The following is a 113,712-nucleotide window of genomic DNA, read 5'->3' as shown; positions in this document are numbered from 1 at the left end:
AACATTTTCCTTGTACGTGTGACGCCACAACTACACTGCCCCATCCATCTGCATCAGTGCATACCCCATTCACTTCCTTGCACTGGCAAATCTGCCATGTGTCTATCTGAATTTGTCATTGCTCCTTTGGTGCTAGTCATTGCAGTTTTCACAACAGGAAGATTAAGCATATTCAGTAGTGTCACAATAGCAGCGTAAACACGGCCCGGAAAGAATGGCTCTGAAAGAATACACTACTGAATGGAATAATCTATGTCAAATAACTGTTCTTATAGAAATCTTGAACTATTTCAAGTTTCTCTCGTGAGAAGAGATAACTAGAAACTGGGCAGTTATTCTAAGTGAGAGACACATAGTACTTAGTTCATACGTTGCTCGTGAAGGCTTCCCAGAAACCTCCACTCTCCATCAACAGTCAAAACGAATGTTTCTTTTGTTGTCTTGATTAAAGCTCTCCAGCTGTTTACTCTGCGATTCTGAAAGGACCCATCTTTGCATCCCCAGCTCTGCCAACGCAGGCAGCTTTGTCACTGCTGCCAACAACTCACTGAACCATGTCCCACAGGCACGGCAGGATGATGGGCGAAGACTGACATCCAACTCTGAGAGTTCTTTGAATACTGCTAAGCCTTGACAGAAAACCATCCACCCTTCATCAGAAATGTTGTTATTATAACTCAAATCCAGCTTCTGTAACCTGGCTAGATGGCCATCGTGTGACAGTAACGCTGCAAGAAATAACACACACAAACACAATCAATACATCCTAGCAATTGCTTTAAAAGCTTATAAGCAAGATGAGTATTTTAATACCATGTTGTAAAGTCTTTCAGCAGCCAAACAGCAGGACTCAACTCCCCAGCAATGTATAATGTGCCAATCACTTGCTGTTGTTCTCAGAAAGACTGTTTTTATCACAGATGAAAATGTGCCCAATATTTGAAATACAGACAATTCAGAAAGAACAGAATGTAAAATTGTATGGCAAACTGAAAACCCTGCAGTCAGTTGGAGGATATAGCAGGTGCCAATTAAAATAGACAGGCAGGTTTTACAGGGAGATTTAGAAGGAGAACAGCAAAACTCAATGAGTTTGCATGATTACAACAGCCAACTCTCACTGTGGGAGGGTAATGGGCCTAATACACCCTCCTAAAGGGAGCTGAGATCTTTAGTGGACCAAAGAGCCACCTGTCAAGGGTGATGTTTGTAAGATCAAAAATATTCAGGCTTTATCTCACCAGCCTCCACATCACAGGGCCTTAATAGCTACCAAATGGCTAATACCAATCTCAGACACCCAAAACCCATGAGTCAGGCCCACAGAATCACAATGATGACACTGAAATAAACAGGATTTTGAAAGGGCCCTGAAATTTCTTTCTTCACTAGGTTCCCATCTTCCAGCATTTTTAGCAGCTGCTGTAAAGTGGGCTAAAATATTTCTATTTTAATTCTCCCACAACAGTTGAACTCCAGAGTCATAGCTAATTGACTGAGAGCCTGTAATGCCTGCTTTGCTGGTCATCAGCATGTACATTTCTCATCAATCACCGACCCAAAAAGTACAACTGAGCAAAACAGAACTCCTCAGAGGCAGGTTGAAAAATCTGATCTAAAAAAAAACAGGGTTGAACCACACATTTTTCCCCGTGTACTGTATTTTTGTGTCAATACATAAAACTGCTAAGACGATTCTTTGCATTTTTATCCATTTCACTTTTTGCACTGTGCATGTATGGGTCACACAGCTTTCAGCAAAATGAAAATACTTTCCGGGAAAAATAGTGTTTTATTTTCCACCTTTTCATATGATTTATCCAAAAATGTGCTCAGCACATGGAACAAGTCCCTTGTGAATTGTGGTCTGCATACACTGGCTCCTTGACTGCTAGTAAATACCACGTTATACGTACTTAGAAGCACCAAATCTTCAGCCACCAAGTTACAGCTGCTCAGTCTTAACACTTGAATCTCCGTTGCAAGCTTTAGTGCTCCCAAAAGCAGCTTTAGGTTTCCACCAACGCACTTATTCCAAGAAAGGTCTAATATCTCCAGTTCAGGAAGGTGAAGGGCAGCCTCAGCTGAAAAGATTAAGACCAGCAACTTCTGCTTACTAAGAGAAAACAATGTGGCCTCAATAGACACCTCACCCACAAGTCACCTGCCGATGGGCTGCTTACAGGCTGCCTATCTCTGCTTAAAATGAATTATTTGGTCTGAATAAACGTCAGGCCAAACAAAAGTCTCTCCTGTGTTCATTAAATAATGTCACAAGGGCCTGTCTACAGATTCTTTGAGGATTCTCCAAAGAGCTTTCTTTCCTTTCTGTTTGCATTATTGGCTTAACCCTGCTCCACTGAAGTCAATTTAATATAACAGCACATTTTAAAAACATTCTAAATCCACTCAAACACAGAAAGATTTTGCTGTGAATTCACAACTCAAGGTGAAATGCACTGTGTCTTTTGATAACACTGATTTCCACGATGTCATTCTTACATAATGACACAAACAGTACTCTTTCTGCAAGGATCTCAGACCAGTTCATCTTCGCGCTGCTCCTGATGAAGGCAGTCAAGTTTTACTCTGGGTTTCAATGTCACTAATAAAGGGTATCAAACATAAAATAAATGCAGAATGCATTCTAACAGATCCCTCTGTACTTAGGCTTCATGTGCCATATGGAACTGCTATCAGAGGAACAGTGTAGCCACTAATCCACTGAGATTTGCAATAAGTAAGCAAAAGAGGTTGAATTTACGTATCCTGTGTTAGATTGGACTTTTCTTCACAGCTGTCCAATATCTTTTCCACTACTGCAGTCATTTTCCCTGCTCCTCCATTGCCCCACACTTAACTATAAGTCATAAAGTTTCTACTTTATCTGTAATGAGGAGAAAAAAAACTTGTAAGTCTTCATCTTAATAAACTGCAAATGCAGATATACAATAAAGCTGTAATTCCAGCATCATATGAAATCTTGTTCTGCTGCTTTCTCTTTCAGTATTAAGGAGTACACAAAAGCTCACTAACAGATGAAGGACTACAAGCACTTCAGTCAGGTGAAACGGGGGAAGACACACAATGATCTTCACTTGCAACCAGGTCCCATGAAGCACTGGTTTCATCACAAGGCAATCAGGAGAGAGACACAATTACTTTCCCACTCAGGACCTGTACTATAACATAACCATTATTTTTGGAGTTCAGCCAACAGAGAATGAAGTGCTTGGTCCCACAAGGAGACTCTGAGAATAGACACGCTTTAGAAAAAAAACATTCCTACCCAGTGATGAAAAGGACTCCTCGCCTAAACCACAATTGCTGATGGCCACAGATTTCAACCTTGGTAAAAATCTGAGTCTGCTGAGAAGAGGATCAGATGAGACTCCAATGTTTTTATTTGAGGATAAATTCAGCTCTTGAAGACTGGAGAGTAAAGGTATCACCTGGGCTTTGAAAAAATGAAATTTATTAGTCACCAATACAGAGCTAATGTAGTTGTATATTTGACTGACATCACTACTTTATAAATCAACCCAGAAGTCAAGGCCAAGTTTTGAAACTCAAAGGTACTTTGAGTAATGTTTGCTTGTCATTTTCTGTAGGAATGCTTAAGAAATTAGGTACTATTAGACACTGTGTTGAAGGTTGTCAGGACACAGCTTCCTGCCAAAATCTCTGGGTGAAGTAGGGAATTTAACATTAAACGAGATGGAGGATTATTTATAAAAGTCTCCACTGCTAACCTAAACTACTTTGTGTTAATGTGATTATTCTCTACTGATTTTAGTATGTGCAGAAGAAATTATAAAAATAACAATCACTATTAATAATGGTTAATGATCCCCAATATTTGATCTGCAACTTTTCAAATTATCTTCTTCACAATGGAAAATAAGATTTAGATGACATAGACTTTGTGTCATGTGATTTTTTTGTTGTTCTAAGAAGTAAAAACTAATGTCAAAAAGTTATGGTAATGCATGCAATAAATAATCTGCCTCATTGACAGAATGGGAAAGGTCTTTCCCTTCCTAATAGTACTTAAGAGTTGGAGACCAACGTCACTCTCCACCTCACAGTTCACTAAGGTAGCTTTAGACAGTTATATTAGCATGCACAGAAAAGCTTTGGATCCACACTGATTTATACCAGCAGGGAGATTGTTTCTGACACTTCCCAAATTACAGTTCTCAGCAATAGCATTTGGGGGTGGTTGTTACACTCACATCATGGGTCTGAATCACAGCAGATTCAGGCCCTTAGTTCTCCATGGGATCAGCCACTATAGGACTTCTTTTGATACCGAAAAAGAACCACTCCATATTGATCAAGAAAGCTATCCCCTGAGCTGCATTTCCAGAGCTGCCTAACAAAAAATGAACTGAGAACTGTGAGACCATGTTAAACAGAATCTATTACGCCTTTGAAGTATTTTCAGAAGTCAAAACCATACATTCTTGAATTATTTCTTCAAGATGTCCTTACACAAAACGGTCATGTCCTCTTCTGTTACACAGCACTGGTGAAGGTCAAGGACTTCGAGATTTTTCAAGCTTGCCAAATGAGCTGTTGAGTCTTTAAAGCCACCACCAATCTCTTTGTTACATGATATGTCTAATTTTCTTAGCACTGCAAGGTGCTGTAAAGCAGTGTCTGAAATGGAAATGACAGCAGGCTGCTCACTGACTGCTACAGTAGCACAGGTCACAGCTTCAACATTTATTTACTTTAATATCAGCGTTTGCAGAAGGTATTGAAGGCAAAGCTTTTAGACTAAGCTTCAGCGTATAATCACAGCAGACACAGTAATACTGCAAAGCTTCTCCGTCCATACTACCCCATTCTTCTCTAAAAGACCAGGTGAAGGTGGGGTTAATGCATCCCCATATCCATTCAATCCTCAGCCTTTTGCTGAAATGACTACTGGAAGTACTAATTAGTGCCAGTTGTTTTGTCTTATGGATAAGACCTCCACTAGGGAGAGAGACAGATAATAAGCCCACTGCATATGGCTTCACTGGACAGTCATTAAGTGATAATGGTAAATTCGGATTCCCCTCTGAGAGTAGGATTAAGTTTTCAGAAGTTAGCTAGACTGTCTGTGTCCTTGTCTATGTTCTGTCTGGAGAGAGAGGAAGCATGTCCAGAGAACCATTAATCTACCCTAAGATGTGTCTCAGATAAATGGCGTGGAGGGTGACTCTCCCCACTGACTTTCACATGCTTTAGCACAGGGAAGATAAATGCAACTCCTGCAGAAAGTCTCTGTAGTCTTTTATCAATCCCCAAACAGCAAATAACCACTGTCCATTAATGCTGACAAACCATCAGCAAAAGCCCACCACACTGCCTTTCTGAAATGGGTTTCAGATGTACAGTTTATGCAGAATGAAAGACTAACCTAAGCCCTGGAGGCTGTCCTGCTTTAATCCACACATGTGCAAGTTCAACTCTTTGAGACCTGGCACATTTTTCAGATCCTGAGCAATGAACTTCATGCTGCAGCCAATGTGCTTGTTGATAGAGAGATCTAATACTTCGAGGTTTGGGACCATATTTAGTATTTCAGCTGGGAAAAAAAGAAAAAGAAAACTAGAATTGGTAACTGTATGTAACATACAGATGAACCCTAGAAAAGAACAGCACTATGACAAACAGGAAGAGGCAGGATCTGCCTGTGTATGTGTTTTAAACTTACCATGTTCCCATTCCACCAAAAATACAGCAAAACATCAATTAAATAAAAACAAGAAAATCAGTGAAAAATCATATAAAAAAACTGTATAACAATAGAAAACAGCAAGAAAAAATAAGGAGAATAAAAAGGAAGAATAAAAAGAAAATTTTCTAATGAAAAGATATAGGATTGTATGTGGCATATGAGCCATTTCCTGCAGTGAATATCAGAACAGAGCACAGGGACTTCTCTCGAGGGAGAAAATCTTTTAAAACACTGAATCAGATCTGAAGACCACACAAGATTAAGATATGGCAAGAAAACAAGAGGGGAGAGGTGGCAAGTGGATGCCAAATCAAATTCCTATCCCTCAGCCCTTCTTTTGCTGGGTGTTAAATACTGTTACAACGTGAAGCCTGAAATAAATAGCTTTCAACTAAGATTGACCTCAAAAGAGCCACCATCTAACCCAAATGAGATACATTTCTGTGAAGCCAGTCTTTCAGCCTAGCTATGTGGATACACATACCAAGGGACTCTCCATCTTTGGCTGTCAGGTTACAGTCTGTAATTTTCAGAAGTTTAATCTTGCATCCTTTCCGAAGTTTTTTTGTCAGGAGTGACAGTTTTCCACCTATATTACTGTTCCATGACAAATCCAATTCTTCAAGTTGAGGAACCATTTCAAATGCCTCTCCTGCAACAGATGTCTGAGATGATTCATTCTAGATATGACAAGTCTGAATTTACTGTCCTGTACAGTTCTGCCTTTATTTGGTAAACTTCTAATGTCCTCTGTACTGTATCCACAGGATATTTGGGTTGGGATGAAAGAAGTCCTCTCACGGCTATTTTTCAGACTTAAAGGGTTTGCTTCCAGCAGGATTTTTCAACCCACTTCATAAGGAATCAAGGTAAGCACTGTTTTAAAGCAAACTAGCTTCCTCATGATTTCAAGGCAGACAGCACTGGTTTTTATTATATTCTCAAAAGTTGCCCTTTTCCAGACCTGACACAACAGCCAATTTGAACTGTGTTATTGCAGCCTTGTAAAACTGATATCTCACTGCAAAATCCAACTTCATAAATCCCTCTGCAGGGGGATGAGGCAGGGGACCTGAATTTACCCTCATCAGGAACAGACTGATTATTTTCACTACATTTTGCAGAGATGGGTGTTTCCTTCCCAATAGATAGCATCACCCACTTTTGAGCTGTTATCATATATGTTATTTCTGATCATTCCTTAAAAAAAAAAATAAATTCAAATGATACAAATAAAAAAAGCTTTTAAACTCAGACCAGTTTTTAGAACTTGCAAAATAACAGTGGCTTTCTAGAATAGCCTACTTTGTTCAGTCTGCCCTTCTTTCAGACACTTATCACAGACCCACCCCACTAGTAAATTCCAAGCCCAGAGGTAAGTGACTCAGCATCAGGACCTGAGTGCACAGCACCAACTTTGAAACCTTTAATTCACACACTTTGCAAAAAGCAGGGCTGCAAGCACTTCAAGCAAAGATGTAAGCAGAGGAATAAGTTTATCCCAAGCTTACAAGCCATCAAGCTCTGAGGCAGCACTGCTGGTTTTAAGTTTCCTCCAAAAGGCCAACAAAGACCAACAAATATTTTGTGACAAGCACTGCATCTTTCCTGCAGCACAAAGTGCTAAACTGACCCTATTATTACTGATAGCTTTTTTCAGTTTTGCTGTGTACCATTAAAGACAGTAAAAAAATTACTAATCCAGAAGGAAAACACATTTTTCTGCAAATGAGACTGAATTCTGCTGCCTTCTGAACGTGAAAGCTTTGTGCCCTGTGCTATGAACTCAGCACAACTACTGAAATGTATGAGGTCACTCTTAACCCCAAGTTCTTCCCAGTGTTCACAGTGGGACTTTGCATTGCCCAGTGTGGAAGCAGCAGGGATAGGATGCAGGAAGAGACGAGATGGATTACATTACACCCAAGCTGTCTGAAAGCAAATGTAAATGCCTGTACCTAAGGAGGTGACATCCTCAGCTGACAGCCTGCAGTTGTTAAGTCGAAGGACTTTTAGCAGATTCACATGATGGAGCTGAGCAGTGAGGGTTTTCAAAGTCCCTCCAATGGAACCATTCCAGGACAAGCTGATCTCTTCCAGCTCTGGGAGAAATGGCAGTAAAGAAGCTGAAAAAAAAAGTATGTCAATACAATAATCTCAATATAGATAGGCTTTCTACAGCATTAGAAAATCATGACAATCTGTGCCTCCTCTTTCTTTTCTGTAGCTTGAGAACGGGGTTTTCTCCTGCTACATAGATTTGCATGGTTTTAATATTTTTATATATTATATAAGTAATACAATTTATTTATTAACATTTCCCAGGGACCTGGGACCACCAAACGAAATCTTAAATAAAGCCTGAGATAAAAGAAAGGGAAAGAGGAGAGTGAACAACTGAACAGGCAAGTAAGAAAGAAATACACAAAGCGTCTAACTGAGTAAAGTGCATATTTACCCAGCTCTGTTACATCTGCTGCATTCAAGGCACAATTATTGAGATCCAGGTTCTTGCTGTTGGGTTTCTTTCCCACTTTCTGCATGAACTGGTTAAATCTCTGCTCACCAGATGGTGACTCTCCTTCACAAATCAGCGGTGAAGATTCATCTGAGTAACAAAGAAACAGTCCAGGTTACTTCTGCAACAAGCCTTGAGTGCCAGGTGGAGACTTCATGAAACGAACCAAAGCTGTCAGTAAGCCAAGCTCTACTTTTGATCAGCACAGACCAACCTGAGTGATAAAATAGGTCAGATCAGTACAAAGCTCTTGATGCTCAAGAAACCTTTTCACATCTCCACACTACCTTATGCCAGTGATTCAGGATGTTTGCACTGCTTGTTCAAGCACATGAAATTCTTGCAAAACTCCAGGCTGCAGCTACTCTGGATACACAGGTCATATAACCACCTCTGTGTGCCTGTGTGCCACATGGCTGGAGTACAGTCTGTACTGCACCAGTTGGAACAGAGTGGCCCTGCAATTATGTGGTGATCGTCTCCTGCTTTATGACAGCCTGTGTTCACTTCATACAATGTCTGTGCAATATACTTCCTGCTTTTCTTAATTTCTTTCTCCATGCAGTTTGTACAGCCAGGAGTTTCATTTGTATTATTCACTAAACACTTTAATAATCAGGAATTTCATCTAATGCCCATAATACCAAAAGCTGCACAAAATAGCAATCCCACTCATGGTAGCTCTCCTCTCATTGTTTTCCCTGAGCTCTTAGTACAGAGGATGGGGGCCTAAACCTCACCTTCAGCATCTTTTGAAGAATAGCCTCATTTTCTCTCGTGTGTAGAGAGTACACTTGTAAGAACAAAATAAAATTCATGAATAATTTTCATTCCCTTCCCCTCACAGGTGTCAAGGGTTAGGAAACATCTGCTCTTGCTGCCTTCAGATTGCTTTAGCAGTAGGGTGGACAAAGACCAATCTTAAATACAACAAGCCAAGCTACTGCTCAAAGCTTGGCTTTAAAACCAAATAAGCTCTGCAACTAATAAGCTGCCTCCAGCACCGACCTCTCTCACTGGAGATCAAGAGAGAGGTCATGCAAAAGCTTTATGCCTCCTCAGCAGCACAGACCCCACTCTTTCCATGTTAGAGGGCATATCCTCAATAATGATCCAATCAGAAGCAAATTCTGGCTAAAGGATAACTTACAGGCAGTAAAATACAACATTTTGTCTAGCAAGAAAAGCAGACAGTTCTATATGAAATTAAAATGCAGCCACATGGATTGATTGTACCAGCATTACCTTCCACTGAGAGATTTTCCTTCCCACTCTGATCATCAGCTCTGCAGTTGTTTACTTCTGTTTCTTCAGTTTCATGCCTTTCCTTGCCTTCTGATTTCCCAAAGTCAAAGCCGCTGAAGAATTTTTGGATGGCTGAAGGCTGCTCTTGCTGCTCTTTATTTTTTCCAGAAGTGGATTTCTTTCCTTGGAACTGTTTTATAACAAAGTCAAATGGGGAACTCTTTGGGGTGTCCTCCTCATTCTTGTTCTGGCAACTTTGTATGTCTCCTTTCAGCAGATAGCAGACACAGAAGGAATTATCTTTAACAACGTTCACTTGTGCATACCCTTTTTCATAACAGCTGATGCACTGATGGTTTCCTACCATTCCCTCCATGCTGATATCAGTGTCACTGTTTAGTGGACTAGACTCTGAGCTCTTATCTCCTCCTTCAAAAGGACCTGGTAATGCTCAGGATCTGCACAGCAGACCCACTGTGACACAGTCCACGATTCACTTTCTGCTGCCTTGTTAATGCAGACTGCTCCCAGTGCTACCCCAGCTGGTTACTGGGAGCACAAGGGCTGAAGCTGCTGCATTCCCTATGGCCAATTAAAGACTTCCTTGTCAGGTTAATGTGGTACCGAAGTGACCCATGCCAAAGGCAAGTCTGGCTGTCAGGAAGGTGAGGTGTGCAACAGGGAGTTCACTGAAAAAACTAGGGCCCCCAGTGAGCTTGTTTGGAAGAGTTCAGTGCTATGATGACCTCAATTTCAGTGACTAATTGACAGGTAAATTGAGGTTTGCCTTTATAACAATCTACACACTTTCTTCCCTTTTTTTGTCTATACCACAGTTGCTGTAGCATCATTTGCTGACTTCAAAGCTGCTGTGACCCCTTTCCCAGCAGAGATGTGCTCACAGGACACCTTGCACAACCCACCATCCCCAGCAGAGCAAAACTTGATCACTTTAACAACTGTTACATGCAATGTCATCAGCATCAGCAGTATGCACGTAGGCTTTTTTCTCATGCTGAAAGGTATCTGCTACGATACAAGTGTTCAAGGGCGGAGCACTTAAAGCCAATGCATTCTTTTAAGTCTTGCTCTTGCTAGCTTGTTGCAGCTATTTCTGATGTGTATAGTACCAAAATCATACAACGCAGCACACAGATGTGCGTGCACATTTATTGAGCTGTAAAGCAATGATAACTACCCTGGTTGTTTTTCTTGCTGTAACACAGTATTATTTTAAACAGACAAAAAACCGTACCTGTCTTTTCCATCGGTACACCTGTGGGTTTGTTTCACCTTTTACAGCACTTTCAGGGCACACGAACAAAACCTCACTTCTGCCTATATCAGGACGTCCCAGGTGCTTTTCTTCTGAGTGTTCCTATCTTCATCAGCCCGGCAGCGACAGCTCTGCACAGCAGCTCTGCAGGTCCTGACAGCAGCCTGCTGCCCCAGCCTCGCTGCTCTTGGGGGAGAGCTGCGAATCCACTTGGGTGCTGCTCGCCCCTGGCAAGGCAGAAAGGAGGAAATGGAGCACAGACCGAGTGCTGCACCCTGACCCAAGTCCCGCACAGCTGCCGCCAGCTGAGTCACCTCGCAGGTCGGGTTACACCTGAAGAAAAGCTCTTTGTTTTCCCACCCCTTTTGTCCATACTGGTCAGGAGTGCTGGTGGAAGCTGAGAAAAGCCGGCTGTCGGTGGGCGTCGCGGTTTGGTGATGAAAGGGGATGCAGAGGGGTGGGATAGCTCGCTGCCGGGCACTTCATGGCACAGCTGGCAGAAGGATAAGTCCTGCTGTGCCACCCAGCACAGCAGACAACAGCATAATACTGGTCTGTATACACTACAGACATAGGTAAGCTGGAGTGCTTTTGGTGGGGAGAGATAAAGCTGGTCAACAAAAGTAACGACTGCTGTGCAAGCGGGGCAGACAGCGGCTGAGGACAGCCCTGACTCGGTGTGTCAACCTACAGATGATTCAGACAGGGCTGAGCGAGGCACGGTGTGCTGCTGGGAGCCAACAGGATAAGATTAGAAGAAAAACTTAAAGTGAACAGCAGGAAAATCCTCCCACCCGTGAGAAATACTACACAGAAAGATGTTTGTAGAAGGAAAAAATACACAAAACCACTCTCATGAGCAGTGTTTACCTGCAAGGATGAAGGGCATGAAACTACTCCCAAACAGGAGGGAGCTGCAAGCTCACTGCAGTGCCACCTGACCCAGGGGTGGCTGTTCTGACCCTGTCTCCAAAACTAGCACCTTGCTCTCTATCCATAGGGAAAGATCACCTCTGTGAGTCCTAATCCACCTTGCTACCTGGGTGCCTCCATTATGCAGACAGCTGAGAACCCCACGCACTCCTGTCAGTAGGGAACTCGTTGAACTTGACAGCTTCTGTCCACTTTCAGTGTCACGCTTAACGAGAGAGTGGCTGGGGATGAAAGAGTGACAAGGCAACCCATGTCTGTGCATGTGTGCCAGGCTCTGCGGGCTGGAGGGCTTCGTGCCCACCGTGCTTCGATGGGAAGGTGGAGAGGGAATATCTGATAATCTCCAATCCCTGGAACTGGGGAAATCCTTAAGCACGTTAAGCACTGATTACAGTGGTTAGGCTTGGCTAGCTTCAGCGCTCTGACATCAGTGCATTAAGTGATGCATTGACCATTCAGAAATTCTATCACCACTTTAGGCCATTGAATGAGAGTAAAAATACCCCATGGCACCACAACAGCATCCCTGTAATCCAGTGAGAAGGGAACAGTATTTTCACAGCGACCTAATTTCCTCTTCCTAGAAAGCAAGCTATGCAGGATGAGGGGACGGCAAGGTTATCCTAAGCAAAGCAGGATGACCAGGGCAAGGGCTGAAAACATGGACATTACGTGCAACAGAGAATGGTGAGCAGGCCCTCGTCCACTGGCAGGCAAGGCTGTGCTGTCCTCTCCCTGCACACTGCTGAACATTGCCCTGCTCCTGCCTTTGCAGTTTAAAAATGATAGTGCCTTTCTATCTAGTTAAATGGTTTGTGACCATCTGCCGGGTGCTCACTGTCACATTTGTTTATACCTGCTCCTCCCTCTGTGTAGACCTGGGGCAAGGATAGGAACAGACCAGGTCTGGAAAAACACAGTTAAAGTTGCATCCCACACAGCATCCACTGGTGAGAGATTAACGTGGATTTTTGTACTTTGCCTCATTGTGACTCCTTAATCCGGCATATATTCCAAAGAAATAATGCCATTAGAGGATTAGTGCCACAAGTTCATTTGAAAAAAAGGATTTGCAAACACTGAAATCCTATATTCTATGTACTTAATCACCGAGTATCATTTTGGGGATTTCCTCTCCTTTTAGGAGTGCATCTTTCAACAAAACCCAAAAAAAGCAGCAACTCTGTTTCTGATGGCCTTTATTACACATTAAATAAAATCAGAACCCCAAGCACCTGGATGAAATAACGCTGCACGCTTGCTATAGTCAATAACTGCAGTTATATCAGGGAGGCACTTGGCCCAGTATTTATATAGAATATAATGATTTTGGATATTTATCTGCTAAGGATGCTTAATATTCTCAGCCCCACGACATGTAGTAACACACCTTTCTCTACTTCTACCCAAGTACCCTTCCTCAGCTTTGCTCATCCCTAAGAGCAGCCAGCATTCCTCTCCGCAGGAGGACTCTGAGTCAACACGATGCTATTCTTTTCCCTTTTCCTTAGCACGCATCTCTGCTGCTCTGTTCCCACCTCCTGCATGAATGCCTCTGCCTGCAGCAGCTTCCATGCTGTTCTCCCACTTGGCTCGATTTGTTGCAGATGCCTAGGTGAAGATCCTTGAGGTCCCTTCCAGCTCGGGCTATTCTGTGATTCTGTAAGTAGGCCTTAGCATGGGCTAAGGAATTACTGGGAATGGAAAAATGTTTATTGGCATTGCTTATGGAACAGACGGTCTCAGGAACACTGTGAAGCACTGGCAGTTCTCTGGAACAAACCCCTTCCAGCCTTCCCCACACTGAGATCAGCGTGCATGCCTGAGGATTACATTTGGTCCAAAGTATCTGAGAATCCATGTAATTTCTTGTAAAATAACTTTTTGACCATCTAACAGAATACCAGATCTACAGCAGCTGTTTAAAACAGATTTCAATGGGTTATGAAAACTAAAGATGACCTTCTCAGTATTTCTATACAACCATAGATGGATCGCGGGAGAAGTTTGAAAAGGCACTGGGAGCATGTTAAACCAGTGAAAACCTTGGGTTCAGAGATGCATATTCCTCTGAGAAACCATAAAACAGTTTCCCTGAACTCAGTGAGACCCGGTCGGATCATGAAGTCCAACACGGCTCCAAACAGGACCACCCAAAATCCAAACCCTGTATCTGAGAGCAATGACCATGAGAGCTTTACATCCACCATGCTTGTACTATTCACGCTCTTCTGTCAAGCTCCTCTTTGTGAAATGGAACTACACAAATATCAATGTAATGTCTCATTCACCATTAAAATCTACTAGTCTGTCAGATAAGATTTTCAGGGCTGGAAAATTATTTTTGGTTGAACTTATGTCAGGAGTAATCCCCTTTCAGTTAATCATTTACATGAATGGGTAATCTGCAGAGTTCACGCAAGGCCTGCAAACTATATTAATTACTAGAAACCTAATTAGAAATCAACAGAGTCAAAGGATCAGTGTTCCTTCCATACGGTACCATCTGGTACAACGGGCCTGGACAGTTCAGGAAAACCCCATTGCATTCTGTGGAACTTAAAATTGAACACACGCTGCTTGGTTTTGGTAGTGCTCTTCCAACTCCCTATATTCTACAACAAAGTGATGCTGTGTTGGCCACAGAGAGAATCCTGGCAATAAATCTGGGTAAGAGTGTACAGAAGAAGGTGCAACTCCAGCCCTATCTTTCACATTGATATACATCCAGTGTAGCCCAGGCTATACCAAATACCTACACCAAATATTGCATGGGAGCTGTCCAACTACCGAACCACACACCTTCAGATTCCTCTGTGCAAAGGGGATAACTCTGTGCTAAATCATTTTAGCTAACAGTGATACTGATTGACAAACCAAGGTCGAGGTCACAGTGATACAGTCCACAATACTTTTTTTTTTTTTTTTTTTTTTACTCAGAACTCATCTCCCATGCCACTTGCTCCATGCTCCATGGATGCTTCATCATTTTTCCTGTTGGTGAAGATGACCAGCAAAAACAAAACTGCTGAGATATGTACAGATACATATATAATTCAGAACCACACCTGTGAAATCCAGTCAAGAACAATTAGATCTTCCCAGAGAGGGACTGACAAAGCACTGTGGTTGTTACACATCACTACAGCACGCAGCAACCCTGCTTCGCTGCCAGACATCAGCGACTGGATGCCAGGGATCTTGCAAAGCAGCATTCTCCCTTTCCAATCTTCCCTCAATAGATAAAATAGAAAAAAATATTCCTATTATATTGCTGTCTTTGTTCCTAGCTCAGGAAGTACTTCTTCCCAGTATTAAGCTTGTCATAGTTTTCCTGAAACATCTGATGAACAATGCACGCTGCTCTTAATGTACTTGGGCAACCCCATATCTTACTAAGCATTTGATTCAGCCACACTCAGACAATCCCAACACATCCCAACAGATGATCTTTCTTCAAGGCTGCTTCGGTTCATCACATTCAGAGGGACAGGCTTCCAATAGGGAGCTACAGACTGAGTGGATTGAACAAATGCTGAGAATCACCTCGGTAGGCTGCGTGCTACTTACATACCTTGTCTGCCTGCATGTGGAAAGGTTTGGACAACCACAGGAAAAGTATTCTCAGGTTATTTAAAAAATACATAGCAGTGCATTTTTTTGAACAATTCTGGACGTGGTTTTCTTTTATAAAGTTCAGACAGCAACAAAATAGCCATGAGAGTACTAACAGCAAAAGCTGTTAGTCACTGTCGCTGAAAAGGTTTAAAAAAATCCTTCATGAAACAGCATGTACGACTTTGCATTACATTACAAAAACATAGCTTGTTTGAAGGGTGCACTGACCTATAGCAGAATTACCTCCCTTAAAGATAACACTTCTCTGGGGGCAATTTTCACTTGACATTTCTCCAGGATCAGGAGTTGTGGTGGCATTTGGGAAAGGACATGGGGCAATTTTTGTTGTTGCAGTGAGAACTTGATCAGCTTCAGGTGGGTGAGCAAGGGGAAAACAAACATCAACTCTGACATCCCATGGGCTGACGTGGATATTGGCAGAAGCCAGCCTCTCCCTGCCATTTTAAAATTGGCCATACATCAGGCACTCACTCTGAGAGTTAACTCAGCAATGGTGAGAATTAAAGAGTAAACTGCCAGCTTGAGCAGTATAACCATCTGATCCTTGTGTTAGCCTCACAATATGCTTAACAGGATTTCCATCTTCTAGTTCTCCCCAGTACAAGCGGATACACAGCTCTGGGATAACACAGTTCTGGGACAACTGCTTGCCAACTGCCAGAAGTATGCAGTTCCTAGAAACCTGTGCAAACGCAGAGAGCCAGGCACTTCTTAACCCTCTCACGTATTTTCTGGAACAGGAAGATTTTAAGTGAATGCAACAAGCATCTTAGAAGCTAACAACAGCTTAGCAGGTTAAATGTGAAATAGGTTTATCAGATCAGCGTGGCACTCTTCTTGTAATTACGTTTTTACAGCCTGTTTAGAGGATGGTATTGGAGAAGGGCTTGTGATGTCAGAGTGGGTAGGGCTTAGAAGCAGGGATGAGGGCTAATCGAGATCAATTCAATTTGTATTTAAAGTAAAGTCAGCGTTAGTTAAGGCAGTTTTTGACACGTTAATCTTGATGTGTTTTAAAAGCTGCCAATCACATTACTGAGGCAGCTTGGAAGGAAGACGTACAGTGGAGGCACAAACTTTTGGATGTTCATGGCGACTTCATTTTTCTCAAAACTAAGGCCTTCTCAATAGATGTAAGTATTCATGAAATTAACAGTGCCAATTTTTAGTTTGAATAGCTATACAACGTCCTGCTAAACAATACCAAGCAGAGCATGATTTTCATGTTTGGGGAGGAAAGGTTTATCTCAGGACAGAAACTGCAGGCTGTTTTCTTGAAGAGCAGCGCCGTGCTGCGAAGAGCAAAGTTTGGAGTGATACAGAAAAAGTAAAGTTTGTGATGAACTATGCACCGATTTCTCAGCAATGTGGGTAAATAAACCAGCATGTTCAGGCGGAAACTGTATTTGCCTTATAGCATAAACTTGCTCATTTTAGAAACATTTAAAGCTCTATTTCAGAAAAGGAACCTTTTACTTTGGGTTTGTCACTGCATGCTCAGGATTTTTCAAGAAAGCTGGACGTAGATTGAGTCACTTAATGTACATAGAGCAACGTCTTGCTGTCTTCTCTAACTGTCTCAGAATATTCTTAAAAGCTAGCTGGCTGTCACAGCTGATTCTTTGTGCTAATTTATCCTTGTTACAGTGCAATAGAAAAGCCTCAATGTTTCACATACTTCTTGGAGTAGTGAATTGTCTAAATCGGTGTGCAGTTTGGATTAACCAGTGCTATCATCACACTGACGTGGTGGGCTGGTTCAGCCTGATGTGCCTACATTTTATTTGCCTCGTTTAAATTTTGCTCGTGTGCACAGCCATTGTAGCAAACCTGTGCTGAGAACTCTGTAGAACACTGATGGATTGAGTGATATATTTTGTAAAAATAACATGGTCACGTTATAAGAGTTCCCTACACCTTGTTATTATCAGAATGTGTGGGCGGAATTAACTTCAGGCTGAGAAAAGATTGGGCACTATTACACTGTCCTTGAGATAATATTTCAGGCTCCTCGGTTGCAGAATATGTGGATTCCTATCTCTCCCATGCCCCAGGGATAGCAATAGGAGAGACAATCCTGACCCAGGTAGCTTTGTCTTGGTCTGATCCTGCAAGCTGTGAAACTGAAAGCATTCTGTCTGTTGAAGATGCTGACTTCTGAGTTGGTTTGCATGATCAGCTCTGCAATGCCATTCTACTCTCGTAAGGGAATAAGTTTGTATTAAAACTTACAGCTTCCTATGTGAACGTGAGAAATGTGATTTTAGTGTTTCACATCTGACTTGTGTATATTTTAACATGCTTGCAAATATTTTTTTTCATCAGTTCATCATATTTGGTTTTGTAATGAAGAAAAATAGCCTGAAAAGATTAATAACCATAATTTTAAAAGCATTATCTTGTTTTACTTTAGTGGTCTATTCACCTTTCCACTGCCTGGTTTCTCTTGGCACTGGCAATGTTGTCATTTGCACTGCTACTTCACCATAGTTCAAAGCAAGACAAAAATCCCACTAAAATTCATTTCATTTGAAAATGCCCACCTTGATCTCTGATAATCAGAGAGTTCTCCATCCCAAGACTTTTATTTCCAATATTTAGAAATAAATAATGAAAAAAATATTTCGTTTTAAAAGTAAACATGATTAAAAAGCAAACAACACTGCCTGATTTTCTCTTAACTGATCCCACTCAGCCACATTTTGCAATCTCTCATCTTCTAAAATAATCAAAGACAAGATGATTCTGTTCCAATGAGAAGCCACTGCCATTGCTGATTATGAAATAAATCCACAAGGAAAACAAAATGCATCATGCTTTTATCTCTTCGCATGTAACCCATGTAATAGAGACCCACCCCTCACGAACATCTTGTCTGTGCACCAGTTGGTTAGGAGACAAGGGCAGGTGTACAACACTGCACATATACACACGTGCATACCCACACTTGCTGAGATCCAGCCACTATTTTCACTGATTCTTACTCCAATTTTTAACAAACACAGCGACAGAATTTTCAAGCCTCTGCTCAGTGTGATCCCAGATGGGGCCTTTGGGTGCTGCTACAACCACAGATGGACACCCTTAGGACTGTACTGCAGGACCCAGTCCTGGGGTCCAGCTCCGCAAAGCCCCCACCTCAGAGATCCCATAACCACACAGCCCCAGTGGGAGTAGGGCTTCTTTCCCCACCACCACCCATCTGTATCACCTACATGGTGCTCCTGCTGCATACCTGTGCTCAGCACCATGCGACCTCACTTTTGGTAGCAGTCAAGAGGCTGCTGTCTGGTAGCAGAAAGGAACAGGTCTACCTTTGCCCCTCTCCTAGAACAAGGTGTCAACCAAACTTGGCTCCTGAAGGATCGAATTTACTAATACTAGGCCTTGATCCATACTCCAAAGCAGCATGTTTAAAAGAACTTTGACTTGGAGCAGTCTTAACTAGATCAAAAATGGTGAACCACCCGCACCTTCGTTTCAGTAAAGACATGCAAGTAAACTCACTGGATGACACACAGTATAAATATAGTTATTTTCCTTTCTTTAGGGAATGTATGCTTCTCAATCCAGTTTTAGGATTATACTCTAATCTCAGTCTCTGGACAGTCTGTGCCCACGTACCTAGGATTAGAATTTAGCCCTACAGCCTCTCCAGGAGAACCTTACCACCCCATTAAGAAGACATATTTCATGGTCTTGGAGGACATAATGTTGGCATAATCATGTTCTCGATTTCCAGAAGTCACTTACTTTACTGTGATTTCTTGAATAACTACAGTCTCTAACTTTAGGACTCCTAGCACAGTTTAAGAACAGAAACACTGATACAACAGTTAATAACAATAGAATATTAACAATACTGAAATTCTTTTTTTCTCAAACAGCATCTGATTTCTCATGTAATCAGAACAGCTTTTTCTAAGAAGGGAGTCAATGGGAATGAAAATGAGACTATGCATGAGTTGCTTCATAGATTTCACTCACAAGCTTGCACGGATGTTTGTATTTTTAACTGATTTCTCTGGCATAAATTTACTTGAAATTTTTAAGCAATACTCAGAGTCTGCAGACCCATTCACTGCAAAAGTGTACTAAAAATTGTTCTTAAAAAATGCTAATTATGTGTGTTTGATGTAGGTAAAACCACTGTTAGTTCATGAAATCTTAAAGCATTTAACTAGAAAATAAGTCTTCCAACAAACGTACATTATACAGTAGATGATATTATAATATAGACACAGAACTGCTACAGACATTTTGAAACTGCACACAGAATAACAAGATTTCCAGACACTTCTGGTTCATGAAGTTCGTGTCTTGCCACGTCTTGTCTAATAAACTGAGACAGAATTAGTACTGGGTGAGTGGTTCTGCCTGCTGTCAAGAAGGGTTTGCTAAGGGTAAGACTCTAAAGGTAGAGATTAACTTGTCTTCATCCCTGTAATGTGCTGTACAGCCAGGATTTGTGCAATAGGATCAGAGAAGAGCCATATATGAATGCAACACCGGACAGCTGGTGTGTATGAATTTATATGAACTCAGCTGTAGGATTCAGAGCTACTCTCAAATCCCAGCTAATATATGCATCAGAAGCATACTTTCCCTGTATCTGATCTTTTTGTTCCCTCTTCTCTCAGAGAGCGCTTTCTTTTTTTGCTGAAGTTGGTTTCTAATATGCTAGTCACTTTGAAAGTAGCATGAACTTCCTTTAAATACCTTGATTTTGACTTGTCATTCAGAGCCCCAGCTGGGTAACTCAAAAAGCTGTCATTCCAAGTAGTAAAACACAAAGTTCAGTATCTCCTCCTGACACAAGGTCACACACGAGTCTTAACATTAGGATACTAAGCTAGGTAAGTATCCTACCTGATCAGCTCAACGTTTCCCTGACCAGGAAAATCAGGGAGGTGAGTAATTTAATGCAGATAACATGTACATACAAAGTGTGTCATTTATGTAAGGTGTGCATCACACTGACATTCCGACGTGCAGCTTAGGAAAGCAGCAGCATTTCAGTGGAAATAACATCCATTTTTACCAGAAATACCAGAGTTAGGTTTACGTATTTGAGAAGCAATTCAAGATAAGTTAGATAGGGCTGACTGGCACAGCAGAAAACAGAACAAGATAGAACGACTTTATAGAGCAACCCTGGTGAAAGCCTCACAGAGGAAGCAAACCCTCCTTTTGGCTCATGGTGTCTCAAAGATGGGTCAGTGGAAGCAGTAAGCACTGCTTCAATGGGAGAAGATGCAGAGGAACTTGAGTCATATTATTCCAAGCCTTTTTCAGTATAAGCTGCTGATGTCATGAACACCACCTGAAAGTGATGCTCTATAAATCTGGGTGTAGCTCTACAAGATAATCATCAGTAATGGCTAACATCTATCAGAACATATGGATCAACTGCACTGCAGATGCTGCTGTGCATGCTGCATGTGGATCCCTACTTCAGGTAGGAACTGTAACATTTGAAAGAAAAATCTCCATTTTTAAAAGATTTTGAGAAAAGTCTCAGTCAGTCCTGCCTCGCTCTGAAAGGAGTCAAAGTGAGACTGACAACAGGCAGAATACCACACAAAATCCATTATTTGTTTGAGGAACTGCATGGACTACACACCAGCAGGATACTGGTGATAATGGTTTCTTAAGCAGTTACCACCACTGAGTTGCTGATACATGTCAAAACAGGCAGGGTGCATTTGTTCCCACACGGAGGCAGTGGTTTGGGGTCAAAATAGATTGATCCTTACCCAGTAGGTTTTCCACAATGCCACGCCTTCAAAGGTGCACTAGGCAACTTTAGTCACAAGTGTGATTTTATGGGGAAAAGGAGGGGTTTTTACTACAACAGCAGATCGGCAGAAACTCTAGGAAGGCCTGATAAAGATTGTCTGAAACAACCTGTATGTTTTTCCCCAAACTGGGACAGTTTCCCCAGAGCAAAGTGTGTCCCCAGCTGTGAACACAACACAGGACTGAGTCATGCTAGCAGCTCCTAAATAGAACAAGTGGTGCAGCTTATCAGTCATCCGACAGGTGAAACATTATTAGTGCTAACAGTGACTTCCTTTATTTTCTTGATTCCATAAAACAGTAAGATAAAAACCTCCTGTTTCTTTCTGTGACAATTACTTGGACCTTCATGGGTTGCTTTGCATCTTCCTATTCTCCAGTCAGCTGTACAAGGATTAGGATGAGGCTTATAATTGCAGCTCCTGAGCATTCAGTACAGACCACTCACCAGTGAGCAGAATCTACCTCAGTGGCTCATGGATTGATACAGGATGGTAAATACCACCTTTGCAGTTGCCACCTATTTTTTGAGCTGTTGTAAAGTTTAGTTCAGCACTAAATCGCTTTAGTACTGAGCTTTAAAATGCTTTAGCAGCTCAGAAGCACTTTGGCAGCTCAAATGCTCTTCATGAGGCACCCAGCGTCCTAAACCGCTTTAAGTCTAAAGTATCCTAACAAAAAAAAGTCAAATGGAAGCACGTCCTGTAGCACATGTTCAGGTAGCTATGTCAGAAACAAAGCGTATTGGGTTGTTCTTCTTGGTTTGGATGCGGCTGTCTGCTTCCAAAAAGACCACAACCTTGGCCAACACAAAATCTAGCACTTACAAACATAAGGAGCATCTTCATTTTAAGGGGACTCGAGAGGTGTGGTCCAAGTGTTACCTCGATTTGCAGTCAGTATGGCTGAAACGACCAGTGTGCTTACCCTTCAGAAAACCGACATTAAGGCTGAGACCAAAGATATCCAACATGCCATACATACTCACTGGTTTAAAGGTAAAGCCCACGATGGCTGGACCAGTTTTCTACTCGCCCCTAACCATGCCAACATCTCATGCTCTGTTTGATCTCAGTGCTGGCTGTATAGCACCACTGTCTTTGTGGGGATCACCAACACAAAGCCAGTCCCATAGTGGGAATTCATCATGCCAGAGCTGTGGCCCACAGGCATTGAGTCAGTGAGATCAGGAGCAGGCACAACAGAGTATAGAAATGAAAATCTGTACCAGCCTGCAAAGTAAGCAAGTTCTGTGTGAACGTCAGGAAAATAAAACAAGCAAAAGGTAGCTAACAGGGTTCCTGGAGAAGGCTGGCATTTTCATAGATAATCCTGCTGTAGATCATTGCCTCCAAATCGTGAGCAGGGCACGCAGTGATTACTCATTTCCCTGCTATCAGGGCCATTTGTAACCTAGCCACCTGCTTGTTTGGGCAGACTTGGGCAGAAATGCTGATGCAATCCACCTTAGTGAAGTGCAGTTCAATGCGTAGTGCACAGTTTTCTATACAGATTTCTACTGTTCCTCTGACTTCATTTACCTATAAATCTGATCCTTTTTTATCACTGTTTTCATCACTACAAAGCACGTATGTTCTTTTACCTCTTTCATGTCACTCAACAGTCTTAAAAGGCTGATGTGATTTAGAAGAGCTTACTTCAGCCACTTCTTTCCATCTCTTTCAGCTAGTAGATAGGGCTCTATACTATTACAATTCCCCATCGAAACCAGGGATACTTGCCTTTCTGGCTATGAGCTCAGGGCCGTTGTGGTACACCAGGGGCTGCAGTCAAATGTTGTTGGCCTTAAGACATCCTTCTAAGCAGCTAATATTTCACAACATCCTGCCTTGCCCCATGCAGTAAGGCCAAGGACACTGAACAACTCTGTATAAACAAGGGAAGCATTTGCACTGTTCTGAAAACTGAAAGTTTCTTTCTGATAACCAGTACAATCCACAGGCACTGAGGGCATGGCAGTGACTGCCAGGACTACTTGCATATCTGAGCAGTAACTGCTATAACCTGCCTGTTTCACATCACTGAGTGTCTCCTTCCTTTCTTTGGACCTGTCAATCCAGTTCTTCACCTTGAAAAAGTTGTTGCTGCCTCCTTGAAGCATGACTCCACGAGATCACATGAGAAAAATGTCTATCCTGGGGGAACAGGGAGCACTGGAAGAGAAGCACTTGTATCGCCTAGCAAGCGGCATGGCAGCAGGAGGTAAGCAGGAAGACACCCAACTAACTGCTAATCTCTGCATGAAATACCTTTAAAGAGGTATCTCGAGTTTGTCCCAGGAATAATTGGAGAAATATTTCTCTATTAAGGTAAATAAAAGTTAACTTGGGAATTGTTAGTACTGAGACGTTAAGCATCTGGAAGAGGAGTCAAGGCCACAGATGAACTCAGCAACAGAAGCATTACCTGGGCATTGTGAGGCTCAGCCATACAGCTGCAGGCTCTTTCCAGAGCAGCTGACTCTCCACTGGGCAGGTCCCAGCTAATCTGACTAAAAGGAAAACTCTTTCAAGCAAAGAGCATTTCTGGCTAGTCTCCTCTGTTTAATAGCAGTGTGTGAGTTACTGCTCACTGTAAATTGTCCTTTTGTACACTTGATCATGCACATTTCATTTATTCTTATGACTGATTGTATAAAACTGTATTATTTACACTAAGTGGTCAAGGTGGCAGTGAAAATGTCTTCTTTCTTTAGACAATGTTATTAAAAAGTGTGATTTCCTAATTCATAGAAAAAAGCATCTTTCTGCTACAGAAAGAACCACTGTCTAATTTGCTTCATTGACAAAAGAACTGCGTGTGCTTTGTGTCAGAACTGCGGCAGCGACAAGAGATGCTGATGAGGAACCAGCTGATGGCAGTGAACCCTCAGCTGATGGGCACAGCCCAGCAGAGAATGCAGGCGATCCCCTCCCAGTTTGAGCCCCGGCTGGTAGACAGGTATTCTGCAATGCCCCTCTGTAGTAACAGTGCAGATAAAGAGTAAACGGTCGCGTGCTGTCCTTGAGTACATAAAGATCCTGGGTTATTATTAACTGAACAGTGTCCTTTCTGTGTCTGAACGTATGTTTCTCTTTCAGAGATTTGTTACCTTCAGCTGAAATGACGGCCACAGCCGACCCCAGGCAAATTCATATCACATCCCACCTCGGGCCCACGGTCCCACCGCACGGGAACGTGCCCAACCTGCTGTCCAACCGCATTTACCCCGGCCCAGGTAGTGAAGCACTGCCCACAGCTTTCTGCAGCTTTAGCTGTAGTGCCTAAGGAGCTCACATTCCTTGGTGAAATAGCCGTGCTGTGAGGAGGTAGTCTCCTGTCAGAGATTTGAAACTGTGTCAGTTTGAGTCTGAACACTCAATTTTAACCTTAGTTAAATAATCAGTTCCAATTCATTTAGATGTTTGCTCTGTCCCTCTCCCTTTGTACCTCCCAGACATTCTCACACCTAAACAGAAGGCTGAAGCTAAACAAACGAGCTTAATCACAACACTTGCTACATTTAACTCATGCTCATGTACCAGCTTTAGCTGTTTTAAAACACAACTTTACTGATCACTTTCTTTAATCATAATATCAGATGTCATTTTATCTCTTGACAGATTAGACTGTTTAAAAGGATGTGTTTGTTGTCCTAAATGAAGACCTGAAGTTGCAGGGCTGGGTAGCACAGCATAGCAACAGAGCAGTGGCATGCGCATCACCCTGCACTGAAATGCTTACAGGTTGATCTGTATCAGTTTACACAGCATTTCATACCAGGACGTACTACCTTATGCTTTCTTTGACAACAGTGAACCAGTTCTGGATGCTGTTATTATTTTCTGAGAAGCTATGGGTATCTCAGAGACATAAGTCACCCAACAACAGCCCTGCTGTCCCTCTCCTTTACAGTTAATGGCAGGTGCACCTTACCACACACCTGATGCCAGGCTTCACGCTTCTCCTACATATTCCCATGGAAGCAACAAACACAGACAGTATTTAATTTAACTCAAAGTCGTACCAGCTTCCTGGCAAAGCACACAGTTTGAGTCTTGAGAAGCTTTTTAAAGTGCTTCTGCATGGCACTGGGGTTTGTGTGTCTTTAATCTGTTTCCTCAAGCAGACATTTTCTTTCCCCTTCCTTTAAGGATATGGCTTTCTCCAACCAGAATCCATGGAGGCTGTGGCCAGAAGACAGGAACTGGTTCAAAAGCAAAATATTGCCAGGTACTGCCTGCAAGCTTTGCTCTGAGGTGTGGCCAGGATAGGGCAGCAGATGGAAACTCACAGATTTTGTTGGGGTTTATTGAGAGTGACTGAGACTCTTTTTCACATCACCCAGAAAGGCAGAGAGCCCTCCTATCTCCAAAGCTATTGAAACTTCTGCTCGCCCCTTTTTTCTTTCAGCCTTTAAGCAATATGAAGGAAAGACACCAGTCCCTCAGCCTGGTTAAAGAAACAAACACGCTGCAGATTTCAGACCCAGCCCTTGAACTCTGGATCCAAACACCCCAAAGTTACAAAAAGACAAAAACAAATTCTAACTTTACAGCTGTGATATCATGCAATATCTTCAGCCTCCACAGCTGGGCCCCAAGGATGACTTAGCTGTGCCTCCATCCCACCAAGGTTGGGTGGGCAGCCCTCCTGCTTCTGCCAAACAATCTGCCCATCAGCTTGCCACAGTGAGTCGGGCTGTTTGAATAGCACCAGGGCAATCAGTCACTGGTTAATAATCACTAATGCCCTCCATGAACTCCAGCCCCAGCCGGAGCTGTGCTGGGCTCCAGTAGTTGCAGCATCCCTCATGCAGTAAGATTAAGATCAAAGAACAGATACATCCTGATGGTACATCTCAAGAGAATTATGACAAATGTGTTTTGAGCTCTTTAGTCAGCTAGACTTGATTACCAAATCCCTCTTGAATCAACGCTGTGTTTCAGCTAGCTCCTGCCACATGGTAAACCCTCAAATAAAAACAAGAGAGATGTCACACTCTGCTGTTTATCTCCACCTCACAGCAATGTGTGAGTAACGATAATTGGGCAAGATGAACATGAAAATGGGGCACAGACAAAACACTGTGTCACACACTGAAAGCAGGAAATGCAGAATGCAGAGACCTGGGCATGGCTGAAAAGAGGGCAGGGGGAAAAAACTGGATTTGATGGCATGATCCAGTTCCTCCACTCAGCAGTCCCCTGTTGCCCGAGAGGTCCTCCTGACAATTCCACACTAGTGAAAAGTCCCCCAGAGGTCAGACTGTCCTGTTACACTTCCTGCAGTGACTTAGCTCCCTTTGACGGGCTTGGTTGACCTCACAAGCCCTTTTCCAAACAAGAATACGGAAGTCCCACTGCATATATTCTCAAAGCAAGAAAGGCAGCTGCAGCCCTTCTGCTTTATGTGTGCTGATGGGCTCACTTCATCTCTCAGCTCCACTGGAATATTTACAGTATCACTGCCATTTTCCAGTGTCAGTATAATTTTCTGATTGGAAATATTAATCATTTCTTCTCTTTAGCTGTTAACCCTTCTGACCCCAGTGACAGTTTTCCAAACCTGAAGAGAATGTAATCCCTGTAGTAATGCCTGGATTGCCAATAGACAAACAACACTTCTCTTTTTCTTGTATGAAATACTGTACAGAGGTATCATACGAAAAGCGTATCTTATCTCCCTTTTAGTTTATTGCATGTACTTGGCAACACATTCAGTACAGGCAAGCTCACCATTCCATCTGCAGAGTTTATGACATCTCACAAATAGCAACACAGAGCAGAGAGATGAATAGTGGTACTCTTTAATCTATCCAATTATGTCTCGGTTTTAATCTGACATGAAAAAAAGGTGATCAAGGAACTGAGCTGCCCTGACTGCTTGTGCTCTGTGTGTCTCTTAGAATGGAGATGGAGATGAGCGCTATTTTTCAGCAAAAAGAAATGGAGAAAGCTCATCGGAAAGGACTGCTGAGCCTGGAGGCACCTTTCCTTTACCACGGGATGCCAGCTAGCCCCATCGCTTTCCGTGGCAGGCACAGATTGCCCGAAGGACACCTTCCCAGCGACTTATACGTCCATCGTACCACCCTCGATGAAATCCATGGCAACACCATGCTCATGGCCACCAGCCCTTACCCCCCTGTCAGCACCCTGCAAAGGGAGAGGGGCCGCCGGCCAGGGAGGAGAGCTGCAAACCACAAAGCTGCAGACTGTGGGGCCAACGGCACCAAGAGCCAAGCTGAAGACAAAACTACAGACCTCGCTTCTGCAACGGGAGATGATGAGAAAGAAGACAAGAAAGAAGCAGAGGTGGAGGCACCAAACAAACATGAACAAAGCAAAAACCAGACAGAGACGACCACCAAAAACTGCAAAGAGTTAGAGCAAGACTTGAGAAAAAACTGTGCTACTCACGGAATCTCTGCTGAAACCAACAGCTGCAACAACACGAGTGAGAAGGAGCCTAATAGCTCGTGTGCTGCTTTTGATGACAAGTACATGTACCCTTCTGCGATCCCATTCTCAGCACTACCATACGGATTCCCAGTTCCCAGCAACCCACTGCTACCTCCAGGTGTGTCAGGTCTCCAGATTAAAATGGCACGTTGATAGTCGTCATTTTGATTGAATTGCTCTCATACTCCTTCCTTTTTTCTGGTTTAAAGCAGATTTGGTACAACAGAGTCATGGCAATTGAATGCAGAATTCACACGCTGCAAAAAGGCTTTGGTAAATCCGTGGCAATAATGGTTAAGAGCAGTTTCCCTAGTTGCAGACAATGCAGCTTGCTGGCACAAAGGAGATTTCAGCTTTTTTGTAGGACAGAGTAATGGCATGCTTGAGTTGGCAGCACTCGGGGCTCCCCACAGTTCTGTTGGATGGGACAAGGAATCCCATTAAAGCTGTACTGCTCTAGGGAAACTCTGCCTTCTATGGGAACTCTTCATAAGACACAGTCACAAGGCCACTGTACAGCAATCATAGTTTCTAAAGCTTTGAGGCTCTTTTTAAATGCACAAATGGCACAAGATCTCCCAGGACCTGACATGAGAACAGGCTGGGATGTTTGTGGAGGATCACTTACTAAAGACATTGCCTCACTGAAAAACAAATTCTGCACGTTAACTACTCAGTTCCCATTTGCAGCAGGAATTTAAGTTAAAATAAACAAAATGTCTGGATGAATACAAGTCAAAGTAAAATGATGGTAAAGCATAACAAATCAACAGCACTGGGCAATGCTGTTGGAAATGCTGCAGTGATTTGTACACGCAGCAACTGGTGTATACAGTACATACAGCAAATAAAAGCAAAACCTCCAAGACCAGTTACACTATCAAGTGGTTTTGGTATCAAGGATTACTGTATCGGTGACTACACAGTGCTTTTAATGTATGCAGTTCTGGGTAAGTGTAGAAAATTGTATGTCAACAATCCTTTCCTATTGGTTTGCCAGCAGAATTCTACACAAATAACATCTGTGTTTCCTCCTCAAAGGAGCACATGGCCTGATCCTGAACGGAGAAGACATTTCCACCATTGAAGACATTCGCAAGTGGACGGTTGATGATGTGTACAACTTCATCATGAGCCTCCCAGGCTGTTCTGATTATGCCCAGGTGATGACAAACATACTTAACGGTCACAGTCACATTTTAAGGTCATTAGGCTCATCTAGATTTAAGATCATGAACTACGACAAATACAGAGGTTAACTAGTTGTCACTTGTAGGGCAAATAACCCAGAAGAATAGCATTCAGAGAAAATAGTGAGGGAGATGGTATATTTTGCTAGGCTTATCTAGATGGTAAAAAGACATCTAGTAAATAAAGAGAGGCTCACCTTTTGCAGATGGTTGAGGTTCACCGATAACTCCACAGGGAAGAGATCTCCAACAAGAAAACCCTCCCCAGTGGTGGTCAGCCCTTAAATGGGGTCTGGGAGAGGTGGAGCCAGACTCCACTCCTTCCAGTCACACAGGTACATTGCCTTCACCTGTGCTCCTGTGGCTGACTCAGTGCTCACCTCAGGTGATCCATCAGTGGTTCAGGCCGTGTTTCAACAGTTCCCATACAGCACCACGTTACAAAACAACGGTCAACCAACCCACAAAAACTGAACAGAAAAAAACACACAAAAATAAATAAATAAATAAATAAAACACTAAGTAACACCAGGAAATTACTAAGTCCCCACTTGCTAAAAAACAAGTAGATAAGCTACAGGAAAATGCTCAGATGTCCATATATCTGAACAAAGGGCATCACACTGTGGTTACAAAAGGAATGCGAAGATAAAACACTGAAGCTACTTCCTCTGCTTGTTGTCCATACCTCAGGGCCAGGCATAAAAGATAACTAGTGAAGTCTGTTTTAGCTCACCTTGGTGTTATTTTCTTTTTGCCAGATATTCAAGGACCATGCTATCGATGGAGAAACCCTCCCACTGCTGACAGAGGAACACCTCCTAGAAACCATGGGATTAAAACTTGGACCAGCATTAAAAATCCGCTCTCAGGTATTATCAAATGTACCAAAACTAGCGAGTCACAGAGGTATGAAAGGCTCAGAAGCTATCAAAATGATTTTTTTTCCAAACTAAAGCACATTTTTTCTCTCTGATAAGCTCATTACTGTAATAGCGGGGGAAAAGAAACTCCTCCAGCATGGTTTGCTTTTGTTTCTCTGCATGAACCAGCAGGGGGACAGTGGAGGTGGAGGTATCAGCACTGACAGTTGGAGAGATGCTGGGAGCAGGTTCAGGACACAGCAGCGCTGAGTTCCAGGCTGGCAACACAAAGATGTTTGATGGATTTACCCTCTTGTATTCCTCTTTTCCCTTCCCCACTGGTGAGAATTGTTCTGATACATACTTGCTTTTGCTCCAGTCTGACCTTTAAAATACTCCAAGTAAAGGTTTCTACAGTCTTTCTGGGAACAGAATCTTCTACGTTTCACAGAGAGGCTGCCCCTCTGTGTTTGAAATGTGCTGCTCTTACTTTCATCATCGATTTTGTTTGCTTTTGTTAACCACTGATAACTCTAGGAGGAGGTTGTGAACGAGGCAGCTTCCCGGCCACGTCTCTGGCATAGCTGCACATCATCCGACCCTGACATTTAATAACACCACCTCAAGAAGCAACCGTTGCAATTTTGTTTCTTTATTTCAAGGTGTCTCGACGCCTGGGAAACGTGTTCTACATGATGAACCTCCCCCTGTCCGTGCCCCTGCCTCCTGCTCCAGGCAAAGCCCCCGAGCAGCCGCCCGACATCGCTTCCCCGCTGCGCTGCAACAGCGGCGGCGATGCCCTGGACAGCCCCGGCTCCCAGGGCTTGGAGACATCAAAAACAGCAGAGCAGATTGTTCTGGAAAGCAGGGAAAATCCATGTGATGCAGATGGATCACAGGCTGACTTCCAGATGATCACTTTTCAGAAGAGTTGAGCTGAGCCCAGGACATAAAATGTTTCTAACAGTACAGGAGCCTTCCGTTACCAGTTCAGGTGTTAGAGAGGAGAGCTGCGGCCTGAAACCCGTGCATGGGATTGGGACTGAATGAAATCAGCTGCAAATGCAGCACGAGGCATTGAGGCATTTGGAAAGCACTTCAAAGATAGGGCTACATATTAGTGCAATTACTCTCAAGTGCAATTCATTGCAAAGGGTACCAGTACAATTAACAAGGCTGAAATCATCAGAGACTCAGACTCTGTACAGTCGTGCAGACTGCTGAGGAACTACTGGGAAAGCTACAGCTTACTGCCACAGCTGGAATCTGCTTTGTGTGGCTGCAAAGGTGAGCCGAGATGAGAAGGAAGCAGAAGCAGACTGCTGGATCAGCTCCACATCCTGGAGGCAGCTGCTCAAAGCACCCTTCCCCTGCGCTCACCTGGGAGCTCACCTGTTCCTCAGCAGCATACCTGGCATTCTTCATAAGGGATGAAGTCACCAATCTCTGTTCTCTGCAAAACTGTGCTTTCTCCTCACTTCTGCTTCTGACGGTTAAGTATCCCACAGCAAACAAGAACCACAGGGTGGAGTCTTTAGCTAGGGAAAAATCCCCAGCATCCCATCACGAACCTTAAGTGAATGACCTTTGTTCCCTCATTAGGGGTTTTGTTGCATGCTGCTCTGTCATTGGGGTTTCAGAAAATCAGTGCTGTTTTCCACCCTCCTCTTTGCAAGAAAACTTGACTCTGAAGGGCCGACAAACAGTTTGGAGAAAATTAAGTCTTGTAAAGTGAGGGACGATGGACTGGTGATCTGCTGTACATTGCCACTTCACATTCCCTCTCCTTTGTTTAGTTTCTGTGGCCACACAAAAACCTCTTAAAAACCAACTGCTGTGTGATGGTGAGCGTCTAAACACATGAGGAGGAATGATCTTGGATTTCAGACTGTGGGCACCTGTTCTTCTGCTTCAGCCTGAGGAAAAATATTGCATTACTTTTGATATTGTAGATCAAACATTTGTGCAGTAGATTATAAGAGATCAGATGTAAGCAACAGTAACTCACAATGTTCATCTTGCCGTGCTGTCCAAGCTTTGTAGCCTTGAGAGGAGGGGCAGATATCTCTCACATTCCTTTTCTCAAACAGCAAAGCCTTGCTCTAAGAGTTCAGCATGACTCTGCTTTGCTGAGAACTCTGCCACTGACATCAGTCAGGGCAGTAGTGGGCTCTGTGCCTATATCTTGAAATACTCAAAGTAGGGTTTATGTTTTCAGGTCACATTGATGAATTCCAGTTAGGCCCAAAGGAAAAGTGTGAACTGTTATACAAGAAAATACTCTAAAGGTGCAGACAAGCCCTAAGGTAATCTCCTACGTGAGGTGCTGACCTGTATGCCTGTGACCTGGTGAAATTAATGGGAGTCTTTCCATTACCATGAGAGTCTGGTGTATGTCTTACATGTCTCATGTGTCACCTAAGAGCACCTCTCATAGGAGGAACTGTTTTCTGGATTCTTAACAATATCCAGAAAATCACAACCTGAAACTGGAAAGCCTAGAAATAATCCCTGAGACTGTCCAAAATACTACAACAGCAGAATTAAACCCGGGATGGATGTTAGTTTGCTGCTTGCTTTGTCTCAGTGATTTCAAGGAGTGTTAACATCTGTTCTCTTCAATATTTTTTCTCTGTTGTTCCAAGATCTTGAAATTTAGCAGGGTGGATAGAAGAGTTTTACATTGAATTTGATAATAAAAAAATGTTTACGTTTGCAGACTCCGGATAAAGCACAATTACCACTGTAATGCTCTTACACACTCTTTTAACACATAACATCTCAGATTACTGACACCAGAACAACAGCTTTCCTTTCACAGTAGGCTCAGCTCCTGTGATTTCCTCTTTCTGCAGTGGATTGTTCATGAACCACCAGTGAAAAAGAAAGCGTTAGAAAATATTTTGGTATAGTAAACATGCTGTTAAGAAAAAAAAATCATCATGGGCACCAGTTCTGTTTGGCATTGGAAACAATTTCTAATGCTTCTTTTTTTTGTAAAATTGACTAATGCATTAACAACGCTGTTTATCTGATGGAGCATCACTTTTCAAACGGTGTACTGCCTCACAACCCTTGGTGCTGTAGGACTGACCCCTGATATGCTATGGGAGAACGATGGGAATGTGGTTCTGAAGGATATGGGTCCTGTTTACGTCAACAGCTCAGGCGTGAATTTCAAAAGCAGAGAAAGCTGGACCAGAACATGACAAGCCTGACAGTGCTGCGAATAAAAAAGCTTTGCACAACCTGGGTTCTTCTTCCCAGAGCTCCTGACAGCAGGATGACTTCCCAGTTGCCTGTATGCGGGACATGTCAGAGCAGCCAAGGAGGAGCAAGGCCCGGGCTGCACACAGAGTGAAACAGGCAGGAAAGGGATTTACCTGCATGGACACAATCTGTTCTATTTCTGATGTAGGAATTATCACTAATAATTAAAGTTTCCCCTCTGACAAACACTTCAGAAAGAATGAGAGAAAAAAAAAGTTAAAATGTTAAAGGATCAGTATACACAGCTTTACTTTCAGATTTTGACGTGTTTTCATAACTCTGCTTACAAGGAAACACTTGAGCTTTGCTGATTCTAGGTAGCCATGTGAGCTTCTTGGCTTTTAACACTTATTCCAGCTGCAAAAGGGTGCAGTTAGCTACTGCAGGTATGTAACAGAGCTGGCACAACTGAAGTTAGTGACTTTCTCGTGTCTACACCACCACTGCACCTGGCTTTTTCTGTGATGCTATTTAAATCACAGTGGAACGCAGATGATGCCTTGTAACACACAGCCATCAGCAGAATTTTCTGACTCAGCACCTCTTGTGCATTAGGCAGCAGCAGTAAGCTGCATCCGAAAACAAATTTCTGATTGTAGTGGATGGATATCAGCATATGCAGATAGCAACCTTTCTTTAAAGAGAGCCATCCTTTGTTGCACGAGGAACACAGAAGCACACAGTTGAGCTTTGTAACAGCTCAGATGCAGCAGCCAACTGAGAAAGGCTTTGGGCTGCCTTGGATATGGAACGCATTTTACAAGCCGTGTGAATAAAACTCAAAGCCCCCTGCAGCTTTCAGATCACACAGCTGTAACACAAAGCTATTGTGATAACCTTCCCTAAGGCCTCCTTTGTACGTAAGCCATTCATTCTACTCCTAATACAATATACAAAACTCAGCACTTTGTTTTGCTGAATCGGTTTCTTCCATGCTTTAAAATTTCCTCTATTATTTGCCATAAACAAATTGCATGAGCTCTAACTTCCACCATGGCAGGCACACGCTTCAATCCTTTCCAAAACATCTGGTCTGAGGAACAAGCACAGTCCACTATGAATCAGCCTATCTGACCTGACATTTTCATCTAAGGCATTCATTATACACAGGGAAATCACAGCTCAGTGAGGCTGTGTTCACCATAATTCTCCCTCCTGTGATGCCCAGGTTTGACTAAGCCCTTCGTGCTGTAATATACAGCTGTGGCCATATTGCTATAGTAATCCTAGTGTGACACAAACACCTGTTATGGCAAGGGAAAAACTCCTCTCCTTCCTCATTTGAGGCCACAAGGATTACTCTGTTAACTTGGCCTCTATGCATTCCTTTCCTCTGTTCCACTGCCAAGTTCACCTAAGCCTGTATCCATCCAAGCAGATATTAGTTCTGCTACCCTCTGTGTGGTGTTCTTGAGCCAACAATGCCACTGTTGTAAGGGTACAAAGTCTTATCTAGATCTCAGAAAAGAAGAACCTATAGTCCAACGTTATGTAGAGAATGATATTTGTTCCTGTAATACAGTGAAGACATGAATAGATGTTTTTCTTTTACAATATTTAAAAACCCACATGTGATGTCTGCATGTGTGAGCTACTGACATAAAAGCCAACCAACCACAACAGTGAACAGAAGAATCCCTTGTAACCAAGGGCAAAAGGAAAGCACCAAGCCCACCCGAGTTTCATCTTCTGATTTAACCTCCAGTTACAGAGTTAAAACAGCTCTGCTGGAGATGAGTGCTGCTCAGCCTGTGATTCGTGGGCTTCCAGCAGGCTGTTAGCAGCCTGCCTGGAAAGGCAGTCTGTAAGACAACCACCAGCTTCTGGCTGAATCTATTACTTTGAAAGATGTAAACACAAGAATCACATTTTTTAGAACAAGGATTTTAAACTCAAACACCAGCAGTCACAATAGGAAGCTTGTGGTTTTATAAGATAACATTTAGTTTTTCCTAATGCTATGTCCTTTGCTATTACCATTCTTCCCCTCCCATCTTGCCCCTGCCAAAAGATGCAGATGTCCAAGCAAGCCCTTTTTTTCCCCAGAAGCCTCAGTTTGTTCTCCAGCAGAACTGACCTTACAGGGGTCACCCATCAGAGATAAAAGTAGATTCTTGTAAGGAACAAAAAAAGAAGTTGTTATTTGAAATTGATTAAATTAATTACATAAGGACCGGAACAAGGGGAAAGTCATCTTTAGCTCAACTATGGGTTTTTTGTAAGTTATATGTGTAAAATAAATTGAGTTATACGGAAGTGAAGAGTAACTTGCAAGAGTGGAAGTATTTAAGAAGGTCCTTAGTGAAAGAAGACATTTCTAATGAATATTTGTTGCTCTGCTAAATTAAAAGCCAAGTGGCTAACTCAACATTTATAAGCTCCTGAGATGGGGGTGACTCAGGATATGTCTACACTGTGCTGTGCCTCTGAGTAATGACTCGTGTTTGTGGGTGGATGCTAGCTAAACCTGCCTTCAAAGTATGTGTTGCTGTACATTACAAGGCACATGGCCTTTATGTTTTGAATCCACAACCAGTGCTGGATTAAAGCTGATGGATAAAATGGGAGGTCACTCCAGAATGACCTCCAGCACACTATCACATGTAGATGTCCTATGAAAAGCCTCCAAACACACTGTGAGGGATTTCCTGCATCCTTTGTGACTCCCTCTACAGAAGCTCTTCCCCCTGCCTGCCTTCTTGCCTAGCAGTTGAACTAACTCTGATTTGTGCTTTCCCATCTCTTCCCTTAAATCCAGAAGGATTAATAAGGTGCCCAATGGATCAACTTCATAAAAGCAAACGGTTTGTTCAGTAGAACAGATATTTCATCAGACTTCTACTGCTGCCTTGCAGAAGGCAGTGTGATTCGAAGGACAATCTGTGACATGCTTGGCAGTAATTCACTTGACAACATTTAGCCCTGAACTTCTGGTGCATATTAACTGTGCCATAGTGGTAAGATCACATAATCTTATAGATCCTGGATAAAACAATGGGACTACCGATACTGCACGGGCAATGAACTGCCAAGAACATGTGAATATAAGGGTATATGAAAATAAATACCAGAGAGAGTAGAACACACCTGACCCAGCGTCCTGCCTAAGAAGCCAGTAAAGGATATCCCAAAGCAGCATATAAGAACTAAGGAAACACCACACAAACTCCTTTTGCTTCCTGGGCTCTTACATAGACAGCTATAGGTGATTTTTTACAGTTAATAGCTCATAATATATTTTTGTTTCATGAATGTATCTTTTTTCTCTTTAAAAACGCTTCCAGCATCCACAGTGCCATATTAGATCACACGGAGTAAAACAGAGGGAAAAGAAGCTAATGAAATGCTGTGGGTTTTGCTTCAGTTGAAGAAGAAAACCACTCCACTTGCATGCAATATCCTTCACAACGGTAATTCTGATCTGGTCACGATTCTGAAGCCCTACTCCAACCACAATGGCAGTTGTCACTTAAGAGACTGTGAATATATTGCACAGTTCTGAAACACTCGTTTTCCAGCCTGCCCCACAGTTAAGAGGGACACTAACCTTAAATGCAAGCAGCTGAACCTTCACTTTCATTGCTTGGGTTCCTTGAGGCTTCGCCACTTGCTTCTCCTTCGCTCCCTGGCTGTACTTGTGACTACAAATGAGTTTATTCTACTCAGGATTCAGTCTCGACAGGCTCTGTGCACAAAATGACAGTAACTTCTCCACTCAGCACCTCACGCTGGAGGATAACAGTGCCTGTGTCACCTCCTCTCCTCGGTGCTTTCCAAAGATGTGCTCACGGTGCTCACTGTGCTGCACCAACCTGCAGCCCAGCTGTCTGCCTACGTTCACACGTTCTGCCTACGTTTACAGGAGCTTGTTTCATTGTAACCATAAGATCCTTCAACTCTGTGTATTTGTTATTTTATCCCTTCAATGGTACTTTTTATAGCTTGCTCTGCATCCAGACGGCTTCATTTCTAACTCGCGTAACCGTTCTGCCCAGCAACAGCACCGGGGAAGCGCTCAGGAGACGGCACCAGCAAAAGCTCAGCACTGACACGGCGATTCAGGGCAGGCACCGGGAGTGACGTCGGGTTTTTAGTGACCACTTTCATCCCAGCCCCGCAAGGCCTCGCAGGGCGGGGTGGTCCCGCTCCCATCCCGCCGTGACGGAGCCCAGCAGCGCCTGAGGGGCGCGGCCTGCCCTCCTCCCGCCGCCTCTCGCGATGCCGCCGCCGCCGCCGCCCGGCCCACGTCACCGCGGAGCAGACGGCGACAACATGGCGGAGCGGCGGCGGCACAGGAAGCGGATCCAGGTAGCCGAGCCTCCCCCCGCCTGCTCTCCCGAGCCGCGCTCTGCCCCGTGTCCCGGCCCGCGGCCCCCTCCTCCCGTCGGGGCGGCCGGGTGCCCTCGGGCGGGCTCCGAGCTTCCCCCGGCCCGCGGCCTCCCCGCCCCGCCGCCTTGGGCAGAGCTCTCCGGGCAGCCCCGGGGCGCCCCGGCCCCGAGGGGGCGACGCGGCGGGGGAAGGACGCGCGTTGGTGACGGAGCACACGCGGCTGCGTCGGAGCGTGGCGGCTTCGGGGCCGAGGGCGATGATGGTGCGAGGGCACAGCCGGAGCCGGCCGTGCTCCTGCGCTGTCTCAGAGCGCGGCGACGCCGTCGGTTACTGTAACTACTGGCGCTGCTCGCCGTTGTGAACCCCACACCGTGTTTGATTATAGGGCTTATTGCTTGATAATGTTTGCGATAGGAGATGTGGCTCTGCCTGGCTGCTCTCCTCCTGCCCCTTCCCTCTGCCCAAGCAGACGGAGATGTGTCAGCGCAGCCGTGGTGCCTCTTTGCTCTTTAATTCACATTTCCATGAGGGCGGTCATTAATTAATCAGAATAACGTTGTTAAACCTTGTCATTCGTGGGCATTAGATGTTAGAGCTATCGTTTCAGAGCTGTTGCCAACTGTCTGTTACCACAGCACAGCGACAGCCAGGTGAGGCATCCATCAAAACCAGCTGAGCACAACCAAATGTCATGTGTAACACCCAGGCCTCAAGCTTACCCCCAGCCTGTGAGCAGCAGATCTCAGTGTTTGCATCCACGTCCAGGTTAACGTGGTTTTAGGTTGTGGCCTGAAGTTGGGATGTAATTATACCGATAAATGTCCGTTGCTTCTTGGTAGTTTCCCAGTGTATGTCAACAACAGCAGGGAGGCCAAACAATGAACAAAGAAGGCCATTGAGTGCCCAGAGGGTGTTCTTAATTGGGCAGAGTGAATAAAGCAATATGTATTTTTCTGCGTTAGTTTTCTTTCTAAGTTTTTTGAACTTTCCTGCTGCAGTCTCAGTGTGATCAGCGCGTTTCAGGGTAGCTCTGCGAGGTTTCTCCTCTTGAAAGGAAGAATGAGGAGTTTGTAGGTGTTGGAAGTGCCTGAGAAGTGCGTGCTTCCCTTAGGGTGATCCCTGCTCCCTGATAGCGAGACTGCCTGCTGTACTCTGCAGCTCTGGCTTATGGGTACTCCGTTGTCATTGAGCAGAGCTGTATGCCCTGAAAGAAGTGAACTTTTAGCAGAAAGCATTATCTATAGCTGTGGGAAGGGTTGGTGGCGTAGGGCTCAGTTACAACTGCTGCGTGTGCAGAAGTGGGCTTCTGAATAACTTCACATCCACCGTCACAGCAGAAGTGATGATGGGTCAGTGAGGCGTGAAAAGGTCTCAGTAAAATAGTTCAGGATCCTTTCAAGCCTGCTGTATGTGTTTCCCATCGGAAGTGGCAACAGGAAGGATTTGTTGTGAAAATGCATCCCGTACAGCAAAATACATTGCCTAATCTGGATTGCACAGCACAGGCTCTTCCTCTGGAAGTTACAGAAGTCACAGAGATCTTAACTTCAGAAGTCTGAGTAAAGACATCTTACAGGCATCATCTGAGTAAAGACATCTTCCAGTAATTTAACTACAATTAATGTGGAGACACGAGGTAGTGAAAGGAGTGCTCTTTGGGAAGCATGTTGTTCCAGCTAGTGGGCTCCCACATGATTCAGCTTTCTGTCGTTGGGGTGTTTGATGTATACAAGAGAAAAACAACCCTGTCTAATGGCTGGTTCAGTATTTTACCTCCAGATAGCCCTTGTAAGATGGGGGTGCCTTGGAACACCCGTTACTCCACTAACCCGATAAAAGCTGCTTCATCTCTTGGGAAAAACAATCAGTCCCAAAATACTCAAGCACAGCATCTTCAGTCAGTTTCCTTGTCACGTCAAGGAGCGTGCGTCACTTTGGCAGGTTTGCAGTTTGATTGTTAAGCAGGCATTAAGTTTTAATTACGTTGGCCAGATTCCACCACGCGTGGTTTTCTTCTGCCCGTGTGAAGCTGTGTTTGCGCTGCGATTAATAGCACTTGTGTTGCATCTTTACGCCATGCCCTCTGCTCTGGGAATGTTAATGCATCTAAATACTGCTTTTATAAGTAGAGAAAACCATGCTGAGGTGACAGTGCAACAGTTCCAGTAACACAGGCTGCGCCGCAGCTGGCCTGTTTATTGTTTTATTCTCATAAACTCCAGTATGATGGTAACAGGAGAGAATGGCTAAATTACTTCATCAAAACGGAGTGAGGTGTTAAAGGAAGAAAAAGCCATGAGGAATAGGAATTTAACCAACAGCTCTGCTTGTCAGTAAAGCTCGGATCTCAGCCATATGAAAATCTGAATGAGATGTTTGGAGGTAGGGGCAGGAGGAGGCCACAGCCTGTCCCTGAGCTGTGGGAAATACTGGTGCTGCCATCCGTGAGTTAGAAGTGCTCTGCTCAGGGAGGTGCCTTATTTCCATGGCTATCCACAGATGTATTTCTTACTAGCAGAGGGTGAGGCAAGGGGACCTTTTCTCCTTAGGGTTGGATTCGCCTTCCTAAGGTTGCTAAAGTGGTGATAGCTCCTTAGTGGAGCTCACCCAAGCATTCAAGCGGTTGGGAATTCACTGCATCCACTGCAATGTAAGTTGGGTGCTAGGAAAAGTCCAGAGGTCTATGCAGATTTGGATCTCAGCACTTACTGAAGAGTTAAGAGTCGATGCATTCTAACCCGCCTGCATTTCGTGGTGCTGGCCATGCACTAAGTGAATGTAGGCTGCAGAAATCATGTTAGAAATGAGGTTCTGGAAACCTGAGTTCACAGGTTTGGAAGCAAAGGAAAGTAACTGAACACTTGTTCCATTGAAATCCAAGAATTTTTGGGGCCCCTTTAAAGCAGAGTGAAGTCACTTCTCCTGTTATCATTTACTCTGTTGTGATTTTCCAGAAACCTCGTTTCTATTGTGGAAAGAAATCCTCTGGTCTTGGGTTGTGCCTGCAATGCAGAGCAGAAGAAAATGAGTGAAACTTCAAACCGCCGTTGTGTCGTTTGGCCTTCACTGAATGATTCCAGGAGAGCCTGAATAAATCATACTTGGGTAGAGATGAAAGGAAGAAAGAAGCCCTGGGTACACTGATTTTCATAGCTCAGTTCAGATGTTCTGATTTTTAGTGTACACAGGCCTCTTTTGTTTCGGTCCCAATTAGCGATTTAATTAAGTTGGGAGCAACATCTGTGTATTGAAGGCTGTTTAGAAGGCACTGTGCTATCCTTTCGTTTGGGAGAAAGTGGTAAGAAGTGAATTTGATTAGTGCTTTCCATTCACTTCAGTGCACCAGGAGGGTCAGCGGGTTCGGAAATCTCCAGTCTGTTTTACGGACTCGTGTCGGACACAGCTTTGACAGGAATGCTTGAGGGTTATTCTTCAGAAAGCCTTCATGTTTCAGTGCATGTGCTGGTGAGTGGGCAGGCTGAGCACTGCTCCTCCCACCTTCCTGTAGCTGAAATTCTCCTGTCTGGCTAGATAAGAAATAGGCCATGTGAGGGGACGCCAGACCACAGTACATCGGTGGTGAATGGTTTCCCATGAGCTGTGTGACGTTTCATACAGACCTGGAAGAGGGCAGAGAAAGGAGCAAGTGTGTCTGGATGGGGCTGTGAGGAGCACCTGGCTGGGTGAGGCACGGCTTTTCACACAGGACTGGCAAGTGTGAGTGCATTCACACATACGTGCGAAGAATTGGGTCCTGAAGTAGCTCAGAGGAGTCGGGTGTAACAAACCAGAGTGCTTTGGGGAGTTTGGAGATCTGTCGAAGCTGTGTGACGTTCTTGAAAAAAGATAGGAAAGGAACAGTGTTTGCTGGGAGGGTCATTAATTAACCAGTTTTTTGAAAGTTAGCCGTGCAAACTGTTGAAGATTAACAGCTCTCACTGCCTGAAGTCGTCAGCGCGGCGGAGCAGCATCTGCTTGTCGTTGCATTTCCACTTCTCATCCTCCCTGCAATGTTATGGTCACGCAGCTGCAGAGCGGTAACGGAGGCTGGAAATGCCAGCTGACCTCTGGGAATGTCGTGCCTTTACATGGGCTCGTGGTGTCCTGCACGTCCCTGACAACCCACAGTGTGGTTTCTGGGTTCTGTACCCTGTTTCTGTGGGCAGCATGGGGATCAGTGCAGAAGAGTTACCTCTGGTCTCAGGGGACGTCCTGGTGTCGCGGTGTTGGTAGGGGCCGGGGAAGATCTGGACAATTAAGCCTTACTAATTAAAGGATCTCTTTCAGAAAGGAGACTTGAGGAAGCTCACATGAATCAGTGCAATACACCAAGCGTTTAGTTAGGATATGTTTTTCTGGAGCTGGAACACTTGAAAGCTCTTCCTTTCCTCTTTACTGGGCATTAAATAACTGAAAGTGCCTGTGTTTGTCCTTCTGTCCCAGCAATCTCATGAGCTCTTCTGCCTGTCTTGGTAAATGCACAGAATGTATTAATGTTTGCAGACTGAGGGCTCCTTTTTCCTGAAGCCCATGTTTGGAAGTCCAGTGTCTTCATGCCGTGCTGTATAAGGCTGCTCCTGGCACCTGGATTCAGAGAATCTCGACACTGCTCTGAAGTTTAAGTCATTCTGGAGTCGTGCAGCAGTACTGAGAACTGCAGAAATGGTTTTCACTCCTTTCACACCAAAGTTGAGCTGCTTTGTATTCTGTCAGCATGCCTGTGTTGCTGTCATTTCATACCTACTAATTCCTCTCTGTTGGCTTCCCCTGCTCTCAGCTTCACCTCTGTTTATCCAGCCTCCCAAGCAGCTTCCCATTTGCCAGAGACCCACTACGTGCCTCTTAGTTCCTCCTTTAATGTGCCCTTTCTGCAGCTGCTAAACGAGTTCGTAGTCATTACCTTTGAGGTCTGGCTCTGGATTCTGGCTGTTCTGCTGTACACAGGAGGCCCTTGCTCTCAAGGTGACTCGAGCTATTCTCACGTCTTCGCGTTCTGCTCGTTACACATATGCCATAAGGCAATGAGGATGTTGCCGTTTCTGAATTCTGAGCCCAAATGAGTGTTTTCTGTGCGCTTGAACCTGTATTAATTTTGCACCTTTCCTGTTGTAGGAGGTGGGTGAGCCATTCAAAGAGGAGAAGGCTGTTGCGAAGTACTTACGGTTCAACTGCCCGACAAAATCCACCAACATGATGGGCCACCGAGTGGATTACTTTATTGGTAGGGTTACTTCTAACTGGAGGATGCTACTGCTTCTGCTAACACTGTACTGGGGAGGAGAGATTTTGGTTTTATTATTAGTGCTTTATCTCCTAAGCCTTAGGCTTACAGGATGGCTCTGAAAACGTATCTAGGCATTTAATAGCTGTAAAATCAATTTGATCTTAAATAACTTCACACTCTGTGGCTTAGAAGCAGGTCGTTGTTGTGTACTTCAGAGCAGTAGCTGCTTGTTTACCTTAAAAATGGAGAGGGTATGAGACATCACCAGGATGGACTGACTGGCGTGGTGTGGTTGGTGGAATGCAGATGCTGATAAAATAAATGTCATTCTTTTTAATGTTTTGGGATTTTTTCCCACTTTTTTCTCCAGCCTCAAAAGCTGTGGATTGCCTCCTGGATTCTAAGTGGGCGAAGGCCAAGAAAGGAGAGGAAGCTTTGTTTACAACTCGAGAGTCTGTAGTTGATTACTGCAACAGGTACGACCTAATTCATCAGTTTTGTTAATGAACATAGCTGTCAAGATGTCTGAGTTACTTAGAACCATTTTGCTTAGGCTCCTGTAATGAAAGGGATTCATGTGCTGGAAGACATTTGTGTTACTGTGTAAAAATAAAGACTTTTGAGGGTGTAAGATGAGGAATACACGCAACGTAGTTTTATCATCTTTGTTCCCAGAACTCTCTCCTGCTTTCATTGTGCTGTTTGGGGCAGCAAGTTTTCCTAAATTCCGCAGTTATTTTAAGTAGGTAGGATCAGAGCTCTCAAATCTCCTCCCTGTGTCTGCATGATGGCAAAAGCAGAACTTTGAGCTCTTGTTTTGCCTCTCATGTGGTATGTCTCTGTCACTTAGTGTACTCAAAGTGCTTTGTTTAGATGACTAGCATATTCTGACTCTTCTGCCCTTTTTTGGGGCTGCATCTTGCTCCTGAAGCACTCTGCAAAAGCCACTCAGAAATTAAGATTATGGCTTAGTCTGTTCTTGGGGCCTCTCTTACACAGCCACCCAGCAAAGTGAGAGTCTGCCCTCAGTTCTAGGGCTGAGGCAGAGCTGGTTCTGTTTAAACTTTAATCCCTGTGCTGAGTTTTTCAAGAAAATGTAGAAAAATACAAACATTGTTTTAATGCAAGCAGAAAAATAAGTCTGCCTTTCAGGAACCTTTGAACTGAGGTAAGTGCCTGTACATTTGTTCTTTGATTATGTGATTGTTTTGCCTGTCCTGTCCAACAGAAAACGAGGATCAGATTCTGCTCCCTCATCCTGTGTCAACTGCACTGAGAAGTTCCACATTTAAAGCCCGTTACTGTCTGAACTCATTATGCTGCTCCAGTGCAGAAGGTCTCCCGGTGCTCCTAACGTATTGATCTTAGTTCAGGAAGTTTTCCTGTGAGGGGAAATGTGGCACAGATAAACTACAGTAATAATACTGCATTCAGCAGACCTGAGGAGAGCTGACAGGTTGGGAATTGGCAAGCACTCTGGACTTGGTTCCTCATGTGAAGGTCTATTCCCCTTTGTGACCTGTGCTGACAGCATGGCTGTGTGTTTGGGGCATTGCTGCTTCCAGTCCCTGCTCCTTACCATCCATCAGAGGCAGGGATAACCCCCCAAGGGAAAGGGCTGCCCTGCAGGCCAGACCTGTGAGCTGCAGTACCTGGGCCAACCTAAGCATATGGCTGTGAAGAAAATAGTTGCTCCCAAGGAGTGATTTTCTGCTGCTAGGAGCTATATAAACAATTGTCTTTTTTCTGTTTAAATATACCTGTGTCCTGGTTTTGTGTGGTATAGAGGTTATAGTAGCTGGTATGGCTCTGTGTTTTGGATTTAAGGTGAGAATAATGCTGATAACACCCCGATGTTTTAGTTGTTGCAGAGCAGTGCTGCACAGAGCCGAGGATGTGTCCGATCCTCATGCTGCCCTGGCAGCAGGGAGCTGGGAGGTGACACAGCCAGCACAGCTGACCCAGACTGGCCAAGGGGATGTCCTATACAGACAGCACTGTGCTGAACAACAAAGCTGGGGGAGTTGCCATTGCTCAAGCAGTCAGTTCGCTGACAAGCAGTCCAGCATGAGGACTTGGTCTGCAGCAAGAGACAACAGAAAAACAAGTACAGATCAAACTGATGTACAGGGCCGGGCATTTTGAGGTGAATTGGCCCTTGGATTTCATACCTCACTGCCTGCCCTCAGTCTGAAGAGCAGTATTCTGCTCCTTCTGCCTGGAATTTGGGTATAGGACCTTTTGTGCCACAGTTCTAATGGTACTTTTATTCAACCTCTTACCAAGAACTTAATGAGCTGTATGTCCACTTTTATTTTTGCAATGAAACACATTGACCTATTGCAAATAAACACTGGATTAATAGGAAAGCTAATTAAATCAGCCTGATGGCTTCCTCCTTCCTACATCTTGTGTGTTCTTCATACAGAAGAGTATGGGCTTTATTCAGTTTTGAACAGATGAAAAACAGAGCCAAGCAAGAGATGAGATGTGGTAGTTCACAGTGATGATCGTGGTCTTTCAGTTATGCCTTACATGATTGTCTTTGATAGGTAATCCGGACTGGTATCCAGTAATGTAATTGCATGTAAGCATGATTATTCCAGCCATGCTTAAATATGTCATTTAACTTCTTTCATTTTAAGACTCCTGAAAAAACAGTTCTTTCATCGAGCATTAAAAGTGATGAAAATGAAACCTGACAAGGATACGAAGAAAGAAAAGGAAAAAGGAAAGGCTGAGAGTGGGAAAGAAGAGGAGAAGAAAAGCAAGAAGGAAAGCAGCAAAGATGAGAAAACTAAGAAGGAGAAAGAAAAGAAAAAGGATGGTGAGAAAGAAGAGTGTAAAAAGGTGAGTGAGTGAGTGAGAAGAGACAAAGCAGTCAGCAGAGAACACAGTAAGTGATACTGTGAGGATTACATGGGTGTAAAAATTTGGTTGGTTGTTCCAAATTGTGACATCATTGTTTTTTTGCCAATCTTAGTCTCTAAAATAGACCTGTTTTCATTGTGGAGTTCCAGGTGTGATTCAGATCCAAGCAGACGCTGTGTTTGTGTCTCTGTACCTCATCATTTTGTACTGTGGGCTGAGTTAAGAACTGCTTCTGTTCAGCTGCAGTGGGAATTGATGCTCTGTGCACGTGTGCTGTAGCATCTCAGAAACGTGGCTACTAAAGGGATTATAAACAAAACAAACTTGCTGGCAGTCTAAAGAAAGAAGCCAGTACAGCACTACCTAACTCTGGAGATACCTTTAAATGCTGATACTGAAAGTTATGACCTCCAGTTCCCTGTTACCTGAAGTGTTACATTATTAAATGTTACTTTTTAATCATTAATTATCAAACTGATTTGTTAGTAGCTGATGTAAGCCAGTGCATACTGACTTAGAGGGCAAAACTTAGAAAGTTGATTTCTAGCAAAGAGAAAGGGGACAGGAGGCAGGGAAGAGGGAAGCACAAGATCTGAAAGGAACTGAGGAAGGTAGAGAGTACAGAAATTGATTCTGAAAGATGCCCATATGGTCAACGTGGCACTGAGCTGCCAAGTGACTGCAGGAGAGCTGGTGATCTCTGCTCAGCCTGTATTTATGTTGGTGCAGCTTTGACAGGCATTTGAAGACATAATGTAATCCTAGGGTTGTAGTCTTGTCCTTAGATACTGTGTAAAACGAAATTTCTCTTTCCTTCAGCTACCCAGGAGAACAGGAGGAAATAAAATGTCTTTAGTTAAGATCACATTTGATATTTTTTTAAGTTTGTGAGAAGTTATCAGATTCTGTAGATTTCAGTTACTAGAAATTAAGGCCCTGTGTGTGTTTTTTATGTATCATTCATGTTTGTCCTCAGGATGAGACCCCAGGAACACCAAAAAAAAAGGAAACTAAGAGGAAATTTAAGCTGGAGCCACATGAAGACCAGGTTTTCTTGGATGGAAATGAGGTAAGATTTATGGGTACTTTGTAAATTCAACATCAGTATATTATTGTCAGATCATCTACTGGAATTCCACAGACTCTCTCGTCCTGTTGAAGGGAAAAAACAACACTCATGTGGTGGCTGATGTTGCAGCATCAGCTTTTAGCTATCTGCAAGGAGATCAGGTATCCAATAGAAAACATAACTCCTAGTAGTTTATGTTTTTGGCCATGAAGTGAAGTTTTTGTTCTCAGGGTGTGATAGAGTGTTGGAGTGAGCTGAGCAGAGGTTCTGCCATCCAGAGGCTGGCTGACATCGTCACCTGAGTGCATTGGTGGCCCTTGGCATTCCCAAATTCTCACCCTTTATTAGTGAAATTGTGTGTGGTATTAAACACTTCCTGTACCTCGCCTTCCTGGGAGCCAAGTCATTTAATTATTTAACATTTTACTTAGCATACAGAGTCGTATTCCTGCTATTAAGATTTGGGATATGTTGTAACTCTTGAGCAAAAATACACTGTGCTACACGTTGACGCCTTGTGCTGCCATTCCAGAGTGCCTCCTAAGATTCTGATACACCTCTGGTTGTAAAATGTACACAGCTGTGAACTCTACATAAATAATTTGTGTGGAAAATAGATTTCCTTTACGTCTCTGCTTTTTTCTGCAGTCAGTCCTTTTACAAGCTTTCAATCTGTTTCATCCCCTCATGTGTAGAATCACACGTGGCTTGTCTTTCACGTGGAGTCCTCAGAGTAGCACGCAGCATTCAGGGTCAGGGTGCAGAACTGTATTTGAAGTATAACAGCATTTACCATTGTCCTGATGTTTGTTTTTCTTAATTGATGAATTCACATCGTTTAAGAACTGCAGCTTCCGTGATCTTCCCTAAGGAGGAGCTCATGTAGAGCTGATTCAGATGGAGCCAGAGTCCTCACGCACACGTTTGGTACTGAGTGTGGCAGCTGTGGGTGTTCAGATAGGTGTGCTGCAGTACAGAGGGTACAGACATATTCAGTTGAGGCCATCAGATGGGAGCTGAGCTAAACTGAGCATTTCAGCTTGGTGCTTTGTTCCATACATTATCTTGTGGTGGTATTGTTGGTGATTTTCTATTTTTTTCCTTCTAAGGGAACAGCTTTAAATCCAGAAGCGATTTATTTTTCATTTTGGTGGACTCATGAACTTCTTTAATTTTTACAGAACGTTTCCTTGGCTTCATGCTGAGCAGTACTGACACACACAGGAAAAACAAACCAAAACACAAGAAGAATCACCTTCATTCAGTAACACTCTGCATCTTGCATTTCCCCATCAGTTTTACTGATGGAGTGTTTACATCATGTCAGTGTTCATCTGGGTTAAAACTGATTTCAGGAAATAATTCTTTGACAGATGAATTTTGAAACTTCCCATGTTTGTCTTAACCAGCCCAGAAATGCATTCCCTCTCAGTGAGGGTCTTCCCCAGCCACTGCACTGTACCTTCAGCCTCTGCTGCAGCTCAGACTGTGATCAGTACACCCCAGGCAATCAGTATGGGCATGCAGGCATGCAGCCCTGTGCCTCTTTGTCTCTTCTGGCAGCTTTCTCACTGACACAAACCTGTTTCAAGTCCTTTTCAAAGCACAACTCTTTCAGTGTTAACCATTATTTCTGTTGTAGGTGTACGTGTGGATCTATGACCCTGTTCACTTCAAAACATTTGCCATGGGACTTGTACTTGGTAAGTAAGAGCAGACGTTAGCAAACACACCATGGGCCTTTTGTTTCTGTAATTTAGGCCAAATCAACCTTTTTTTTTTTTTTAATGGAATGTAATCTTGGTGTTAACTCACATCAGTGAGGTCACAGCTGATGGTGCTGCTGGGCCAGCACCCCACCCCACACCTCTCAGCCCTTCACAGCAGAGAAGTGACTCAGGTGTCATCCCCCAGGGCAGCATTCAGCTCCCTCGTCAGTTGGTGATGGCCCAAGGACTGCCTGCTTCCTGCTGGACTGGTTGTGTGCAGCTCCCTGCTCCCTTTTTGCCTTCTCAGAAGTGTTCCCTCTGTTGATCAAGTGCTTGCTGAACGCAGTACTATCCTAAGGCGTCCATCTGCCCACAGGGAAAGCAGCAGTGGAACCAGAGAAGGTTCCAGTCAGGGTGTCAAAACAGCATTATCTAACATGCATGTTGCTAAGCCAGTACCTTGGATAAGTGGTAAGCCTGGAACCTTTGTATATATGTCAGGAAGAACTAATCATGTTTCTCATACTTCTTGTCTTTCTATGTAGTGATTGCTGTTATAGCTGCAACTCTGTTCCCGCTTTGGCCAGCAGAGATGCGTGTTGGTGTATATTACCTCAGCGTAGGTGCAGGCTGTTTTGTAGCCAGTATTCTTCTTCTTGCCGTTGGTAAGTGTCAGTACCCTTCATTTCCTCAGTAGGTGAAATCTAGAAGAGCAGAAGTGTGCCATGCAGTTAGGCACTGCCTGAGATGTGTGAATCTCTCTCAGTTACATCGGATGAATTTGTTGCTGGCAGCAGCCAGGCTGATGCTGTGTCTGCGTTTCCCTGGTGGCCACTGGGTGTCAGAGTTGTGCCACACAAGGAAGGAAATCTCAGTCTGCCACCCATGTCCGTTTCCTATATAGCAGAGATCTTACTTCTGCAGTTTAATGCAAAAGCAAAGCCAGAGCATAAAAACAGATTCTGGAGGGAGAATGATATAACCAGGATTTGAAAGCATTAAGAGCTAACTCATAGATGATTGCACAGGGAAGGGCTTGGGAAGAAAAATAGTATTCCAAAACACTTTTGCACAGTGAGAGGCTTTTCCCTAAGGTTGTCACTCCAATGGCTTTGTCCAGATGTGAGTATGGCTTACACCAGACACAGCTGTACGTTGTGATTGCTACAATAACAAATCTTCATGTTTTAACACAGCTCGCTGCATCCTTTTCCTCATTATCTGGCTCATCACCGGGGGAAGGCATCACTTTTGGTTCCTGCCAAACCTCACAGCAGATGTGGGATTCATTGATTCCTTCAGGCCCCTGTACACACATGAATACAAAGGACCAAAAGCAGACTTAAAGAGAGAGGAAAAATCAGAATCCAAAAAGCAGCAAAAATATGACAGTGAGGAGAAATCAGACAGCGAGAAGAAGGAGGAGGAAGATGGGAAAACAGAAGCAACGAGGAACTCGGGGACGGAAGGCTCCGGAGGAGAGCGGCATTCGGACACAGACAGTGACAGGCGTGAAGATGACAGGTCCCAGCACAGTAGTGGAAATGGAAACGACTTTGAAATGATCACAAAAGAGGAACTGGAACAGCAAACAGATGAAGAGGATTGTGAAGAGGAAGAGGAAGAGGATCCCGAAAGCAGGCCTTCGCACGACAAGTCATAACTGGCTGCGGCTGCGGGACTCAGTATGTGCAGATGGTTGGATTTTCTCTGTTGGCTGATCACCAAAACATAGACCGTACAGTAGCATCTCTGTTTGCTGAAATATATGTGTTACCAAACAGTTTTCTATCTAGTTCCTTCATTTTTTTTAACCATTAACTTGATTACTTGGTACTGCGTTAATCATTAATACACACCTGACAGGTTTTCTATTGGTTGGTAGGTCGGCCAGGTCGCCCTCCAGCGCTGCAGACCACAGCTTTCTGGTACGTGCAGAACCGGTCCGTTAGGTCCACTTCTCAAACTTCTTTTGTAAAAACAGGTAAAAGTTGAATGACCAAATCTCGGATTATTCCTAGTTGTACTCATTTGATAGCTAGCTAGAGAAAGCCCTTCTTATAGCCCACAGCTTTCTTGATATTTTCCTTGATTTTCGTTTCAAAAGATTGTGGAAACTTTCCTGAAGAAAAGTAGCTTTAGCAGAAGTACTTTGCTGACAATAGAAATGCTGGTAGTGCTGTTTGGCTGCAGTGTTCTGTTTGTCCACACTGTGTGCCAGCAACTTAGGAAATCCAAACTGGTTTTGTGCATCTGGTTCGGAGAAAGACATCATCTCCAGCAGGAGAAGGAAGCAGCGGGGTGGAAGTCACGGCTGTCTTCTTTCTCCTGCTCCATCACAATTAAAGAAAATGTATCCTGTACATAATTTACAAATAAAGCAAACCATTTACTTTATCTGCTACTTATTATTTAGAGATTTGATCCAGCATTCGGTTTGTATTAATAAAGCCATTTTGTGGTGTGTCTGTCAGAGAAAATGCAAGTCAGGAGGACCTCACCGAGTATTTGTGTATGATCAGTAGCTGTTCCACGAGAGCTTTAGTTTTGTGCCAACATTCCATGTATTTGAGTATGAGTAAACTGATCCTTATTAAATGAAAGCAAACAACATAGCTGTATGTATGCCTTAATGTCAGAGCTTTCTATTTTCTGGAACTGGAATACTTTTTAAATAGAGGAGACGGGAGTTGTGTTCGGAAATACGATAATCAAAGCTAATAGGAAGTGATGATAAACGATTTGTTTATAAATGTCTTAAGCAGTTTGTGCAGTTTCTCTTCTGCATCCCTTATGTTTGCACGATGGGGGATGCTCTGGTTAACTGAACATTGCAGAGGTAAAACCGGGCATTGTTCCTCTACATCACTTACACGGGAACTGAAGATCTGATTGGTTCCTGCACAACTCAGAAGATAAGGGCAACCTTAGCTCAGCTTTCGAACTCAGAACTGTTCTGTCTAAACTGCTTCCCCTTCCTTCCAGCAGAAGCATTTTGGATGAAGATACCTCTTTTTGTGCAAACACGTCTTGACGGGTGGAGGGATAACTCGTGGATGCGGCGTCCCTTGTTTCTCAGCTCTCCTGGGTATTTGCTCCATAAGAAAACAGATAAGTTGGACCACTTTTTAAATGAATACAACAAGAACTAAAGGGCCCATTATAGGAACGGTCTGACTTCTGGACACTTCTATGTTCAGACTGATTGAAATAACTGACAGAGTCCTGGCACTGCCTTCATCACCTGACTGAGCCAGCGCTCCGCGGTGGTGGTGTCTCGGCCAGCAGTGTCCCACTCCCTGCAGCAGCTATTTTTATTCTACTGAAGACATCCCTGCGGTTCATTTGGTTGGATTCCAGCAGCTGAAATAAGTCAGGTTTGGCTGATCTGGTGCATGTGTCTTCCAGCAGGTCCTGTGCAGGACACTGAGCACTGGAGGATACAGCTGCTGCAGGGTCTAGCAGGAGGCAGTTCTTGGAGAAACCAATACAGGAAACATTAACTGGTTCCTCATGAAGGTGAAAACATCTTTGTTTTTACTCAGTGAAAAGTTGAAACGGCTAAATAATAAAAACTTAATTTAGGAATATTGCCACGTGCAATAGGTGGATGTGTGAAGGAGCACTAGCCACCTGTGCCATGGGGACAAACACCAAGGGCACAAAAACAGCATGAAACTGTACTGTCTCCCTAAGGAAGCAGTTCTGAGCTCACACAGCTTAGAAACTGAATCAGCCTGCAGCTCCTTCACTTATCTGCTGTGAACTACTGTGAAGCAGTGTGAAGAAAGAGACCTTGATCTCCTTTTGGGCCCAGCCCTGCTGAAGGAGCTCTCACAGAGCCATGGCTCAGCTTGTGCAAGGCCTGCATTGCTTGGCGTCTAAATGCTTCACAGAATAACCTCATAGCAGATCCACACATCGCAGACTACGATCAAATACTTTAAAAGGAATGAGAGGAGAGTGGCATGAATCACCCCAAGGCCACGCTGCACCCCAGGGCTGTGCTGTAGCTTTGCTTCACACACGAGGAGTGGGACAGAACAGCCTTATCAGGGTAAACAAGCTCAGGCCGAGCAGCTGCTGAATGCTTTCAATGGGCTTCCTGGTAATGGCTGGTACGACTTCATTAGGGCTCCTCGTTTCATTTAATAAAAACATTTGATGATTTTATTTGTAGTAGAGCAACAGGTGCAGGAAAACAAAAGGCACATTTCCTGATCTGACTGCGTCCACAAAGAGCCCATTACTCACAGGCTGACACAGTGGGCATTCATTTTAATTTTTATGGGAAAACAACCATCAGCCGTAAAAATAATTGTTTTATGATAACAGACTTTGGAGCTGAGTTAGACAGATAGTTTTGGTGTAAATTCAAGTAAAGAGAGAAGAGCATTCAGCTGATACTGATCATGCTTCAGATATAGCACCTGTACCATGGATTCTGATCTATCATTACTCCTCATCACACCCAACAGAAACCAAACACAAAATGCGATCTGAGGGAGCACTCTGTAGCCAGGACCCTGGGAAGGATGCAGGTGTGCTCCATTTCAGCTCCCCTGTCCCCTCCTGTCCTCCTGTGAGGTGGCATTTCAGGAACAGCCTCGTGCTCATTGGGCCATTGCAAACCTCACGCTGCTAATCCTGCGCTGAGGAAGCACGCGATGACTGAGGCCTCAAACCTGTCCTGCCAGGTGAGGCCCAGCTAAAGGCACGTCCAGGACAAAGAGAAGCATCCAGGAAAGGCTCTGCCAGATCGGCACCCATCCCCACACCTCCTGAGGATGTTCTGCCAGCTCTGCTCACGGCTCCTATGTCCATTCAGCACTACATTCAGTCAGAGCCCAAATCTTTGGGGTTTGCAACCTCTAGCTCTGCCCTCAGGTGACAGCAAAAGCTTGCAGGGCACTGAGCCGACACACGGGGCCACGTTAACATCTTTAGTGGCAGAAAGAATCCCAGAGCACCTGAAACTGCCCTCAGAGAGGTGTCACCTGCCACACAGTGCTTCTGTACACACAGACCGAACACGGACAGATCCAGCACTGATTCAGCCTGCAGGAAAGGCAGTTAAAAACACTTCGCTGTCCATGGACACCAAACGTTTAGAATACAGCCGCCCTGGACTTCAGACCCAGTACATGACACGAGTTACATCGGGTACCGCATCACACCCAGAACGTTCCCATAGCTCTCCTACACCTGACCTGGTCCCAGAAGCCATGTGCTCCGCCTCCACCTCTGCAGGAACCACATAACAGATGCCACTGACTCATGCCAGCACCTCACTGACCCGGGGCAGATCACCCCAGCACTCACCTCACTGCCCCCAGTGTGGTCTGGATGCTGTCCTGCACGCGGGGCAGGGGCTGCAGCAGCAAGCTCACAGGTCTCCACGTCTCATCTGTCTTTGGATTTGTCTCCAAGTTACCAAACGCACCATAGCAGAAAAGAGAAGAGACAGCCAGGAGTCACAGCTGGAAATCACAGGCAGTGGGAAGCCAAGGGAACAGCACAGCTCCTGCATCTGGTGCTGGGTGGTGGGAATTAAAGCCACAAATGGGAAACCAAATGAGAAGGTTGCTCTGGAAGAGGAGAAAAGCTGTTACTGAGCTTTTACATTTTTTATTTCATTTTTTGCTCTTCTTAATTCTATTCAGCAGATTGCTACAGGATGTCCAGGCTAAAAAGCCAAACCCATTTAGAAGGCTCTGTGCCGTACCTTCAGGATTATCTGCACCATTATCTTTGTACGAACAGCAGCCCTCACCTGCTTCCAAACTTCTAACTGCTAAAAGCCTCGAGGAAGGGGGGGCAGCTGTGGGGCACCCGAGTGCTGCGAGCTCAGCTCCGCCTGAGGGAGGGGGGGGAGGAGGGGAGGGAGGCGGGTGCTGGAGAGCTGATCCAGGCAGACCTCACGCTTTCCTCACATCCACTTTTACCCGAGCGAAAAAGGAGAAGCGCTGGGCGCCTTCCACACAACATCTGCGTGGGTTCCGTGCTTTGCTTTCGTCTGCGGCTGCAAGAGCTGCGGAAACACCACCTCACCATCCCGATCCTTGGGCAGGGAGAGAAGAAAGCGTGCCTAGTTTTTGCTAACGCGCTGTCAGCCGCGGCTTCTGCTCATTCACTGCCATCCTCGCCCTCCCGCATTCACTCAGAGAATTAACAAATGGAAAGGGTTGCTGCAAGAGAACAAGCTCAAAGGGAAAGCAGCAACGTGCTGCTGAAGGACTGCACGAAGAGCCCCAACGCAGCGCGGTTACGCTGGATCGGCACAGTTGCTAGATGTTATAACTAAATCAGGATGAGCTGGATTGCTGCCTGCCTGCTTCTGGGACACCCCACAGCCTCAGCTCCGTTTGCGTTCTGTGACCATACGGTACTGCATCCCACAGTTTGTATCCTGTGCGAGTATCTCATTTCACCAAAATCCACAGGAGCCCTGAAACATCCATCCCTCCGCCCATCAGACACCAAGACCTCCACCCTTTCTCCGTGGACCTGGAGAGCTCAGCTGCAGCTTTGGTAGTCACTATGACACAACAACGCATCGGGAGAGGTGCGTGAGAAATGAATTCCTACACAGCGCTTGTTTCTTTGCAGACAGGAAGCCCCGTGCCCCGTGATCCCTTTGCTGCTGGCTCTCACCACCGGGATGGCCGCTGTGCTCTGTGACAACTGCTCCAGTCAGCACCACCAGCCCCAGCTCCGCCGGCCGCTGGAGCTCAGCTGCATGCTGCTTCTGATCATGCTCGGAAAAGTGTGCCTGGATTTCTTCATGCTGCAAGTTAAGCACAAAAAAGTGAAAGTCAGTTTTATGGGATATTTCTGCGCCTCTCTGGCACTTCTTGATTTCATACTGCTGCTGAACATAGCTGTCATCCTCTATTTGGAGGACTTTGCACTCTGGGGTGTCAGGTTTACGAAGTACCACATCTGCCTGTTCACTCAGATCATTTCTCTTACTTACGGCACTTTGCATTACCCCGTGTATCTCGTGGCAGGCCTGGATTACTACGTGACCATAGCCCAAACCTCTCAACTGCCCCGAAGAGGTCGGAGATTACTTTACATTTTTGTTGTGGTTTTCATATGGATCTCAGGGTTTTTTTGTATCCTGAAATTTCCTGCCATCTATGAAGAACTAGAAATCCGGAACCATTTCTCTCCTTATCAGTGTCCTCTCTACGTCAGCGTGCAGAGCTACTCTGTCTCAGTTGCCATGCTGGTTCTCATGGGCACAGCCCTTGTGGTCTGTTGGAAGGAAGTGATGAGCTCTCTGCTGTCTGTGAGGGCAGTGTCCTTTGCTGGTCAGCCCGTCCTCATGTTCTCCTACGTGTCCAACAACAGCAGCACTTGTTTCAAGCGGCAGCTCCTGACCAGGCTCCTCATCTGTTTCCTTGGCACTTGGGCACCTTTTGTTCTTCTCCAGTTGATCATTTTGTTTCTTGGTGCTTGGATTCCAGCCTACATGGAGATGAATGTCCCTTGGCTCTACTTCGTCAACAGCTTTCTTATTGCAGTAGCATACTGGTGTCGATGTCACGACGTCGAGCTGACAGAGGAGATGTGGTCTACAGATCCATTTGTCAGCTGGAAATTCTGCTTTATGCCATTTAACAATGAAAACACAGAGCCAGCTGAAAAGCCAGGCACTGTAATTGTCATCTGTTAATGAGCTGCTGACTGAAAGACAGCTAGCACTGTGCGTGCTCTGTTCTGTGTTCCTGATCTACAGCCCCAGGGAAGAAACCCCAACGTCAGTGAGTACAGTAAGGAACACAGCACCAGAAGGTGGGATGCTGCACTTCCACATGGGACTTTCTTTCCATTTCAGGCTAATTAAGAGGAGACTGCTATTTACATAAGTTCTTGGTTAAACCTGGTGTTTATTACTACAACTTTACATTCATTTTAAATCAAATGCGCTCAGGTTTTATAGTATAAAATCATCAGCCTTAAACAGGCTGAAGCCCTTTCTCATCAGTTACATTCAAGTGAATGTACTGCCAGGTTCAAACTGCTGTGCTTCTTTCCTTCTGCAGTGTATTTTCTTGTTGAGGAAACTTGTTAGTTGAAGGTTTCTTGCATGGTTAATGCAGAATACATTGTTCCAGTTAAAGCTGTACCTCCTACAGAAATACAAACTTTGTTTACTTAAACTATTGCAAGATGTGTACTGCCCCAACTATGAGAAAAGCAACGTTTCATCATTTCCTCATTACTGTTCCTCTAAGGTATATATGTGCACATTAAAAGTTACTCAATTACAATCACAGCAATAGGAGCTTTAACTCAAAAGAAACAGAAGCATGCTTAATGAGAGCAGTTCAACTAGGCCCCCCATACTAAGCAGATGCATATATACTCTTACAAGGTTATGTGAGTACATACCAAAGGTTCAAGGATGGGTCGGACTGGAATAGAAAGCACGCTGGAGCCAAAGCCACTCTGACATTAACGTAGTTCAATTTCCTAATGCTGGCCTACTTCAGTAAGAGGAAACTTGTTCAGACTCCCAGCAAACTTATTTCATTAGTTTTCAACTTACAGCCCAAGGAAGCTCTTCCTGGGGGATAGATAAATAAGTGATACACAACCCAAGCAGACAAATGGAAGTAGCATTTATTTCCGAAGCACTGAACTCACAGTACAATGTTGTATTGAAATAGAAACTGTGTAAGTCAGTGATATTGTAGGTTGGTTAATCATTCACTCAGACCCACAGGGAACAATGGTACCACGTAAGAATACTTAATAAGAAAAATCTGCAGATAACCAAAGGTGCAATTACAAGCAAATTTAAGCAGCATAATATAAGGTGCTTTGTTTCAGCATTTGTATAACCAATTCAAACATTAACAGACAGATTAAAGAAATCTCACATCTCAGAGCAAATGGGAGAACCTAACACTCACTCACGTGCTAGTTGGTAACCAGAAAGTGCTTCTAAAAAAAGATTCACGAGGCAGAGATCTCTTTTACATAGTTCACTGTGCTCTTCAACTGTACCATTTAATTTTGGGGCTACCATTTACATCATGATGTATCAATTATAGGCAAGATTTAATTGCAGGATTTAGTGATACATCAGCGACCCATGTGCCAGAATTGATTATAAAACATTGTGAATTCTTATCGTGGAGTGATACACTAATCAAATATCATCTATGAATGTTACATTTCTGCAGTGTCTCCAGGTCCAACGCTCGCCCTGATTCACTGCTTACCCCACGCAGTGCTTCCTGCACCACGTGCTGTGGGTCAGTTTCTTTGAGGTTTCAGTGACATAACCAAAAGGACAGCATTTTTAAAGCAGCAGGAAATGGCTTCTGGAAAATCCATTAAAAAGGCCATTGAAGTGACAGTAAAGGATCAAAAACTGCATTTTAAAACTAGTGTAGTAAGAGGCAGCAATGTTTGCAGCAAACAGCTGGAGGAGTTTGGCACCACAAAGCATTCTGTTGCTTATGCAGGATGATGTATTTGAAGGAAATTCTATTTCCACGTTAGAAGTAGGGAGGCACGTACAACATCAGCCATGGAAAATAACCTTAAGCCATTGCTCCCTGCTCCCAGTTTCCAGTGGCTACCAGCCAGTGCTTGACGTGCTACACGATAAAGTGTCTTCATGTATCTTTCATGTTTTACATTAACTGGACACCCCCTGAAAGGGAGCTGACAAAATACTTAAAAAACCTCGTTCCAATTGAAAACCAGCAAATATCTCACAGGCAGTAATGCACCAGGCATTTCAGAAGGTCATGGAGTAACTGATCTGTACAGGCTCAGCCAGCAAGGAAAAACCATCTCATTTTAAGTTCACTTAAAACCAGGTGAAGATTATCTCCATATCGTACATTCCAGATACCTGTTGTGTGGTCGGTCTCACCCTTCTGATTCACTAATGCAGACAGAACTGGAATTGCAAGAAGCTGGGTAAGGTACAGATGTACTTATCAGATTCTCAACTGGTAATTAAAGTTCCCACATCCTCATCCATTCTGCCACTGCAGAATTCCTGCAGTTGCTGCACAGCTTCTAAAGCCAGTTAAAGTTTTTAAGATCGTATTCTTAGAGGGAAACCATAACACACAGGTAAACCAAGTACTAATATGCTGATGTTATATAACTGAGTAAGCAGCAAACTCTCACACTCTGTGAGGAAGTGGCCAGGAGGATCAAGCTGCAGGCTGTCCTCATAGCCCCTGTGAACAGCAGCACTACAGGTCTTCACACAGCACGCAACTGTGCTGTCTAAGCACACTGATGAGTAACTATTTTTAAACAGATGTACAGTATCTCATTTTAAGCCCATTTTTATCTGACATTTTATGCAGGGAAATACCTGATCCCATTGTGATCTTATCCTATTGTCCTCCTAACAGCCTCTTTTCCACTCTTGGTGCATTTCCTTTTATTCTGGGAAGCCTGAGCACTGGGCCTTGAGTCAAACAACACAACCAAACACCATTACTCTGCAGAACAGGATTACAGTTTCACTGCAAGCCTGAAAGAGGAGAAGCTACATTAGGAAGGTGTTAAGACCTGAAATAATATGAATGGTACACAACTGCAAACCTCTGTATGTTACTACTTGACTAGTGACAGCAACTTACAGCCTTATACCACACAAACATTTTGCAAGTCCTTTATTTCTTACAGGAGTATGCAATATTAGCAGTAACAGTGGCTAAAGTATTAACACTTCATGAGAAACTTCTGTACCTTAAAAATCAACACGGATTTTAGGGAGCTATTCTACACCTCGTAAATGAGATCATCTGACACTCAACAGTAAAACCTTCTTTACACATCTTCCCTGATCAGGGCTGGTTTGCCAAGACTACAAAGCACAAAGAGCACTTGAAAGGGAAGTTGGCTTTGCAGAAGGTTTCACTGTCTTTTCAACCATACACTATGCAAAAAGTGCTCTGTACGTAGAACTAAAAGACTCCTTAAATATTTATGTATCGCATTCAAAGCAGTATTTGTGATCATCACTCTGCAAATGTCCACCTGTGCTTGAATTCTTCCCAGATAGAAAACACTATCAGACAGCATCTTTACAGACAGCCTCAACCCAATGAGCAGAGAAGAAACTATATGGATGCCTAATTACGTGCAAAACTCAGGACTCACAGCTCAGCTGTCACTGCATTCTTTGATGACCTAGAGCTGTACAGTTGTTAACGTGTAAGAAATCTCTTGAGCTCTCAATGAGCTTTAAGTTTCTGCACCGAAGCTGTGAACAGTCATCTGTAACAGGCAGCAAGTGGAACAGCACGCCGTGCAGCAGCACGCTACAGCAAGCGGTCTCCACCCTACACAAACTTCTGTTCAAACTACAGTTAACAAACACCTGAACGTTTCCTCACAGCTAAGATCAAGGTAAGGAAGTGATCCAAAAGCTATCCTAGATCTGCTCAGATACTCATTCGTTCACATTTCTTTTCTCTTGCTGACATATCTGCAGTTAGGAAGGACTCCTGTGCTGGATCCTTGTGGCTTACCCAAGGAGGTATCAGAGGATAAAATGAGGGGAAGAAATGAGGAAACGGATGCTTGCAGCACATCAGCCTATTTGAGTAATCACACTGACTGAAGTGTAACAAAGGTTTTACCCTCCATCTTTTCTTAAAAAATAACAAAGGATTAATGAATGCAATGGATTTACAATGCAGTCTGTTTAAAACTCTCACTCTTACGATCCAAACCAATCAAGTTTAAATTGAAAATATGACCTTTTTTTTTCCCCTCCATATAAATAAGATGAGAAAATCTTACAAATACACCAGATGTGAGGCACTGGTCAGGCCTGCTGGGAGAAACTGGCAGTTCATTGGCAAAGCAGCAGCCCTGAGCTCCCAGAGCACTCCGTCCCTGCAGGTAGCTGAGCTTCCCCACTCGAGCACTCTGTTCTTATGGCAAAGCAGAGCTGCTGGCTGTGTGATACGAGCCAGATGGAAGAGGGGGAAATCTGCATTCCCATTTCAACCATCCAGCTGCATTTCTTTAAAACACAAAATAAGCTTTGAATCTGAGACAAGTGTAACTGTTGTAATTCTACTGGAAGATATCTTGATAGCCAGGTTCAGTCCAGTGCTCTGAGCTAATGCTGCACTTTCAATTAACAAATAGAGTAGGACGGAAGCTGATGAAGAACAAGGGAAAAAGCCATCGAACACAGCTCCCCTTCAAGATCCTACAGCATCCTGCATTCCTTTCTACTGGAACTGAAATATTACAGGGACTACTGTGAGATACAGCCCACAACAGCAATCTGAACACACAAACCATGAAATAAAACCAACAGAAAGGATTTATGCTATTCACATCCAGTGGGAGCAACTCAAATAAAATCAGTTAAAATCAGCAAGACTTTCTCTTCTGAAGGAGGACCTAAATTTATGGGGAATGCTATGGGAAACAGTATCATAAACCTGGAAAAAAGTCTCACTGGCCTGAACAGAAACAGAAGTAATTGGTATGCAAAGTTGAACTGAAGGAATATGGTTCCAAGTATTTTATTGTTCTTTTGAGTAAATTCAAAAGCTGCTGAAATTTGACTTCAGTTGCACTTTTCCAGTCTACTTTTGTGTACAAGTGGGATTTTTTTAAGAACAGATTTTAATGACACAGCAATACTGGCAAACTGCAATGCATGTGCTGCTCTATCAGAATAGCTTATTGGAGCTGTATCTGATTTAAATCCCTACGTAACAGCAAAAAAAAACTGAAAGAAAAAACATCCAATATACATAAGGCCCACATTCTTATTTGCATTCATGAATACTTAAAGCATAACTCTTTATCTATGGCTCTCCCAAAACCACAGAGAACGTAGTGCACCAGACGAAGCAGAGCAGACGTGCATTCATCATGTCTGCAATGGGCTCCTGGCACCTGTCAGTGATTCACAACAGCTGTGCATAAACACGAGCTGCAGGAGTTCTCCTGGAAGCTGTCTCACAGAACAAAATCATGGAATTCTCATGCACATAACACTGATTAACCGCAGGTCTAAATAAGACTCACAGCGTAAGTCCACATCTTTAAATATGCCTTCAGCTACTGTCACTTCACACTGAAGTACACCTACTTTTTACAACAGCAGAGAACAGTACAATCAGAAGACAGGTTCAAAGTTAGCCAGTGACATTTCAGTATAAAAATAATAAAACTTTAAGACAGAAGCCAAAAGATAAATATCTAAGATATCTTTAGTCTTCAATTAGCTCATTAAAACAGAACATATTCTTTAAAACTTATGTTACAAATATGCTACATGGTGTATCTTACAGAAATGCTACACATGGGAACCCACAGCCTCCATCATTTGAGAACCTTTCAAATGAACATTGCCAAACACCGAACCTTGACAATTAAGTTTATTTAACAACAGTAACTGAAGACAAGGAAAAAAAAGTTAGAAAGTGCTTAGCAACTTCCCTCCAAAACAAACCCAGGCATCCTCCAAAGCCCTTAGTGCCACTTGGATTAGGGCTCTCACCATAAATTAGCATGTAACAGCAATGGGTTGTCCTAACTTGGAGCCTCAGTGGTTGATAAAAGTTAATAGCATCCGCTACCAGAAAGCTCAAACAGTTGCAATTAAAAGCAACAAATCTAATGTTGATCTCTGGAATATAATGGTAGAAGGCCTCTTAAAAGAAAGAAAAAATATCTAATCGAAGGAAAATGAAGCACAACATCTCTGTAACCCCAGTGTGGACTCTTGCAGGTCATCAGTTAAATAATACACATATTACTCTGTCACAAACCTTCCTTTCAGCCAGTGTATGTGCATTGACCCCTTTCGATCTAGGTCAGCAGTTCTCAAATTTTGGATCAGTTTTTCTTTTCAGGAATACTCAGGGAGGTATTTCAGACCCTACACAACCATGTATTATGCATCAGTTTGCATTAAACACAAAATACTGTTTGCAGACACATACACATTCAAATATATACACAGTAACTCTATCAGCACACGTGCCCTTCCTTCCCACTAGGAGAGCTTAGGGAGCTAGCCCTGTACATAAGGGGAGTGGAGCTGCAAAAGGAAAGGAACAGAAGGTGCAAAATTCCTCAGAGAGCATCTGTACACAGGTAACGGGGAAGCAAACATCGAGAAGGTGCTGCTGCCTCAGAGCTCACTTCTGAGGATGTCAGTAAGTGGGGAAACATTTGTTCCATATAAAATATGAGAGTGAAGAAAGGGACACTGATCCAAAGCCACAATCTCCTGTGGGACGCACAAACAGGCCCCTAGAGATTTTTCTCAGTGCTGCCTAAAGCACAGTCCTCCTGCTCACCTACAGCTCCAGGCTCCTTCCACTGCCATGGCAGCTGCTCCTACACAGAGTTCCTCACCACGCTCCTTCCTCAGGCTACAGCAAGCCCAGCTCATGCTAGTCAGTGGACAAAGAGGTGCTTGGAAGCTTCCAGGAGGCAATGGGAATGCACTACAAGGAAAGACAAGTTAGAAGACGAAATGGTAACAGGAAAAAGACACTGTGAGCTACGCCATCCCTTCTCTCAACCTCATCTTCAGGGCAGACTTCTCTCAGCATAAGTTGCAGCCAGAACTAACTCAACCCCTCGTGCCTAGGCACTGGGAACCTGACCCGAGTGTTCTCACACCTTCTCAGGATCCGCATTTGAGAACTGCTGGTCTAGTTTAACTAGCAGCACACAGAACTAGAAACCTAACATCTTAATGCCCTCTTTAGTGCACAGCAGCATACAAAGAGTAAAATAACATATGTGCTTCGGTGAGCTCTGGCAAGAGTGTAATGCCATTGCATTTCAGTAGCCTGATAATTAGGACTTTAATGAGATGCCTACATGGCTTATAGTATTTCCAGACAAAGAAAACACTACAGTGGCAGAGATGAGGGTAAGTCTGTACAAGGAAAACAGGTTGCCAACCTACTCCATACAAACAATTTTCCCAAGACTAAAATAAATTTGTAGAGCACAACTAAATGCATAGCATTTTACCATTATTAGTGCTTCCACAGGGTCTGAGGACACTTCTGTTATTTCAGTCCAAAAACTGCTGTATATGGGAAAAGTCATAACTGACAATACAGCAGGAAAATGTAAATGGTGTTTAGGTTCGCAGGGTGCTGGGGTGTTGATCTTAAACTTACAAGTACATACTGGGGAATATTTAACAGAATATAAACAGAATATTTCACTTTGTGTTCTCCCATGAACTCCCACCTTAACTCAATGCATTATTCGGATTTTACCATGAACTCATGAATTGCTGGAAACTACAAAGAACTACATGATGTAATCAACAGAATGTATCTTTTCTGAAAGTCTGTGTGGGGAAAACCCCAGATGTTTAACAAAACATCACAGTAACACTCATGCCATGCTGAAGACATTGGCATATTACTGCTGGTTTTGTCACAGAGAAACGGTTGGTTAAACCTCCACGTTCACCCTATGACTCTTTCAATGAATTGATACGTGCACAGATTTTTAATGCAGGTCCAAGCTTAATATTCATTGCACTCATAAGGTGATCCTCCTTCAACAAGAGCAGAGCTTGTCCATCAATTTCTTGTGCTCTAAATTCATCTGCAATATCTTGACAACCTGAAGGAAACAGAAAAAGAATTACAGGGTTAGAAGTGTGCATTCCTAGTCACAGTGACTGTCCATACTTGAGCTTTTCAGTTACACAGTTCTCAGTGCTTACCTCTTTACCTTGTGGAACAGCATATGAAAGAGTTCAGTAATAACAGGAACTTCTAAGGTAATATGAAAGTCATTTTTACTACAGCATCTAATTATACTGTAACTACTTATGGATTACTTACTGGAAAGTTCAAGTCCTAGCACAGACAACTTTCTCATTTCATTAAGAGAAAATTGCCATGGTCTTACAATTGGAAGACTGATGACACCACAAGAACAGCCACCTTCATGTGGATTCTTTCAAACAATACAAGGATGTGCTTATTCTACTGTTTGTTGTATTTCGAAGAGAAAATGAACTTACCCACACTTTCCAAGAGGTGTTAACTCCACTGAGTTAAACATAATTCTGATTTGCAGGCTTTAGCACAACTATCTCAACAGCACGCTCACCAAAAGTTCATCAATCACAACTTTAAGTGGGTTGGATCTTTTCTCTAAATGGTAAACTCTTTCTGAACACAAAGTAACATGGGCTCACACTACTGAGGCCTAACACATAATAAAGGAAGCTCTTTATGGGTTGGACTGTTCAAAGGAACTATGGAAGAACATTATGGGAACAAAAAATTGCTCAAGAGCTGTCTGCATGGCACCTCTGTTACACAGAGGAACATCTAATGAATACAAGAGCACTCATTGTCCATTGTTTATTGGAAGCTTCACCCACCGTAGCCACATACTTCCTGGTTTCAGTACATTCGTGCTGTCCATACACCTCAGAGCCTTTCAGACACTCTAGTTGAGGCTCCACTTCCCATTCCTGTTTTCAGAACAACTGGTTATGCAATTACTTACAAGAAAGGGGAGGAGACGTGCAAGAGATGTTGACCTTGCAACTACAGAAAGGAGGGAGGAGCAACTGCAGGGGCTCAAACTGCCCCTGCCTCTTTCACTGGGAGGAAGTAACAGTAAAAACCTTCTACCATCTACATTGTTCCAAGGCTTCAGAGGCATTCAGAACTCTGATGAGGACACTTGACACTACAATCAGAACTCAGCTTACAGACTGAAAAATAGCAGTGAATCAAAACAGATGTCCCTAAGGCTCCTGAAACAGAGAAGCTGATAGAATGAAACTCTCAACTGCCAAAATACGATTGTAGCTATTCAATAAAAACTATGAACAGGCCGTGAATACTTTAAATATATATATTTTTAAGAGGAATTAGGTCTTAATGTGGACAGAAATGAGTAATTGCAATAATTTTTCATTGAATACAAAAATATCAATTGTTAAAATTCGGTGCTTAATGCATTTACAGAACAAACAGAAAAGATTCAGTAGTTAATGAAATGTTCTGTAAGTAAGTGTTTCAAAAGAGAAACCACATTTTAAGGATACATTTTTGATTTCATATTTGGAAATGAACTCCATTTATAATGTGTTACGTTTATCAATTATTATCCTTTTATAGAATGTAGTATCACAGGGTTATGGAATAAACTGGAACATTAAAAGTATAAAAACAGTATAGTTTTTATAGACAGCAGCAATGTCCTCACATCCCAGCAACACCAGAAAGTCACAAATACATTGCCTTAAATCTAAGGAACTTGGGTCAGCATTACAGACAGTAACAGAAAATTAGGTAAAAACCTAAGCTAGGTTTCAAGGTTTAGACATGTGAGTTACATGGGTAAACAACAATTCTCAGGTGACTTATTACAGAGACCTGTCTTGTTTTCGGGAAGGGTTACAATATCTGATCAGATGGAGTGGCATTCCTGGGATAGGGTGGGGAGTAAAACTTTGAGGCTCATGATCAGGAAATGACAGACAAACAAACACCAAAGAACCTGAAGATGATATAAAGACAAGCACAAATACTGAGCCAAGGGAAAGCTGCGTAAACCAGGAGAAACAAGATGCTTTTTCTGAGAACAGCCACAGATACTACCCTCTCTGTCTTCTATTATAAGAGTATGTCATCCATATAAGGAATTCTCCATTTCAGCAAAGCAACACAAAACAAAAGTCAGCTTCATAGAAGAAACCTGGTTACCCCTTTTTAGTGATTTATAGCATAAGCCTTTCAAATTTTTTACTTGCATAAAAAGAAAGGACTCCCTTCTTGCTTTTTCTACTGACTAAGCAGAAAGCGGGGAAGTGAAGAAATAAATGTAAAGGGGAAGAAGCGTGTCTGATCTCTCTACTGACCTCTTGAGAGAAATCAGACTGAAGGGAAGAACACCTCTAGTCTCCATCAGCTGGGGTGCAACAGCAGAAGTGGGACTAGTTCTATCAACACGGGATTTGTGCTGAAGGAACAAGCAAGAGGAAACAAATCACATTCTGGTCTCTATCACCAACTAACGATTACACTCGTGCTGTTACCGTACCGCCTTCCTCCTCAGAGTGATGCTAAAAAGCAGGAGCTCTACTGTCAAAAATCAGGAACAAGTAACTGGACATTACATACCAGGCAAAGAATGTATAAAGGCCCACACTTCATCAACAGTCCACACCGAAGGGTCTGACTGTCCCACCGGTAACAAGTTAATGCTCTCTGGCATTTTCCTAATTCTTAGTTCCCTAAGTTCACGCTCTCTCTCTCTTTCACTCTGTCTTCGCAGACGTGTGGTCATCGCAGTTGGAACATTATCTTCATGAGAAGCCATATCTTCTTCTGCAGATGGATAGGTAATTGGAAGCTGGAAAATACAGTACAAATACACTAGGCTGTTATATTTTATTTGTAATTCCCGAAATAATGCTGTAGTTTTAAGCAAATATTCCACAGACCTGTCTAAGAAAATGATCTCGTGGTGCCCCATCAGGGCCACTCGGCCGACGCCCGCGTCGCCCAAGACTTTGGCTATCTGATTTCCGATTCCAACGATTGGTCTTGTCTGATGCAAACAGCCCAAATTTCTTAGTGCAACTAAGGCTGTGCCTGAAGGAGTAAGATATATTCAATAATGCACTAATTGTTTTTTGGACCGAATTTAATCGACTTAGCAATAAAACAACATTGTTGTCTCCAGAAATGCTGCCTCATTCCAAACAGCACTGTCACAAATGTAAGAAAGAAAAGGCCACGTAACCCCTTGTCTTGAAGCAAGATCATATACATCTAAATCACCCCCAGCAACAGTTAAAAACAGTTTTGTGTTGTATCACATACTCAAATTCCACTTCTCTAAAGCATTCTCTGAGAGCTTGATGTCATATTACATCTTTTGCTTTCACTTTCTTTACCTAGCCGGCAACCAGGCAAATGAGGATGGAAGAAAAAAGCCCAACTCCCTCCTAAATATTATTTCACTACTGCTGTCCCAACAACTACTGAGGAAAACAGACATTTCCACTGTTTAACATGGGAATGTCTGAGGCTGAGGATGAAAAAAGCAGCTGACATAAGAGAAAGGTGGTTTCAAGGCACACTGATGCAGAAGAATTAAGAGGCAACTTAAATCTATTCCCCACAGAACTATTCCCCATTTCTAAAACATCTGGGATTAAATCCTGATCATCCATCTATGACGATGAAAGAACTTACATTCAGATCTTGATTATGGCTTCTCTCTTGATGTACACATAATAAGGTACAGTAACTCAAAGAGAAAGAGAAACCAACATCTGGCTTTGCCAATCATATAAAAGCAAATGGCAGCATCGTTTTCTAGAAAGGAAAAGCTCTAGAAATACTGAATTATTTATAACTTTTCTGCTCTACACACAGAGTGAATTTTTACATTAAAAAAATTTAAGAACACTTCTGACATATGCATTTCAATCACATTAAGTTCAGTGTTTTTCCCCTCACATTGCATAAAACCATAGGAGAGCCCACAGCCTAGCATTCTGTCTCTGACATTACCCAATAGCAAAATACATATGACAAAGACACAGTGACTGGCACTGCACAAACCACTGCCTCAGTTTCCAAACACCTGACCAACCCTTAAATGTCCACCAGCACTCCTATAAGCCCAACAGTATTCACAACATCCTCTGAAAGAGCTCTGCATTTTACCTATCAGTTTACCTTGAAATACATTATAAACTACCATAGACATTTGTATCCCACGTAGTGAGCTCTATTCTTCCAACACAGGACCCTATTTGGGTGTTACTCCACTAATCAGATACAATAAATAACAGACAGAGTACCTTTTGGCACAGGATGTGGAACAGAATCGCTTTGATCGCAGAAACTTGCTAGGATATCCCATTTTCCCACAAAATTCACACTTCAGGAGTTCATTTTCAATTTCATCCAGGCCCTCTAAAGGAAGGAGTGAGGCATAAAGAGGTCAGATTCAAGGACAAAACTGTGCTCAAATTTCTCATTTCTTACGCAAGCAGGAAGAAGGTCTAATTATACATCTAATAATTAAGAATTTTGATTTAAAGAAAATGCCAAACTAAAAACATCACAGATCTCACTCTCCGTAACAGAGCTCAGAAAATTGAACCATAAATTATTCAATGAACTTCGTCAGAATCTTGTTAAATTTCAAACCACCCACGAACAAGTATGCCCTCAATTACATCCATCAATTAAAAAAATCCAACACATTACAGTCCTTACAAATTGTTCTAAGAGTTCATTAAGAGAATCATGTGCTTCAAATTCAAGCTCTCCTGTAATGAAATGATGCATTAAACTTGTAAATACTTTATTTCAATAAGCAGCAGCTACAACCAAAAGGAGCACTCGCCACAGCAAATAACACATTGAATCTTGACCATTAAAAAGATAATGTGCTTATAAGAAAGACAAGGATTACAGCATCTACATCAGTTTAGAAATCTACTGGTAGGGAGTATTTCTTATTGCACTGGTGAGATGAGCAAGTGCTTATCCTGCTCCCTGGGAAGCACTCAAAGCGCTGAGAGAAGCACCAGTGAAAGAAGTAGGAAAGCCCTGAAATGAGACACATGTTGCCTTGCACTGACATGCTGAACGCCTACACCTTCTGCTGAGAGAGCACAGCTGGGACTGCTTCTGAATGCTGCCATGTCTGCAAACTTGGCTTCTGGCATGAGAAAAAATAAGCTAACAACACAAACTTGCCTCCACACAGTACATCATTAGGAGCAAAACTGGCACAAACTGAAAGGTAACACTTTATTTTCATTTACCTAAGTAAAGGAACAGTGTGCCACATAAATGAAATCATGGACAAAACGCATTTATTTAAAAATCCAGCAAGCAAAACAGATTTCTTCCCCATTTCTCATTTACCTGTACCAGTTGCACACACTTTGTCTCTTGCTTTGCATTTTCTACGTTTTTAATTTTATAGAATTAGTTGCAAAAATGCAAAGTAGTTTTTTGTTCAAAACTCAGAGCTCAGCCCTGGGGTCAGCCAATGCAAAGGCACCGATGTATCAAGGTTTAAACAAAAGATTTGAACCACGAATTTGTTGCATTGTTGTGGCAATAGTAGCTCACAAACCAGTGTGCTGACAAGGTGACAAGTAATGCAACAAAGTCTAAAAGGTTGAAGCAATTATTTGAACAACACATCTGATGTATCCGGATTCAAAGGCGTAACTGAAATCAAAAAAACCTCCACCAGCAGTGTCCCACTGAGGATTATCACACATTTCCAGTTTCTGCGTGGGGCAATGTCAAATCTTACCCCTTTTGCAGTCAAAGTTAAATAAAGACCAGATTTATCCTTCGAATAAATTGCTCTCTCCAAAAAAAAAAAAAAAACCTCACAAAGTACATAATAAGAGAAAAAAGCAACAACAGTTTTAAGCAGTAATTGATGCTTAAAGTCTTTTACATGTATGTGGTAGAATCACCTCATATGGAATCTAAACCTTTGTTTAGTACCAGAAAATCTCCTCTGCCTGACTTCTGCACATGTAGGTCCCTCCCAATCTTGGATATCTCCTACCTCATCTGACAATGAATCACAAATTGAGTACATAAACCTAACATCAGCTTCCAGGAATGACAACTGAAAGCAGAAACACGAATGCTTGAGTAATTCCATAAAACAACAGACAAGATGTTTGGTATCTGAGAGACAATGCAATGTTAATACTGAAAGGTTCTTCAGAAATGCTATTAAAAATTAAATTACCGTTTACCATGCTAAAGGCAAAACAACTATTGCAACAGGGGTACAAGTATTAATAAAGATACAGAAGAACCCCAACATGTCCCTTGCTTCATACTGGATGAAGGAAAATTAACACAAATTCAGAAAGCTGTGCTTTTAAGAAATTAATATTTTCTAAGGATTTACTAAGCTACATGAGCTAAGAGATTTGCAGGTCTCATTCTGTCTATAAAAGTACAAATCCACTGTACTGTAAAACAACCAAAAACATCCAATGAGGTCATGCGATTTATCAGATGACAAATTCCCACCCTTCCCCAAGGCTCTTGTGCTTGCTGGCTTCACATTGCTGGACCTAACCTCCAAGGACCTAGTTACATGGAAGCTCTCATCAGAGACCAGGCCACTGTTCAGGTACACAGAAAAAAATAACAGATTTTGAGTTAAATAAGCAAAAGTTTAGAAAAAAAATAGTGTAACTGCATCCCACCACTATCACTATGCCAGATGCTTGCTTCCTGAGATTTCACCTGCCATGCCTATGTGAAAAATGAGGTATGGGCCCCAAGTTATTTTTCAGTATAACGTTATATATAAAGAAATGAATACTGCATTAATCGTTCCTTCATTTTTCTATATAGACATCTAAATTATAACACAATCAAAAGGTACAAAGCAGAGCACTTCAGATATCTATTACCTAAATTAGGCTGTTACTACAGAATACAGAGGGCTGCAGACTACACTAGTACATGCAATCACAGTCAGACAATCTAGGAAATTATGATTTATTTTCAGGCATTGGCTCCACTGTTTCTTACTTTTTGCAAGGATATGAACACACAGGAAGACTGCAACCCATCTTTTTTTTTTTTTAAATGAGCTTTCAATCTAAACCAGTTCTTATTAAAATCAATGCTACAAATTATACTCTTCATTTCAAGCAGAGATGCACACTGCCACAGCTGTAAAACAAAACAACCCCAAGCAAAAATCTAACAGTGCTTATTTAACTTCACTATCAGTAAATATTCCTTTTAGATTTTAGAATCCATGTAAAGCAAAGTTTTCAACTTGTTTTTCATCCTTGCCCTGCAAGGCATGAGAAAGATAAACTATTAAAAAATAATTTACCAGAATCTGATAATCTGAAAGACTGTGTTTTGAGCTAATCTGTTTGTCAAGACATGTAACAAATGTTGTCAATTTCCTCACTGCACTTCAGCACCATTTAGCAAGGCAAGGACCACAGTACCCAACAAAATGTCATTGGTATGCTTCTCTTGAAAGATCCCATAAGAAAAATGGTTTTAATTAGGTGAGAATGAATAATGCATGCTGTGGGTGATAGCTGAAGCACAGCTATGGGAACACCTGCTACTGCTCTGCACACAGTCCTGACTTCAGCTGCAGCCCCAGTGCAGACCTGTATCCTCATTTTCTGCATGACAGCAGTAGCAGGCTCTGTATCTGCCCCTTCTTGCTCTGCTCACTATGGCTTAGATCTGAAAGAAGAAAAAAAACTGGCAGCAAAATCGTGGATTTTCTAGTCTTGGAGGAATTTAAACGGTGAATTAGAGAATAACTTGGCTTCCCTGGGACAGCCCATGGTTTAATTTCTGTTTCCTAACATCCATGAGGCTGCCTACACTTGGGCCTGAATGCTAACCGTGAGGTAACACACTTAAAACATTTGATTGCTGAGTTCTAAAGAAACCACAACAATGAGCAGTTCAGATGTTGCATGGGGAACTGGGGGTGTTTTTAGCTCACAAACTGTGCTAGAAACCACTGTATTCTAGGCAGGACAAGCACAAACTTCTCGACGTGTGTGTATCCACAGCAACTGTTGTTATGGTCTGTAGCTAGCTAGAAACATTTTAAAACAGTTTGTATTAGAGATGGTGTAAAGACTAGAGGAAGATTCCAGATGTAAAGACAGGATGGGCTTCTGTAAGAAACAGACCAGAAGGGAAAAATGGGTATTTAAACAAAAACTACAAACCTTCTGCAATCATATCCTCTATCTCTGTGTCCGATGAGTTGTCTGCATGTTTTGTGTTCTGCAAGTCTGATTCAACACACATAACACTCATGATTTGACCCTCCACTAGCAATCTTTTTTCTGCAGGCTGTTCTACCAGCAAAGATGAACGACTTACCTATTGCAATAAAAGCAAAGCAACAATGGTTAACTGAAGAATGAATCACTGGAAATAGTATTTGTGAGTTAGCAGTTGTAATTGAGATCAGCAGTTTCTACTCTTTTATCAATGAGTCATTAATACACAGTGTCAAAGTCCTACACATCTTTTCTCAAATACTGAGACTCATTCCTGCTCTGCAGAGCTTGCAATTACATTCAACTAAGGAAGACAAATTAAATCTAGAAAAAAGAAGGAACTGGAAAAAGAGATGGATTATATTTTTTAAATGAGGCAGAAGGTAACATCCTTTAAAAACGGAGGCTCAGAGGTTTGAAATTGGCCACTGGGGGATTTAAAGTTTTTAACACTAATTCTTAGCAGACACGTTATTACTCAGTAAAGGGGTACTTTATACAAGGAATCAGCTCAGAGGTTTAATTTATCACTTAAACTGAGGTGTGTAGGAGACAGATGAGCATAATACAAAGTTATTGCAAATGTTAGCCTAAATTAACCCTCTGTACTTATCTCTGTATAGCCCCTGTTTCATTTAGTACCTTGCCACCTAGTGATATCTGCAAGCCAAACAGCAGCTCAATTTCTGATGAAATACGTAAGAGAAGTATGTTGAAGTGCTGTAAGAAACAAGTTATCAAGCAGGGAAGAGGTACACCCCAACATTTGAAAAAAATATTCCAAGTTTAATGAGCTAAGTAGCTAGAAAACCATCTATAGAAATAGATTACTTTAAGAATTAGTAGTAAAAAATTCAAAGCAACTTTTACACTTACAGGAAACGGTTCCAAACCCTCCTGAATCACAAAGCCTTCAATAACATGAGTCAGGATCTGTGGTTTAACAATAGCCTGTGGAGGTTTATTTTCTAGACTAGGAATGCTATTGGGCATTGATGTGCTGCTACTCCTTGTTGTTGCAGCTGGAAGCAAAAGAGGTGGTGGTGGGATAGAGGCATGCGAAGGGTCGGATGGAGATTTAATTACAGAGGCACTGACTGATGATGTCACTGAAGGTAGCCCCACATGGTCTGAAAAACAAAGTATGTGATATTTCTGTGATTTATGTCTACATATACACTCAGAAGAGCTATAAACAAACCCAGCTCTGTACTTAGGGTCCTGTAACACAGACTTATCTCTAAAGTTTATTGTTACCCTCAAAACCTGATTTTCTTTGACTGACTAGTTGGCAATCAAACCATTCTCAAGAACACATTTTACTTCCCTAAGTACTAAGCAGAACAGCTACCTTAGTTCTACATTTGTTCTCACCCGACAAAGGCTCTTCTGAATTAAGTGCATCTCCATTCCCCAAGGTTATTGCTGGTGGAGACAAAGTCGGTGGCGTAGGTGTTCTGACCATATTGACACAATCAGACTCCTCAGGCATCTCCTCTTCACACACATTCTCCACTTGGTAAATCTACATCCAAACAATCGCTTTAGAAAGGTTTCCAGTCTATTTCAATATTTTAGAAGAATCAGATAACAGTTTTGTTTCATTTTTTAATGACAAGTGTTAAAATATGCTCATTTAATAACATACTAGTTTTTAACTGCATATAAGACAATGAACTCTGCGGGCATCATGATGACAATGGAGAGCAAAATTATGTTATTAAAAAGAACAGCATTTTAAGAGAGGTATGGTTCTCCTATCAAACAGACCAGAGAATTCAACTTTTTCCAACAGTAGATCTTTACAGTTCCCCGTATGTTAATCTGCACACACCCTTGTAGCTAAAGACTGTCCTCCATCTTAAACAGAAGCACAATCAAACAGAAGATGGTTTCTGAGCACTTACCACTGGAGTTTCAATTGGTACTGATGGCTGAACTTGAAGATTCACTGCAACAGTCTGCGGTGGTGGAAGAGTTTGAAATGGCAGCTGGACCAAAGCTTCTGCAGCAGGAAGCTCTTCCTCAGAAACCAAAGTGTTCTGAACCAAAACTTGGCCCTGAGATAGAATTTCAGGCTGCACTTGTAAAGACTGCACAGATTGCAACGGCAGCTGCTGTATCTGGGTTGAAGATGTTGACAGTTGTGGAGGAGCTGCAAGAGGGATAGGTGTGGACTGCAAGGCTGAATATTGCTGGTGCGGTGCGGAGGACACTATCTGCTGGCCTGGGGAAACCAAGCTGGGCTGATCTACTGATCCCATATGTACAGCAGGGGAAGGTGGAAGCGGAAGGTGCGATGGAAGATTAAGTGGCGGTGCAATTGGTCGCACTGAACTCGTAGTAGTCTGCTGAGGAGCAGACTGCTCTGGTTGAAGAGCTGCTGGCACAAGGGAATTTGCCTGGGACTGGATAAGTGCTTGAGGATGAATAATTATTGTGGGTGACTGACTAGGGGAGTGTGAAGGAGGAGGGGACACCACGACTGACTGCTGAGCTGACTGGGATGGAGTGGGAGACAGTGTAAGAGGTGGAGGATGGATGTGAATAGGTGAGCAATGAGACTGCACACTGCTAGGAGCTGGAGGAAGACTATGGCTTGGGAGTGGTAGACAGTGCTGTGATGGAGGGGGCTCCTGACCAGAAGGAGCCTGAAGTGCAATCGGCTGGACTTGCTGCTGCTGCTGCAGTATCAGCTGATGATGGGAAATCTTGGAAGGTGGTGAATGAAGTGGAATCTGCTGATGTTTTACTAGAGAATGGGGTTGCAATGGAGAATATGAAGCTGTGAGGAGGAAAAAAAAAAGTGACCATTAGCATTCATGCCCTTGGGTCCAGAGAACATTATTAAAAAAAAAAAAGAAAAAGTTTTTACTTCCAAGTATGCCCTGCACAACTTTTCAGACCTTCAGATCCAAGTTTAGAAATACCTCATTTGACAGCATATACAAGAACTTGAAGGAATATAACAATTTCAAAGCAAACTGCAGCAATTACAGTCATGTGTTTTTTTTTTACATGTATAGGCATACATACAACAGTTTTATATAGTTATCTACACTTATTTGGTGCTAGTTCTAAGATTATTGCTGACCTGGTCTTCTCTTTTACTTAAGAATTTCATGCAATTTTAAACGGATTTAACCTTTGTTTTAGAAGAGTCTGAAATGGAAGAGATGCATCACAATCAGAAAGATTCGTTCATAACTGCCAAGTTAAACTTCAGGTAATGATTTTAAGGCACTCCAAACAATATGGTGAGAGCTCAGCACGAATCAGAACCAGAAACCACAAAGTGAAAGGTATGAACCTAAAGGCAGTGCAACTTCCAGAGACACGACATGTTTAAGTGAGCCACTGACTCACTAGTAATTCCTTAGTGCCTGAGTGCATGCACACACGTATTTTTCTCCACATGCCTCTTCTTGCTTTCTCTTTTCCACTTGAGAAATAATTTGTGTATTTTACTATTTATTCTGTTACTAAAAATGGACTTCATTCCTTCCAGAAACAAGTCTGGAGTATTAAGGCTCAGTAACTGAAGCTTGTCTTACTCCTCTAAAAGCTGCCATTAAGGCAAGCTAAATCCCTAGAATTTAAACCAATTCTCTAGGCAACCCTTACTCTTCCAAAATAAGAAAGCTAAAAAGCAAACATATGGCATGCAGTGTAAATGCACAACTAACCTACTGCATGCTTTTCTTCATTCACTGCTTAATTAAAAATTAAGTTTCTGAAGAACTATTACCTACAGATTTTTAAAATTATTTGAAATATAACAAAACAAAAACACTGCCACAAAAAAGATGACCAACAAAATGGACTCTGGGGAGAACAACAGGCCTGAGGTGGTTTCACTGCCTTCACTGCACCATTGTAAGTGTGTGTCACAGTGACCAGTAACTGTGATTCACCTGCATATTGCAATTGCTGTGTTGCATTTGTACTGTGTTTTCAGAACACTGCAGTAACACTCTTCTAAATCAAAAGCCCACATAACTTCAAATACCAACAAATAAGTACACTTAGTATTAAACATTAAACACTACTTACAAGGAAGATCTAAAAGAAAGCATTAGACTCTGACAGAACCATAACAAACAAACTACTTCAACTACTTCTATAGCTTCATTCTCATCCTACCTGGTGTTATTAACTGATGTATGCTTGATGTCCGTGTGACCGGCGTGCTGCGACACTCTGGTGTTGGGCTATCACCTTTTCTATTGCTTTCTGAGGATTCTGGTTGGTTGCTCTTGGTGCTGCTTACTGGTTTATTGGCACACAAAGACAGTGACTGAGTTTGACTGCTGCTCTTTGGTGGGCCATTCTGTGAACTTGACAATACACCCAACTTTTGACTGCGCAGTGTCAAGTTCTGAACCTGAGAAATTGTAAATCGTGAAGAAAAACACACATAAGTGCCTATGATAAAAATAGCAAACAAGAGAACATTCAACTGGAGTGATCTACTTGGATTTCCAGAAGGATTCTGAACAAAATGCATTATTAAAATCTTTAAAAGAAACTGTTAGGAAAGAAGGGAAGGTCTTTCATGAAAGCAAGAATTTGTTGGACACATGTTTGTTTTTCACAGCAGGAGACAGCGACTAACATTCTGTAGAGCCGTGCTGTACCATGTTTTTCCAGATCACAAAGTATAATTACTTTGAGTAGTGAAATGACAATACAAGTTCAGCTGAAAGCATGAAGTTATTCAAGGTAATAAGGAGGAGAGAGAATTCCAGTGAGGTGAAATTTTATACCTAGAATCCCAATTTTACATACAATGCAATCACCCCTAAATGCATGATGACAGTAAAGAGAGAACACAGCAAATGTACAGAAACAATACAATTACTAATTTCTGAAGTTAAGTAATTTCTTAAGCATAAAGCTTCCTTACTTCCCAGTTTTGACACACTCTGTTTGAACATAGCTTTAAGAAACTGACACACACTCACCTGAGTAGCTGCAGACTGACAGGACGATGAGGAAGATGATGAGACAACAGGAATGTCAGACTGGACAGCAGCCACAGTGGTAGCAGGGGTAAAAATGAGCTATTAAACAAGAAAAAATACCAGGTAACAGAATGCAACTCTGAGAATACCTTAAAGAAAAGTGGTATTTCTCTGTAAAATTAAAGCACATGTCATACGCCGTGATGTTCAGCTTCTAAGAGTTACTTTTTTTTTTTTCCACTTTAGATACTGCTTTACTTTCAGTAAATAGAAAGATAACTTAAAATGAATAATCACATATAAATAGGGAAGAATCTAATGATTTTCATATGAACCTAAGGAGAACCAAAGTTATGCATCCAACTCAAATTCCAGAGAGAATCTTAGCTAATAATGCAAGAAAACGAACTCTTTATGTTATCAGCGTGTAGGAAAAGTGCTGTCCTGAACATGGAAGTGGACAGACTCCAGCATTTCACTTTTAAATAGCCAGAGAAGACAGATTTCTTCCGATACTTTTCCTTTGCTTGATCCATTTAGCAGCTGTAGTAAGACTAAGCTAAAAACACATTAGCAGGCTTCAAACAGAGAACTAAACTATAGCAAACCTGACATCTTTAGTGTTCCAGAGTTTGATATTCATAAATTAGTAACTAAACTCTCAACGCTTCCTGAAACTAAAGAAAAATACCAAAACAATTCCTAGAAACACAATAAGAATGGAAACAGTACTGTTTTGAGAAAAAACAAACCAAGCCAACCATCAAGCCTAAGGATTGCAAACAAAACCTACCATTTGAGCTCGGAGATACATCTGAGCCTGGCTTGAACTCAGGGTTGGAGAGGTACTCCCTAGCAACATAGTCTGTTGGGTAATACTGCTGCTGGTAGTGTTGGAGGTCTGTGAACGGCTTATTATCTGTGCAGGTGTAGGAGAGGTGGAGAGGTTAATCTAAGGAAACAAAAATATTGCTTCTGTCATGGAAATTCAATCATCCTAGGGTTTAAAGCCAGAAAGCCTTTGACAAAAATGGCAGGGTCAGTTGAAACCTCTGAACTGTAAAGATACCAAAAATGTACTGAGCCAAACATCAAAGAAACAGTTTCTGGCAAGACTACACATTTCCATTCTCAAACTAAAAGGAATTTTTAGCAGTACATAATAAGCATCAACAAATATAAACAATGATGTTACAACATATGAAAAAAACCTCATAGAAACACATTTATTCAACATGTAGCATGAGCTTGTCATATTTTAAGAAAAACATTTCATTATTTAAATATCTTGTATTATCTGACTGGACTGACAACTTCTGAGATGCTTATTATTAACCTTCACCAGGATGCCTACTTGTGCTGCCATGCACAGACTCAGATTTCTCATACACACACTTAAAAATGATTGGAAACTCCAGCTCTCTCCAGTTTCATAATAAATGCTCCTTGAAAATTTCTCTTTGGCATCAAGCAAAAGCTGGTCTGATTGTTCTAACACGTCTAACAGAGTTAAGTGCCCAGCTCTTTTAGATCACTTTAAGATTTCCTTGAAAAATCCAAGCCCAATTATTCTGTTAGTTTAACATCAGACATCTTTAAAAACTTTATCTCAAATTTAATGAATAATTTTACTTCTAACAATTGTAAGCCAAAGCAATGCTATGAGAGCTTAAAAAGAAGCCATACAGTTAAATCACTGAAGCTATGCACTGAAACCATGAACAGCTTGAGGGCATGATCAATAAGCAGGATGTCTGTAGGACTAACAAAGTCCTACTTGAGACAACTGTAGAACTGTACAAAGGAGACTGTGCAAACTACACACTCGAAGATGTTATTTCAAGAAATGTAGTGCAAACAGAACACAGAGCTGCTAACAACAAACCTGAGCACATGATCAGAATATGGAGAAAGTTAAAGTGCATAAGAGATGCATGATAAAAGATGATAAAAGAATGAAAGCTATAAACACTTTAACCAATTTCATATAAGTGAGCAATGACTTGGATTTGTTAGATTCAGTGCTCTGTAATCAGTGGTATATGCAGTTACATTTCAACCTACAGTTGTGCCCTGAATAAGGAAGCTACTGTGAACAAATCCAGTAAGAAGTGAAAGCTCAGGAAGAGATTCCTGCAGAGGTCTGAACGTTCACTAGTGCCTGCTGAGTGCACAGCTGCCCCTCAGGGCACCAAGAGTGGGCTGGGACCAGGGAAGCCTCCAACACCAACCAGCAACAACTGCACACACCAGGTTGAGTGGCAGACACTAGAAGTGCAGCCATCACTCTGCTATTTAGTGTACCTGTAACACTCCGTTTAACCACACAAATTTAAATACTAAAGTATTTTCTTTGCTGCCAAATAGTTATAGAATAACCAACAGGGGTTGAGAATGGATGGAGGGCTTTGTTCAATTACGTACCGAGGTCTGCGACATGCTTGACTGCTGAGTGACACTCCCAGTGGGGGAAGTACATTGCCTCCCACCTGACAGGCTTGCCTAGATAGCAAGAATAGGCGTCAAATACTGAAATCAAGAAGTGTTTAAGTGATGTTCATATCATTGCATAAACGGTCAGAAAAACTCTTCTCTACCATTAACCTTTCTCTTGGGTTAGCAGCAGGATTACTGCTCACTTTGAAAGCCTATTCCTCTGATCTGCACACTGTGAGCTGGTATCTGCAAGGTGACAAATACCTTGAACTCCCTCTCCAGCTTTCTAGGGAGACTCCCACAGACTGAGACCTGAACAGAAACCATAAGAGGTAAAGTTTATCAAACTGCTAACAATGGAGCTAACAGATCAGCTCATCACCTACAGGGCTCAGAGCCTTTAACATGACATCATAAAAGCTGTTATTAAAACTTATTTTAATTTTTATTATGATTAGAAGCCTTTAAAATTGAATTAAGTTTTATGAATGTTGCAAAGAACATCCTCACATGGCCTAGAATTATAATTCATGTATACACAACAAGTATCTACAGCACTACACTGTTCCTGACTTTCAGTTGAATACAGAGGCAGTGATTTAGGTACAGATATTTTAATAGACTGCACACCAAAACTTCTTAGCCTTCCCCAATCTAAACCTCTTCACTGTATCTCCATAATAGCAAATGTTCATCACAAAAAATAAATCAACATATCATCTTGACCTACTGGAAAAGGTATATAAGTAGAAAGCAAAACCACAGAAGAGCCCATCCTAGTTCTGACAATAAGCAGCTGTACCCCTGAAGTTTTTACCTGCATTAGTGTTTCCTCATACAATATTATTAACAGCCACCTATCTCTGCAAGATAGTACTGTCAGCCCACAGACAACTGAGGTCAAGGGAAGTCTCTCCACTGCTTGAGTTTTCACAGAAGGCCTACTCCAATGTTCTGTGGCTATTAAAAGCTTTGCTTCAGAAATGAAAAGTACCATTGTCATTTACTTCCTGTATTTCCACACTTGGAGTTAAAATTGAATTGTGCCTTTACTTACAACACAGCCAGACGTGTGGCAAGACACACCAACATGCCAGGTGTTCACAACTTGAATCTGATTTTACTAAAGCAGATGGCTATTCATTGCTTTCCCCATTAACTTTCAGAAAAAAATAATGGGATGAAGATTGAAGTAGTCTATTTGTAATATACATTTTTTTCCTGATTGATGATTTACATGATGCATTATAATGTATGCAGTAAAGCATGGAATGGACGCCTCCTGGAGCACCTCACAGGCTGACTAAATCTTCCAAATAGTTTGGAAGATGCAATTTAAAAGAACAAAGTCATTAAAATATAACAGTGAATTACAGTGAGACATTAAAAGCTCAGGCACTTAACCTGTTATTATGTTTGATAATGCTCTAGAATTGTAGTCCTACTCTAGAAAGCAGTAAACCACTACTTTTCAGCAATCTTAGCTCTCACCTGTGGTACAGTTGCCAGACTCTGAAATTGGGTACTGCTTAAGTGCTGCTGCTGCAAAGCAGCAGTCTGCAGCATTAGATGCTGCTGCTGGGCTGCATACATCTGCTGGAGGTACTGAGCAGCTGAGCTAGGAGGACGATGCAAGGCCTGCTGAATAACCTGTGATGAATCAGTAGGCAATTATTACAATTATAAAGTACACAACATGCTGACACGATGATGAAGTTTACCTGTATAAGGAAATAAAGCCAAATAATGCCTGTTCACACCAATTAGATAATACTGAATTTGCTCCATCACCACTTTTCTCAACAAAGTTACCAAACATAGTGACTATGAACACATCCAAGGTTTACAAATGAAGCCTGGGCAATCCATTGTACAGTACCATTTTTGATCTTATCAAAAGATATCAAGATATCAATTTTGATCTCATCCTACACAACATTCCATTTTTTGTAAGATGAGGAGAGTGTATGAGATTCTTTATCAAACCCAGCAGAAGATGCTGTACAAAATCCCAGGTGATCTTATTTAATGAAGAACAAAATGCAGGTGGATCCAAGAAGCAGAGTTACACGCACAAGCATACCTCTGGATCTCTGCAGGCAACATAAGTCAAGCAAACACCTTTATACTGTACTGCTACTTCATAAAATTTTATGTTAGTAATCCATCTCTTTATGGAATAATGATAAAACCAAACTTTTGCATAAGATTTTTCTCTCACTACTTGGAAGGCAGGCCTGGAGTCTGTGCTACTCTTAAGTGGTCTGGTATCATCCAGTAAACAGTACTGAAACACTGTGACAATATTAAGCCAGACACTGACAAAGACAGAAGAATGGAAAGTTAATTTTGTGTGCTAATTTTGTGTAAAGCACTGTGAAAAACCTTGAGAGGATTATACAGGACAGGAAACAGCATCTGGTGGCCCAGTACCTGGACAGCATGCCTGTCAGAGCCGCTGTAGACAGAAATCTGTGGGAGCTGTGTCCGGGACGTGGAGGTGGTGGTAATGGTGGTTGTAGATGCAGAACATGTTGTTGTGCTTGGCTCATTCTCCATAGCTGAGCAGTGTTTGTCCAGCCTGGTAGAATTGAAATGGAAGCAGTTCACAAACAAAAGACATGACATACTGCTTTTGAAGGAGAAAAATCTAAGTCTCATAGGGATAGAATAACATAATTTGCAGATGGATAAAAGAGTGTCAGCTATTACTTGATGGAATTTATAGACAGAAGTGGGTAAGAACTCCTAAGCTGCATCACAAGGAGCAACAGGAGACCAATTCAGAAACATAGAGATGTCTTCCAGCACACTGCACAGGCAAACTGCCATGTCCCTCTTCCCCACAGCATAGTACAGAAGCCACTGGTTCCCCGATCTGTGCATTTAGCAAAGCAATTCCTCAGCTGTAATCAGTGGTGACATGCTCCATTTGGAAAGAGTGAAACTGTAAAGGAAAAAGGCTTTAACTTCCTACAGCAGTGCCTCACAAAATACAGCAATAATAACAGGAAAAAAAAAGCCAAAAACACCTCTGACAGCTTTTTCCTAACCTAACAAAACCACCTTCTGCCGCAGAATACAATCTCTCTCCTAAGACATCGTTAGAACTGAAATTAATTTCATATTTCAGTGTATGAGGATTATTTATCTTACCTCTTTTTTTTTTAAGCTTTAGTGTTATGGTTAACAGGAAATAGCTTAGTTACAGTTTATTGCTTTTACAAGGATGTTTAAAAAGAGCAGGTTGGGAGAAATACTTCCTTTTCACAATAAAGAAGAGCTCAGAAAAATAATCATTTAGAGAGCTGCAATGCACTAGGATAAAAAAAAAAAAGCATTGCTAAGTGCTTAACAAAATGCCCACCAGGGAGATGCACTGCTGAATGCAGAATGCAACGTGGCCATCCAAAAATGTGGCTTAAAAAGGCACTCAGAGAAAACATATAAAACAATATCCTCCTCCCCAATAAGTTTTCCATACTGACTTGCACCGCACACATAACCAGTTACATGAAATACCCAAATAGATGCATTGCCCCCATCACTGCATGGATATCTTTGGACACTGACAATGAAGTCTGCTTTCAAAGCACAGATCTTACACCACTAGAAGCGAAGGAAAGTACAGCTTCATTGTTAACCATTCAGATCTGTCGTATATTACAGATGTCATTTATCCACATGCAGGAGAGCACAAGCAAGCACAGACAAATTAAGCACTTCAACTGTAACAAGAACAACATCACTTTTGAAACCACTTCAAACAAATTCCACACAATGCCAATGAAAAGTGCCTTGAATAAAAAATCCTGCCTCCTCCAGAGGGCATTAAAGGCACATCAAAATATTTAGACCTATAACTTGCCTAGCTTGTTTCAGCAGTTATGCAACTGTTTAAACTAGCCTAACAACACTGGATATTTTCCTTACCACTTCGCCACATTTAAAACTTCTTATTGAGGCGAGCAATGTATCTCTCCGTAGTAGCTGAATGAGAAGCCCAACCCATGCTAGCAAGCCTTTGCCTGAAAGTGTCTCACTTTGAAACATACATCGGCACAGCCTGGCACGACATGAACCTGCAGTCCTCAGGCACCGAGTGCCACCCCTCGGGTCACCTCAGCATGACAAATAACCTGCTGCAGCTGACAGCCCTGGCACGAGCACGTCCTGCCCTCTGCAGGCAGAACAACACCGAGCTGCCTCAGTGCTGACACTGTTCAAACTTCTGCCCGTATCAAGTGAAAGGCAGGACAGGGTGCTTAAGGAAACTGAGGAAATACACAAGACGAGGGGTTTTCTTCTTCATTTTTCTTTTTTTAGGTAAGAAAAACCAGCATCCATTAAGCATTTAACAACAGAAAGCATGAAAACCACTACAGAATTCTCAGACTACCTTCCCAGCACTGAAAAGTGCACCAAAGCAATACTGCATTTTTAACTGCAACCAGTTCTCAGAAACAATTAAACACAACCTGCTGACATTGTTCGTTAACAATTCAACATCAAAAAGGCAAAACTCCCAGCTCACAGAGTATGATAAAGGGGCCAGAGCTATTCACAGCACTGTGTGCAGCTGTATCCCAAAGATCCTCTCCTAGCAGTGAGCTTCAGAACTGCTCAATTGTGGCTTTGGACAATCACCACACACGTAAAAGCAAGCCCAAGAGACAAAGCACAACAGAAAACTGCATTTAAAAGTATTTATTCAAATGGTGACCATACTAAACAGCACGTAACTTCAAGTTACACCACGCACAATGGAAACATTTGGACCGACTACCCAAAGCGAGGTCAGAGCAGCTGCACACCGCTGTCAGCAGCACAGTGCGCACACACGGCACTGCTCCTGCCTGACAAACGGCGGCTTGCTCCAAGGGACACGGCAAAAGCTATGTGGAAACCCTAAGTTTTTTAACATTTTAAATATTTACTACTTCCATTCATCACCTTTCCTTAGAGCTCCCACCTACACGGGAAAAAAAAAAAAAAGCGACGATTCCCTATGCACAACCTCTAGGAGCGGTTCTGCCTGAACACGATCTCTTCCGTTCCCCGCCGCAGCAACACCACACACCGCCTTGGGCCAAACCTCGGAGTTACGAGGGGCTGGTTTTGTTTCCAAAGGGAAAAGAAGGTGGCACCAGGCCCGCGCTCCGCAGGGGAGCACGTCCCCGAAGCACCGGCCCCGGAGCGGCCCGGCGGGCAGGGCAGGGCAGGGCCAGGTAAGGCAGGGCACAGTCCCCCGCCCGCCGCGGCCTCGCCCCGCCGCGCCGCAGCCCGGCCCCGCTCCTCCGCTCAGCCCCGCGGCGGCGGGCGGAGAGAGGGGCGGGGGAAGGCCCCCATCCCGGGCCTGCGTGCAGCCGGGCGCCGTCAGGGCGCGGGTCCCCGCCTACGCGCCCCGCCCCGCCCCACCGCAGCCCGGGCCTGCCGCTGCCGCTCCCCCTCCTCCGCGCGTCCCGCGGCCAGACTCGCCTCGGAAAAGCCGCTCACTCCGCTTCCGCCATCTTCTCGCCTCCCTCAGGGGGCGGGGCCGCGCAGGCGCGCTGCGCGCAGCGGGGCACGTGATGGCCCCCGCCGCCATCACAGTGGGGTCTGTTGGCTTCATTGGCCCATCTGCAATGGCGAGGACGGCTTCATTCTCTAAACTGACTGTAATGAATCAATTATGTCGTTAATTGCTGTCTGTAGGTGGTAGCAGCTGCTCTGTCCTGGCAGCATAGATGAGCAAAGCGAGGCTTCCCTAAGGACAAGCAGGCACCATGCTGTGCCAGGGCTGACTTACGTCTCATCCTGGCAAATTCCGTACTTCTTCCTCTACTCATGAACTGTTTTTCTGTGATGAAGGAATGTATTCCATATCTCAGAGTTACACAGCGTTAATACATCGTTCCCACATACACCAGTGTTTTCAAAGTTGCTCATGCTCCCAGCCGTACAGAGAAAAAGCTCAGTGCTGTGCGAGCAGGGGAGAAATCTGCCCCGTGTGCAGGGGTGCTGGATTATGACACTGAGGATGTGGCAGAATCAGCTGCGTATGAATGAAGTAAAATTGTGATTAAGCTGGTAATGATAGGAGCACATAGTACACAGTAGCTCAGCAATGCAGTTCAGCCAGCTGATAACTGATGTGAGGGAATAATGAAAAGGTGTCCAGCATCCAAGTGGGATAGCAATCACAACAGTTTCTAACAATGCACTGCTGTTGGGTTATCCCTATAGGGCCAGCAAACTGCTTCCAATTCAACAGATTGGTCGTGGTGAATGGGAACACAAAACCAGGGTCTCTCTTTGGTCCCACTGCCTGCCTTAATGGAGCGTGAGTGACTTGCCTTATCTGTGCTTGAGTATGATGAGCTACTGGATGGAGCTTAAGCCATTTGAGGGGCAAGGGGAGGCTCCGGATGTCCCTCTGGGGGATGTCCCTTTAGAGGACGTCGCTACAGGGCCCCAGAACCCTGGTTGGGGAGGTCAGAGTGCCACCCTGTGGGGACATCGGGCTTACAGGGGAATTTCCCAACAGAGGGTTATACACCAGCAATTGAGCTTCCTCTGATTCCAAGCTTGGATAAATCGTTGGGGTTTACCATTTTCTTTCCTTCCTTTAAGTTCTATGTGTGGCATAATCTGATCTTTCCGTAACCCACACTCAGTTTCGGGTCCCAATAGATAAAAGTACTGACATACATAATCTCATTTTCCTTTTGTCTAGCAGAATATACATTTCAATTTGGAGCTATAATTAAACAGCCCTTCTCCAGCCTTTGCTTCCCATCATCTCATTTACATGGAGGCCACCACCGATTACAATCTTCTCATTTTAGTCTTCATCGTGGGGTCGCCAGCAAAGTCAGACCAAGGATGCACCTGAGGGGAGTGCCACGAGTTCTGGATTGGCCATTCCCCATATTCCTCAGTGCCTGCTTTAAACCTTTTAGTCAGTCAAGTGAAGAGGCTCAAAGGGCTACCAAACCACAGCACCCACGCGTGAGTCCTACGCTCCAGGTGACCGTCAGTTCAGCAGATCCCCTGCCCTGTTCCTGAAGAGTTCAGGTTCAAACAGTGCGGTCACTGCTGCCTCACTTCCAGACCAGCAAGAAGCGAGTTTCGGCACGTTAGTAGCCCTCATGGCGCCTAGGCGTCCGCGCAGGCGCAGTGCAGCCCCGTGCTCGGCGCGCCGGGCCGTACCAAGTGTCGGGGACGCAGGGCAGCTGGGGGGGGGTGTGCTGCTTTTCCCCTTCTACCGTTTTACGGTGGAGCTTTCCACTCCACCGGTGCGCGCTGAGAGGCCCCGCTATGAGAGCCCACGTAGTGCGAGTTGGGAAGGGGGTGAGCGGCACTGCGTACGGCGCCGCCCTGCCCACCGCCCTCCCCAGAGCGACCGAGCTGCCGCCCGCCCGCAGCGCAGCTCCTCCTTTCTGCCGCGGGGCTGTGCTCTCACCCCTCCCGGTGTCACTCCCCCTCTACGCCTTTTCCCGTACCCCCCCACCCCCCACCACAAGTGGTCCCGCCCGCGCTGGGCCGGCGCCGTGCGGCGGGGCGGGGCCGCGGCGCTCAGGAGGCGCGGCGGAGCGGCGGCGTTGTGCGGCCGCCTCCGCCCTCCTTGTCCCGTCGCCCTCCCGCCCGCCGCTCTGCGCGGTGCCGCCCGCCGCGGGGCGATGCCGACACAGCGGGACGGCGGCAGCGCCATGGCGGCTCCGGGCGGCGGCGGGGGCGGCCTCGGAGGGGACGGCGCCCACCAGGTCCGCGTGAAAGCCTACTACAAGGGGTGAGTGCGGGGGAGCTGGAGCTGCGGTTATTCGGTTCTTCGTCGATCGGGAAACAGAACGGGGGCAGGGGGCGTAGCGCGGCCTTCCCCTCCCGCGGATCCGCGCTCGGGCGGTGCTGGAGCTGCGCGGGGTGCGGGCGGCTCCGGGATCCCGGCACTGCGGCAGCCGGATCGCTGCGGGCTGAGCTAACCCGAAAAAAACGCCGGTCGCGTTTCTGGTGCAGCCCGAGCTGCAGGCGCCCGGCAGCTTCCTTCAGCTGTCTGTGTGAGCTGGGGGGAGAGGACTGATCTGACCGAAAATGCTCTGGCTTTCGGTAAATGTAATATCTCTAGCTTTGTGGCTTCAAGGAGAGATGCAAAAGCCAGGGTGAGCACTTAACGTTTGGTAAAGCATATAGTTTCTGGCCTGTGTTTGCTTTGGGGCTTTTCTTGGCCGGAGTGTTGCAGACTGACGCCGTCTGTGCCTCTGGAGGAGCTGTGCATCCCATCGCAGTAACAGGGTGTGAAGCTCACCTCTCTGCTCTGCAGCCTCCTCAATCCCCCGTCTCTTGAAGAAGCGGCTGCCAGGAGGGCTCGTGTGGCTGGACTCTGAACCAAAGCAAAAAGGGCTTCGGGCTAAACACATTCAATTTTCTTCTGCTGGCTCAGTTTTAATCTTGGTCATTTCCACATTCTTGGTCATTTCCACATGCAGCCGTAGAAATTCTTGCCTTAGCACTGAGAGGCTCTGGTGCAGGAACAGAGATAAAGCAGTTCAAAGCTGTGGGAGTGAGCAAGAAAGCTGCTGCACTGAACAGGAATGCTGGTTCGTGGCACTTCAGACGTTAGGCAGTGATTTCACAGGCGCTGGAATGTTTCTTTCGAGTTTCGGCTGCTGACTCTCAGTTAAAACAGTTTTTGGTTTGCTTTTAATCGTGACACTGAGTCATGTGGGCAGCTGGTTAACAAACAAACAAACAGATAAGCTGAATGCCTTGGCTATTGTTTGTTTTGAGACCTAAACAAGTCGTTTTTACCACTCCCCTGTGACTGTTAGTCTCATGCTGCCTGCTTCTCAAACCAGCGCTGTCAAGAAGAGCATATCAAAGCAAAGCAGTTGACTTGTACTGACAGTAGCTGGAGACTGAGGATCTAAGTGCAGATCTCAAAGGCAGTGCTTACCCTTTCATCAAATAAACTGTATGAAGATGACAGTCGGTTAGAGGATTTTATGGGAAGTATTTTTAATCAGGCAGTGTTAATGTCTCTTAATTTTTCTTGTAATAGAAGTGTGGAACACGGTGGTCAGGCTCTTGTGTGGCTCAGGCACTGCTCTGGCAGCCCCAGAACACCCCGGGTCTGGCCAGGAGCCTAATTGCTTTTCTCAGCCGAGACAAAAGCTTTCATGAGGAGCTCTTTGAAGGGTCTTTGTTTCATTCAACCGTGAAGTGGTAGTTCTTTATCTTAATTTCATGAAATATGTAAAACCAGGAAGGAAAATTTTCCTAAAACAAACAGAGATGATGGGAATAAGAGGATGGGAATTCCCGGAGACTTGGGAACTAGGTTGAGTTTACCCTGATATTTCCTTCTCCCAGGTAAGCCGTGCTTGCTGTAGGACTCATAGTTGGAAATGCTGAAAATTGGCCTACCTGTTCAGAGTTACTGTAATCTGTGTCCTGCACATACAGGGGTACCCGGCAGTTCCTGGGAATTTATTGTACCCTGTGTTTACATTCTTTCTTTGTTGATACAGTGACAAAGTGTAGCAGCTTCAAATGTGCAGCATTTACACAGCATCTATGCTTACAACCAGTTCAGATCTCTAACATTCTTTTGAAAGCTTACTTCTTGGCTTATCTCATTTGTTGAAGATGCTTTTTTGTCAGTTCAGTCCAGGGAGCTGTTACATCAGGACGGGGTTGTGTTGTAGCAGGTTCATAAGGTTGGAAAGGACCTATAAGATCATCTAGTCCAACCATCCTCCTATCACTATCTCTACCCAACTACTAAATTAAGTCCTTTAGCACCTCATCTAAACGCTTCTTGAACAGCGCTAGGGATGGTGCCTCAACCACCTCCCTAGGCAGGCCATTCCAGTGCCTGACCACTCTTTCAGAAAAGAAATGCTTCCTGAGGTCTAATCTAAATCTTCCCTGGCGCAACTTGTGGCCATTCCCTCTCGTCCTGTCATTACTTATCAGGGAGAAGAGGCCTACCCCCTCCTCACCACAACCCCCCTTCAGGAAGTGGTAGAGTGCAATAAGGTCTCCTCTGAGCCTCCTCTTCTCCAGACTAAACAATCCCAGCTCCCTCAGCCGCTCCTCATAAGACTTGTGCTCCAGGCCCCTCACCAGTTTTGTTGCCCTTCTCTGAACACGCTCCAGGGCCTCAATGTCCTTCTTGTAGTGAGGGGCCCAAAACTGAACACAGTACTCTGCTACCTGTGCATTACAAATCCTATAGGACTAATGTCAGTGATTAGATACAGATTTATATACACATCTTGAGCCATCTCTCTGTCATGATCAGATCCACTAGTTCTTTGCAGTGGTAGACATAGATTTTACACTGGTTTAACTGTGTAGGCTGGAATGTAGGTTGGGCTTTTAGTACAATTAAAGGCACAGCGGTCTGTATAGTTTCAAAGGAATAATCCTCCTGTCACTTTTCTCAGAATACATGTCAAATGTGCTTTTTTTCTTAATTTTAATACATTTTTAAGAGTAGCAAAGCTTGTAGAAAAAGAAACAGTTCAATTTTTACTGTAAAATGAAAATGAACCTCCATAGATATCTCTGGAAGACAATTTTTAAAGGATATTTGATTTCCAGTATCCTTAATTTACATTGTTGTCTTGAAAACTTTCTGGTCAAATCAACTTCAGCTCGATGCCTTTTGTTGCCCCTTGAATACGAAGTTCTGCAAAGGAGTGTGTTGAGCTTAAGGAGCTTCTAAAAACGACTTACAAGCAGCAGAATTCGCCGGGAGCCTCACACGAGTTAATTTCAGTGAGCTGCCACTAAGCATAATCAAAAGATTAACCCAGGTGGATGATGAACGTGTGGGTATGTAATTAATACGTGACAAGTTATCTGTATGTTCACAAATGTAATATGTGATAGCTGTGTTAGGCTCCAGATAACCAAGCAGCACCTCCCACAGAAGCTTGTCTTCAGAACTGAGAAGTGAGATGCACGTATGCAATTGCTTTTAACTGTCGCATTGTATTTTTCCCTTTGTTCTTGTTGCTGAAGGGCTGCTCCTTGTGACTGGTGGGTGAGTTGCGAAAGGAAAAGCATGAGAAAGAAGCAGTCTGGTCACAGAGGGGACATAGGGAAGATAGCAGTGAGGCTCATGGTCTTCTGTAGAGATTTAAAATTCGTACAGAGTTCTGAACAACAGTGCTTCCCTATAAGGAGGTAACTAAAGCATCCAGTTGTGGAAATGGCTGTCTGGAATCAGATGGCTTTCTAGTTCCTTGTGTGTGTCATGAGGAGGCAAATAAGGATGTTATGCTGTAGAATATCTTTGTAACAGACATGTCTGTAGAATATAAACTTACTTACTGACTTTATCAGAAGGAAAGGATTTTCTTTGTTAGTCATTGTGAAGGAAAGCAATTTGTATTTTATTATACAAGGCAGCAAGCTGTGGCCCACAGTATGTTCCCTTCATTCTTTTATATGGCTTACTAATTTTTGCTTAAAATGCCAAGTTTAGTTTAATTTTGTATCTTAGGTTCAGTTAATATGGCTTTCTCCTAATGAACATGTTTCTAGTGTGGTGCTAGGTGCAGGCAGTGTGGAAAATGCCTTATAATCTGAAGAAGTGATAACAGAACTAGTCTGGGAATGAGACCTGTCGCTATGAAGAATGCCAGTGCCACCATTGTAGTTAGAACTGACAAGTGAGCTTGTAACGAGACATAATCATTCACATTCTGCATCACATAAAGCTGGCTTCCCGTCTCTAGAAAGGGTGCTCCTGTTGCTTGTGGACTCTTGCTTGTCTTTACATCCATCCTTCTGTTTAGTGCCACTGATGGCCAGGGTTCTGCCACGTGTGCAGGCGGGCTTGTGTTTGTTCTAACAGCTGTATGCTTTTTCAGATGTATTTTGCTGCTGTCTGGTGTCTTCTATTGATGGTGCTGGAGAAGTGCTGTAGAAAACTTGCTTAACTTCTGAAATAACAAAACTTCCCTTTTATTTGTAAGGCAGCTACTTTGGATGTGAAGGTAACAACAAGTAGGAAGTGTTTATTCAGTTGATATCAGCTGTTACTTTAGCTATACTGAAAGGATTTTTTTGTTTGGTACATCTTAATACTGTGGATATATGACTTCTGTTCGCTATAGTGTGGATAAATCTGTTGAAGAGGACTTGAATTCTTATCAAATATATATTTTTAAATAACTAAGGTTAAAAAAAAGCCTGCACAAAAAGAAAAATCAGCTGGAGATTGCTTCAGTTTTTGCTGCAGCTTCCGTGTTTTCTGCCCATCAGGATTATGGTCTGTCATTGAACCTCTGTCTGACAGCACCATGCTCTCAGGCCCTGCTCCGTGTAGCATCCCCTGCTGCTACCTGCAGGGCTCAATGACAGTGTACACCAGGAAAGCTCAAACATTCAGCTCTGACTTCCTGGTGTCCTTCAGAACTTCACTTTTTACTTAAGTGAGTCTGCACAAAGGGATGAATAAACTAAAGGTTGGTGAACTGCAGCTGAAATTCAGTGAAGTTGCTATGAGCTGTGCCTTATCTCCTTCCTAAAATGTAGGGCCCTGAAAAACAGGAAATACAGGTTAGGACTTTGCCTCCTAATAGAGCCTTGTGGGTTTTGGTTCATGCCTGTGTCAGTAACGTGCTGTAAGGTGTGTTGAGTTTGCAGAGCAGCTGTCCTGAGCACTGCATCTGTGCTCTGTGCATTTTCTGGGAACACTGGTGCTCAAACATTGGGCTTATGAGCTGTTTGGAGGGTAGTGCTGTAAGCAGCCCTGGCTTTTTCTCTTCCTCTCCACTTTCCTTTGCACTGTACCTCTGACATCCTTTGCTTAAAGGACTGACCCAGAGTCGCCTGTTCCCCCTGAAGGCCCAGCAAATACCAGGGCAGTGGGTCAGCATGTTATGGTAATGCTTCTAAAGTACCACTCTCAATCTTAATTAAAACAGAAATACCAGTTCTGCATAACAGTTAAGCAGTAAATTTTAATTCTAAGCACATGCTTCTCTGTTCACCTTCCCTGTCATTGTGGGGAAGCATCACCCATGTATTTTTAAAGGTACTTTAAATATTTGGAGCTTTTTCCTCTGCTATTTCGTAATTTTCATGACTATTTCAAAACATCCACACAGTTAGAACTTGGAGAAGATGTATACATTCTTACCAGCAGTACATTACTGGTGCCCTTCAAAGTTATTGCAGCATTTAATTCTTCGGTGTCCGCTGGAATAATATATTTAATTGCTGCATGTACTCAAAATCTACAGCTTCTACAACTTCAGAGTCATTTGGGGATTTAAATTGTCATTTTTTTCATAAGCAGATAATGGGAGGAATAAATAATCAGTGATGAGAATGACTTGGAGCCTGAATGCTGTGGGAAGGAATCTCGATGCTAATGGCTTACTAATATTGCTTGAAGGTGTTTTTTTAGGGGCTGTGGCAAGATGTGGGATTTATGTTAGTGGTGAAGATGAAATGCTGTGTTACAGCTCAGTAGAGTTTCTCAAATGTATTTTTCTCTTATTTAGGGACATCATGATAACGTATTTTGAACCTTCCATCTCGTTTGAGGGACTGTGCAGTGAAGTTCGAGACATGTGCTCCTTTGACAACGAGCAGCTGTTCACCATGAAATGGATTGATGAAGAAGGTAAAGCGATACTTGCTGCTTGGATTCCAACAATTTTTTGACCAATATGGTACTCAGCTTTCTATCTTTTCTCTCCCTTTCCTCATTTTCTTTGCCTTTGTAAGATAAATTGTATGTTTTTGGTGGTAGTAACTCAGACTCCCGAACTAACAGCTTTTCATTGCTCTTGTAAGTAGAGGTTTGTTAGATCAGATCTCTTACATATGTAACTCTAGTTTTGGGTCTTTTTTGTTGTTTTAGTAACCTTAAATGCTGCAAACTTGTCTGAAGTATTGGTACAGACTAGCATATCTAGTTGTTCATATAACCAGGAAATGTATTTTGAGTGTATCAGCTGTTCTGTTAGCAACCTACAGCTATTCAACTTTTTACAAAGTACTAAAAGAGAAAAGGACTGTGAAGAAAATGCTTGGCAGAATGATGTGTAGTAGCTTTTCATAGGAGTATAGTAAGAATTTTGGTTCTGAACTCTTGTTCATCTTTAGCACGTTATTTATCCATTTAGTGTTTTACAGCAGATGATCTTTTTCCAGTCTGAGCTGCATGTTTATGCTAGGTGTGTTTTGAAAAGCTTACTTGTACTTCTTACTTTCTTTGTGGAGTTGTTCTGCACGTAACTTTTGAGCTACTCCAAAGACATCTAAATTACGAAATAGCCATTGTTATTTTTGCTAGCTGAGTACTCGATGCAGTCCATGAGAGGCAGTGATCTGTCTGCAGTGGTTAGCATAGGTGGTACTATGCTCATGGACCTCTTTCCTCCCTTGTCACAAGTTTCCTAGTCAAAATTGGTAGAGTGCCACTTTATTGAGAGCTCAAGGCTAGACGTGGACTGAAGTTGCTTTCAGAAGTGATCTATGGGTAGTTGTGCTGGAGACTGAGGTCTTGAGAATCTGAGCAGCTTTTCCCTTCTGCTCATCACCAGCTTTCCCAAGCTATTCATACAAGGCAGATACAGTAAGGGGAAAGTAGCAGTGTTCATAACTAAACTTCTGTGTAGTGCTGCACTTAGCAATAAGCTGGCTGTTTTATCTCAAGGACTTTTCACTGAAGTGTCTGGAGAGTTACAGTAAGAAGTATGTCTGTCTTTAGTGAAACATGTATATTTGTATGGTGGACTGATAATTGTTCACCACTCTTCTTGTAGAACAAGACAGGGTATGGTATCTAGGCCTTTTTCACTGCTTTCTGGCCGTATTGCTGTGAGTAAACCATTCACTGGATTTGCCTGGTCACTGAGGTTTGGGTTTGTCATGTACTAAATGTCTTCTAAGTTGTTGCAGGTGTTGAGCATTGTGTTAACTACTTCTGTTTCATGGTGTTTAATGACAAAGGCAGGCTGAATTTAGCTGAATGTGATTACTTCAAAGAGTTTAAACTGAAAGATGGAGTAAACTTGATTTGTTTTTAGATGATCTTTGATTTTATCTATATCTGGTCATCTCACCTCTGTCTCATGATGCGTACTGTAAGATGACACTGGACTGACACTTGTGTTCAATCTTCTTGGTAGATGAGTCAAAATGGAACACTTTCCTGACATATTTTCTGTGTTTACTTTGGATGGCTGCAGTTATTACTAGTCTGATGTTGTTGAAAGAATGTTCGTAGTTGATCATTTTTATACTTAGCCACTGTGAGCAGTACATTGCGAATAAAGTTTTTTGTTATTCCCTATTCGATTTTAAAGTAAAATTGTGAATCTGAGGGCAGCGTTGGAAAGATCAGTTGCGTGCTTTTGCCGCTGTCAGCTAAGCTGTAATCACCAGTTTAAAAGAATGTGCAAGTCAGAGTTAATTATGAAGGTTCCTGCTAGTCTGTAATCTTTGTGTGCAATCTGAAGCACTGCGTATGCTCTTGAAAGCCTCCCTTTCTTCTGACGAAAAGAAACAAAAAGCTGTTTGCACAGGTGTCAAAAACAAATGAAGAAAAACTGGTTTGTTGATTCTCTGTGAGCCTGAATGAATAGGGATGTTCCTTCTCCTTCCATGTTCCCCACTGTGAGTTTATGGAGTGGGTAGGCAGTAGAGTGCAAACATTGTCTAATGGGGCAGTGGCGTGCAGTATGATGAAAAATGACAAAAACATTACCATGCAGGAGGATATTGCATTGGTTGTGTACAGTAGTTATCTTAGGAACAGCTGTGAGGGAACTGTGGTATGGCACAGAACTAATTAAACTGAGTTTTGTGATGTTTTCTTTTCTTTCTTCAGGAGACCCATGTACGGTTTCTTCCCAGCTGGAGTTAGAAGAGGCATTTCGGTTGTATGAACTGAACAAGGATTCAGAGCTTCTAATCCATGGTACACTGAAATTTAATAATTACTTCTAATGTTTGCCCCTGCTGAGAACTGGAAGTTTTACCTCATGTTATCAGTGTCTTTTGCACTACTCCAGCTTCCTCAGTTATAGCTTGTTTCTGGCAGTCTTTCAAAAGGATGCTGAAGACCATGCATCACTCATTTTAGCTGTCAGCCCTTGTCAGTGTTCTTTATGGAATTAAGAAAGGAAAAACTACTTAAAAACTGTGAAATAATTTCATATGGTCCTATACATGTATATTTCAGTTATTATACTTTTAATCCATCTTGTCTCCATTTACTTCTGCTTTTGGTTGGCTTCTGAATAAGTATGCACCAGAGCTAACTTTCCTGTTTTCCTGTCCTACTGCTACTGCAGCTGAATACACTGGAAACTAAGAGCTACTGTAGGTGAGATCATGCCTGGCTGTTCTGGAATGCTGCAGTGTGCTGCACTTACAGTCCAGATTTCCAAATACCGACTGCAATGACTGGTTACATGAGAAACCAGCATCAGTACTTGCTGCTAGCTTCTTTAAATGACTTAGCTCACTCTGCTGTCCAGTTGTATTTCTCACTCGGGTCTCACCTCACTTAGTACAGGGTTTTGTAGCATTTTTTCTTCTTACTTGCTGCTAGAATGCATTTTAGCAACTTTGTTTGTGTTGCTTCTTATTTAGGTGTTGTATTTCATAACCCCAATGATTGATTTCTGTTCTGAAATGGATTAATAGGAAGCTAATATTTTTCTTGCAGTGTTTCCTTGCGTACCAGAACGGCCTGGCATGCCTTGCCCAGGAGAAGATAGTAAGTAGGCGTTTTAGTTTGGACATACTTAAAACAATAAATCTCTATTCTAGAAGTTGTTGTTCTATTATTTGACTTCCTGTGCTTATGACTGCTAGTAATGCAAATCTCTACAGCTTAAATATTTAAAAGGAGTAGAAAGTTTTTCTCAACTTGAATGTTTGTCATTTCTGAATCACTGTTAATAAAGCATTTCTGTTAACTTCCCATGCATCTCTGCTTTCCTCGCTTTTGCCTCTTTCGTGGCAGTTTTTTATTCTGTTCCTGTCTCTGGTAGTTGCCAGATTGCTAGCTGACTGATGTGAGCAGAGGCTTGCAACCACTTGTAATGAGGTGTCAAATCATCAGTTTTAAACCTTGGTTTAGGCAATAGCAGGAATATTCTCTGAAAACCTTTACCATGCTTATAAATGTACTAACCACAAGAGGTGATTTTTCCATCGTTTAATGTAGGCTGCTCCGCTGTTGATATAAATCTTATAAAAGATGATGGGGATGGATATGCTATGCATGCACGCATCTATCAACTTGATATCCAAGTTCTTCACAAACATTTGGCAATAGGAATAATGAGGGGGCAGCTTTGCAGCTTGGGATAGTTTTGCATATTCTAGTTTTCAATTTTGGTTCCTGACGTGCCTGTAATGAAACAAACAATGAAAAAGTGGTGGCAGCTGTGGACCTGAGACACTGGAGGATTTGTGCAAGCAATCGTAAATCAGGATGTGCTCCTGAAATGCACTTTCTTCCCTCCTTCCCACAGCTCCTCCTTGAATTAGGTAAGGTATGTGCATGTTTTGCAAACAAGTGCTTGTGTTGTTTGGACTCCTCTTTTTGACTCACTCTTCCTTTTAACTTTGGAAAGGCAGAATTAACTTTCAGATGGTCAGAGTATTCTGCTTGGCGTTTTCTCCAAAATTTGAAAAATGAAGAGAATACTTTGTGTTTCTTTAAGGTTGCAGGAGTGAAACTTTACTCTGCAAATCACTTTACACAGAAGCATCCATGGGAAAATACTGTAGTTCTTAATTTATATTTTTTAATGGATATAATCATATGTTTTTCCTCTTAGAATCCATTTATCGCCGTGGCGCCCGCCGGTGGCGAAAGCTCTATTGTGCAAATGGTCACACTTTCCAAGCCAAACGATTTAACAGGGTGAGACTCTTGCTGGGTACTTAAAACTATGTTACAGGGTTGTCTTACTTTGGTAATTTTAACGTTACTGCCTTGAAAAAATAAAAGGTAGACTTATTCTAGTTCTTGTTGACTGTCTGTAGTACTTAGGTGTTGGGTAACTGTAGTTTCAGGAAAGTTTATTGATATAAAATCCGACACTTAAAAAAATAGTTGTAATTCACTTTACAGTATGCTCTGTAACAATACTATCAGTTACAAAAATGCTGTAGTGCTCCCTTAAAATCTTCAGAGAGGGCAGACTTTAACTCTGGCATGAGCTGACTGAACTGAAAGTACATTTGCAGTTGTTGAAGTGTACTTTGAGTTACTTGTGATGCACAGATTTTTCCTTCAAGACTTAAAACATGAGATCTTTCTCCAGCATCTGCTTATGATGGCATATAAACAACTGAAAATAACAGACCAGTTTTAGTGCTTTCAAGAAGCAATAGTCAAAGACAGTTAAGAATCAAGAAAGCTGTCTGCTTTGTCTGAAAAGTTAAATAAGAATTGAACAAACAAGGTTCCTTGACAGCTTGAGTATTCTTTCCTTCTTTAAGTTGTGAACTGTGCTTAAGTAACGCTCAAAATTACCTCCACTAAACTTCATATTCAGCATTATTCATCTAATTATACTTTTTTTTTTTTTAACATAAACAATGCTCTGAGAAATACTCATTGACCTCTTCCCAGTCAAAGACTGTCTAGGCACCATCCCACTTGTTTCTGCAGGTGCCCTGTGTTCATGGTTCTCTTGAGTTGTGTTATGTGTCCTTCAGTGAGTGGTGGTCTTCCCATTTCCTGTTAGCTGGTGGTTTAACTGTGCTGAAGCTTTTGCTTTCCTGCCTTTCTCTCTTCAAATCTAAGGACTCCTCTACATAAAGATAATGAGACATAGCAAACTAGCTTGGTCACAGGAGCCTGCTTATTCATCTGCACTGCTTTTGACCTGCAGTTGACTCATGTCTCTCTGGGTCCACGTGCAGCAGAACAGGCTGACTGTGCCTGCACCTTTCCATGTAAATGTGCTCTTTCTGATAAGCAGTTGCTGCTTATTGTCTGTAGTTCTTGGGCATTTCTACGTTGTATCTGCCTGTTCTATCTTAAAGTTCTGTCATAGGCTTTCCTGGTACAGTAGCAACTTTTGTAGGGGTCTCTCTGATCTCCTATCTTGCGTTCTTCAATAACGAGAGTGTGGCTGAATAGTTTCTGTTACTTAGCTTTGCTTTTAATCAGTTTTGTTGATTTATCCTTCTAGCGAGCTCACTGTGCCATCTGCACTGACCGAATATGGGGCCTGGGTCGCCAGGGATATAAATGCATCAATTGCAAACTCCTTGTTCACAAGAAGTGTCACAAACTGGTCACCAGTGAATGTGGCCGTCATACACTGCAACCAGTAAGTAGGATTTTCTGGAAAGTTGTCTTTAAAAAGCAATAATAAATGAAATAAAGAAGCCCGTTTCATGCTAATGGCTTCCAAACTATGCTCTGTAAATAATCATGGTAGATGAAATTTAAGAAGGTTGTCATTGTTTGTGGCTGCTATGCTACATGATGAGAAAATAGCAGATTTGCTTAGTAGAATGGCAGTTCAGTGACAGGATGGTCTTAATTCTTGCATGTATTGTCTATTTCTGTGTCAGATGGTAGAAGAGAAGGTAAATGTGACTTGAGTTGTTACACCGTGTTTGTGTTCATGTACATATGTATACATTTCACATATTCAGAGTGAAGTACATGTAAATTCTCTAAGCATGTTAGATTATTGGACTATTTTGTTTGATATTAAAGGAAGGTGAGTCACATGAGTTCTGACTTTCTCCCAAGTGATGCAGTCATCTTTAGTTCTCAAGTCCCCAGGAAAAGTAATAAGTACCACTCGTAGTTTAATGTTAAAAGCAGGCAGCTTAAAGTCTTTCATAAATTTGTTTGTCTGATATATGTACTGCTAAAGTACGTGCAGTTGTCTCATTTTGCATCTGCTCTTCTACCTTCTCTCTGTTGTATGAAGTTTACTTCAACAGCTTCTAGAAACTTACTGTAACTTCTGGAAAATAGGTAAAACAAGGACTATAGTGATTCTTTTTATACTGTATGGACTAGAGCTGTAGTTGTGTAGACTGATCTAAACAAGATTATATTTCTCAGAGATCCTGTATTGTCTCTAAAATGCTTTTCACAGTCTGTTACAAAAAATACTGTGCACATTTGCAGGAACCAATAATGCCTATGGATCCATCATCCGTGCATCCAGATAACGTAGAATCAGGTAAGATCAGTGCTTCTCTTTGAAACATGAACTTAGGTTTTAAAATGAAACAGAATAACTTGAAGCAAGTTACTTTAAAAATTTGTTTCCTTTCTTTTCATAGAGAGAGAAAAACAGGACAGCTTCTTAATGCTAAGGGGGATTTAAATATAAAAATTCTCATTTCTTGCATCTTGCAGTTTAACACTGTCCTAAAGATAAAGAATCTAGGCTGTTAGATTCTTCCATCAGTAAGCTGTGTATTTTAAATGTCCTCATTAAAGAAACAAAAAAGCCCTCAACAGAATTACAGTGGAAGAAAAATTAAACGAGGTTTCCTGATGTTTCAATTTTATTATAGGCAATGATCAGTTAAAGAAGAGCAAGTGTTATTTTACAGAAGGTACTGTGTGTTGAGAATAGTCTGAACAGGTTTCCAAATATAATCACAACTTTATATTAGCCATAACAATTGTTATTGCAGTATTTCAGTAAGAATTTTGGTAGCTTAAAAACAACAACAAAAAAATAGCAGCTTTGAATTCTTATAATAGATACATTTAAATTGTTTCTCCTTGATTCAACTAATGAGTGGAAATTTTGGAGAGAAAGAAAATACAGTTGTGTTCCATAGATATAAGTGTTTTCCTTGCATTCTAGTGATTCCATATAATCCACCAAGTCATGAGAGCTTAGACCATGTTGGTGAAGAAAAAGAGGTAAAGTATCTTAACCACGCTAATTGTATTTGGAGATCAACTCTGTCACTCTTGATTTTAATGTCTCGGTAATGTAAGTTGTCACAAAATGAAAACTAGTACATGGAGCATGTTTGGGTTGCTCACTCGGTGGTTGCACTGTGTCCTTCAAGCTGACTTTTTTAAAACCTGGGTTGGGATGTGCTTTGATTTAGAAAGTGTTCCAGATTCTTTCAGTTTCATTTGTTTTTCATCTGCCGTGCTTCTTTTACCTTCCTCCTTTTAATTGAATCGTGTATTCATTGTGCTATCCTGTTTGAAGTGCTTTCTTTAAAGAACAGCAACTACAGTTATTAAAATTGACAAACCTGCCCACGAGTTCAAAACTATCTCTATCCGTAGGCAATGGGCATTAGAGAAAGTGGCAAAGCTTCTTCCAGTCTGGGCCTTCAGGATTTTGATTTGCTCCGAGTTATAGGAAGAGGCAGTTATGCTAAAGTGCTGCTTGTTCGATTGAAGAAAACAGAACGCATTTATGCAATGAAGGTGGTGAAGAAAGAACTTGTCAATGATGATGAGGTAGGCAAGCTTTTTATTAATAACTCAGCCAGCTCTTTTGAACAGCTTTAATTCCTGTTACAAAGGGGAAGCCAGGCACCTGGGTCTGCATTGTGAATTAAAAACTATGCATTATACATTCAGTTACTTGAAAATACATTGCAAGAAGTTCACGAGATAGATGACTGCTTTTGAGGTCTTTATTGACAGATCAGTAGTTCACAGCAGTCATCCTGTGCTAGTGGCTTTTGTCAAGAGCCCCTTTACTTCAACCGATGTCACTGTTGTAATTGGCACCATCTACAGCAGTACTCATGCAGAATTCATTTAATAAGCCTCTCTTGCCCCCTTTATTTTGGAGAAGTATTCCATCTTTCTCCTATTCTTTTTGCTTGCTGGACTGAAAAAGAAGGAGGTGGAGTCTGCTTTCCATATGTTCACGTCTGTGGGGATTTTTGTTTTTTGTCGCAGAGGAAAACCTCACAGTGTTACTTTATTTGCTCTTTAAATCAGGCGTCCACATTTGGAGATTGATTGTAGCACAACAGTGATTTTTGGAAACTTGCTACTGTTTGCAGTCAGTCGACTGTGAGATGCTCTTGCTGCTGAAGTTTTTGTTCATGATTCTTTAGGGTCCTCTGTAAAGATTTGACTGTGATTTGCTATTCAAGAGCGTTTGCATTTTCTTCTAGGCCTGACGTTGATTTCACCTGCCTTTCTTGCAACTTCTTTGCATTCATCAGCACCAGTTTATCCTAATTGTCATTAATATTTGCCGTATGAAGTACAACAATACTTATCTGAATGTTGCTCTTCTTTTTAATAGGACATTGATTGGGTTCAGACAGAGAAACATGTCTTTGAACAGGCTTCAAATCATCCTTTTCTTGTTGGACTGCACTCTTGCTTCCAGACAGAAAGCAGGTAAAGGACATGAGATGATGATAGTCTTTTCTTCAAGAAATATTTCATACTGTTAGGCACATCAGAGGTCTGCTTAAATGATTGAGTGTTAGGTAGGTAGGGTAGGTCAGTGTACTGTAAATCACTGTCTTGTTTTGTGAACAAAAAGCCATGTTTTATCATCTCAGCTTTCCGATTGGGGTGATGTGAAAACGTGTGAAATACTGGGTGCTATGGAAAGGATGCTGGAAAGGATGGAGCAGCTAGCAAGGAAGAAAAAGTGCTTGAGAATATGAGGTAGAAGAGCAACCTAGAGTGTGAAGTTAAAAAAAAAAAAAAAAAAAGAAAAGATTTAAGAGAGGTGAAATCAGAAGTACAGAAAGGAAGTGGATCTCAGGTTTGCCTGGATGCCTTGATCACAAGTTAGGACTTGGAAAATTGTGCCTGAATTTAAGATGGAAAACAATGGAAGAGAGATGAAAATACTGATATTTTTTTTTGTCTATATGTTGAAGACATTACAATATTTCTATTCTGTGTGGTGATAATTTTCAGTACAAATAAAATTTTGTATACTTATACAGCATCCTTGTAGTAGGAAAAGGTGACAAACTGATAAAGCTAAGTGAGAAGAGTATCTGAAAGATAACCTCATTCTCTCATAGTTAATATTGTTATTAAGAGGATCATGATGGAAAATGAGGAAAAAAGTGTACATGTTCTGCCCTGTGCACAGGAACTATTAATCTATTCATATAGTCACGTATATAAAAATAAAAAGCAGTAGCTGTAATGGATTAAAAGAACGTGGAAAGGATTCCTTTGCTTTCCTTTAGCAATAAATGAGCTACCTAGTGAAGTTTTGTTTGCTTTGTCTTTAATTTCAGGAATTTATTCAGAGTTGAAGCCAGCCATATTGCTAGTGGCATGGGAGAAGTTAAATTGACATTGTCCAGCAAGGAGCTGCAACACTGCACATACACAGTCAATGAGAGAGTTTTTTAGCCTCATATGCAATCATTTGTGATACGCTCTTTTGTCTTTCAGGTTATTCTTTGTTATAGAGTATGTAAATGGAGGAGATCTGATGTTTCACATGCAGAGACAGAGAAAACTGCCAGAAGAGCATGCCAGGTATGTCTAATTGCAGACCTCTTCTGTCAGAACAGTTGGATTTCTGGCACAGTGCAGTAGTGCAGATTATGGTGGTAAGCTAGCAAACCCTTTCCAGGTGATAAGGTGATCAGTGTATCTTTCTATTCTAGGTTTTATTCTGCTGAAATCAGCCTCGCATTGAATTATTTACATGAACGAGGGATAATCTACAGAGATTTAAAACTAGATAACGTGCTACTAGATTCTGAAGGACATATTAAACTCACAGATTATGGCATGTGCAAGGTAAGCTGTAGCTCCTTCCTAAGCAGTAAAAGCAACAGTTAAGAAATTGTCATAAATTAAAAGGAGCAGAGACTCAAAAAGCTGAAACTTCTGAGTATTTGTTGATACGTGTGAGCCATTCCATAACATCTCAGTCATTCCCTCTTGCATAGTTTTGGAGATGTTTTGGAGCTTACTAGCTAAAAGGTTAAAAAAAACTGTTGGCAGTGGATAGGAGCCCTCCTCATGAGACTTTAGCTGCAACGTACTTTTGTGTAGTCTCAGAGAACAAATAATGTGTTCCAGCCTGGAATTTAGAGGGATTCTTGTTTTGAGATAGATGGGAGGCAAAATAAAGTTTTAAAAAGTATGCAGTGGAAGGGAGTTACAGCTTATTTTGACTGTGGTGTTTTGTTTGCTTAGGAAGGGCTGAGGCCTGGTGATACAACTAGCACGTTCTGTGGAACTCCAAACTATATTGCTCCTGAGATTCTTCGAGGAGAAGATTACGGTAATTTGAATTTCTCACTACTACCATGTAACTTTTCAGCTAATCTCAGTTTCTGACTCAAGTTGATGAGCAGTGAAATTCTCTCAGATGTGTGATCCATCCAAGTTAACTTGGTGTGAATTGACCCTTCAAAGAGAAGGCTGAAAATATCACAACAAACGAAGAAAATATCCCTCCTTCCACACTCTTAACTTGTTTGTACCAATCTTAAAAAAATAGCATGAGTCTTCTAAGTTAATCATTGTTTATAACAGTTTTATGTACTCTTAAAGGTTTGCTTTCTTGTCTTGAATTGTGTTCCCTTTTGGACCTTTGTATTTGGCAGTGGTGTGGGGATATTAATACATGTATTGAAAAGGGTTTAGATAATGAATGACCCTTTCACAAATGTTGGTGTTTAACAGTTGAAATGTCTATGCAATTGCTTGTTGAAGAAGCTTACAAGACTCCTGAAACAAGAGTATATTTCTTCTACTTACTGAAAGTTAAGGAAGAAAGAAGTGTGTGAAACAGATCTTCAATCTGTGTTCTTCTCTTGAGATTTGTAAATGTTCCACAATTATTTCCAGTTAAAAAAATGACAACAGCAACAAACAGTAGATCTGAAAGTACATATACTAATTTAATTGAATATTTCTGAGTGGTTTAATACAATTTTTCTGTCCATCCTCTCAGAAGTTTGATAGAACAAGCAGTCTTACCCTAGCTGCTGGAATTCTTGTCTTTAGCACTGCATAACATAATAAGGGCTGTCCTGTAACTATTAAGAATTATGTACTTCCTTGTCTGTTCCCTGATAACATGCTATTGGTTAGCAACGACTAGGCCTATGTATAATCTAAGGCTTCAAGGTTATAACATCAGCCTTTCAACTTTCCTCTTTGTACAGAATTTTTCCTATCCTGCACATTACAAACCGAGTAATGTCTGTTTACAGCTGTTACCTCTCCTTCATTCAGTACTCCATAGAAAACTAGATAATCAGACTGGCAATACTAACATTTTTCAACTAATTCTTACTTCTCTAAACAAGGCTTGCTCAGTCCTAAAAATGCTTTTATTTTTGCTTTAAAAACTATCAGTATATCAGGGGGCTGGACTCGATCTCTTGAGGTCCCTTCCAACCCCTATGGTTCTATGATTTTCTCTTGCACGTTCCAGGTTTCAGTGTAGACTGGTGGGCACTTGGTGTACTTATGTTTGAAATGATGGCGGGCAGGTCACCATTTGATATTGTTGGAAGTTCTGACAATCCTGATCAGAACACAGAAGACTATCTTTTTCAAGGTAAGTACCACTAGTGTTCATATAATTCAGTGCTTTGTTTCTACTGACCTTCAGTCTAACTTTTAAGATACAAAGGCTGATCTAAACACTGGTTTCTTGCAGTCATTTTGGAAAAGCAGATCAGAATTCCCCGATCCCTTTCTGTTAAAGCAGCAGGTGTTCTGAAGAGTTTCCTTAATAAGGTAAGAACTGAAACAGACTATTTGAGACTTCTTAAGAGAAGCAGTTTTGTTGTTGATTAATTGATGTGTAGCAGATCTACCTTCACAAAGAAAAAGGTTACAAAAGGTGTAATCCTGTAATGTATTTTAATGGAGCTGGGATACTTATTTTAGATATTTGTCTTAGAATTAGAAGCTTTATTAGTCTGGGGTTGGAAGTAAATTTCAAATTGAAAGGTTTAGAAATGTTCTAAATAATTCCTTGGGGAAAGTTGGGACAAGCTTAATGGATTTATCTGGGTACCTAAAGTTGTTAACATTGTCTGTAGCTTATTTGTGATAGTATGTTGGCTATAAATGACCAGAGAAGCTCTTTTTGCTTTGTACAAGGGACTTAACCTGAGCTGTCCTCTTTGAAGTTCTCTGGTTTCCGTCTTGTGGTTGTTACTGAGAGCTGTAGTGTTACAGCCTCCTAGTGGAGAGAAGTGTAATAATATTTCATCTGCATTTATCAGTAGCTTGCAGTTACTGCCCAAATCAGCTTGGCATAGGCAAGCTGCCTATTGAGGGGGAAAAAGCAAAATCATGAGCTTTGAAACATTTGAATGCATTTGAGTGAAAATAAGTAAAGATGGGGTGGAGGTTTATATATTATTCTGGTATAGACTTCTACATATTCATGTCTGTTTCAGAAGTAAATTGGAACACTTACAAAATAACATTAGTCCTTCAGTGCACCTCGTAACAGAACTCATAACTATTTATAATTTCTCACAGAATTGATGACATTGCTTTTACTCATGTGTAGGCCGTGGCACCCATCTAGAAATGTTTTCTTACACAGGATCCGAAGGAGCGGTTAGGCTGCCACCCTCAGACAGGATTTGCAGACATCCAGGGACATCCATTTTTTCGTAATGTTGATTGGGATCTGGTATGTGAATGCCTGTTGGACTCTTTGTGCACAGTGGTGATGTGACACCTTTTGATTGTGAGAGATGCCACAAAACTTCAAAAAACCTGAAGCTCCTAACTGGCTTACCATAGTTGTAATAGAGAACCTTTTAAACTCTTTTACGTACAGAAGTACAGCCGAGTATTTTAGAAAGCATACAGAATGAATTTGAGAGTAATTTCTAGCCTTGTTTAAAAATAATTCTGTATGTTGTAACTCATTCTTGATGTCACTAAGTGCATTTATTCTTAGATGGAGCAGAAGCAAGTGGTGCCTCCGTTTAAACCAAATATATCTGGAGAATTTGGTCTGGATAACTTTGATTCCCAATTCACCAATGAACCCGTACAGCTCACTCCAGATGATGAGTAAGTAATGCAGAAATTACAATGTTTTGATAAATCAGTGAAGGTGTTAGATAACTTCATCAGTTAGTTGTATTCATAGTACAGAAAGTCTGTTGTCTCCTTGTAGTCTTGGTATAGATGGTTAAATATAGTGCTATGGCATGATGTAAAAATCTGTGATCAGTGGGAAAGAATTGTAGATTGGAGGAGGATGATTAAGTGTTACTTTACAAATTTCAGTGTTATTGCTTGCAAGGAATGTGAAGGAAAGGACTTGTTTTTGGCACGTGGTTTATTTCTGTATTACGCTAAGAGGGGATATTTCTGGAATGTTGGATTTATCTTGGATACTCTGGAGAAGAAAAGGTGCTTTGTTTGGCTTATTTGGCTAGTTTCAATTGTTAGTAATCGAGTGAGTTTATTCTTTCTGAAAAGCCCTGATGTAATGCTAGATAACGTTTTGATTTTGGCAGTAAGTTTTGTGGTTCCTTGCTCCTGAGTGTTCTGATTTGGGGTGGTGTAGGCAGTGCCTTTTTCTCTGAGCCACTGCCACATGTGATGTTTAGGTTTTATGTTGGGTTCTGTGAAATTTGCATGTAATGTGTAAACAGAAGCAGCAAATGTTACCTCTGCACCTTAGTTAGGTCTGAAATCCAACTTCCTTCTTCATCCCTGTGTAAGAGCATAATGTATAAGTAATAGTTAGAGAACTTAATGCGAGAGATATAGAGAAAATAGAGAACTTAATCACATCTCAATGTTTTTGGTTGCTTTGGGAAAGCTTTAAAAGTGCTTTGTGGGAGAACTGGTGCTCGTGAGCTGCCAAATTGTTGCTCCTGAGGGTGGTGTATTTGTTACTGTTACAGGGTCTAGAAGAAAACAGCGTTTACCTGTAAGGAAAGGGAGGCTCAAAAGAGAGAAGGGAATGTTTTTCAACTGAAGTCTATTGTACAGATCTAAATGTTAAGACAGAATGTCAGCTAATATTACTGCCTTTTAATTTTGCTGAACTAATAACTGTTTTTAATCTTAATAGCGATATTGTGAAGAAGATTGACCAGTCTGAATTTGAAGGCTTTGAATACATAAATCCTCTTCTGATGTCAGCTGAGGAATGCGTCTGAACTCTCCGTTTCTGGACTGTGCCAATTGTTACTCTTGTTTTTCTGCATGGATAAAGATCTCTTCATTTGGATGCAGTAGCATAAAATGAGTAACTCGTCATCATACCATTGCCACCGAGTGTGAATTACTCACAAATGTTCTTCTTGTATCAATTATCACCTGGGGCAATTGTTATGCTGAACCTTGGGCTGCCAGAATATTTAAAGTGTAAACTTTTGAGAAGTCTTGCCAAACTTGAACTTAGTCCCTGGGGTTCCTGGCTGAACAATGGGATCTGGCTGTGTCACCTGCCAGTGCAGCCTCCTGATAAAGGAAAGCTGTTTTGCTACTTAAAGAATTTCAAATTGCATTGGAGGACACAATGAAATATTACTAAAGGAATTCTACTATTCCAGCAAGACAAGATCTCATGACTTGTGGTTCTGAATCTAAACGTGTGGCTTCCTTGTTCTCCTTAGATATAGAAGTTACAGCTATGTTATTGCCCTTCAGACTTAAATGACAGTGAGGAAAGCAGAATAGGTCAAGAATTGGCTGTTCTCGTAAGGTACGTTGATCCATCCTGAAGGTGTTGTTGAACTCAGTATTAGAGTCGGGCTTCACTCTGAAGTGATTCAGGGGGAGGTATACACAGTCTGATACAGAGTGCCTTTCTGAGCCTGTCCCTTTCAGTGAGGGTTCTGTGTGGTATATGTGGAGTTCAATTAATACTTAAAAATCAAAATCTGCAGAATACAGTTCAGCAGGAATGGGCAGCTAAAACTGACAAACGTAGGACCTCATGCTATTATTTATTGCTTTAACCATTTGTCTTACTGTATCAGAACTGCATGTGTTACAGCTATAGGCCTAGGTAAAGGGCATTGTTTTACCTTTTCTTTTTTTTTTTTTTTTGAATCTTACTGCCACACTGATGGAAATGCATTCCATGTTGCCAGTGGGGGAAAAAGCACATCTAGAAAAAAATAGGTGCTGTCTACAATGACTCCCTTTGTTTTTCCATGCAAAGATGCTAATTTGTAATAACAAACAAACCTTTAATGTTGGTAGTAGTCTCAAAACTAATAGTCAAGCAATTAGATTAAACAGAACCGTTGGAACCGGGACTTTCGGGAGGCACGGTTATTACATTTCATGTTAGTAACCAGTGTAATATGCAGCACAGCTTATTTTATTTTTAATATCTGGGGAACAGCTTTGAATGTCTTAGGCTGAAGAAATGCCAAATGTACCACTTTAAGTTTTATTTTCATTCTGGGGGAAAAGGGATTAAGAGACATTGAAGAAAAGAACCTGTATTATCCAAATAAGAGCTGTAAGGCAACTTGGTGTTATTTAAAGCAAATTCAAGTGTCTGTAAACACAAGTTAGCAAACCTTATCTGAAGCTTTTAGTAAGCTTTCTGTTTAGTCAGTGTCTGTGAAAATCCTCGTGTGGTAAAACTGTAAATTCATAGCACAAATCTTCCAGTGTATGCCTTCTCACTTATGTGTTAGCTTCAAGGGGAGAGACTGCACAAGCACAGTAGTTCATAGTGTGGTACTCAGTGTGTACTTTTCTTTGCAACCTTCGTGAGTAGGAACCAAAGTATTGGGCTGAATTTTAAAAACTGGGAATTAATTGTGGGGACCTCCATTCCAGGGAAGCTTCTGCACTGTTGAAAGTTAGGTTCTCTTGACTTCAAGCTGTATGCTTTCAAATGTAAAATATCAGAGTAAATCTACTTTGGAAGAGCAGCTAATAACTATAACACTGTTATTTCATGTGAAACAAAACTGCTTGCATCCAGTTACAAATGTCAGTGTTTGACACTCATGTGACTAGTTTAGATGTTGGAACTTAATTGGTATTAAACTCTGAAGTTACACAAAGCAAGCAAGAAAAGTCTTCTCTGTACAGTTCCTTAATTTCATATACAGTGTCAAGTAAAACAGCTTTACATAGGGAAGGGCATTCCTGCTGTTCATCACAGAAGAGCACTCTCTTTTGTGCTCAAAGCAAAACTTTTTATAGATAGTATCACAGAAAAAATACTTTTTCTATTTACACATCTAACTGTTGCCACTGAGATAAATATCTGTAATGACTGTAAGTCCATTGTCAAACTTTAATTTTCTCCTAAGTGCCATGATATTAAGTTATTTTTCATTGTTGAGCGTGATAGCAACTTTTGTAAGAATTCAGAAGGGATGTGGCATGTGAACAGCTGCGTAGGCTTTGAATTTTGAAGGAAGTGTCTGCATCAGAAGTGTGATGTGTTTATGTGGAGCTGACCCTTTTGTATGCAAGTTAGATTCCAATGGGTGCTCTGCTCGTTCATATTGTCTCTACTAATTTGTTTCGTATGATATATAGTCTTGAACATTGTTGTGTAATCATTCTCTTTATTTGTGCACAATTTTTACTTCAAATAAAACATTTATATTAGGATGCTGTGTATTAATCTCAAAAAAAACACAATCAAAACCTGCTACAAAACACTGGGCTTTGTTTGGGATCATCCCTTATGCTTCCAGGGAGGGAGTACAGCAACAGCCTTCAAGGAGAAATTAAAATGCAATTCCAGCATGTTTAACTGAGGATATCCTTTGCTGGAGCTTCTGTGCTATCACTTCAGCTGCTGGGAATTTGCACTTTAGAGCAGTGCTCTCATCCACTGCATTTACTTTGCACAGTTTCTTTTGCTTGTGTTCTTTTGTTTCTCTCATGACTCCCCCCATTGTCACTCACCTCACACCCTATTACAGATGCAGTATTTTAATATATCTCTATTTTAATATCCGTGTGTCCACATTTTAGAAGACATTTCTTCTTGCAGTCTGCCTTGTTATTAACAGTATGTATCAGCAGTCCTAGACAAATGCTACAGATGGTTGCATAACTTAAATGCTTGACCTCCCCCACGCACACTTCTTGTTTCTGTTCAATTTGGTGGCCAACTGCTCTCTGCTCAGTCTGAGCAATTGTTTATGTTAAAGATGCTCTATAAAAGAAATTACTAGCTTGCACCATTTATATATCCTTAAGAAATGCTAACCATACATCCTGGCTTCACGGGTGACATAGTAAGCAGTTTAGGCAAGCAATGTATCTGAAATTAACATGGTGTTTTCCTGAGAAAGAGGGATTTGGGTTTGGAGGCTCTTTCAAAGAAGAGGATTTTACCATATCTTGTATTTTCTTCAAGAGTTCAGACAGTATGTTATAGTGTTTTTATTTTCTGCTTGTGATGCAGTTATTTAAAGGACTGATTTCTATTTGTGCTTAGAAATGCAGATTAATGTGTCTCACTTGCTCTTCCTCCTAGTGTGTGAGTGGAAGAGGTATCAACCCAAGAGGCAGCCGAGGGCGGCCTGCACAACCTGTAAGGTATGTGTGTGAGGAGAGCAGGGTTAGTTCTTGGCTTCTTCTTTTTGAAACATGCTTTCTGAAACAGACAGCAGTTTGTGGGTTACATTTTGTCAGCCATAAATGTTAGTTTTGTAAGTTTCCAAGTAATTTGGCAATTCAGAACAGAAATAAACGTGGGATCCCTCCTGTGCTGTTGTTCCAATTCACACCTTTCAAGGGTCCGTAACCCAGGTCGTGGCTATGCAGTTCCTTTTGGGGCTACTTTGCCTGGTGTGCAGTGAAAGTTGTAGGTGAGGTTTAACATCTTTTAGACAATCTTCTACCTACAAACTTTGTCTTACGTTGCTCGATTATTGCAGCTCTATAGCAACATTATCATTACAGCACAATGGTCACCACAGCGCTTTGCAACTTGAAATGGAAAATGTGCAGAGCTTTTAAAACCCAAATTAAATAATGACATTGAATTCCTAAGCTTCCATGACATCAGTAGGACTATTAAGGGATATAATATCCACCTACATACATTGCTGCCTTTACATCCCTAGATCATTCTAGCTGTGATGTTAGAAGTCTTGCATGTTCTTGAGTAACCTTGAAATGGAAATATGATACTGCATATTTCAGTGGTTGGCATTTGCAGGTAATTTCTTTGATCAAACCCTAAATTCCTGGAGGCTGAGGAACACAGGAACATCCAGAATGTGCGGACAGTTGCAGCTGGTCCATGAAGCTGGTAGATTTTATTATTATTTGTGCTATATTGTTATGCCCCTTAAGCTTGTACGTGGTTCATGATGAGTATGGGGGTAGGAGGAAACGTTCTTCACAAAGATTCTTACTTTTCCAGTTATTGACCTACCCTCAAACATTTTATAGCACAATTAAAAAGAATTAGACAGACAGTAGAGACCTCACAGAAAGGCACTGCCAAGGTGGAATGACCAGTATTTATTAATTAGCCTGCTGCTAAATTAGTTCCAGTGCAATCAGATTGCAGAGATGAGCCAGGAGAAGGTTTATGGTCCAACACCATGAAGTTTCTTTCAAAGCATAAACCTTACTTGGAGTGAATCTCAAGTGGCTGCAGAGTGCAGTCCTGATGGCTCACATAACTCATACGCACTGAGGGCTGCTGGTTTGAGATGTAAAGGGTTCTGCTGTGGTTCTGCTGCTACAAGTGAGTTATGCAGACTAAGTCTGGCAAAAGGAGCTAGAAAGCAGCTGGGTAAATGTAAGGAAGGAAAACTGTACTTCACATAATGCTAATAGCTGTTATGATAAATGCTCCCTGAGGAAGGGCTGATTAAATCTTCAGTGATTTACAATAAAAATAGAGAAACAGCTTGAGGATGGAAAAGGCCAAATAGTAGAGTATTAAAGGGAAGAAAATTAATTTCTCCAATAATTTTACTCTTCGCTGTGATTAAATGTTGCTTTCAGTTTTTGGGAAGCATTTATCTTTTCTTTGGCCTACGTGGAGTGGAAGGAATTTGTGTCTTCCCTTCCTTTTCTGTTTTCTCTAGCCACTGAAAGAGAAGTTGTGTTTTCTATGGGCATTAGAGGAGATATTTCCCAGAAGTAGCACCAAGAGAAAGCATGCTTAATTCCTAACAGCGTTAGGTTTACATCCTGCAACACAGTTAAGGTTTCTTTTGGGTGCTCCTTGTGTTTGGGTGTCCTGCAGCATGGCAGCAGCAGGTCGCTGATCCCTCTTGCTGTGACAGTTTCCACTGAATATAAAAATTGAGGTCATGCTCTATTTCAGATTTATAATTCCTTCCTCTCTGCCCAAATCGTTTAATAATAGAGAGGTCACACGCTTTTCTTAGAGCTTTAAAAAATAACTGTTATTGTCCTTACGATCGCAGCGTTACTGTCAAAGGCACAGCTGTTACAGCAGTCATTGTACCCCGCGTGGTTTTTGCCATGTAAAGCACGGCGGGCACACGGGCGCTGAGGGCTGATGGGGGCGGCGGGGCCGAGCGCAGTGCCCTGTCGCCCTTTCCACAGCTCAGCGTTTGTGTGTTGCGTTTCGTCGCACCTTACTGCGCTTTCCCGTGTCCCATCGCGGCTGATTGTGCGATGGAGAGCTGCGCGGGGCTCTCCTCAGCGCCGTGAGGCGGCGGGGGATGGGCGGCCGCTCCCGCCGCTGCCCCAGACAGTGGGCGGAGCTGCGGCGGCGGCGGCTGAGGGCGGCGGGGGGAGGAGAGGGGGGGGGCGGTGCGCGCCGCCGGCGGGTTCGTGCCCGCGCGCCGCCGTCTCCGTCTCCGCCGCCGCCGTCTCCGCAGTGAGGTCACGGGTGGGCGGTGCGTGCGCGGCGCCCGTTCCGCTCCCGGGGTGCCGGAGCGAGGAGAGCCGGGGGGGTGAGCGAGTGAGTGAGGGTGAGGGAGGCAGCGCCCGCCGGAGTGGATGGCGGCGGCCGCCGGGGGAGGGGCGCGCCGTGCCAGGGGGGAGGGAGCGGTGGCGGCGGCGGCGGCGGCGGCGGCGGCGGGAGGGGGGATGAGGGAGCGGGGGGAGCGCTGCCCGCGTCTCCCGGCTGTGGGGTGAGTCACGGAGCGGCGTCCCGCGCCCTTCCGGGAAGGGCTTAGGGGCGGGCGGGGCCCCCCGCGGGCATGCCCCGCAGCCGGGGCTCGCCGTGACCCCGTTGTGCGTTCGCAGGCTCCGCACGGATTGACAGCGCGACGCGGCGGGGGGACGCCGGCCCGCGGCCTCGGGCTCACCGCTCGTAACCCGCAGTGGGAGCGCTGTGCCGCGCGGCGGTGCCGTCTGTGCCAAAGGTGACTGCGCGGGGACGGCCGGCGCTGGCGGAGCTCGGCTCGGGTTTGTCCGCGAACAAAGCAGGCCCCGCGGAGCCGCCAGCTCCGAGTGCCGGCCGGAATTCCCGCGTGGCTCCGGCACGGTGCGGATCGGCGCGCTCCGATGCTTTCAG

At 42.7% G+C, this 113,712-nt stretch overlaps 6 protein-coding genes across 12 annotated transcripts; 4 read left to right on the top strand and 2 right to left on the bottom strand.

Moving 5' to 3' along the window:
• Positions 1-371: 371 nt before the first annotated feature.
• On the bottom strand, positions 372-10,820 carry LRRC31 (leucine rich repeat containing 31). 2 transcript variants are annotated; one of them, XM_065748163.1, is made up of 10 exons: positions 10,750-10,820; positions 9,486-9,761; positions 8,190-8,339; positions 7,690-7,857; positions 6,216-6,383; positions 5,411-5,578; positions 4,495-4,662; positions 3,290-3,457; positions 1,917-2,084; positions 372-728 (listed from the first exon to the last, which is right to left on the bottom strand). In XM_065748163.1, the coding sequence occupies exons 1-10, from the start codon at positions 10,760-10,762 to the stop codon at positions 409-411; spliced, it is 1,767 nt and encodes a 588-aa protein (XP_065604235.1). In that variant the 5' UTR covers positions 10,763-10,820; the 3' UTR covers positions 372-408. The 2 variants fall into 2 exon arrangements, with proteins under 2 accessions (XP_065604235.1, XP_065604236.1); XM_065748164.1 differs by having other exon boundaries at positions 9,495-9,761.
• A 12,441-nt stretch (positions 10,821-23,261) lies between these two features.
• SAMD7 (sterile alpha motif domain containing 7) lies at positions 23,262-30,593 on the top strand. The gene is made up of 8 exons (XM_065748473.1): positions 23,262-23,364; positions 23,976-24,102; positions 24,243-24,379; positions 25,296-25,374; positions 27,050-27,723; positions 28,647-28,768; positions 29,557-29,667; positions 30,321-30,593. Exons 1-8 carry the CDS (start codon positions 23,262-23,264, stop codon positions 30,591-30,593), a joined length of 1,626 nt encoding a protein of 541 aa, XP_065604545.1.
• A 6,561-nt stretch (positions 30,594-37,154) lies between these two features.
• SEC62 (SEC62 homolog, preprotein translocation factor) lies at positions 37,155-50,741 on the top strand. Its single transcript, XM_065748474.1, has 8 exons — positions 37,155-37,236; positions 42,370-42,478; positions 42,852-42,957; positions 45,127-45,331; positions 46,329-46,421; positions 48,064-48,124; positions 48,676-48,795; positions 49,327-50,741. The coding sequence occupies exons 1-8, from the start codon at positions 37,201-37,203 to the stop codon at positions 49,791-49,793; spliced, it is 1,197 nt and encodes a 398-aa protein (XP_065604546.1). The 5' UTR covers positions 37,155-37,200; the 3' UTR covers positions 49,794-50,741.
• Positions 50,742-54,733: 3,992 nt separating this feature from the next.
• GPR160 (G protein-coupled receptor 160) lies at positions 54,734-55,851 on the top strand. The gene has a single exon (XM_065748475.1). The coding sequence runs from the start codon at positions 54,792-54,794 to the stop codon at positions 55,809-55,811; it is 1,020 nt and encodes a 339-aa protein (XP_065604547.1). The 5' UTR covers positions 54,734-54,791; the 3' UTR covers positions 55,812-55,851.
• Positions 55,852-62,381: 6,530 nt separating this feature from the next.
• Positions 62,382-84,862, bottom strand: PHC3 (polyhomeotic homolog 3). Of its 5 annotated transcripts, XR_010622929.1 has the most exons (16): positions 84,821-84,862; positions 81,776-81,923; positions 80,834-80,992; positions 79,331-79,408; positions 77,700-77,858; positions 76,907-77,005; positions 76,086-76,326; positions 73,850-74,727; positions 73,317-73,467; positions 72,819-73,072; positions 71,886-72,042; positions 67,971-68,085; positions 66,600-66,750; positions 66,277-66,508; positions 66,015-66,115; positions 63,699-63,751 (listed from the first exon to the last, which is right to left on the bottom strand). XR_010622929.1 is itself a non-coding variant. In XM_065748466.1 (15 exons), exons 2-15 carry the CDS (start codon positions 81,899-81,901, stop codon positions 63,597-63,599), a joined length of 2,955 nt encoding a protein of 984 aa, XP_065604538.1. In that variant the 5' UTR covers positions 81,902-81,923; positions 84,821-84,862; the 3' UTR covers positions 62,382-63,596. The 5 variants fall into 5 exon arrangements, 4 of the variants coding, with proteins under 4 accessions (XP_065604538.1, XP_065604540.1, XP_065604539.1 ...); XM_065748466.1 differs by lacking the exon at positions 66,015-66,115 and having other exon boundaries at positions 62,382-63,751; XM_065748468.1 differs by lacking the exon at positions 66,015-66,115 and having other exon boundaries at positions 62,382-63,751; positions 77,700-77,825.
• Positions 84,863-86,952: 2,090 nt separating this feature from the next.
• PRKCI (protein kinase C iota) lies at positions 86,953-108,136 on the top strand. Of its 2 annotated transcripts, XM_065748435.1 has the most exons (18): positions 86,953-87,113; positions 92,845-92,966; positions 95,181-95,270; positions 96,024-96,074; positions 97,147-97,232; positions 98,512-98,652; positions 99,471-99,525; positions 100,165-100,223; positions 100,605-100,781; positions 101,587-101,684; positions 102,711-102,797; positions 102,929-103,064; positions 103,467-103,554; positions 104,716-104,841; positions 104,944-105,023; positions 105,847-105,936; positions 106,210-106,325; positions 107,341-108,136. In XM_065748435.1, exons 1-18 carry the CDS (start codon positions 87,004-87,006, stop codon positions 107,426-107,428), a joined length of 1,800 nt encoding a protein of 599 aa, XP_065604507.1. In that variant the 5' UTR covers positions 86,953-87,003; the 3' UTR covers positions 107,429-108,136. The 2 variants fall into 2 exon arrangements, with proteins under 2 accessions (XP_065604507.1, XP_065604508.1); XM_065748436.1 differs by lacking the exons at positions 86,953-87,113; positions 92,845-92,966; positions 97,147-97,232 and having other exon boundaries at positions 95,190-95,270.
• The last annotated feature ends 5,576 nt before the right edge of the window (positions 108,137-113,712 follow it).

The sequence above is a fragment of the Cyrtonyx montezumae genome, unplaced genomic scaffold, assembly GCF_038088225.1.
Source record: "Cyrtonyx montezumae isolate F1298 unplaced genomic scaffold, pur_monq_1.0 scaffold_5, whole genome shotgun sequence".
NCBI classification, from domain to species: domain Eukaryota; kingdom Metazoa; phylum Chordata; class Aves; order Galliformes; family Odontophoridae; genus Cyrtonyx; species Cyrtonyx montezumae.
Note: the sequence above shows the minus strand (reverse complement) of the source record. Positions and strands in the feature narration are given on the sequence as shown.

What these genes read in the sequence shown, in the direction of transcription:
- PRKCI (XM_065748435.1), top strand. Translation starts at nt 87,004, where the DNA reads ATGCCGACACAGCGGGACGGCGGCAGCGCCATGGCGGCTCCGGGCGGC. An exon ending in GTGAAAGCCTACTACAAGGG is followed by an intron (nt 87,114 to 92,844) that starts GTGAGTGCGGGG and finishes TCTCTTATTTAG; the next exon opens with GGACATCATGATAACGTATT. An exon ending in GCCGTCATACACTGCAACCA is followed by an intron (nt 98,653 to 99,470) that starts GTAAGTAGGATT and finishes GCACATTTGCAG; the next exon opens with GAACCAATAATGCCTATGGA.
- SEC62 (XM_065748474.1), top strand. Translation starts at nt 37,201, where the DNA reads ATGGCGGAGCGGCGGCGGCACAGGAAGCGGATCCAG. An exon ending in GGCACAGGAAGCGGATCCAG is followed by an intron (nt 37,237 to 42,369) that starts GTAGCCGAGCCT and finishes TTCCTGTTGTAG; the next exon opens with GAGGTGGGTGAGCCATTCAA. An exon ending in TATTCTTCTTCTTGCCGTTG is followed by an intron (nt 48,796 to 49,326) that starts GTAAGTGTCAGT and finishes GTTTTAACACAG; the next exon opens with CTCGCTGCATCCTTTTCCTC.
- GPR160 (XM_065748475.1), top strand. Translation starts at nt 54,792, where the DNA reads ATGGCCGCTGTGCTCTGTGACAACTGCTCCAGTCAGCACCACCAGCCC.
- PHC3 (XM_065748466.1), bottom strand. Translation starts at nt 81,901, where the DNA reads ATGGAGAATGAGCCAAGCACAACAACATGTTCTGCATCTACAACCACC. An exon ending in TGTATCTCCGAGCTCAAATG is followed by an intron (nt 77,006 to 77,699) that starts GTAGGTTTTGTT and finishes CTTGTTTAATAG; the next exon opens with CTCATTTTTACCCCTGCTAC. An exon ending in TTCAGAAGAGCCTTTGTCGG is followed by an intron (nt 73,073 to 73,316) that starts GTGAGAACAAAT and finishes TTTGTTTTTCAG; the next exon opens with ACCATGTGGGGCTACCTTCA.
- LRRC31 (XM_065748163.1), bottom strand. An exon ending in CAAAGATGGAGAGTCCCTTG is followed by an intron (nt 5,579 to 6,215) that starts GTATGTGTATCC and finishes TTTTTTTCCCAG; the next exon opens with CTGAAATACTAAATATGGTC. An exon ending in TGAAGATTTGGTGCTTCTAA is followed by an intron (nt 729 to 1,916) that starts GTACGTATAACG and finishes TATTTCTTGCAG; the next exon opens with CGTTACTGTCACACGATGGC.
- SAMD7 (XM_065748473.1), top strand. Translation starts at nt 23,262, where the DNA reads ATGACTCCACGAGATCACATGAGAAAAATGTCTATCCTGGGGGAACAG. An exon ending in CAAAAGCAAAATATTGCCAG is followed by an intron (nt 25,375 to 27,049) that starts GTACTGCCTGCA and finishes TGTGTCTCTTAG; the next exon opens with AATGGAGATGGAGATGAGCG. An exon ending in CAACCCACTGCTACCTCCAG is followed by an intron (nt 27,724 to 28,646) that starts GTGTGTCAGGTC and finishes TCCTCCTCAAAG; the next exon opens with GAGCACATGGCCTGATCCTG.